At 36.2% G+C, this 140,040-nt stretch overlaps 12 protein-coding genes, 1 long non-coding RNA gene and 1 other non-coding gene across 38 annotated transcripts; 7 read left to right on the plus strand and 7 right to left on the minus strand.

The window, feature by feature from the left end:
• Positions 1-311: 311 nt before the first annotated feature.
• Positions 312-393, plus strand: TRNAS-GCU (transfer RNA serine (anticodon GCU)). Its single transcript has one exon. It is a non-coding gene; the product is annotated as a tRNA-Ser (tRNA).
• Positions 394-5,322: 4,929 nt separating this feature from the next.
• LOC147569196 (uncharacterized protein OsI_027940-like) lies at positions 5,323-9,153 on the plus strand. Of its 2 annotated transcripts, none has more exons than XM_086655635.1 (6): positions 5,323-5,450; positions 7,526-7,712; positions 8,026-8,185; positions 8,301-8,332; positions 8,417-8,597; positions 8,830-9,153. In XM_086655635.1, exons 1-6 carry the CDS (start codon positions 5,446-5,448, stop codon positions 8,907-8,909), a joined length of 645 nt encoding a protein of 214 aa, XP_086511761.1. In that variant the 5' UTR covers positions 5,323-5,445; the 3' UTR covers positions 8,910-9,153. The 2 variants fall into 2 exon arrangements, with proteins under 2 accessions (XP_086511761.1, XP_086511760.1); XM_086655634.1 differs by having other exon boundaries at positions 5,327-5,450; positions 8,417-8,632; positions 8,796-9,153.
• Positions 9,154-12,952: 3,799 nt separating this feature from the next.
• LOC147569197 (Transducin/WD40 repeat-like superfamily protein) lies at positions 12,953-16,597 on the plus strand. Its single transcript, XM_086655656.1, has 8 exons — positions 12,953-13,173; positions 13,316-13,532; positions 13,615-13,710; positions 14,802-14,876; positions 15,048-15,158; positions 15,330-15,421; positions 15,908-15,992; positions 16,088-16,597. The coding sequence occupies exons 1-8, from the start codon at positions 13,028-13,030 to the stop codon at positions 16,427-16,429; spliced, it is 1,164 nt and encodes a 387-aa protein (XP_086511782.1). The 5' UTR covers positions 12,953-13,027; the 3' UTR covers positions 16,430-16,597.
• A 103-nt stretch (positions 16,598-16,700) lies between these two features.
• LOC147569198 (putative U6 snRNA-associated Sm-like protein LSm4) lies at positions 16,701-37,495 on the minus strand. Of its 2 annotated transcripts, none has more exons than XM_086655657.1 (8): positions 37,410-37,495; positions 19,834-19,880; positions 19,693-19,734; positions 19,448-19,546; positions 19,274-19,351; positions 17,886-17,928; positions 17,410-17,580; positions 16,701-17,059 (listed from the first exon to the last, which is right to left on the minus strand). In XM_086655657.1, exons 2-8 carry the CDS (start codon positions 19,834-19,836, stop codon positions 17,037-17,039), a joined length of 459 nt encoding a protein of 152 aa, XP_086511783.1. In that variant the 5' UTR covers positions 19,837-19,880; positions 37,410-37,495; the 3' UTR covers positions 16,701-17,036. The 2 variants fall into 2 exon arrangements, with proteins under 2 accessions (XP_086511783.1, XP_086511784.1); XM_086655658.1 differs by lacking the exon at positions 37,410-37,495 and adding an exon at positions 20,144-20,256.
• On the minus strand, positions 26,699-37,456 carry LOC147569199 (heparan-alpha-glucosaminide N-acetyltransferase-like protein (DUF1624)). 19 transcript variants are annotated; one of them, XM_086655646.1, is made up of 17 exons: positions 36,994-37,146; positions 35,735-35,808; positions 35,347-35,393; positions 35,208-35,249; positions 34,645-34,767; positions 30,286-30,423; positions 30,099-30,180; positions 29,929-30,005; positions 29,719-29,837; positions 29,487-29,604; positions 29,014-29,130; positions 28,816-28,907; positions 28,168-28,234; positions 28,003-28,084; positions 27,832-27,923; positions 27,317-27,460; positions 26,699-27,161 (listed from the first exon to the last, which is right to left on the minus strand). In XM_086655646.1, the coding sequence occupies exons 3-17, from the start codon at positions 35,347-35,349 to the stop codon at positions 27,015-27,017; spliced, it is 1,443 nt and encodes a 480-aa protein (XP_086511772.1). In that variant the 5' UTR covers positions 35,350-35,393; positions 35,735-35,808; positions 36,994-37,146; the 3' UTR covers positions 26,699-27,014. The 19 variants fall into 19 exon arrangements, with proteins under 19 accessions (XP_086511772.1, XP_086511771.1, XP_086511770.1 ...); XM_086655645.1 differs by having other exon boundaries at positions 35,677-35,808; XM_086655644.1 differs by having other exon boundaries at positions 34,645-35,064; positions 36,994-37,139.
• A 9,132-nt stretch (positions 37,496-46,627) lies between the features above and the next one.
• LOC147569200 (ARM repeat superfamily protein) lies at positions 46,628-48,804 on the minus strand. The gene is made up of 5 exons (XM_086655659.1): positions 48,400-48,804; positions 48,187-48,293; positions 47,890-48,040; positions 47,587-47,781; positions 46,628-47,047 (listed from the first exon to the last, which is right to left on the minus strand). Exons 1-5 carry the CDS (start codon positions 48,625-48,627, stop codon positions 46,799-46,801), a joined length of 930 nt encoding a protein of 309 aa, XP_086511785.1. The 5' UTR covers positions 48,628-48,804; the 3' UTR covers positions 46,628-46,798.
• Positions 48,805-50,980: 2,176 nt separating this feature from the next.
• Positions 50,981-53,604, plus strand: LOC147569201 (uncharacterized). The gene is made up of 6 exons (XM_086662239.1): positions 50,981-51,043; positions 51,334-51,558; positions 51,653-52,088; positions 52,223-52,235; positions 52,334-52,871; positions 53,268-53,604. The coding sequence occupies exons 1-5, from the start codon at positions 50,981-50,983 to the stop codon at positions 52,407-52,409; spliced, it is 813 nt and encodes a 270-aa protein (XP_086518365.1). The 3' UTR covers positions 52,410-52,871; positions 53,268-53,604.
• Positions 53,605-53,854: 250 nt separating this feature from the next.
• On the plus strand, positions 53,855-54,563 carry LOC147569202 (uncharacterized). The gene is made up of 2 exons (XR_015238600.1): positions 53,855-53,913; positions 54,367-54,563. It is a non-coding gene; the product is annotated as an uncharacterized LOC147569202 (long non-coding RNA).
• Positions 54,564-56,463: 1,900 nt separating this feature from the next.
• Positions 56,464-60,801, plus strand: LOC147569203 (large ribosomal subunit protein uL30y-like). Its single transcript, XM_086655662.1, has 7 exons — positions 56,464-56,566; positions 57,787-57,972; positions 58,103-58,200; positions 58,386-58,443; positions 58,555-58,634; positions 60,146-60,248; positions 60,346-60,801. Exons 2-7 carry the CDS (start codon positions 57,790-57,792, stop codon positions 60,559-60,561), a joined length of 738 nt encoding a protein of 245 aa, XP_086511788.1. The 5' UTR covers positions 56,464-56,566; positions 57,787-57,789; the 3' UTR covers positions 60,562-60,801.
• Positions 60,802-60,856: 55 nt separating this feature from the next.
• Positions 60,857-72,158, minus strand: LOC147569204 (uncharacterized). Of its 2 annotated transcripts, none has more exons than XM_086655660.1 (27): positions 71,771-72,158; positions 71,371-71,608; positions 71,138-71,262; positions 70,247-70,363; positions 69,929-70,075; positions 69,097-69,785; positions 68,625-68,746; positions 68,391-68,482; positions 67,834-68,056; positions 67,631-67,697; positions 66,863-67,011; positions 66,703-66,770; positions 66,447-66,620; positions 66,253-66,324; positions 65,848-65,949; positions 65,675-65,764; positions 65,047-65,122; positions 64,845-64,941; positions 64,671-64,740; positions 64,359-64,538; positions 63,626-63,748; positions 63,450-63,533; positions 63,178-63,362; positions 62,942-63,080; positions 62,803-62,862; positions 61,525-61,629; positions 60,857-61,192 (listed from the first exon to the last, which is right to left on the minus strand). In XM_086655660.1, exons 1-27 carry the CDS (start codon positions 71,858-71,860, stop codon positions 61,079-61,081), a joined length of 3,798 nt encoding a protein of 1,265 aa, XP_086511786.1. In that variant the 5' UTR covers positions 71,861-72,158; the 3' UTR covers positions 60,857-61,078. The 2 variants fall into 2 exon arrangements, with proteins under 2 accessions (XP_086511786.1, XP_086511787.1); XM_086655661.1 differs by having other exon boundaries at positions 69,929-70,038; positions 71,771-72,087.
• A 1,773-nt stretch (positions 72,159-73,931) lies between these two features.
• LOC147569205 (stress-related protein-like) lies at positions 73,932-75,618 on the minus strand. The gene is made up of 3 exons (XM_086655663.1): positions 75,368-75,618; positions 74,722-74,949; positions 73,932-74,597 (listed from the first exon to the last, which is right to left on the minus strand). The coding sequence occupies exons 1-3, from the start codon at positions 75,404-75,406 to the stop codon at positions 74,115-74,117; spliced, it is 750 nt and encodes a 249-aa protein (XP_086511789.1). The 5' UTR covers positions 75,407-75,618; the 3' UTR covers positions 73,932-74,114.
• A 2,733-nt stretch (positions 75,619-78,351) lies between these two features.
• ALG3 (asparagine-linked glycosylation 3) lies at positions 78,352-86,130 on the plus strand. 2 transcript variants are annotated; one of them, XM_086655667.1, is made up of 13 exons: positions 78,352-78,593; positions 78,675-78,709; positions 78,832-78,969; positions 82,702-82,770; positions 83,164-83,321; positions 83,408-83,474; positions 83,571-83,624; positions 83,949-84,037; positions 84,572-84,688; positions 84,791-84,924; positions 85,026-85,104; positions 85,599-85,655; positions 85,756-86,130. In XM_086655667.1, exons 1-13 carry the CDS (start codon positions 78,449-78,451, stop codon positions 85,934-85,936), a joined length of 1,323 nt encoding a protein of 440 aa, XP_086511793.1. In that variant the 5' UTR covers positions 78,352-78,448; the 3' UTR covers positions 85,937-86,130. The 2 variants fall into 2 exon arrangements, with proteins under 2 accessions (XP_086511793.1, XP_086511794.1); XM_086655668.1 differs by lacking the exon at positions 85,756-86,130 and having other exon boundaries at positions 78,375-78,593; positions 85,599-85,659.
• A 402-nt stretch (positions 86,131-86,532) lies between these two features.
• On the minus strand, positions 86,533-91,747 carry LOC147569207 (leucine--tRNA ligase, cytoplasmic-like). 3 transcript variants are annotated; one of them, XR_015231212.1, is made up of 4 exons: positions 91,458-91,728; positions 87,553-90,834; positions 86,849-86,974; positions 86,533-86,746 (listed from the first exon to the last, which is right to left on the minus strand). XR_015231212.1 is itself a non-coding variant. In XM_086655665.1 (3 exons), coding segments are annotated over exons 2-3 (3,273 nt in total). In that variant the 5' UTR covers positions 90,825-90,834; positions 91,458-91,747; the 3' UTR covers positions 86,533-86,973. The 3 variants fall into 3 exon arrangements, 2 of the variants coding, with proteins under 2 accessions (XP_086511791.1, XP_086511792.1); XM_086655665.1 differs by having other exon boundaries at positions 86,533-86,974; positions 91,458-91,747; XM_086655666.1 differs by lacking the exons at positions 86,533-86,746; positions 86,849-86,974 and having other exon boundaries at positions 87,454-90,834; positions 91,458-91,701.
• A 407-nt stretch (positions 91,748-92,154) lies between these two features.
• On the minus strand, positions 92,155-92,835 carry RALFL33 (ralf-like 33). Its single transcript, XM_086655669.1, has one exon. The coding sequence runs from the start codon at positions 92,780-92,782 to the stop codon at positions 92,408-92,410; it is 375 nt and encodes a 124-aa protein (XP_086511795.1). The 5' UTR covers positions 92,783-92,835; the 3' UTR covers positions 92,155-92,407.
• Between the last annotated feature and the right edge of the window lie 47,205 nt (positions 92,836-140,040).

Consider the following 140,040-nt stretch of genomic DNA (forward strand, 5'->3'; position numbering starts at 1 on the left):
ATTAAATTACTATTACTAGTATCAGTAACTTCACCTTCTTTCATGATCCACTCAAAAGAAAGGAATATGATCAAATTATTTCAATAATTAATGGGACTTTTTTCTCTACACAGAGCAAGTTTGCTGCTCAAAACTCATGTTTGATGTTTGAACCTCTCTCTCTCTCTCTTTATCATCAGTTTCTCACTCTAATCTGTAACACTTTTGGTTAGTTTGTTAGTTCAATCGTCAGTTTCAGCGATCGTCACCTCAGTTGTCCGATTCTGACTAAACTCAACTAATATCGAAATCAATAATATATGACAACAAGTGACGCTTTGGCCGAGTGGTTAAGGCGTGTGCCTGCTAAGTACATGGGGTTTCCCCGCGAGAGTTCGAATCTCTGAGGCGTCGCTATTTCGTTTTCATTATTGTGTTTTCTATTTTTCTTCATTTTCTCTGTTTTCTATTGGTTGATTTTACCGTTTCAAATAGGGATGAGCAAAAACCGAACCAAACCAGGTCGAACCGGACTGATCGGTTTTTAGGCCGAACCGATCACTGTTCAGCTTGATTCGGCAGAAAAACCGATCAACCCAAACCAGTTTGGTTTGGTTTGGCTTCGACTTGTGTTTCTAAAAATCGCCCAAGCCAAGCCGACCGAACCGAAGGTTTTTCTTTATCGCAATACAATATGCTAAACAGGGATAGAGATTAAAAAGTATTAAACTTTAATACTAATCCTAAGAAAGTATTAAGTATTAAACTAAAAATAAAAAAAATAAAAAGACCTTACTCTTCACAGAGTCCCCCGTCGTCTCAGCCGTCTTCAACATCAAACACAATCAATTGATCAGGTAATCAAAGTAATTGACTAATTCCTCTGTTAATATATGTTGGCACTTTCAATCCATTATTACTTAAGTTTGTAGTTTGGATGGAATATAAGATAAACAAAGAATCAAATAAGTTTTTTTTTTGTTGAACTAAAGAATCAAATAAGTTGTTGCTAAAAGAAGTTAAACTTTTCTTCTCACTTTTGCTATCATCTTCACCATCGAGTTCACAATTCTATTTTTTAGTTTTTGGTTTGTAATGGTGGAAACCATACGATGGATTTTAACTTTAATTTTCGTATATGTAATGGTGGAAAAGTACGATGGATTCTTGATTTCTATTTTTGGTATATGCAATGAAATGAATAGAATTATTTTACTATTTTCTCTAAATTATGCTTGGTTAAACTGATCAATCGAACTCAATCGAGTCGAACCAAACTGAGCCGAACCAAACTGAGCCGAACCTTGTCGGTCGGTCGAATGATCGGCTCGACTTCGGCCGATGATTTAGTCAAATCGCCACTTATTGGTTTGACTTCGGCTCGAGCCAAAACGAAAAAAACCGACCGTTGCTCACCCCTAGTTTCAAAAACATCTTGACCTCTAAGTTCATATAAACACCCTTGAGACCATCACACGGGGCATGACGCCCATTTATTCCTTAATCTACCTTATTTCTACCCAGGATCAATATGTCTTGGATATTATTATAAACATACCATGTATTTTCATCAATAGAAATATATTACTTTAAATATAGGATAAATTATCAATTTGGACGTTGCTTTATCTGAAACGATAATGATTGTGTCGCACAACATTACTCAATCTGATATATATAAAACTTTGAGATAATTTTATACCAGTTGAACATGAATTATCATCGACTCTTGCAAACTTGTTTTACCTTGATCAGACTAGGGTATGATATCTTGATTTTGTTATTATAGCTTCAAGATCTTTTGTTACCTGAGTTTCGTGATTGATTTGTTCAACCAAAAAAAAAAGTGTAGTGATTGATTCTGTAATATGAGATGTTTTTGTTATATAGATTTCCTAATAGTTTGGATGTAATGACATAGTATCAGAACTAACTACATGTTACTGAATACAAGACAAAAAGTAGCTAGAAACGAATTTCCGACTTCAGATTACGTGTGATCGAGATGTATTAAGTTCAGTGCACTGTTAAATACAATGACATTATGTATCAACAGAGCCAAGTCCTACTAGTATAGACAAAAATGGGAATGTGGTCCTCTTTCGCAACGATAATTGAAAAAATAAATAAATGAATGCTTCCTTTTTTGAATCACATAGTACACCATAGTTCGAGTAAACACCGATAAACTTCTTGTTCTTAGCAGTACAAACTACAATCTACTTCAAAATCCCCAAACCTAATAAAAAATAATACCCAACAAAAAAATAATTTATTTTAGTGTTGCCAAACGACACCGTAATATGAATTTAAGCAAGAGAAGAAAACACAAGCCAAATAATATTGATTGTCAAGATTATAAGTACCTGAAGGTAAATCCAAGGTGTTAGTTCACCCAGTTTTTGCTTGCCACCTCTGGTTGTTAGTAAACACTTGAATGGGAAAGACAATTAAAGACTCTGCAAACAATTCTGAGCAGAAACCAAAGTAAAATGAATGTATGTTAAAACACACACAAATGGGATATCAAATCCTACTAATAAACGCCTAAGATATTAGGTCGTTCTTGAATAATCCAATGTGACGAAGATTCCCACTAATAAACACCTTTGACAATCACAAACAACTTCCCCTATCCTAACCTTATTTCTCTCCCATATTGAAGTCTGTTAATTTCATCATGACCTATGCGTTGCTCAAATGTTGATTTTAAGAATTGTGGTTTATCAAATACTAACAGGTGCGATGAGGAAGACGTATCCATCGAGTACTAATTTGTGCAAGAAAAAGAATGAAAAAATGGGAGGGAAACTTACATAAGTGGCGTAACAAGAGAAAAGAGAACGCATGTTCCGTGGAAGGTGAGTAAGAAATCAGTTTTCCCATATAAAACACGGTAAAAGTTTTGAGTCCATTTCCGCACTTTCTTTTCCTATAAGAAATCGGTTTTCACATCAATACATCCGGCGTACCCAACCAAACCTTCATAAAATCTTTTTACTTCATAAATCTATTTAATTCAGAAAATTGATTTTCTCGGCACTATTTTCACGCGTAACAAACGGACCCTTAGTAAAACGAAGTTTAGGTTTTTCTCGAAGTGGTAGTTCTATGATTGTTATATGTACCTAGGGGTGGGAATCGGACGGGCTCGGGAAATTATGAGCCGGACTCGGGCGGATCGGGCTCGAATAAGCCGAGCCCGCGATAGGGAGTCGGGCGGATCTGCCCGGACAGAAGTCCCAATATCAGTGCCCGTAGCCTGTCCGAGCCCGACTGCCCGAGCGGGCTCCACGAAACTCGGGCCGGACGGACTCGGTTAATATTGAGAAAAATTTTACTAATAGATCCAATGGGTCTTAGGGAAATTCAAGTTTTCCTCAAAAGGTGTGGAATTTCCATTTATTTCACTCACTATCTCATCTCCATTATTGAATCCACCATTAACAACTCCAGGCATTTTTGTAATTAGGGTATTATTAGGTTAAAAAGTAGGTAATCAAGTGTAATATCTGTCAAATTAACCCATAAATCAAGAACTATTGAACACAAATTAGTCTTAATCTAACAGCTAAATATACAAATAACAGATCTGAACTAAAACTAAAAAAAGGGTTTGAACTTCCCATTTTCACTCAAAACAAGAACATAATCAAAAACCCTAAAAAATTGCACCATAGTAAGAAATTCGTTGTTTTTGCCCCTAGATCTCTACAAATCATTATGATTAAAACCCAAATCAAAGATTTAAACACACTACATATCATCATCATCACATAAAAAAAAAAACATAATATCATAAAATAAAATCATTCAAAGTCGGGTTTGAAGGCTTCACGCGTCTTTTGATCCGTAGATCATCGGTGTATACCGAACATATCATCTTATGTTCTTAATTTTTAACCCACATGTAGAGTTGTAGTCTTGTAGACAGTAGATCGTAGAAAATAACACCACAAATCATGGCAAATCTAAATAGTAATGGAGTTATGGTTATGGAGGTATATCGGTTTTAGTTTCTTCAAGATTCGAGAAGATGAAACGAGAGAGAGAGGGGGTGATAGATTAGAGCATCTCCAATGGGACACTCAATCTCTAACACTTAGAGTGCCACATATGACTCTTTGGAGTTTTTGTTAAAAAATCATCTCCAATGGAACACTTTGTTCCACACTCTATTATGAGTTGGACACATTTATTATAGAGTGTCTAGAGAGAGAATCTCTAAAATGAGAGTGTCTACTTGAGACTCTCTAAGTGTTACTTTATTATTTCAACCAATAGAAAACTTTGCTTTTCAACTACTTTTTATCTATTGAATTGAAGAGGGACATATGTATTAAGTAAGAGATTTTAGAGATCTCCATTGGAGACCAAACAAATGTAGAGTGTCTCTATATTGACACTAGGAAAGAGAATCTTTATTTGACACTTGACAACTAGATTTTTAGAGTGTTTATTAGAGTGTCCCATTGGAGATGCTCTTAGAGCATCTCCAATGGGACACTCAATCTCTAACACTTAGAGTGCCACGTGTGACTTTTTGAAGTTTTTGTTAAAAAATCATCTCCAATGAAACACTTTGTTAGACACTCTATTATGAGTTGGACACATTTATTATAGAGTGTCTAGAGAGAGAAACTCTAAAATGAGAGTGTCTACTTGAGACTCTCTAAGTGTTACTTTATTATTCCAACCAATAGAAGACTTTGCTTTTCAACTACTTTTTATCTATTGAATTGAAGAGGGACATGTGTATTAAGTAAGAGATTTTAGAGATCTCCATTAGAGACCAAACAAATGTAGAGTGTCTCTACATTGACACTAGGAAAGAGAATCTTTATTTGACACTTGACAACTAGATTTTTAGAGTGTTTAGTAGAGTGTCCCATTGGAGATGCTCTTAGGGTTCGTTCTGAAACGAGAGAGAGAGGCGGAAAGAGAAAGAAAGAGGGGTGGTAGATTAAGATTAGGGTTCGTTTATGAATGAAGGGGTCTTTTATAATCGTGGTTGGTTTAATCCAACGGCTAATATATGATTTGAAGGGGCGCCCTATCTCAGCCGTTGGATTAAACCATGACACGCGGATATAATCGGGTTAACCTGTCGGGCTACCTATCGGGCTCTTCTATCGGGCTCTTAATCGGGCTCGGACGGGCTTTCCGGACCGGGACTCAGATTTGAGGTTATGTCCGAGTCCCGGTCCAATAAGCCCGATTCATCGGGCCGGGTTAGCCCGGCTCGGGTTGGCTACGGGTAGCGGTCTCTAACGGTCCGGGCCGGACCCCGGGGTCTGGGACCGTTTTCCCAGCCCTATATGTACCTCATTTATAAAGAACAATGAACGTATCTTCAGAACCAAGTATCCCGCTATTCTCTTCTCACTTTTACTTTCTCTCTACAAGACTGCAAGTACAACTCACAGAACTTTCTAGGGTTTCTCATTCATTTCCTCAAGACAAAAAATGAGGTCAGCTCTACTTGATTTCTCTCTGTTCTTCTTGTTTCCTTTTTAAAGTTTTTGTTCCTTGATTGTTTTCACCAATGAGATCTTCCCTGTTTTGTAGTATATAAAGTTTCAGACTTTCAGTAGATGGTTTTTTTTTTATCATGAAGTTTGTATGTGATGTCATCTGATTTAGTCTTGCTGCTTTTAGGGTAAAGATTTTTAATTTTGGGGTTGTTTGTGTATGATTGTATGTTGGGGTTTAGGGTTTATTTGCTCAAGTTAGATATTTGAGAACCTTAACGGGTTAAGGCCTTAGGGGTCGTCACATTGCTAGAAGAGTGAAGGTTGAGGAACTTAACTGGTACGGGTTAAGTGTCTGTCACATTTATGAATTGGTTTTGTTATAGAGTAAGCTAGTTACTAATTATGATATGGATTTCGTGTGGCAAATTGCTTTCATTTGTTATTTTATCCGAAGTTATGAAGTCTGTTGTTAGAACTGTCCAAAAGGGTGAAAAGTCTATCCGGTAACCAAGATTATAATATTTAGATCCTCTCAACTCATTACTAATTTGTTTTGAGTTGGATGATGACAAATTTAACATCTTTATTAGATGAAAAGTCTCTACTCTCTAGTAATTAGTAATTTTATAAGTTTTTCTTCTTTGTGGAGAAAAAATACATGATTGCGGGAGTAAATGAGAACGATATGGCAAATAATTTATCGACGCGGAACGCTCAGAATCATGCGACGGGACACCTTTTTCGTCTGAAAAATTTATATCACGAGCAAGACATATTTCCGCAATTGATAACATCGTGTTTCATTTATAAATTCTTCGTAAGTGATAAGTCTTCCCCTTAGGCTGTCTATTCATGAATTGTAGTTGGTCACTCACTCCTGACCTGCCATGTCGTGGCCAGGCCATCCCATGTGTTTGCTAGGGCACCCATGTTTTGCCTTGGGCGTCCTTTAAGGATTATTCAAATTTTTGGGTCGTGGCCTCGTGGGACATTTCCAAATCTACCCAAGCCATTTGAGGTTTCCTTGTGCTATGTAGTCTGTCTCAGCCGAGATGATCGAGAATCTCGTGCCTCGGCTCGGTCTCGGACCTCTCCCGACTCCTGAGACGAAACTCGACCGAAACACCGAGTTAGGGTTTGGCCGAGATTCTTGTCTATCTTGGCAGATCCAGACCGAGACAAACCTACTTGTCTCGGCTGAATAGCAGCTTTAAATTTTTTGGGCTTTCTGTTAGAAACTTTAAATCCTAATTGCATACTAAATATTTATTACCTTCTTAACTACTTATTATATTCCCAATCAGTCTAAGATAATTAACACTAATATAATATAAATATTCTAGGTCTATTCCCTTATAGAAACTTCAAAAGTTTTGGTAGATTAGGAATACAAAAGGGAAATAAAGTTAGAGAGAGTAGTACAAACTAAGATTAAGAACTAAGGAGAAGTGAATAACACAAGAAGATTCAAAGTTTAAAGAAGAAGAAGGTGATTCCACACATTGGACTACAGAAGAATGGAGGTTATATTTTAGGTCTTGGTGCAGGACAATACCCTGCTGCCTCGTCCGGGCTCGGTCTTGGATCGGTATCGGCCTTTATTAGGAGTATTGGAGAACAGAAGCGGGAAAAAACCCACCCCTATCTCTCTCGCTCTCTTTCTCTCCCTCCTAGTCACTGTTTATACTTTATGATTAATGTACTAGAAATCCTACATCATGAAAGAGACTACTGCAAAATCAGTGCATGACTGTTTGTACTTTATATTACCTTCTTTTTTGGAATGTGGATCTTAGTTAGATATCTTACACTAAGTTGTTAAGTGGCAGCTAGATTCTACTAGGAAATAAGTGCATGAGTATTCCTGCCATAGGTTGAACTGTTAATGTAGTCATTTCCTATTCTACCTGCTTATCCTGATAGGCCCAATAAAGGGACATGCCTTGTATCCTCTTACCAGCTTCATAAATTGAATTTCTGTGGAATAGATGGTAATTTAGTTCCATCATGCTCTTTCCGTAATTCTGAGTTCACTGTGATGTTCTAAAAAGCATTTGTTGGGAACTCTGTAGTCTTCATCCCCAAGTGAAGTGGGCACAAAGGGAAGATAAGGTATACCTTACAGTGCTATTAGCTGATTCGAAAGATGCAAAGGTTGATCTTGACAAGGATGGAGTGTTTACATTCTCTGCTACAGCTGGAGCAGGAAACAGTCAGTATGAATTGAAATTGGAGCTTTTTGATAAGGTCAATGCAGAGGTAAGAAGAGATACTTTGTAACGATGGTTAATGCTGGTTCTCCGATGCTGATTTGCATGGGCTGACATATATGTTTATACATATATATATTCTTAGATATATTGCAAAAAAAAAAATATTACTAGTGAGAAATTTATATGTGCTGGTGGTGGCAAATGTTAATTGTTAAGCCCTTCTGCTTGACCTGAATCGCTTGCCATTTATGCCTCTTTGAGATATTTAAGCTTTTCATCATTAACTTTCAGGCATTATCTCTGTTGTGAGATTCCCAATTCCCACTGATACGGATTCTTTTTGTTTCAAATATTACCAGGAAAGCAAAATTAACACTGGTGTGAGGAGTATTTTCTGTGTTATTGAAAAAGCCGAGAAAGGCTGGTGGAAGAGTCTGTTGCGTGGCAATGAAAAAACACCCCACTATGTTAAAGTAGATTGGGACAAATGGGTAGATGAAGATGAAGTTGACGAAAGCGGTCAGCTCTTCCACTCAATTTTCAAACATTCCCTTCCTAATCTCCTACATAACTTTATTGTATTGTGTAGTTTCGATACATATCACTGGTTTAATCTTATTGAATTTTACTTCAGGTCCACCTGGTGCCGAAGGCATGGATTTCTCGGTATGAATGTGATATGCTATTTGTTGTATTCTCAAAAAATTGCTTTGCTATTTTTCTAATGTTTCTTCGTACTATCTTTCACAGCAATTTGGTGGTATGGGCGGCATGGGCGGCATGGGCGGTATGGGCGGCATGGGCGGTATGGGCGGTATGGGCGGCATGGATTTGAGCAGCATGATGGGTGGTATGGGCGGCATGGGAGGTATGGGTGGTATGGGAGGTATGGGTGACATGGGTGGTTTTGACGAGAGTGACGATGATGAAGGTAATGAAATCCTAACCTTCAATGACATCCGTTCTGTACAATGATATCTAATTGAACTTCCCTTGCTCAATTTTACTACTTATTCAGAGTCTTTCTATCCCCAACAATGTAAAACTGTAGGATGAGAATCCGACAGATTATTTCATCAAAAAAAAAAGTTCTCCTTTGACCTATATGAGTTGGAGCACTTGGCCACAGATTTTGAACCTGACTTGGTTGTTTTATATTGTAGATGTAGAAGTGGAGAAACCTGGAGAAATCGAAGCTGAAAAGAAAGATGGAGCTTCAGACGCGAAAATAGAGTCTGCTTGAACCACGTTGTTGAGCTGTCCATCTTCATGACTTAAAACTCTAGTTTCCATACTAATTTCCAGATAAAGTTGTCTGAAAATATGGTTGCAATCAATTAACTGGAAAGTGTTCATCCTAAATTAGAATTAGAGTGAGACTATGCACCAGAGTGCCTTCATTTTACCTTATTGTAGCAGAACTGTTAGTTTTTACTCAAGTGTTCTTGAATCTTTCCAAACTAGTTTTTTCTCTATTCAGATTCAAATGCTTCTTAGTTGTTTCCATTTCACCATAATCTTAACAGGACAATTGTTTATGAATATCATGATCAGGTGAAGAAGCTTTCAACAAAAAAAAATGATCAGGTGAAGAAATCATTAGATCGATTAAAGAGGGGCTGCATTTTGTTGTATTGACTACTTTTCAGAATCCTTACTCTTTACCATGCTTTTGTGGCTTTTTCTTGCTTGTAAATATGATTTTAGAACCTTCTTACGTTGATTTTTGTGTGACTCCCGACGATGTTTTTCTGCTTCATAATAATCATGAAAATGTTGGGACAAAATCGCACAAGCTTGTTGGAAGTGTAAATTTTCTCAAAATGATACAGTGGAAACTTATATATGGAGTATTATCTAACGATATAAGAGTCCTTTATAGATTATATAAGTGCATCTCTAGTGTGTCACCCAAACTAAATTTTAGTTCTAATAAAAAAAATTAAATTTTAGATTACTTTAAGCATGACAGCGGCTTTGGGGAATAAAGAAAAATCTTCAGAATAAAAAGACTTAGAGACCTATTTTCTTTTTAGACCAAAAATTGACATGATTTTTACTAATCCCTTAATATTCATTCTTCATTATCCCTCCTTTCTTCCTCTTTCTCCCACTGAATTTAACAAACTCTCCCTCTCTCCTCTCTCCTCTCTCTCTTCCCCTCTCTCTGTCGTTCTCTCTCTTCCCCTCTCTCTGCCGTTCTCGCTCTCTCTCCCTCTCTCTCTCTCTCTCTCTCTCTGTGTCGTTCTCTCTCTCTCTCCATCTGTCTCTCTAGCGTTCACTCTTTCCCCCTCTCTCTTAGTCGTTCTCTCTCTCTCCTTCTCTCTCTAATTTTCTCTCTCTCCCCCTCTCTTTGTCGTTCTCTCTCTCCCCCTCCCTCTTTCTGTCATTCTCTTTCTCTCTCCATCTCTCTCCCTAATCTAGGGTTTCTAAATTATCTATCTCTATCTCCCTGATGTAGGGTTTCTTAGATAAACGAGTTTCTATAACTTAGGGTTTCTTATGATTGTTGTGCTTGTTGTTCATTCCTGCATATTGAAGGTAAAATTTGATAATTGTAGAGTGAGATTTAGGCACAAAAAGAGAATTTTTACAATGTTTGTTCTATAGAAGAAAACATGGAGGTGGTGGCTAACTCTAATGAGGAATTTTAGATTTTAGAAGATCATGTGGATTGGTTGAAGCTTTTAAATGACATTTGTGAAAAAAAAATTCTTTCTTCAATGGTATCAATATATTATTTATCTTTTGTAGGCCAGAATTTGAGCATTTGGTGGGTTGATTTACTTTGTTGTTCTTGAGACTTGATATGAAGATGTGAGGAGATGAAGATTAGGGGTTAATAACAATCATGTCAATTTTTGGTCTAAAAAGAAAATATGTCTCTTAAGTCTTTATACCTCAGAGATTTTTCTTTATTCCCCAAAATCGTGGGTTATCTTTAAGCATCCTTAACAAAAAAAAAAAAGTGCTATTTAAGCTTTTTAGAGTTAGAAAACATTCTTCAATTGAAAAGCAAAATTGAGATTTCTCTATCCGAGATGATACTATTAAGATTCAACTCAAAAGATATCTCCAATGCAACATCCTAAAAACTTGAAAATTATTTAGGTGTCCTTTTTTACATGACCAGTATCGTTTTATATTGAGTGTATAATTACCTTCAAGAAGAATCTGAAATATTGAATTTATTCTCGAGATATCTCATAATTGGATATCTCGTGGCTCGTCGAGTTTTGCATTGGATGAGTTTCTTTTAAAGATATCAATAGGTAAAACCAAAGCTTTTTCAGTTCGAATCTTGCTTGGAGACGCTCTAAATTTAGAGCGCGTTCTTGAGTTTCTTTAGGTTCCACCTCATCAAACTTTAAAATTTAAACCAATAAAATATTTTATTTTTTAATTATATCTTTCTTATTAAATTTAGGACATTGGTATCCAGTATGAAAGATCTTTTAGAAGCACATACATCAAATAGAGTTATTTAAATTTCTCTATTAAAAATACAAAAAAGATGGAGCATCTCCAGTGGAGCTCCACTTAAATATTTTAGAATTTATGTAAAAAAAAACTTTGTCCTATAGAACACACTATTAGACACTTTGTAATGATGTGGAAAAATTATAAAGACTCTCAAGAGAAACACTCTAAAATCATAATGCCTTCTTGATTTTTTCTATAGATACTTGACAACCACGATTTATAGAGTTTTTCTCCCATTGGAGATGTTTAGGGCTGGGAAAAAAATCGAAAAACCCGAAACCCTTCATGGGTACCTGAGTCCGTTAAAGTTCACGGGTACCCGAAACACGAAGGCGGGTTCAGCCTGACCGACTCGGTGAAATAAACGGGTCGACTCGGATTTTGAAGTGCTACCAGACATCCCACCCGAGTCCGCCCGTTAATATATACAAGACATAACTTGTTTGATAATGTCTTCCATTTAAACGATAATACCTATGTACATTGTGTGTATGCTTGCTTGTATGTATTTATGTATGTGTAACATATATATATATATATATATAGTACACTCATATTATACATTATCGCATATAGGTATGATGGTGGACCATGGATGTGACGGTTGTATGGTGGCGGTGACCAAAGTGACAAAATATCGTAGCGACCCGTTGGAATGCTGTATAAAATTGATTAAATGTACTTTGATATTTTTTAAATATTTTAAGTATATATATATATATATATATATATATATTGTTGTCTGAAGTGCCCTTTGGCAAGGCATTGTTAAAACTTAAGAGTGACTTAATTAAATTTCAGTTTCGATGGGAATTTCGGTAGAGATGGAAATAGAAATATTTTGGTCATTTCGGTCGAGATCTTTCAAAATTTTGGTGAAAGTCTGATACCCGAGAAACCCGAAAGGTTTCACGGACTTGGACGGGTTCTTGACAGTAATTTTTTTAATATAACCCGCCCGATTAAGGCTGAGAACCCTAACGGACATAGATTTTCAAAGCCCGGCCAACCCGATCTGATGAACGATATGAAACCGATCAGCCCGACCCGGACCGATCCCTACCCCTAGAGATGCTCTAAGTGGGTGCCCATGAGTAAACAAATGAGGGCCTATAACAAAGACCTATACAGACGATCCATAAGTTTAGAGCATCTCCACTGGAACACTCTAAGACAAACTCTAAAAGCCTAGTTGTCAAGTGCGAGTTAAGATTCTATTTCCTAAGTGTCAAGATAGAGCATCTCCAATGGGACACTCAAACTCTAAAACATAGAGCGCCACTTAGGATCTGTAGAAATTTTGTAAACAAAACTTTTTCAATGAGACATTCCAATTGACACTCCATGATGATGTGGAGACAGTTAATATAGAGGTGAGAGACACTCTAAATTAGAATGTCTTCTTGAAACTCTCTAAGTGTCACTCTAAAATCTTAACCAATAGAAAATTTTGTTTTCTTATTATTTCTTTCTTATTGAATTCAAGAGTGACATACTGACATGTGTACCAAGTAGAGATATTTGAGAGATTACTATTCGAGACAAAAAAGATTTTAGAGAATCTTAACTCACACTTGATAACTAGAATTTTAGAGTTTTTCTTAGAGTGTTGCATTGGAGATGCTCTTACAAATCAACAACTACGGTATAAAACGGGAAGGTCTAAAGGCGCTCAGCATAATTTCTGGCCCTTTTACAACCGAAGTTTGGGAAGTCTTGTGTGTAGTTCGGGCGCCTAATGATGCATTTATAATGGGCGCTTTTAGTTCATCCTAAAACCCTCCGCCTCTTTCTCGCTCCCCTCTTGAACGGCCGCCCAACTCTAAAGGCGTCCAATTCAGAACTAGAGAGAGAAAGTAGTAGAGGAGAGAGAAATACATGGACATGGATATGGAGATGGAGGTGGAAGATTCTCCAGCTACTACTACTTCATCAACAAATCCATCTACATTTAAGCGTTTGGGTATCAAAAAATCCATCCAAACCAACTTCGGCGACGATTATGTCTTTCAAATCACTTCCAGGTTTCATCTCTCTCTCTCTCTCTATATATATAAACATACCCATTACCCACCCAGATTGATAATTGATTAGAGTAGTTGATTTTCTGTCAAAGATTTAAACTTTATTTGATTTAATCTTGTTTGTTTTTTTTATTGGGAATAGTGGAAGTGATGAAAATTCAGTACTTGCAGTATCTTTATCAACAAACTCGATTAAGTTATACTCACCAGTAACAGGACAATATATTGGTGATTGTAAAGGACACTCACAACCCATACACCAAATTTCATTCTCCTCTGATTCATCTTCACCAAATATTCTCCAATCTTCCTCTTCTGATGGTACTGTTAGATTCTGGGATATCAGGAACTTCAATCAGGTATTATTATAATACTGGGCCGTCTCGAGAAGTATTCAGTTTTTCTTTGTAAATTTGTATTTGATTTGATGATGATTATCAGGTGTCATTGTTTAATACTGGGCCGTCTCGAGAAGTATTCAGTTTTTCTTTGGGTGGTTCAACTAATAATCTTCTTGCTGCTGGGTGTAATACTGAGGTAATAATTCATCACTTTTCCCCCCCTTTTTGAGAACTTCATCTATTATGCCTTCTTTTCTTCGAAATGTTTTGTGCTTTATTTAGTTAATTCTGGAGGTTTTACTTTGAAGCTTGATTAGGTTGATCAATTAACCCTCTCTTTTGTTTTCGTGAAATTTCGCAAATATTCACATCCATTTATGTCTTGGTAGTGCTTATTTGTGTGCAAAACCCAAGTTCTAGTTAGCCCATATTAATTCGGCAAAAAATAAGAGCTATAACTATTCACACCTTTTTGTTCCAAAATTCATGTGGGATGATTAGAAATTTGTCCTTATGATGTTAAGCAAACGAACACCGGAAAAGCCATAATGGGATGTCTCTATTTGTAAAATAACCCAAAGACAAGTGGAGCCAAAGTAGCAATTTTTTTCGTGTTGGTATCATATATCGTCTATGACTTTACTAGTGGCGACAGAAATTTACTTGAACGTGCTACTAGTTTCTGACCATAATAACACATGCTACAGAAACAGTATGTCATAGCCTAGAACGAAAGTTTTACCACTTTTTTGGCAACAATATTACTTGATTTACTCTTGGGATATATTCTTGTCGTCAATCTTAACATCTTGGTGATAAGTTGACATACACGTAGGAACTAATAATACTTGTTTAATTGTTTTCATCCTTCAAGTTGCTTGGAAGCTAGTTTTTCATCACCTTTTTTAGGGTGTGGTTTCAGTGTTTCCTCTGTCCTATACAATTCCTTTAACTCTTGGTATATTGAGTATCGGTTGTCTAGCAACTTCACCCTTTGATTTAGCATATGTAGCAGTAGAATGATGTGAAGAGCACGATCAAACTATAAAGTGTGATTTTTTTTTTTCTTCTTCTGTAAATATCTTCTCTTTCTTCAACTATAAACTGTCATAGAAATATGATAGTGGTTTTGGAGGACTAGAATCCCAGTGGGCTCTAACGGATTGACCTAAAATTGTGTATTCAGGTAGCCAATTTAATCTCCAATGAGAATGCATACATTTACAAACAAAGGCGAAGACCTTTTTTTCACTAGTAAGAGGAATCTTAAAATTTAGTTTCTTGCAGATACTCTTTTGGGATCAAAGAAACGGAAAGCAAGTGGCATGCTTGGAGGAATCCCATATGGAAGATGTTACTCAGGTTTTTTTTTTTGCCAGTTCTCATCGTGTCATATTTGAAACTACAATTTCTGAATAATTTATCTGAAATAATTCTTCTTCGATAACTAATGGCAAACATAATGTTTTAAGTCGTTTGCTGGTCTCTTTGTTAAACCTGCTTGATTATAATTATCATTATTGTTATTGTTAGGTCCATTTTGCTCCCGACCATCAAAACAAGCTTGTTACTGCATCTGTCGACGGGTTAATTTGCACAATTGATACCGAGGGGAATATCAACGATGATGACCATTTGGAGTCAGTAAGTACATCCCAATGTCCGGTTACTTTATAATATTTTCTACGATTTGAGTGTAATATTCAATCCCATAAGAAGTGTTTTTTCTGTTGCTAGTAATGAGATACACTCCATCTTTTCCACCTGGATGAACCTTTGCCTTGATTTAATTCAGGTCTCTCTTACATCTTATAGGTAATTAATGTGGGGACGTCGATTGGAAAAGTTGGATTCTTTGGGGAGATGAATCAAAAGCTCTGGTGTTTGACACACATCGAAACATTAAGGTATACCTGGAACTCTTCTCTGTGTGCATCCTCTCTATGTAGTCTTTTTTTCTTTTCTTTTTGTACGTTTATAAAGATGTTACTTATTAGACTCGAGTATCTTTTACATGTATATGATACTAAATTGGAAAGACAAAGTCATGGAAAGAATAAACACTTGAACACCTTCATCACTAACCATATCAAGTTTTTGATCTTGTCCATCACGAGCAGAAGCTCTCCCTGATTATCCCTTGACTACATGAAACTTTCTTGATCATTAGCTAGCCTGCTAAGGTTTTCTCGAAAACATTTAGATGTTCTCTGTTGCTTTTAGTTTACTAAAGTTTATCATGTACGAAGGGTTAATTGGCCTGCTTTATCTCGACATTTGACCTTCCAGTACAGAATATCCAATCCCCATATTGTGTTGCTTTTATCTTCGTTTCAGTTTTTTTCCGTGCCTCATTTAAAAAAAAGAATCCTGACTCATCACTCCACTTGCAGTATCTGGGATTGGAGAGAAGGACGAAATGAAGCAAACTTCCCCGATGCTCGTCCATTAGCTTCTGATAGCTGGACACTTGATCAAGTGAGTTTCTTTCGTGTTCTTGAACATGACCATCCACTCAATTTCATCACGCTCAGTCTTTTTATTTTTTCTTGTCTTGCTTTGCCTTTTTGCAGGTCGATTACTTTGTCGATTGCCACTACTCTGGAGCTGATGATCGTTTATGGGTAATCGGAGGTACAAATGCTGGCAGTTTAGGATATTTTCCTGTAAGTTATAAAGGAGCTAGAGCCATCGGATCTCCTGAAGCTATTCTTGAAGGTGCTCACTCAGGAATAGTAAGGACTGTGTTGCCTAGTTCATCCCAATTTCAAGGTATTTTTGGATGGACAGGTGGGGAAGATGGTCGACTATGTTGCTGGTTGTCAGATGAATCTTCGAAGAAAGGGTCATGGATTTCAAGTTCTCTGGTGATGAAGTCTCCAAAAACTAGGATCAGTAGACATCGACCGTACTAGGAAACAAAATCATGATTTTTGTGATGGTTGTTCATGTTCTGTATTATTAAAGTTTTGCGAATAATACGTGAGATTGTTGAACAATTTTGAGTGTTATTTGTTAAATTAATATTATAGCTTGACAATGTATTCAATTCTCGAATAGAAGACATGCCATTCCTATCTAAATACAGTTGTTACGATATGATATATTGGTAAGTAGTAGCATATAAATCTATATGATATCTCTTGCATACCATTCTAGAATGAGATTTGCAGTGATCGAATTTCATTCAGGAAAACTTCAGTTCCTTTCCAAAACTAAGGATAACACATATTTCAAAAGAAAACAGAAACTTCTATTCCCATTCATCTTGGGAGGAACCAAATATGCATTCAACATTAAAAAAAAGATACTAAAAAACATCACTCAAATAAGAAAACATATCCAACTTTTTTTGTTCATAACCACCTCCAGTTCCATGCCCCTATCAAGGTAAGAATCTCTTTCTTTCTCAACTACCATTCCCTTATGCTTTATCCGGCAACTCATGACTTCAAACTAAAAAAGCAATGCCTTTATAAAACTGGCCTATTTGCTTCCTTAAATCATTCTGTCCAACATTCATCAACCACGTCCACGACCTCCACCTGTTAAGAGGAATAGATCAAATATACGTATATTAGGTATCTAGTGTAGCGATTTAACTTGTAATCAAAGTAGTCTTATGATAGCGTGACGATTTAGTTGCGCCCAAAAGTGAACTCGTGTATCAATAAGATTTAGAGAGAGGCTTGTTTTAGATATAACTCAATTTAATGATCATAGGAATATAAAAACTCATGCTTAACAAACAAAATTGTTTCGGATATCATAATTCAGACCGTAGAAGCACAAGTACTACCTTAGTGTCCGCATTTTAGTATCATATATTATATACCGAGAACATAGACCTAACTATATCAGATGACAGTAACAGGAAGATGCAGAAATTACAGACCTCTACCGCCGCCGCTTTTATTGCTAGGACCACCCCTGCCACGACCTCCTCCGAAACCTCTGCCACCTCCATCATCTTGACCACGACCTATGCCTTTTGCTGGTCTCCCACCGGGACCATCCTCTCTACCTCCTCGTCCCCTTCCCCGCCCTACTCCAGGTGGTTTTCTATCTGCGAAAGGTCAAACAAAAAAGAGATGCAATTAACATTAGTACAATAGGAAAACACTCATTTACAAATATTCCACAAGAAGTTCGTGCACTTGATGAACCAAGCTAACGTGTGCCTAATTAGCTGGTTCATGCAGGTATAGAGCATCCAAGTATGTTTTGTTAATAGACTCAAATGGAACTATACATTTATTGTGTCATTGTGATAGTTTCTAACACTTCTTTTATCTTTCAAGTTATGCTTTATCTGTTCTTTAACAATATATCATGCAAGGGTCAATGAAAAGTAGCATAAAGCAAAGGTACCTGAGCGGCTCTTGTTTGTTTCTTCCTGAACTTTATCAATCACCTGGACAGTAAATTCAAGACTTACTAAATGTCAAATAGTTATGAAGATGCCCAACCAAATGATAGAGCAAAATATGTACGGTAGCTTTCTAGTGCATCTTAGTGTAAGGAAGGAAAAAGAGAGGAAAGGAACGATTTATCCTAAAAACGTTTTCTCTCAAGAAATAAAACACACGGATAGCCTGGTCATGCTTTCGCCTATTTTTAGAGTAATTCGGTCATGTGAGGAAAAATTATTCTGTCCCTAGCAAAACTACCAGGCAATGTTTTTTGGAAAGTAAGCAATAAGTTCACTAAAACAGTAACTACAAAAACCTGGAATAATAAACCAATCATATACACGGAAAAATATGAGGTGAAAAGTATAACCACCTAGGATTTCTATATATTCTTTCCTTTTCTTTCGCCAGATGCTTATTCCTCAAATTTTAAATTGCACAGAAGTCATAACCAGTAAATGTGTTTAGAGCTTAAGGATCAGAGTAGCTTGATGGCATATTAGGAAGCTCCACAATAAGTTCCAGTCTACTAAGGGATTAGACAACTAATAGTTAGTCGTCTTTTTCTGGCATTTCATACGATATGTACTGAAACACTTCACTAGAAAATGGAAATGATTTACAAGGTAAGCTCCCAGATATATCAATAAGAATATAATAAAAAGTTGTGTGACGGTGTGACCGAAAACACAGAAATCAGTCATTTGTTATCACTTAAGACAAGAGGTGATCATCATCAGCTTATTATTTGCCGCTACAACGTATTATTTGCCGCTACGATTTCAAATTATAACAAGATATCCTTGGGTTTAGATGAATGCTCTTTTTTCATAACAAGCTCCGGGAGAAGCCTAACAGAAGTAGCCACTTGGCCCACTAGAATAATGGACTATTTTCACACATACCTACTTAGTGTACTTCTGTGAACCTTATTCGGTATCATTAATTACGACTCTTTCAGTGGCTTGACGGACTAGTTTCACAACGAATGACATCGTTGGATTATCGCTATAGCCTTCAAGATGAGGTGAGGGGAACTCCTTTAATTTTCTGATACGAAATAGCAGATAATGTTCATAGACAATACTATTCAGCTAATATGTGCTCATCTAACAGTAATGAGTCCTGGAGCAACCACGCAACAACTATCAGTTGCACACCAGATTGGAGATTCTTACTTCCTAGTTTCTAGTAATATTCTAGGGCTAGTACAAAGAAGTTGAATATAAATGGAGGCAAATAACACGTACGCGATACATCACATAAAGGATATCATTCAACAACTTATATAAAAATAAATATGTCGATTAAAAGTTAAAACAAAATAGAGGAAACTTTGAACGATACCTCATCTGGAACTCGAAGGTACTTAATTGTATTCCCTCGGATATAGCACTCAGGCATCCTCCAAAACCTATCACCATCCTACATTCAGAGTTTCTACTATCAGAATTAATCAAGTTTGGAGTTGAAGAATTAATATCAAACTCAAATAAAGAGAGGGTAAGGTAGAAACATTACTTTTGAGGTACAGATGACTTCACGTAGATGAATGTTCATCCAAGTATCACAATTCACCAAATGCCCATTATAGGTTTCGCCATTCTTCAGCTCCACCAACTATAACCAAACCAGTATAACAAAAAAAGATCAATAATTTATGTGATATACAAGTTATGTAACCTGAAGGGAAGGGCTTGAGGCACTCACAACCATAATCAATTGAACAACCATTAACAACTCAATAGAATCGAAAGAGCTCTTACCATTGGATGCCCTTGGGCAGTCTTCAGTAAAGACAGTGGAAGCTGTAAGAAATAAAAACAAACACACAATTATACCTTCAAATCATACTAAAAAAGAAGAGAAAAATTTAACCCTAACCCTAAGTTTAGATCAAACCATACCATCTTATTAAGCCGCTAAAATTCAAACCTTCCCCAAATTATACAACCTGCACAAAACTCATCGCCAACAAAAATATGTTCAGATTAACAACCATCCAAAACAAAAATGAAAAATTCAACATCGAGACTTAAAAGTTCAAAAAGATAAAACCCAGAATCCACAAGCGCCAGTGAAACCCTAGCTACTAGTGAAGCTCAAAGTAGTAAGTAGGATAAATCTAAAAACCCTAGATAGTTCGATATGGAGAACAAAACGAAAATTAAAGCAAAACTAGAGAGAGAAATTGTTCATGAGACTTCAATGACGTACCGATCTCCTCTCTGGTTTCTCTGAAGGGTTCGACCCGCGGTTTCTCTCTCTAACAAAGAAGTCTTGCCTGAATATAATTTGAACTTGGAAGGGTTATTTCCCAAATGACCCCCAACTTTGTTACCAGCTTCCTGCCTGACCCCCTAGATTAGCAAAAATACCCATATGGCCCCCTTTTTCTGTTATCTTTAACTTTCCGTTACTCTCTCTCCTCCATCTCTTTTTTTCTCTCTGCCACATCATCTGTTGCGCCACCTCATCATCTTCTCCGGTGAAGGTCGCCGACCAATTTTTCGGTCAGCGACCTTCAAATTTTTTTTTTTTCTCTTCTCTCTCTAAATTTTTTTTTATTTTTTTTATTCTCTCCTCTCTCTCTCTAAACTCCGGCGAAGAGGGTTTCCCTTCGCCGGAGTGTTTAGAGAGAGAGGATAGAATAAAAAAAATAAAATAAAAATTTAGAGAGAAAGATAAGAGAGAGAGAAAAAAAAGTTTGAACGTCGCCGGCCGGAAATTTGGCCGGCCGGCGACCCCTGCCGGTGAAGATGATGATGTGGCGTGCTCAAATGATGTGGCAGAGAGAGAAAATGAGATGGAGGAGAGAGAGTAACGGAAAGTTAAAGATAACGGGAAAAGGGGGTCATATGAGAATATTTGCTAAAGTAGGGGGTCAGGCAGGAAGCTGGTCACAAAGTTGGGGGCTATTTAGGAAATAACCCAAGTTGGAAATATTACTGTATATGGGAATGAGGTGTTAGTCAGTAGTACGTATACCCCGAGTTCGTTCACTTTCCCTACTACCACGCCCTCCATGGGCTACATCTGCAAGTAAAAAGTCGTGAACACCTGGTTGCGTAAGTGTTTGATAGTGTTGACGCGAACTCCAAAATTCTGGAGGTTTCACGTTTGATTCCCAGAAAAGGTGTTTGGTAGTGTCATTCAAAGTGAGTATCACGAATATACCCATTACGGGGTTACGGATCTCTGTATTTCTGGTGACATCTTCGTACATTACCACATTATAGACGACAACTCATCGGCAGGTGATAGTCGACCATGGACACTGTAAAATGGTTGAGGACAAAATGATACAATCATCGAGTCATCACCTAACACCTCCAATTATCGACAACAACATTTGAACATCTAGACATTCAATTATATACAAAGCGACTGATAACCTACTTTGTCTTTGATCGATCGTCTAGGCAATCTACGATGGCTACAACATCTCCCTCTCTGTTAACGACCGCTTTATCAAGAAATGGCGACCAGGGAGAGGGGCCTTTCTTTCTCTCACCTGCACAACTACTTTATCAGGGAGGGTGCCTACTTTATCTCTCTAAGGAGGCAGGTTACTCTATCTCTCCTAAGAGACTGCCCACTTTAGTTAGAAGGTCAGACTCCTTCATCATCCACGTGATTTCGTATACGAGGTCGACCCTTCACTAAGGGAAGCATTCCGCTTTATTTACGATACATACCTGATGCAGGGGCACCCGGAGTGGAGACTATTTCCATGACCGAACCCGGTCATGGACCAACCGGCCAGAGAGAGTAGATTTAGGAAGTCCTTATTTTAGTATGATTATTAGATAAATTAGGTTTAGGAAATTATGTTATTTTAATATTTCCAATAATTGGAAAGGTCCTGTTTTGAGTCTAGTTATTTAGGCAGTTGCAGTATTTTAATTATTTAGGAAGTCTAATTCAAGTCTATCTAGGAAAGTCCAGAATCCTATAAAAGGATATCTAGTTTGTCTATTATTCTCAGATTGAGAGAAAAACCCCATTGAAGTTTTAATAAAGTTGAGTATTTAGAGTTATTTGATCTTTATTTTCATTGTTCTTATTTAGTTATTTATATCTTTTAATTCCGCTGCGTTTTTACATCAAGTGGTATCTAGAGCCATAATTTTTTTTAATCACTTTTATCATCATGGTTAATACTACTATCTCTACTACACCAACTAAGGAGAAAACACCAACCTTTTCCTCTGAATGGGACAACATTAAAGAAGGGCTATCTGCAGGTAAAAAGTTGGAAGAAGGTTTCAATGAGTACAAGAAGGAAACAACAGAAAAATTCGATAAAATCGATCAACGATTCGATCAACTCAACGACTCCATCAACATCATCTCCAAACAACTCGAAGGTATGTGCAAAAACCAAACTCCACTTCCCACCACTATCACACCTCAACAACCCTCACAACTACCGACTACCACCAACACCACCCGATTTCCACCTCTAGGTTTTCCTCCCGAGCCCACGACACCACTATTCGGTCATACCATTAGCAACCCCCCTCCGGTTATCACACCACACTTCATCACCTCCTATTCACAAAACACCCCTTTTCAAACGCCTACGTACCCCTCTTATACCCACACGTCCACACCACCATCGTTCTCCTTCCCCGAGCCAACTACAACACCACATCGACCACCACACGAAAGCCACTTCTCGGGCGACCACCACCTCCTCACCAACCCCCAAACCAACAACCGAAACATCACCAACCAAGCCCAACCAATCGCCCCTTTAGGAACCATTACAACCTACCAAGAACCCCGTCTTCTTCACCCGTATACCCGATATCCTTCAATCCCTACCAACCAAACCGAAACCCACTCACCATACCAACACCATCACACCCACCACAACCTTCAAACCGAAACACGATACACCCCCACGGTTCATGATCCAATTACACCACCTCTACTAAACCGCCGTCCACATGAAACCAAGACGACCATCACCCTCCCTCTACAACCCGACAACACCACATACCCACGTCACCGAGACCAACTCCACCCATTAAACCGAAACCGAGAACACAACTTCACCCATTCCCAAACCCGAGACCCTACCACTCCTATCAACCTACCACAACGACACCCTTGGTTGTCCAAACCACTCAAACCGAACGTGAACACCACACCCCACCAACCGACACCGAATGTCCAAACCCTAGTTCATCGTACCGTATTCGAATGGAAGTACCATCATATGATGGTTCGATAAATATTGAAGATTTCTTGGATTACGTCTCTAGACTCGAGATTTTTTTTGATGTTATGCAAGTTGAAGGTCCTGAACAGGTACGTTGTGTAACTGGTTATTTATCTAAAACTGCTCTTACTTGGTGGAAACAGGAATCTGAAAATCGTCGGTTATTACACCTACTTCCTATTTCTTCTTGGTTAGAATTGAAACCATTAATGTTCTCCCGTTTCCTCCCTCCGGATTATGAGAACCAATTATGTGTTGATTATTTACGTTGCTGTCAAGGAAGACGTTCCGTTGAGGAATATGCTTCGGAATTCCAAAGACTAATTACAAGACTTAATCTCCCTGATTCAGAGTCCATGAAAGTAGAAAAATTCAAGGACGGACTTCGGAATGATATTAAGGATTTGGTTGTCTTACTGACCTCACAAGGGTTGTCTTACTGAACGATAGACCTCATAAGCTATCTCTTTTCAAGTAAGTCAGTCTACCCGTAGAGATCGAGCTCCAACCACTCTACGAGTCGTGCCACACTCCGACCGTCCTCCTCGACGGTAACATTCTAGAGATATCACTCACGTATTTATTACTTTTCTCACAAGTTTACTGACTTGACCGTCGGAGTCCCTTTGGCCGGCACCATCCCGGTGTCTCCCAAAGATCTTACGATCACGTGTGTTTCGTTTTCGTTTACAGGTAAAGTCCAAAGACGTCGTCAGTGTCCATAAAAATATTAACAATTGAAGGTCTGACTTCCGTTCAAATGCCCGATCCTCTTGACTTCTTGACCCACAGTTTCCGCCCCTCACAGGCTTCTGTCATGTTGTTGAACTTTTATGCCTCTTTCATTATTGGCTTAGCCGGTTGTCATGCTTATCATGTATCAGTGCCTTGTAACGACTAACATAGATCGTAGTCGATTTTTAAAAAAAAGTAGAAAGTCAAAGAGGAAATATGCTAAATGTCACCAAAAACAATGACATGTCCCGGACGGTGATACTCTAATTGATCGGAGTCATTTTTTCTCTCCATGGGTTGAACAATTAGAATGAGACATATCATCCATATCATCGTTTGGCATGCTTCCAAACTGAATTTTCGAATCATTTAACGGTTCTCTTCAAAGAATTTATGCAAATTAGATTGGGCTGGTAAACTTAAAAGTTGGATAAAAATAGCTCAAGGTTCTAGCACCATCCCAAATGTATCCGGAAAAAAGAAGAAGAAAACAAATGGATTGTACATTCATCCAAGTGTTTTTGGTTGTATATAGACACATTGTAATCACCAGTTTAGTTGAGAAGGGGTTACCGAGTTATCTTTTCTATTTATTATTATTGAAGATGGTAATTCAAACAGATCAAATAAGTTTTGGTTGTAACTCAAGAAATGAGATTGATAACGAGTACTAAATAATCTGATAATTTAGTTCGAAATGGACGTTATATAACACATGTTTCGTCACTATGAAGAACTAGGTTCGAACATTATTGTTTAAGAAAGAATCTGATCCTAGTATTGTAATGTGTAAAATTAAAATAGTTTGGGTTATTATTGGATACGTATTATTAACAAATATAATTATCAATGTTCTCATTAACAAAGTATCCGATGACTTAGTGAATAGAAAGCTATTTGAACTGGACCTCATTACTTGACATGTAGAGGGTTTGGGAAAATGCTACACCTCAGAGCCGTCTACTCACCTAAACCGGTTAAGACCGGCGACATATTAGAGAGAGAGAGAAGAAAGAAAACGACGAAGAGATGAAACGACTACCAGGAAGAAACCCCTAAAACGACCAAATGGAGGGAAAGAAGGTAGAAATTACTTACGTGTTGAGATTGTCTGCGTATTAGTCTTGGATTTGGTGCTGATTATACCTCGAGCTGATATTCGATTTGATTCTTCCCCAATCCTGTGAGTTGCTGTCTTGGGATTCCAAAATCGCGTGCAGGAGAAGAAGATTTTGGTTGTTTTTTGTGGGGATTAGGGTTACAGGAGTAGGTGAAGCGTCTTTAATGCTCTAATGCAAGAGATTGGAGATGATTTTTCGGGTAGATGAAGCTGTGATTAGGGTTCGAAAATGGGGATCGAGGTGAAAAGGAAAGAGGTTTCGTGAGTGACGTCACTCCGCTCTTTCTCTCTCCTCAAAAAACCTCAACGAGTTTTCCCATGATCAGCCTTTGCAATCTGGTTTGATTATAGTATTTCGAATCATTAGATTTTAGTTTTCTTTTTTGCTCAGTTTAAGACAACACATATATCTTCAATTATATAGTCCACTGGTAAAGGATGGTGCAGACCAGCCTTCTGAACTGCTAGTGATATTATCTGCCACATATATTCTAAGATCTGCCTTTGTTGGTGATGGACATGAAAGGAAGGATAGCGCATGTCCCAATCAACTATTGTCACAAAAAATATAACACTAGATTGCATGTGAGTTTAGAAGAATATAATTTGGTACAACTTAACACAAAAACAAAACAAAACAAAATTCTTCGTAGGACCATTGAAAAGTTGGGATTATTTAGACCTTTCTTTTTTGAAAGATTATTATGTAGACTCTAGGTCCCAAATTATTGTAGTAAAGAAAACAACATTTACCATTATTAATCATTTTTCTTCTTTGTCTTGGTTCTCTTCTTATATTCAATGATACAAATAATTTGGGGTTGAAGAGGACGACCAAATTTATGAATCAATAAATTCATGACCACTTATTTATACCAATTTCCCTTTTAAAACAGACGTGTAATACATTTTTCATTTGACATGTCAAAATAACCTGAAAACAGATTAATCGATGACACTTGCCAAGCAATAATAGAAGTGAATTTTCACCCACACATGTCACACCACATAATTCAACTAACCTATTAAAGGATCATGTAATTGCAATTTTGGTACCATATAGTTTACTACTACTTGTTAGAGGCAGTGGCTAGAGTTTGATAGTTCAGTTGGACATTAAATTTTGATTTGAATATCATTCTAGGCAGCATAAATGACCCACTTGTGTATATATCTAGACGTATAAATGTTTTTTTTTGTTGAAATGACCATATAAATGTTGGATGAAAATGTGCATTCAATTTGACTACGGTTTTAAAAAGGTTGAATTGCCAAACACTGGTAGCCCAGTTGGTCAGTGCATTAGGCCATTGATTTCGTCGGGTTTAGTCCAGTAGTAATTTGACAATTATTATTATTTTTTTTGAAAATAATTTGACAGTTATTATCACATCGTATCGATGTATCAATGCATTTGTAATGACCATGTTAGTCAATATTAAAAAAAAGGTTAAATCTCCCTCCTGACCCGGCAGCGAGAGATTACAACTTAACAAGATACTAAGAAAATAGTTATGTAATGGTTCCAATGTTCCATATATCTTCTTTGTTATGAGATAAAACGATTATCTCACACAAAAGTTGATTATGATTTAAAGAAGAGCAAGAAACCGCACATCGAAGATTTTTTAGGGTAATTATTTAGATTAATCGTTCGCATAGGTTGCACCTAAAAGTTACACGAAAATTCGTTATGAATCGCGAATATTTAAATAGTTAATGGTACAGTATTTATTCAATGAACAACAAACAAACTTAGATACCCAAGCTTGTTCTTTCTTCTTCTTTTATACAGAATAAAAATCAATGGAAACCATGAAAATCAGCTTCAATGGTGGAAAGAACCACTAATTTCTGCAAGAAGTTGAACCACATAAACTGTCTTTTTTTATTGCAGGAATGAAGAATGCATACAAGTTTGTATCTGAAAATTTATTTTACAATGACTATGAAGTGAAATCAAGGTCATTCTGCTCTGAGAAGAACCTGGCATGCATGAACAGCTAAAGCTTCCAATAAATACCCAATCGATGTAAAATGCCTGAAACAAGGCCCCAAAATAATATTTCGGCGAAAATAACGTAAAGAAGAACGCCTACCCGTTTTGAGTGCCATACTCCAATGAATATGTGTTTTTGTATCCAATATATCTGCCAGGAAAAAGAAAACGATTCACATTATTAATGAGCAAGGTAGCAATTTGTTCTCCTATTGATTGGTTTGATTAGGATTTAGACTTGTAATTATTTCATTAGTATATGATGTTTTGGTCATTGAGGCCTTGAGAGAAGGTATGAATGTGTACCATTGTATTATGAGGATCTTCATAGTACCATCCATTAATGAATCCTGCAAATATTCCCTCGGCTGCTAGAACAAACACGAGCATAGCGTTCATGCCAATCCATTCCAATGGCAAAAACAGATAACGAAAACCCAAGATGTCAACCTAGTAAAAAGATGTGGAAAGTTCAGGCAAGTAATTGCTCAAGATTGATTAAGAAAAATCAGTATATGGTTCATGTATCGATGTTATGAGGAACATTATGTGGGAAAGATGAGCGTATTATCATATTGTCTAATCTGTGGCTTTTGGAGAGGCCGCAAGAAAAGAGAAGTCTGATCAATCCTGGTTGAGATTCAATCTAATGGCTCGATGGGCTTCTGTATATCTCGGTCACTAAAACCAAGTACTTAGAGCCGCCAGACTAGATATCCCGAGTTGAAGCATGGGTTCATTTGGTCCCACTATATTGATTGTTTCTATTCAAACAAAAAGTAGAAGAGGTGGAAGGGCAGCGAAAAGAACCGTAATCATACCAGAACGTAGAAGGCCGAGAATATCAAGGCTGCTGCACCTGCTGTAAGACAAACATAGCTGAAGCTGTATAGTTGTTTGTTCAATGGAACAACTGCAACAAAGAGAGAGTTACATAATTTAATAATAGTAATAAGAAGAATAATATCGATTCTAGGCTTATCAACACCCACCATTTGTGAAATGAAGAACGACTCCAACTACGAGAAGAAAAAGACCCATTACAACCCAATGTTTTAGTCTATCAGAGTGGCCCTGCATTTTGAACGGGAACAAATGGATGTGGAAATGGATTTCTTCCTGAATGAAGAAAATGGACAGAGTAATACAAAACCAACCTTCAAGTGTACAAGAATATGCCCACAATGAATGCCGATAATTGTTGTGAGAATAGCTGAAATTGAGCTGTATGATCACAGATCGATTTATAGTAGAACAAAAATCGAGTTCCAAAGTTAAATGTTGTTTCTATATCAGAAGGTGTTCCTGATTGCTATAGTAATTGGAGCCGATTTAGGACAGATATTGATATCCTCTATGGAAACAAAGCATACAAAGTTACAAGCATTGTCCCTCTTATCTGAAGTACTCTAGCATGTTCACTTTTGATAGTTCCAAATAACTTTGGGCTAACATTTGGTGTCCAGGATGTAGATTTATTCTTAAGCTTAGTAACTATTGAGGCCTTTCGGGTGGGCTCCTGGAGCCTTAACCAGTAACAAAACCCAGTACCCTTGAGCTTTGGTCTAGGTTGACAAACACATAGATACTACCGTCTACCGGTCGCTGTTGCAGCTTGGGTCCTCACAAACACGAAATTCTTGGCGATAAGAAGAAGCCGTGTGACAGGGTAGACGCATAACAGTCATGTGGCAATTTAAAAAAATCGGAGGGACAACTCAGACAGAATCAACTTACGAATTTACAAAATAATAGTAATTTTCTTGTGCATTTTAGTCAGAGGGATTGTTTATAGTTAGGCAGACCTCAGAAGTCCTTCAGGTTCAAATGGCGCCTGGCACCATGTTGGAGCATCCTTCCGGATAGGCCCTTCATAGGGAGAATGCTCAGTGCAAGCCTGGAACACTTTTCAGAATACGAATCGTTAAAAATCCACATTACAACAACCAGTAGCTTGCAAAATGTAAGAGCAAAAATGGGAAGACAATAAACTCAATACCCACCTTAGATCTTCTCCAAGCCGGATGGTGATACATGTGGTTAATTCCCAAGACTTCTCTATCTATATATCCCACAGCATTGCAAGGAGGATCCAATTTTCCTCTAACTCCACAAACAACCTAAACTTAAACAATGACAACGATTTCATGATACGTAGTATATGAACATTTTAAGCAACTCAAAAAAAAAAATTTGCATGGTTACGAGATTAAATCAATCATCCGTTACCAAAAGAGGAAATGTTGCACTTATCATTAGCTTCTCTGTGTTTCGAAATGATATCTTGTAATTTGGTCGGGGTTGTAAAGTTTGTACAGAAACCTAAGAACTACTAATAGTGCTCAAAATCAAAAGCGTAGTGCGGAGGTTCTCCTCGAAGTGATAAAAATAATTAATTCCTGGTTTCACGGATTAATAGATTAGAAAAAGTTAGATCAGTAAAGTATATATAACAAGATTGTAAGAAAGACTTAACGGTGAAAACTTTCCCATAATCAGAGCTATCTTCATTCTGGACAGTGAAACTCCAATCAGGAACTGTGATTCCATAAAGTGCAGATAAGTAAACAACTAAAACACATACACCAGCCAACCTGCAAAAACAGTATAAATCAAGAGAATCCTTTATTTCAAAGATGATTTCAGTAATACAAACTAGGAAATTAAACAGGAAGCAAGAGTAGATACCGACCCAAATTTTTACTTACCACTGCCAACAATATAATCTAACTATAGACCATCTACCAGGTGCTAAATCATTGGTTTGAGATGAACTTTTCGTCGTGATCTCCAGAAGAGAAACTACTAGATAAGCAAGAGCAATTCTCTAGACATCAGAAAGTAAATTATTATCAGAAAACCCAAGTTGACTTTAGTGAATTTACAGAGGAAATATGGCATCGCTGCATCACACAAACCTGGAGGATGCCAAACCACCTTATCCGTTTCATGTCAACTCCATATGTGAGCTTATTTGGAGCATGAGAGTACCCTCCTTCGCATGATAACAAAATCCAAAATTAAATATTAGTAGTACATAGACATGTTTCGTATGATGTGTCGAGAAGCAAAGGAATGGCAATTAAACCTTGCAAGATTAGACCCCAGAAGATAAGTTTGATAGTTCTGATAATCACTTTCTTTATGGCAAATAGCCGGTTGGGAATTCTCTGCATGGAGAGACATAATGATTCAATATCTGCTAATCCGTCACATACTTGAGTTAAGATTTGAAAATCACGATCAGGAAAGGAATAAAAAATAAGGACTTTAACCTTGAAAGCAAGAGCAATGGCCATCCCTACAATGAATAGAAAAAATGGCATCACAAAGTCAGCAAGATTACACCCATTCCACGGTGCATGCCCAATCATTTGCCATTCTCCTCCAGCATCATCCACCAATATCATGATCTTAATGTACACACAGTTAACCTCGTAAAGTTTGCAACTCTTATACATATCGATTCAGTCAATGTAAATAAAACATGTTCTGACAAACCATTTACTATCATCATCCAAAGATTTAACAAACTGATCAGGTTGAATATTAGGGCTAATAACACTCTTGTATGTTCAAATGAAATAACCTCCAACTGATAAATACTACTTATCAGGTTTGTCAATTCGAGGTCTTTAATATGCATATCCAAACATATTGCCCACCAGTAGGTACACGTGAGAAACTTATTTCGACGAGCTGAGTAGGTACGCAAAGCGCTGCCGTGACAAGGTAATTTTGAGTCGACTCTGACTAGTGTACACTTGTGGAGGAGTACGGTAGGTTTACCACGTTCCCCGACCACGTATATGGCAGAAGTTTGAACATAGCTCGTCATAAGCCACGTAATGCGACTCCACTAGGATACATAACGACTTTGCATCCGTATGGTAGACATACCCAAGAAAAGAGTGTACCACATAACGTGGCAAAAAATTTCAAATCACTCGTCAATAGCCACGTGTCATATCAGCGACCTAGCGAAGAAGAGGGTAAAACATCATTCTACAGCCAAAAATCCAATTTTAATATAACTTTGACCTTTTCCTTACCAAGCAGTAGCTGATGTAGCAGGTGCAGATCAACAGAGGCATCATGTGGTTACTCGATTTGGTTGAGACCCACCTCATGAGGACTAGTTACCTGGCAATCAGCATCTCTGATGGTTGACACTGGCTCATGGCAGCCTGAAACACCCAGCCATAACCCATTTATGGAGGTATCTGAAAGGTACATCAGGTTTAGACACAACTGCACGGGCCATGACCCACCACCCCTATGACCCATCACGCGCTCAATACATATAGCCACGCCAAACCCACCATTTTTATAAAAATACCACACGTCCCATGTGAGTCTACGACCAAAAGACTCATATGAGTAAACCTCCATACCCCTTCAGTTTCTATAAACCGCCCATCCCTTTCCATTTCTACTCTCATTGCCATCATTTTCTTTGTTCTACTTATCCTCTATCCTTATAATACTTTGACTACTATCTAGAAGTTGGGTGGGTGTAACCAAGTATTCTTTTTCTTTTTGGGTGTAACCTAGTTGGATTGCGTTCAAAGTTAAAACCCACAAACTGTAGTTGTACAAAGCAATTGTATATTATGTCAAACACTTGGTTGGCCACCAAGTGGTTGATAATGTTGACATAAACTCCAAAACCATTGGGATCCAAGGTTCGATTCCCAAAGGACGTGGAGTCTATGGTTATTGAATTTGAGTTATTAAAGGTATAAATAATAAATATGTTGGGCTTTAGGCCCATTTAGTTAGTAGTTTAACTTAGGTTATCGTGCTTGTTAGGATATATGGACCACGATCAACCGTCCAAGATATATGAAGGCGAGGAGGATCGACATCAAGAGATCCGACGACCAAGATGAGTCCAAGATATTGAAGATATCAAAGATATCGAAGATATATTTAGGATATCTCTTGTATAGTAATATTGAGTAGAGATTATATAGTTTCCTAGTTTAGTTAGGAGAAACTAGGAAACCCTAAACCCTATAAATAAGAGATGGGTTTTAGGAGTTTAAGCATTCGATTACTATTCGATTACTAATCAATCATTGTAACGAATCACCACAATTGTGGATAATAAAGTATGTAGCCATTTTGGCTTTCTCCGAGGATGTAGGTCGTGATCCTCCGACCGAACCTCGTTAAAGATTGTGTTCCTTATTTTAGTTTATGTCTTATAGTTTATCAACTGACATAAACTTTCACATGGTATCAAAAGTGGGTTCGTTAATCCTGTGTTCCTTTAGCTTTCGCTTTCCCGACAAGTTATTGTGATTCAATCATCGTTTTTGTACGTTAATTTTTTTTTTCTTTTCAACAAACCTAATCATGGTGTTACTTCTTCCCGGGACTATCTATCCAATAGTTCTCCGCTATTATCGACGATATCTTCGTTGAGATTCATTATCTTTTTAATCCCTTTGTGTCGATTTAATATCCACTCGGATCACTTTTGTCATGATTCCAGCTTCCGCAAATTTCCAATCAGGCTGATATAACAATCGATCAACCACTTTGACGTTTCTCTTATAGATTCCCAAGTTATTCTTGGAATTATCAAGTTCCATATTTCTTTTTGTTGTTATTCAATCCCGTTCCAAAGTTGGTTTCGCTCAAACAACCTTTTGCTCTCTCTAGCAGTTAGACCTCACTAGTAGTTCCTGTTCGGTTGTTTCATTGCAAATCTCGTCTAATCAATCGTTTTTCTATTTAGAGCTTCTTAGACGTTTGCAAACCGGAATTCTGATATTTCATCGAACTTTGGATGCCCACAAAAATTGTCATCGTCTTTCTTCCTCAATTAAATCTTCCATGAGAAGTTCTGAAACTTTCTCTCTCTAGGTATTCCAAGCTCTAGATTTCTCCTTAAGGTGACGCAGGGACTCGCCTTCATATGCCAAAATCATGATGAATCTTCTCAACACATCACTTAAAATCGTTGATGATCCAAAATCATTGTTAAAGAATGACCATAAAGTCCATCATCTTTTGTAATTGTGCATTCTTTTATCGCTTGAATCAGCGGATGAATCGTGTAATCACTTAATATTGCCGTTCTGTCGGCTGCGATGAGTTATTCTTCATCAGTCATTCCCTCAACACCGTCCAATTCTCTGTCTTATAGCTTCATCACTGCTTGGGTGCTATAGCTCCTATGTGTTACTACATAAGGATTCATTGATGTATTCATAAGCATTGATGTATTCATAAGCAGAATCTACTAATTGGTTTCACATCTTATAAGAAGCACCATTAACTTCTCCCATTCAGGGGGAGTCAACTTCTAAAACACTTGGGCATGTTTTGTCGTTTTTTCGTTTCCGAGACAATTTTACTTCTTTTTCTGCCAATCGATTTTTCCGGTCTTCACTTTTCACCAATCGATCGTTCTCATCGTTTTGGACAATATCTACTAAACCACCAATGACTTTCTTTCAGTTGGGTGATGAATCAACAATCTTCGGTTTTTTTCTCTCTCTCAATGTTAGTTGAGTTCTAATATTTGGTTGGATTTTTATCTCCATTCAAATTTCACAATTTCCAAACATCTTTCCTAACGATGTGTCAAGATTCCATCAGTTGAAGAATTTCAAGTCTTCAAGCCTATTCATATTACCAAGTTGCCAAGTCTTCTAGTTCCAAGTTTCAAGTTCAAACTTTGAATCCAATCGTATGCAACCAAAATTCGATCGTATGCAAGCAAAAGCCGATTGTATACAAGCAACGTTCATCTTTTCCAAGTTCTATCTTCAAGTTGGATACTCCACATGTTCCGCAGTCCAACTTGAGGGGGAGTGTTAGGATATATGGACCAAGATCAACCGTCTAAGATATATGAAGGCGAGGAGGATCGACATCAAGAGATCCGACGACCAAGATGAGTCCAAGATATTGAAGATATCAAAGATATATTTAGGATATCTCTTGTATAGTAATATTGAGTAGAGATTATATAGTTTCCTAGTTTAGTTAGGAGAAACTAGGAAACCCTAAACCCTATAAATAAGAGATGGGTTCTAGGAGTTTAAGCATTCGATTACTATTCGATTACTAATCAATCATTGTAACGAATCACCACAATTGTGGATAATAAAGTATGTAGTCGTTTTGGCTTTCTCCGAGGATGTAGGTCGTGATCCTTCGACTGAACCTCGTTAAATATTGTGTTCTTTATTTTAGTTTATATCTTATAGTCTATCAACTAACATAAACTTTCACAGTGCTTATCACATCTTGATGACGTATCAATGCCATGTAATTTTATTGATGTTTTTGTTCGAACTCACAATCTCTGACTCGTTTGAATGGTTGATTTAAGTTGACTTAATTTAGATGACTAAGATTAAGACAATGAGAAAAAGAAAACACCACCTAACTTTGTTATGTTCTTGGCCCTCATTGGTTGGGACATATCTGGATAACATTAGCTTCTGGCTATGGTCAGCCCCTTTTTCTCAAGCAACTTAGTATTTTTCAACTAATCAATTTAGCAAGAAAACAAAACGGGAGAATGTTTATGAAAACCCTAATTTATTTTCCTGATGGGGATGAATGAATGAAGAATAGGGAGAAAATGGAAAAGAGAATGAAAAAATGTTTACCGCAACAGTAAGGCCTCTGAAGATATCAAGAGATGCAACTCGTTTCGTCCTCTGATGATGAGCTGCTGCTACTTTATTTTCATCCTTATCTTCTTCCTCCTCTATAATCAGCCTCTTATCATACTGATCATTACTAGTACTAGTATCAGTAACTTCACCTTCTTTCATGATCCACTCAAAAGAAAGGAATATGATCAAATTACTTCAATAATTAATGGACTTTTTCTCTTTCTCTACACAGAGCAAGTTTGTTGCTCACAACTCATGTTTGATGTTTGAACCTCTCTCTCTCTCTCTCTCTTTCTCTCTCTCTCTCTTTATCATCAGTTTCTCACTCTAATCTGTAACACTTTTGGTTAAGTTTGTTAGTTCAATCTGTAACACTTTTGGTTAAGTTTCGCCATTCTTCAGCTCCACCAACTATAACCAAACCAATATGACAGAAAAGAGATCAATAATTTATGTAATATATGATGTAACCTAAAGGGAAGGGCTTGAGGCCCTCACAACCATAATCAATTTAACAACCATTAACAACTCAATAGAATCCAAAGAGCTCTTACCATTGGATGCCCTTGGGCAGTCTTCAGTAAAGACAGTGGAAGCTGTAAAAAATAAAAACAAACACACAATTATACCTTCAAATCATAAAGAAAGAAGAGAAAAATTTAACCCTAACCCTAAGTTTAGATCAAACCATACCATCTTATTAAGCCGCTAAAATTCAAACCTTCCCCAAATTATACAACCTGCACAAAACTCATCGCTAACAAAAATATGTTAAGATTAACAATCATCCAAAACAAAAATGAAAAATCAACATCGAGACTTAAAAGTTCAAAAAAAAATAAAACCCAAAATCCACAAGCGCCAGTGAAACCCTAGCTACTAGTGAAGCTCAAAGTAGTAAGTAGGATAAATCTAAAAACCCTAGATTGTGACGCCCCGTGTCCCAAAATAGACACGCCCCGATAATTCACAGACGAGACAAAAATCCGGGAGAGTCTCCTCTGTAAATCGAACCGGTCGCACCTGTCACACCTGTTATGCAAACCATGCATTCGCATTCACAAAGAAATAAACTATCGACCTAATTCCCCAGTCCTTGCATCATCAAAGACCTCCCGCCTACTAGACGACCTAATTCCTCCTCATTCGCATACTCTGAGACAAGGAAGAATGACAAAAAATCGAACAGAAACATTAGGTTCTTAGTTCTTATACTAAGAACCTTCGCACAACAAAGCAATAACGTAAAGAAACAAAACATAAAAGTAAATTCGCGAACTCTGGAAGACTTCAAGTATAACCAAATCTCGATCGATCTTCTAACTTCATAGCCATGTCCATTTAGGGTCAATCATACACCATTTTAAAGGTACTCATACCCTTAGCATTTGGTTATTAAATATGTACCCCAAAACCCGAGAGAAAGACATCCTCGAAAGTTACCACACATACACAACAACACCATAGATATCCCTAACAGCGCATTACGCACTATAACAATCACAACTCTCTTATCGTTGATTGGTTTCAATCCATTCTTAAGTCTTTGGAAAGCTTATATCCTTTATAATGTTTTACTATAAGGTGGTTTATCCTAATTCAAATTAGAACCTCTCTGAAAAATACAAAACATACGCAGCAGTGCATCAGTTTCACTGATCGTACGCTGCATGTTAAAACGCTCATATCTCTCTCATCCGAACTCCGAATTATTCGTACTATACCTTTATGGAATCGTATCGAGACAAGCTACAATAATGGAGAAGACTCAAATAACATTTGAAACATCTATGATTAGATAACCACTAAAAACAGTAAGCAGTTTTCATGTTTGGTAAACTGCGCGTTGCTCGGTAAAACAGCCATAACTCCTTCGTCCATTATCGAAAAGACTTGTACCATACCATTCTGGAAAGCTAAGATCCTAAGCTACGACTCTCGTGTTTCGGGAAAGTCCGTCCAAGTAACATATAAAGCCCATAAAGGCTCGGACAGTAGACTAAATTCAGTCCCTCGAGTTGGAAATCGATCGATCGACAAATTATATCAAATAATCTCTCTAAAGTTGCTCATATACTAAAATTAATTAATTCCCAATCATATAAACCCTAAAACAACATGAATCATCAAAATCCTCAAATTTTATAAACCTTAAACCCTAGAATTAAGAATTTTGATATTAAATCATCAAAACTACAATTACCAAATTGATTTTATTACTCTTACTCTACTTGTTCATGTTTTCATCCCAAACTAATAACAATTCGAAGTAGAAACAAGATTTCATTAACCCAATTCAAAAGAAATTCGATCTAGAGAGAGAAAGAGAGTTTTACTTACCAAAATTAACGAACTTAGCTCGAATCAACTCATTGAAGCTTGAATTTCAACAAAAAAAATCAGATTTCCCCTCGAAATCAACTTGAAATCTCCATAGAAATCGAATTTTCTTTCACCCAAACCCTAACCCTCAATTTATGTAGAGCAAAAGAGGGTTAAAAGGTCTGGTTTTTTCTTCTCTTATCCAATTCCACGAAATTTCAGTTAGGCCCTTGGTTTTGGCTTGACTGCAAAATACCCCCAAATTGAACTCTTTGCTGATTTAGCCCCTCTTTCGACTTGACCCAAATGTTAAATAGTCCCTCAACTAACCTTAAAAACTGGGGACGTTACATAGATAGTTCGAAATGGAGAACAAAACGAAAATTAAAGCAAAAGTAGAGAGATAAATTGTTCATGAGACTTCAATGACGTACCGATCTCCTCTCTGGTTTCTCTGAAGGGTTCGACCCGCAGTTTCTCTCTCTAACAAAGAAGTCTTGCCTGAATATAATTTGAACTTGGAAATATTACTATATGGGAATGAGGTGTTAGTCAGCAGTACGTATACCCCGTGTTCGTTCACTCTCCCTGCTGCCACGCCTCCATGGGGCTACATAAAAAAGACATAAAAAAGTGTTGGGTTATTTTGCTAAAGGGTGGTACCAAATATCGCATTTTGCAAAAGGGGCGTGACCTTTTATTATTTTGGAAAGGGATCGTGAAATAGTATTCATCAGTTAAGTTTTAACTGTTAAATTTTAACGCAGTTAATTCTAACTCAATTACTTAAAAATATATTGTTACATTTAGGTGAACTTTATATAATCTTGACACTAAATTCGCAAAGGTGGAAAATTACCACATCTCTTTGTAAAACTCAATCGGAAACACCTCTTTCAATTTCTCTGAGAAAATCAAAAGTGGAAGAAAGAAAAAAAAAGATGAACAAGAATTCAAGAGGCTCTCTTCGTGCAAAACAAAAGTGAGGGCATAAGGTTGATCAATAGATATTAACCATCCATGTGGAGGAATATTGTCCACTGGATTCACTTAGGATAATGCATTTACATCTACATAACGATATTAACTGTTCATGTAACGTTAAATTAAATCTAACATTTATTTAACAGTCAATACTAGTCCACGACCCTTTGCAATATGATAAACAGTCATGTCCCTTTCGCAAAAACTGGTATTTATGTACGATCCTTTCGCAAAATAACTCGAAAGTGTTTCATCTACAAGTACAAAGTCGTGAACACTTGGTTGTCCAACTGTTTGATAGTGTTGACATAAACTCTAAAATTCTAAATGTTTCAGGTTTGATTCTCAGAAAAGGTGGAATCGATGTTATTATATTTGAGTTATTAAATGTATAAATAATATAATAAATTTGTCGGGTTTTAAGCCTTCATGTCATTGAGTTTTGAGTTTTTGGGCTTATAGACAAAAAAACGGACCCTAATAAGACATTTAGTCCTGTCTAATCCTATAAAGAGTTTCAAAACCAAAATATTAATGTAAATGGATATCTAGTCCATTTGTAACCATTTCGAGAGAAAACACAAATCCCTAGAATAAATAATAAATCTTAATACCTAAATTAACCTTCCTTATATATAAAAACAGATTTACCTTCAAAATTCCTAAATATCTTTTTCCATTTTTATCTCCCACCTTCTCACTCCAATCACGTTTCTAATCAAAGTAACATATATCTTCATTATCTTCAATAACCAAAACCTGTTTATTTTCTCTCTCTCTCTAAATCCGAATCATCTGATAATCCTCCATTAAACTCAGAAAGCTTGTTTCATCTTCATTAGAGCAGTTGTAAACACCTCTATTAAATCAGATTTAATATTGCTTTTCAGGTAATGTTAAAGGTTTTGGTTTCTTCTTTTCTGTTTAATGTTTTTCATCTTCATCTTTAACTTTGTTCATGGATTTCATTATAATCAAATTTCTCTCTGTATCATCTAATCAAACCTTCATCATTATTTAGTATTTTCTCTCTCTAAGATTCATAACCGATTTTATGATGTTAATGGTAAAAACGTCTTTACAATTCATTTTATTCGATTAAGAAGTGTTTGTCTCTATGTATTTTGTTACTTTTTAGTAGTTTTAGGTTACAGATTTTGATTTTTAGATCATTTTTTCAAATCTTCATCAAGGTTTCCGTACAATTTTTTATGCAGAGAAGATCTCGTACGATTTGTTATAACTGAATGCAAACGATATATAATTTAAAATAAATTACGGATCGTTTACAATAAATTACATATCATTTTTTATCCAGAGAAGATCTAGTACGATATGGCTGTAACAGAATGTAAACGATATATAATTTACACGACATTACATGATGTTTATTGAACATAACACATACATAACGCAAACATCTTCTGTACGATGTTTTTATAACAGAATGTAAAATATATGTATTTTTTTACAAATTATACATACTTTATAAATAATATCAAAAACATCTTATAAATCTGCATAAATTATATATAATTTATTCAACATTACGCTCACTTTTTCCCCAAAACAGTTGTCGTTTATAGTACAATAAATGTTCCAAAAATTATATGTAATTTATCGCACATTATACATATTTTTTTACATAACAGTGCCCTTGTGATTCAAACTAAAGTTATGTTTGTCTCCTAACACATTATGAAGTTTAACAAATAGTATGCATAATTTATTCCATTATACATGTCGTTTCTACTAAATTACTCCCTCCGTCCCATTTTGTTTGACCTTTTGGGAGATCCAACTTATTAAGGATTTTCATTTATTGCTTCCTAACTAAATGTATTTTCCTATATTACCCATATTTACTTTCGAGTATTACAATTAAAACTACATTAAAAGTACATATATACTTTCGAGTCTTTTCGAGTATTACAATGTATTTTCCCCGGCAGCTGTGGTTTCTTGGTCCTCCATAGTGTCCGACCGATGATTGTTGTGGTCAGACTCAGACGTGCTACCAAGCTCTATGTTCCTCTCTAAACGATTATGACTATTCCTAATCCAACTATTCATGCACAAAAAGAGAGAACAAAATGCACGCACAAACACACACAAGAGTCAGACAATATAACAGATAGAACTTCGTTACCCCCCTTTGTTGTTTGATTTTGAAGTCGGGTTCTCACTTTTCTCCGAAATCCCCAAACTTCTTTTTTTCTATCTCTTTTTGTTATTTTTTTGTTTTTCTGAAAAACACAATGCCAACAAAACTAAAAAGAATCTAGGATAAAAGAAAATAATACTTATATCTAAGCTACACGTTGCTATCCCCGGCAGCGGCGCCAAAAACTTGATGCACCCGAAAAGGTTGCAAACCCAAGCGGAGGTATCAAGTAGTAATCCGGCAAAGCCGGGATCGATCCAAGGCAAAGCCGGGATCGATCCAAGGATAGGAATGTAGCTTGGATATCGAATGGTCTTATTCGTCAGTTTAGATATCAAAGGCTTACTTAGACAAAAGCGGAAATAAACGAAGATAATGTGAGGTTTATAATCGAATAAGCAATAAGAAAATAAAGTAAGTAAAACAAACTAAAATATCAATGTAAGAGGGCGAGAGAGATTTGAGAGAAGAGTTCGGAGGAACAAGAGTCGGGAACAACAAGTGAGAGAAGTGTCGAGGTCCGGGAATCCGATGTGGTGAACTTACAACTATGTACGGTTTAATCGAATGGATTGATACAAACCTAGTCTCGATTCCTAAGGTGGATGTTCATAAGCACTACGTATGTCCGGAGATAATACTTAGTCAAATAAACTTCCTAAACGAATAAAACCGAATCATCGATCACATTGCCTAATTGATTAACTATGCGAAGTACTTGATAAGACACATGAAAAACGATTGAAACAAGTAATCGAAATAAGAGAACATCAATTTATTATCAAACACATTAAATTATCACAAACACAATCACAAATTCATCAAGATTTCATCCCTAGACCTCAACAAATTGATTAGCTACTCATGTTCAAGCAAATATCGAGATTCAAAGTTAAAGAAGAAACCACACATGATTTTATAATTTGAAATACTAAGAATCACAAATGAGTTGACAAAAGTAAGCTAACACAAGTTAATATGCTTTTGGAGTACTTGAACAAGATGAAAAATAAGTAGAAAAAATGGAAGAACAAGAGAGAAAGTAATAGAACATGGATTTTTCCAGCTGAGATTTGGTCTCCACGGGTTTCCAAACGCTCCCTTGCTCAAGTTGATTTTCTAGCCATCTCCACTGTCCAAACAGACTCTTACCTTCCCTCCAAATCCAGCCAACAAAACTACCCTTAAATTCCTAAAATCGCCTATTTAAATCAACCAAAACTACCTCCAAAATTCTCAAAACTAAGAAACCAGCCAAACTAGAAAACCAGCCTTTTAACTTTCCTCAAACCACTCTTTTCTAAAACTCCCACCGAATCCTGACCACCTCCCGCAATAACCAGTCCAAACTTTGCCTCCTTCCCTCCTTCGTTTTTCTTTTCCTCAGCACAGTCCCCCCTCCTTTTCTTGAGAAGCCGATCTTCTTTTCCAAAAGACCCCAAGAAACCCTAGTCAAATTTGACTTGGTCCTCATTTGACTTGGGCCAACTCTCAAAGAGTGCTCATAAAATTTATACTTCTCTCTTCTCTCTTGAATTCTCGGGCTTCTCACTTAGATTTAAAGGGAGTGCCTGTAACTTTGTCTCTACATCTTCTAACTTTTCAGCAAAGACCGAAATATTCATCGACTTCTTTCTATCACAACTTTTTCATCCGAACTCCGATTCGATTCTCGTCTTCACCGTTGTACTCATCGTTGGCTCTACTTTTCATTGGTCCACTGACTTTTAGACAAAGTTACTGAATCACCCTGTTCCAAATGACCAAATTACCCTTCGAGCGTCTTTCTTCCATTTTTACCCGTTTTTCTTGTTCAACTCCATAGATCGTACCTAATCAAGAGAAGTTTATAACTAATCAAAATAAAAGTATAAAATGGACTAACTCATTTAAATTAAGTGACATAAATGTGGTGAATTCACACCACATCACTTCCTAACTAAATGTATTTTCCTATATTACCCATATTTACTTTCGAGTATTACAATTAAAACTACATTGGAACTAGAGTAGAACCAATAGAATTTTTTTATTAGTATTAAAAGTAAGGGTAGATTCAGAAACATCAATAAAACTAGTAATAAATGAGTCTTATTTCAAGTAAGTGGACAAACATTTTGGGACTTCCTTAAAAGGAATAACACCCAAACAAAATGGGACGGGGGGAGTATATGTTTTGTTGACGAATGTATATGTTTTCTTTTATAGTTTTGTTGTTACTTATGGAATTTCCTACAGAATCATCCAATCTAAGTAAGACCACAAAACTAAAATCTGATGGCTGGGATAAAATATTTACTGAAGTTGGTCATTTGTTTCCTGGTGGTGCAAAAGCATTTGGATATGTTCTTCGACAATATAGTGTAAATGTTGTTTGTCCTGCTCAAGACTACATATACTCTTCGATAATATAGTGTAAACGATTTTTTTGTAACAGAATGTAAACGATGTGTAATGTAAAAGAAATTACGTGTAATTTATTGAACATGACACACATACAGTTGATAAATTACGTTGTATACATGACAAATGTTGGTTTTCTCGTCATAAATAACACATAATTTACGTATTTGTTTCATAATTTGTATTCGATGTGTATTTATGTACGAGTAAAAACGAAAACAAATGTTGTTGTAATGTTCCCAGAAAAATATACTATTTCCAAATCTGAAATTTAAGTGAGAGAAAGTGATATATACGTTTTGTATATTAACCCCCAAATCAGGTTAAATTGATTCCAGAAAATATACTCTTTCCAAATCTAAAAGTTTAGTGAGAGAAAATTGATTTGAATCGAAAAAAAATTAAATAGTAAGATAAAGAAAATTGATTTGGTCCAAATCTGTAAAGAGGAGAGAGAAAAATTGATTTCCTAATCTGTTTAGAGGTGAGAGAAATTATGATTTGTTTCTATCCGTTTTTTGCTAATAAATTCCCTAAATCACGCCCAAATTTGATTTCCTTCTTTTCAGCGTTTGATTAGTTTCTCGTAATGGCATTTCGAAGAGTTAGGTTAGGGTTTTTGGAAACGTTTCGTTTTGGAAAAGTTTCGATTTTGTTTCCTAAAATTTATCCCAAATTTACGGTTAATTAAGCCGTTGGAATTTTCGGCCCAGCCCCACAATTTAAAATCCCGCGAAAATAGTTTGGGACACGGATGGAATTGTTGTATAGATAGTAAGGGTTTTTAGACCCAAGAGCAAAAGGACTAAAAATCCATTTTTTGACAAGATTGGACCCTAAACCCTTTTTGAACATTATTTTGGTCTATATACATAGGGCTGAGAAAACGGTCCGGCAACCCGGGGTCCGGCCCGGACCATTTTGACCCGCAGTCCGAGTCCTACCCGAGTCGGGCATACCCGGCCCGATGGCTCGGGCTTATTGGGTCGGGACTCGGATAGGCCCTCAATTCCGAGTCCCGCCCCGTTTGGTCCGTCCGACGTCCGAGCCCGAGAGATAGCCCGACGAGATCCGCGTGTCACTTTTAATGCAACGGCTGAGATAGGGCGTCCCTTCGAATTCGTTCTCAGCCGTTGGATTATAATAGTTTCCCCTTCAACTCTTATAAAAGCCCTCATTCCCTCAGAGAAACCCTAAACCTAAACCTCCGTCTCTCTCCGCCTCTCTCTCTCCACGAATCTACCTCTCTCTCTGTGCGCCTCAATATCTCTCCCTGCCTCCATCAATGATCAAACCGTGTTAACAAATCTCCTTTAAACCATGATCTCTATATGTGGGTTGAAGATAAGATGAAAACGAAGCCTTATTTCGATTTGTGGTGTTATTTTTATGATTTAGTGATTCTAGTCTACTATCTTCAACTATGATCTCTACATGTGGGTTGAAGATAAGATGAAAAGGTCGTTAATGGGTATACGCAGATGATCTAACGGTCAAATGACGTGGTTAAGCCTTTCAACTCATCTTTGAAAATAATTGAAAATATTTCTATTATGTAGTTGGTTTTTTTTTAAGATTTTATGATAGATCTTGACTCTTACGAGTCAAATCTGTTTTATAATAGATCTAGGTTTTCTCATAATGTTGTAATTTTGTTAATTTCTTTATGTGTTCTTGTTTTTTTTATGAGATATTTATGTGTTCTTGTTTGATAAACCAAACATTTGAGATGGGTTTGGTTATTATTTTGTTGTAATTTTGTTTAGTATGTTTAGTTTAGTTGGTGTTGTTTAGTAATGTTTAGATTAGTTTAGTTTGGTATTGTCATGATGTTCATCCATTAGTTTAGTTGATGTTTCTAATGGCAGTATTAAATGATCTCTTTGCTCATTACCTCGAGGCTGGGAAGACTTGGTACATTAAAGTCGCAAGAACTCAACACTCCCAAAGGCAACATAAAGTGTCCTTGGAGTTTTGACTAGTTGGAATCCTAATCTAGGGTGAAGTTTTTTTTTTTGTTGTTGAAAGAATCTAGGGTGAAGTTGGGTATAAAAAGTGAGGAGACTCCAACAATGGTCATGATCTTGTTGTTAGGGTTTGGTGAAGGAAGAAAAGGACTTGTACACATGGGCCCGGAAATGAAACTCTTTTTAGATTTGTGTTAGGGATTCTAAGTTAACTACATGGATACATCCCATGTTATATATATATATATATATACTAGGTGTCCACCGCGTCCGTAGGACGCGGTAGATCCCTTTTGGCTTCACCGTCGTTAATGTTTTACATCTCAATGTCAAAGAAGATTCAATATAAATTATTTCATGGAAAACAATTATACATTATTTAATAGACTACATAATTAATTAGGCGAGAGATTATACAAGTGACAAAAGTTGGTGAAGATCAATTACAAATTGAAGAAAAGAGATTAGCAAGAAATATTACATTGTTATATGAAATGGTAACGACTTATCAAGAAAAAAAATATGAGATCCTAAAAAAACAGAACAACTAAGAAACAAATAAAATGAGAGACAATGGAAAAGAAAAATACTCATAATCAGTATTTAATGGTTATATAGTGAGAGAGTAGCAGTTATTTTCAAAAAAGTAGTTAGATTAATTTTTTTGATAAATTTAAACCGTATTAGTAGTGGGAGGAGAGAGATTAGTGGGAGTAGAGAGAGAAATTCGTGGGATAGAGGAGTTTTGAGGGAGAGAATAAAGGGAGAGAAATTGGGGGAAGTTAAGATGCAGTTTGTGACTTCTTATCTAATTTGGCGACACATGGAGGGGAGGTTAAATAACTTGATTTTCAATGTACTTCAACTGTTAGATTAAAAATCTACACATGATAATCAGACGGACGTGAATATCCAAAAGATAAATCGACGGTTGAGCTCCAAAAACACCATTGTGTTTTATATAATAGATATATATATATATATATTTTGTTGAAAGATGTTCTATAAAGTACTTAGAAAACAGACAACAATTTATATAATGAGTGGATAATGGCAAAAAAAAAACGATTTAAAAAACTATAAATGAAATGGTTGATTAGTTGTTAGTAAATTTTTTTCTCAAAATTACCCGAGCCCGTCCGGCCCGAGCCTGTTGGAAACCGCTCGGGCTGCCGGGCGCAGACGGGCTACGGGCTCCTATACTTAGTGTTTGGTCCGGCCCGATCCGCCCGACTACCTATCGCGGGCTCGGCTTATCCGAGCCCGATCCGCCCGAGTCCGGCTCATAGTTGCCCGAACCCGCCCGATTTTCACCCCTAATATACCCATGGACCCTTGAGTTTTTAGGCCTCTTTCATTAGGTGGTTATCATGTATCAATGCCTTGTAACGACCAATGTAGATCGTAGTCGATTTCTATAAAAAAAAAAGTAGAAAGTCAAAGAGGAAATTTGTAAATGTCACCAAGAACGGCGGTATGTCGCCAATGGTGACACTTTAATTTTTTTGTTGAACAAGGTGATACTCTAATTGATCAAGTGATTTTTCTCTTTATGGGTTGAACCATTAGAATTGAACATATTACCGTTTGGCATGCTTTCAAACCCAATTTTCGAAACATTTAATGTTTCTCTTCGAAGAATTTAATAACTCAAGGTTCTAGCACCATGCCAAATGTCATCCAAATGGTCTGGTTGTACAAATAGATTTTTTCAATTTTGAAATAAGCTAATAAGAACGGGAATAAGAATTGTATACAGACACATTGTAATCGCCAGTTTAGTTGAAGTTGAACTTGCAAGGGGGTTACTGAGCTATTTTTTTTTATTGAAGACCCGTAATTCAAACACATTAAATAAGTTTTGGTTGTAACTCAAGAAATGTGATTGATAACGAGTACTAATTATTTGATAATTTAGTTTGAAATGGACGTTATAACACATGTTTCGTCACTATGAAGAGCTAGGTTCGAACATTATTGTTTAAGAAAGAATCTGATTCTAGTATTGTAATGTGTAAAATTAAAATAGTTTGGGTTATTATTGGGTACGTACTATTAACAAATATAATTATCAATGTCTCATTAACAAAGTATCGACTTAGTGAATATAGAAAGCTATTTGAACTGGTTCATATAGGTTGAAAGTCGTTTATAATTAACCACAATTCATTATAAAACATAAACAAATCTCCCATCAAATATTCTCATGTAAAACCATACTTTTACATGAAACTCCCATGTCTAGCTTGGTACAATTTAAAACCCTAAACCGTAGTAGTACCATTACTACTATATCTACTACAATTTAAGAAATGGTTATCTTAATCAACGATTGTGCTTGAATAGTTGATAAATTAGAAGAGCAGAAATTCTCCCATGACTCTCTTGGTGACAATTCAACATTCTTCAGTTCTTCGTCGCCCAAAAACGCATTATAAATCGAATTAATGGTATTCCTAGCCGATTCTCGAGCTTCTGGAAGCCTATCGTTCAGTAAATCCGCTGCAATTCGAGTAATGGAAACCAACCCAAATTCTTTCAGCCCTTCAAGTCCCTGAAAAATTAAAATAGTTTTCACAAAACTTTCATTAGATTTCATTCTGTTTATCACAAAATGATTCTGTGTGCCATTAGGGCAGGGCCTAGGCTCTATCAAATGAGAGGTTTGGGTGTTTGAAAATCAAGAATACCTCAAATCCCTGTCAAATACCTAAAAGATTAATGTTAGAGAACAAGAAAACCTACGCAGATTTTGGGTAGAAATTTTATGTGGTTTTCAGTGATTTCGTGATTTCGTGATTTCGTGATTCGTGATTCGTGATTCGTGATTCGTGATTTCGTGATTTCGTGATTTCGTGATTTCGTGATTTCGTGATTTCGTGATTTCGTGATTCGTGATTCGTGATTCGTGATTCGTGATTCGTGATTCAGTGGATCAGAATCATAGGAAACATGAATGACAACAAACCACATAAGATTACTGTCCAAAAGTCCGTCTAGTTTTTCTTGTGTCAGGACGAGCGGAGGGGCATTATTCTATCTATCAGTATTGAAATGAAAAAAAAAGGAGGAAAAAAGAAGCCTTATATTTACCATCTCAGAAACAGAGTGAGAGATTGAAACAGCAGCTTTAGCTCTAACTCTAGGGTTGCTATGGCTACCATATCCACAAAGCTTCTTTAGTAATTGAACACCATTAATCGAATCCACCATTGCTTGTAGTGATTTCTCAGCTTCTTCACACACAAATTTCTTATCTTGAGATGCTTTTAGCAGAAGCTGAAGTAACTGTTCATAACCCCCAACCATGAATAAGTGAAGATGAATTCTATGACATGGGAATTATTTTCTAGATAGAGAAAATGGGTATAGAGAGAGATGAGTGGAGCTATATACCAGTTGATCAAAGGCATCAGAAGTGGATGATGATTCAAGCAAGTTATGACCAAATGTGGTAAAGATATCAGAAGCAGCCATTATTGATGTCTTACACAGAGCACTCCTTGGATTTTTCATTGCTTTCACCATTACCATCATAACTTTATCTCTGCATTCACAGTCACTCATTATGAACACAATAAGAAGACAGAGAGAGAGAGAGAGAGAGAGAGAGAGAGAGAGAGAGAGAGAGAGAGAGAGAGAGAGAGAGAGAGAGAGAGATAGAGATTTTATAGAGAGAGAAAGGGAACTTACAACAGAGGAAGCAAAAGAGAAGAGTGAAACAGAGCAAATTGTCTAACATTGTTAATTGATTCGCAGACCTTAATCCAATCTTTTGAATCTAATCCTTCCATCAATGTCTAATTATTACCCAAGAAGTAAATTAAAAAAACAATATAAAGATAAACCCAAATTGAATCAAAACAAATAAATTCCTAAAACAAAGTTAGGGAAAAGCGAAATTACCTCAATTAATGATTTGGGATCAGAAATTGGTTTGAGATTCTCAGACAGAATATAATCGATTTCAGCAGATGAGGGAGGAGGAGCTTTGTTTTCATCATTTAGGGTGATATCCGATGAGATTTTTTGGGTGGAAACGTTTGATAGTTTGGCTACCTTCTTGGGTCTTTCTGGAGTAGTTGGGAGGGCGTTATCAAGAGATCTGAGAGCCATTTTTGCTTCTGTTTTCATGGAGATGGAATTACAAATTTTAGAGAGAGAAAGAGAGAGAGAGAGAGAGGGAATATTTTGTTTTGAAGGATTTGTAGAGTAAAAAGGGAGGAGCGTGAAGGAGAGAGATAGAGAGAGTTGGGCTTGCTGAAACTTTGTTGAATTAGGGCTTTTTTAAATTTGAAAAAGTGGGTGAGCAACGTTTACTTTACAACGGTCGGATGAAATAAACTAAACTGTAAAAACTTTTGAAATCCGGTAGATGATGTGGCGTGTATAGTCAGCACAGGAAACGAACCCGGTTCGTTCCACATCCATTACAATGAAACCGGTCATTCTGTTTCATGGGAGGTAAGTCTAGACGTCTAGTAGTCTATTTTTAATGGGAAATTTAATGAAGATCACATTGGACACTAGGTATAAATTCATCTTTATGTAATTCGATTCAAAATAAAAGGAAATTAATGTCAATAATCTGTTATACTATCCGTTAAGTAACTACTACCCGTATGTTTCTCATACATTCTATTATTTCATGTTATTTTTTGGAATCAGAATTTCAGTTACTTCCTCTCTAATTTATTGTTTGTAGTTTAGATAATATTTTTTCTTCTCTCTCCATCTTTTCATCTCCAAGTTATAGTTTTTTCACTTTATTTATTTTCTTAAATCACAATTAAATGTGATCTACCACAACGACGTTAGTCAAGAAAGAACTGACGCGTTTGTAAGACGCGACGGAAATCGAGTCTATTATAATAAAACAGGTCAGTCGGTTATGGGAGGGTTCAGTCTAATCGTCTATTCCATTTTTCAATTTAGGTCTAACATTTAGAATTTTTAATGTTTGAGTAATTAAATACACAAATAGATATCGGAGTCATTTCATCACTTTCAATTATGATCTCTCTATTTCTCTCTCTATTGAAAAAATCGAAACTATCCAATATCATCCCACATTTCTCTCTCCCCCTACTTTTTCTACGGCACATTTGTCTCCAAAATCTCCCAAGATTTACCCGAGGCTCTTAACAGGCGGGGGTTGGGGTAATGGGCATAAGAGTTTTGAAAAGTGATCGCGCGATCTATCAGAGTACCCTAGTAGCCATGCTCATAATCCACTCGACCGAGCCCAAAGCAAATTTAACTGCGGACGCCTATACCCGCCCGATTTCCACCCCTATACACATGTCGCCACATGATGTGGAAAAGACATATTGGACACATGCACTCTACGTTTAAGCTCGACCAGCGCGAAGTCAACCACGTGAGTGTAGACATCGATGTAGATGCACACCAGGTGAATGTTCGAAAAGACTGTATCCGCATAATTAATATGTGATCTACCTCGATGACGTTAGTCAAGAGGGATATACCACGCCTGTAAAGCGCGGTGAGAACCTAGTTAATATAACATTTAAGATGGAGTTTTGTCATTTTTACATCCTCTGACGCCCTTACAAATCATGAACTGTAAATGAAAAATCGAGCATTGCACCTAGGTGTTGACATATCCGCACCAACTTATTTAAGTACATTGAAGAAGTTGACACATCTGTTACGTACATGCACACTAATCTGGTAATACATGCACGACTAACAACGTTATATCTCGAAGGCGTTAGTCAAAAGAGATCTTCTATGCCCTAATTTATTTGAAGATGTATCCATATCCAATACCTTTACAAACACTAGTAAAACAATAGTATATATGGACTTTAAGGCTTACGCTTAAGATGATGACTTTTGACGGACTTTACATAGTCTCTAAGGATCCAAGTCTCATAATTATAGTGTTAATGTGCTTATTAAGTTCATGTTGTTATAATGTTATGTCATCTAATAGTTCTGGAAGTCCTTTGTCATCCTTCTTGAAGTCCTTTGTCACCCTTTATATAAAGAACACTTCAATTATTTGTTTGTTCATGGGTCATGGCACATGTGTGGTACCTGGTACAGGTGAAATTTTTGGCATTTTTTGATGACTAGGACAAAATAAATGCAAATCTGACATGGACAAAGTTAATACACCCTATTCATATCCCAAGCCTTTTGAGTCTCAAATGAATCTCAACCCTCCGTGTTGAATTAGCCACCCAAAAGACAAAACCCCTTCCTCTGCCCTATCTCTTCCTCTACATCGTTACGCACCTCTTCCTTTTACTCCAATTGATTCTAAATCTCGTCATCTTTACAACAGCAAAATCGACACCAGTTATACCATCTCCCTCTTCGTAAGAGACAAGAACTTGGCAAGTTTATGATAATCAGATTATCTCTCCTATTGGTTGGCTCTCTCTCTCTCTTTCTCAAATGGGTTTTATTCTTCCATCATCAAGATGGAATTCAATTGGAATCCGTCGACTGGAATTCAATGTCTATCGAGGTTCAACACCTTATCCCTGATGAAAAGAGACCCGTCTTGATGATGTTTCTGGTAATTCAAGTTCTCTCTCTCTCTCTCTCTATATATATATATATATATATATATATATATATATATATATTCCTGGTTCTGTTTAACAATCGAGTGATAATGTGGGGGCGATAATTAAAATCTTTCGAGTTTGGGTAAGAATTCTATTGGTGAAAATGGGTAATTGATTTCTCTTCCTTATTCCAATATTTGTGAAAAATTTCCCACAACATATATAGAATGGTGATGACATTATGGTTTCAAAATTGTTACAGTATTATCTGATTTATTCAATTGTTCCTTTCATGTAGCATATTCTTTTACTCAAGTTTTTTTATCCTAAAACTTCAAGTTTGTTATTTTGGATAGATTACAGTTTCACATTTGAGAACATAGAGCAGATATCTGAGGATAATCTTGAGGCAGGTAATCCTCTTGAGCAAGAAAATGTGGATAACACTCTTCTTAATCATGTGGAAGAACCTCTCTCCTTCTCAGCGAAAGTAGACTTGAGAAAATGTTTTCATACGGACCAGGTATTGTTTCTTGCATAGTCATATATCACAGGTCCTTAAATTGATATAAGGATAAAACGAAAAAACAATTTAGTGGGTTCTTGATTTATTGTAGGTATTTGACTCACGTGAAGCGCTAATTGAGTGGTGTCGAGAGGTAGGAAGGAAAAATATGTCCGTCATTGTGATTTCCAAGTCAAGAAAACAAGTGCAAGGAAGGGCTGCAAGATTAGAATTAGGATGTGAGAGAGGTGGTGTTTACATGGACCATAAGAAAAAGGCACAGCAACTTGAAAATAAATACCTTACGAGAAGAAGAGAAAGTGGGACAAGAAAATGTGGATGTCCATTTAAACTGAAAGGAGTTTGTATGGTAGGAGAAAAATTGAAGGTTAAGGTGCATTGTGGAGAACATAATCATGAGTTACCAGAATCATTAGTTGGTCATTCTTACGTAGCCAGATTGAAGGATGAAGAAAAACAAATATTAGTTCATTTGACCAAAAGTGGTCTTCGACCTGGACAGTTTTTAAACAGTCTCAAAGAGAGAAGTAAAGATCCTCTACAACTTTTCTGATCGGTTTCGTTAATTACTCTCTGTTTAATTTTTCCACTTGTTAGTTGTGCAAAATCACAATTTTATGAACATTCGTTTTTTTAACTAACATATGGAAATTCGGTGCAGGAATTAGATCCGGGTGAGATAAGTAGGTTCAACCTCATTTGCAGGTTCTTTCTTGAATCTTCCACCTTTTCTTATTCATAATAGATTTCATCTTCATCTCTTTATTTGCAGGTTTGAATATTTCCTCTCTATCAGTTCAGTCCGATTTCAGATATGTAGTTTTTCATCTCATTATTTGTTCGTCTAATTTGTGGTAATGCAGTTTTGCATCTCAATCTCTTATTGTCCTATTTTTGTTGGAATTTAATCAAATTTATTGTCCCATTTTTGTTGGAATTTAATCAATATGAACTTTGTTATGTAGAAGTTGTCACTTACGTGTTCGATCAATTATCTGTGAAAAATGAAGCACCTTGGAATACTATGATATCAAGCTGTGTTGGCTTTGATTTATATCAAGCACCTTTGAATTTTCCCAGAAATTGGTTTATTTCCAAATTAAGAGGTGCTGGAAAACGTTTCCAATTGGTATAAATGGAAAAGGTTTTTGGAAATTATCAAATGGGTTTATCAGTACATACTATTAGATTTCATACAATTGATGGAAACCTAATAACCCACTTTCTAAAAAAGTTCTTCGTAGTATTTTCCATGCAAGAGCTATTGGTGAATTTGATTATAAAGCGTATGACGCTGTGGGATCTTCCATGTAAGTTTTCTTAATCTAATCGATCAATTTTGTTTCGTTATTGATTTATTCATTTCTGAAAAGTTTCTTTTTTTCTAAAGTTCGACCATAAATTTTATAAATCTTCACCACTTTGAAACACAAATTCAAGAAGGTTACATTTGCTTACACGTACTCGCGGAGTTTCTCTTTTATGAATTTCACTATTCATCTAACCCAATCATCCATTGTTTTTTATTTCTGTAACAAGTTTCAACTTTATCTATTGAAAATAAATTTTCAAACTCAGTCTTTTTAGTGTTGTTTTCAAGATCAATAACTATGAAAAATTTATAGTTGCGAAGGCAAAAGCGACCTCCGGATTTAATTTAAACATATACATCACATAATTATATGTTGATGCCATTTTCTTCATAGATTTAACACCAAAGACTCAATGTGAAGCACAAAAAAAATTGAAGAGGAAAGAACAAAAGCAATGAGTTCATCGCCCGTCCATTGGTGATTGATGCTGACTAACAATTCAAGTTTTGTTTGCTTCAATAGTCGGCATTGATTTGCTCACTGACATACATTGGTTTGACAAATAAAAGTTTTGTTTCTCATATGTTTCCATAACAATAGGTTCTTATTTGTAAAGATTTGAATGTAGGTATACTAACCTAACATATGTGTTGTATTTCTTGGAATCTAACAGGATCTCCATAAGAACGTCTTGCCCTATTGGAAGTGCTCCTCCCATGATTCAATTAAGGTTAGTTTTTTTCAGTTAATAACTAATCAATTTCCACTCTAATAGTTTGCGGAAAAACAGGAATGCACAGACGCCAATAATGTTGTTATTTTACTGATTCATCCACATTTGTTTTTAATTCAAATGGTACTCTGCTGGTAACTATGGTATGAAAACTAAGACTACAGGTCTGTTATTCTGTCATTTTAACCTTATGTTTCTATTACTGAAAAATATACATATTTTGATTGATGTTTCGTGAATTTTCCCATGTAGTAAGGTTATATTTGAACACTCTCATTTCTTCTTTGGGTCCAGCATCAAATCAAGGTTAGTTACCTTAAACACTGCAATTTTCATATTAACAGTTCAGAGATATTCAGTTCACCCACCTTTGGGTACTTCTCCAAGATCTCAACTTTGTTATTTTCGACTACCGTTAATTATTTAAACATAAATTACAAGAAGAATTGACATTATCATGGTAGTTACAAGATTCAGTTATTAATAGCTATAAATCAAGTTATTACTGCACTTAGGATCCACACATATTTTCATGAATATAATAAAATTTATCATCAACCTGTGTTTTGTATAGGCTTCTTGGAATTTCTCTAAATTTTAATAAATATATGTACTTAAATGTTTTTAGTTTGAAGTGTAAATCAGATTCTGAAACATGTTTTGTACGAATTTCGTATATTTCAGATTTCAAATCTAAAGATTCATTTATATTCGAATTCTATTTCATTAAGTTACAAGTTTTCGTTCTTCTTTTTGCAGGTGGATATGGGAGGTTAAACTTGGCAAAGATGCTTGAAAATCCATACATATTTTACAGTGATTTTTTTTCATCGAAGAAGAGGAATACGCGTAAGAAGACAAATTTCGTTATTTTTTTGTGAGGCTACAAGTCTTGTGTTTTGGGTGGAATGTTTACAATACCTTGGGTCAATATATTTCTTTTTTTTAGGTGGTAATTCATTTAAACAATTATCAAAATCTAAGTCTCTTGGATTCCACTTCCCGCATCTCTTTCTCTACGTATGCTCTTCTCTCCTAAAAGTTGAATCGATTTAGAAGTGTTTGGCAATTTTGTTTTTGTCTTATTCTGCAATTTACGTTATTCTTTAACTTCATATCATTTTTCACGTCTGTTAATAGCTTACTTAAAATTATAGGTTTACAGGATTTAAGTTACTTCCAACAAATTATAAAAGGATATGAGTATGATAATGTCAAGGTATTTAAATCTCCTTTTAGATTTTTTATATTTGAAATAGTTATTTTGCTATTTTATTTTTTAGTAAAATTTTGATGCTTATGTTTTTGACTCTTTGGCTAAATTCTATTATTTTTTTGTAGAATTTACCATGCTTTTTGTGAATTAGCACAACAAACTGCCCGTGCCCCATGGGCACGGGTTATACCTAGTACCTTTACAAACACTAGTAAAACAATAGTATATATGGACTTTAAGGCTTACGCTTAAGATGATGACTTTTGACGGACTTTACATAGTCTCTAAGGATCCAAGTCTCATAATTATAGTGTTAATGTGCTTATTAAGTTCATGTTGTTATAATGTTATGTCATCTAATAGTTCTGGAAGTCCTTTGTCATCCTTCTTGAAGTCCTTTGTCACCCTTTATATAAAGAACACTTCAATTATTTGTTTGTTCATGGGTCATGGCACATGTGTGTACCTGGTACAGGTGAAATTTTGGCATTTATTGATTTGTGTTATTAAAAGATATAAAAATAAATTAGTCAAGAATGGCCTTTAAGGTTGAACCCACAAATGTAATAGGTATTGGAGCTAAACCTACATGTGTTAAGTTTCAAAGTCACGCGTGCTTTAGGTCATTAGAGAAAGAACAAATATGTGTTAGGTTAGAAGAACATATCACACATAAGGAGGCGTGCGTGATAACACCACATAGTTGAAGGGTGATTTAATGTCTAAGCCATCTCTACTCGTTACCGATTAATTTTGAGTTCGATTACCATAACTTAACATTACTCTTTTGGTATACCCTAGTCACTTCGTGTATGTTTCAACAAAAGAAAGGTCAATTGGTCTATAATGTCTATTGTAATATGTAATCCCACATTTTCAAAAAAACAAATTTACATTTGTTTTCACTTACTATATAAGGTATTAAGGTTAATGTCATCTTAAAATATGTCATTGGTGGAGTGGAAGTATTCTTTTTGTTGAATGGAAGTATCTGATGTAACTTCTATTACATCCTCCTTTTTAACTGTTTGGTAAGAAAACTTTTATTAGTATTTCATTCATTTAACCTCACCCATTACCTGCCTCCTTCTCAATTTTCTTCGCTTCTCTGGTCTTTTTCGCTACTTTTTTCTTTCTAGTCTCGTCTTTTTCTTCTTCTCACACTTCTTCTATCTTCATATTTTTCTAGGTTAAACACCTGGGACTTCAAGGGATTTTGTAGTGCAACCCCATCACGTTGTGTCAACCTTAACCTATTGAAGAGGTTCTCGTTTAGATAGCAGCAACGAAGATATAAAAGGGAAAACATATAAAAAAAAGAAGAAGATAAAAAGATTTATGAGCTAGAAGATGATAGACTGAAGAGAATACAAAATATAAAAAGGGTAAATAAGTAAAGAAAATTCATCGACAAAAAAAACGGAAGCTCGTCAAGTGTAGGGGGCTGATGGGTGATTAGGTCACATCTCGGGGGATATATGGGAATAGCTCAAACATAAAATTTAACACATTTTTTTTGGAATTAAAAATGTAATACATTGAGTGAGGAGAAAAACCAGTTTCCAGTTTGCCCTAACCAGTTACAAGTCGAAAATACCCTTTAAACCATGTAAAAACTCTCCCTCTTTAAAGGATAATATAAGTAATTTTTCTCTTGAATAAATTCTACCCCCATAAAAACGCTCACATTTTTTTTTCACACTTGCAGACTTTGCAGCATTGTTGTCACCAGGATCATCAAAGGTATGATTTTATTTCTATGGGGTGGTTTGATTTGCGATGATATTCATGTTTTAATGAATGGGTTTGTTCGAATTTTTGGATTTCATGATTATTAGTTGGAATGATTTGCTATTTTGGTAGATTTGTTTTATGTAGTTCAATCTGGGACAAATGTCTGTTCTTCTTCTCCTTATCTGGTTATCATACTTTGAAATGCATAAATTATGTCCTGTTATGGGATTATGATCGTTTGGGTGATTCAGTCACCAACTAGTTTTTGGCATGTGATTGAGGTGAAAAATGCTAAAAAAAAAATGAATTTGAGATGAATCAGAATGACTAGAGATGACTTGTGTGGACACCCATTAGCAATGATGTAGCTGACTAGAGAATCTTTGAATTCAGTAGGTTTATTAATGGTGTCAAATAGGGTTCTAGAATGTATCTGGGTTTTCTGATCCAACAACAAAGCACCTATGGGGTCTAAAGTTAAAGGGGTGGATTGACCAGAGCCTAGCCGGGCGGTTGGTGCAACCTCCGGTGCTAGCTTTGCTTTTACACGATGCTTATTTGTCTGCCCTTTCGCGGAGCTATGACTAACAACCAGGAATTTGGTTACTAGAGATGTGCACTTAGCTTGTTTCAAACCGTGGATGAGGATCATTTTATCCATCTGACCTCATGCGGACGGAAGGCTTATGCTTAGATGGGGCGAAATTGGGTGTCGAGGGACGGGGTGGGAAACCTTCATTTATATGTATATCGTTATACATCACGCAGTAGTATGATATGGCCATACGAGTACCTGATTTACATTTTACATAATAAATTAATTGATGTAATAAAATGGTAAATAATATATAGTAGTGTGTGTGTGTGTGTCTATATATATTTGTCTATATGTATTTATATATACACTTATACTTTCTTGAATAACCAAACACCTAAGTTTAATATCACAACTCTCTCTATATATAATTACTTTTCAACGTTTATTTGTTTGGAAGAGAACGTTTTGTTGATGATCTACAAGCTTATGGTTGGGTTCATCCAGCGACTTGGATTCTTGTTTGGGTTTGAGCTTATTGGTTCTTAGTGTTTTAATGGTGTATAAAATAGTGATATTACTTGTTCACTTTTTCGAGTTCATGATCGACAAATTTTTTTGTGGCATGCAGTGTTTTTGTGTTTCTGTTTAGTAATATGATCAATTTAAGCCAATTCCTTTTTGGTTCTTCCAGATAATGGGTGAAGAAGTCAAGGCAGGGGCTGTTGTTCCTGAATCTGTCTTGAAGAAGAGAAAGAGAAGCGAAGAGTGGGCTCTAGCATCAAAGGAAGCTCTAGAAGTTCAGAAGAAAAAGAATGCCGAGAACAGAAAACTCATTTTCAAGAGGGCTGAACAATATGCAAAGGAATACACTGAACAAGTATTGATTCCTCTACTATTCACAAAAATTTATTTTTCGTGTCTTTTTTAATCTTCAACAATCTATATACCGATTTCTGAATGCTTTTCCTGTTGAAACCGAACCTAAACTTGCTTACTTTGCCTTCTAGGAGAAGGAATTGATCAGATTGAAACGAGAGGCTAAATTAAAAGGAGGTTTCTACGTTAATCCCGAGGCAAAGTTGTTGTTTATCATCCGTATTCGTGGGTAAGAATGTACACACGTTGTTGAGCTTAACAATGTGATTAACAAGGACACAGTTCTTTCTAAAAGTTTGGAGTTTTCATTCTAGACCTGATAACGGAAGATTTAAACACACCAGATGGCATCGAATTCTGATTACTGCATGTTTATTATTCCTTTCTAATGCTTTCATTTTTGTCCGTCCGTAGTATCAATGCAATGGACCCAAAGTCGAAAAAGATTTTGCAACTGCTTCGTTTGAGACAGGTAATCATATTTTCGGTCCTCTGCTTAAAGAAGTTTGTCCGATCGAAAGAGAGCTTGGCATTGTTTTAGAACATCAACCAATACTGTTTTTTCTAATGTTATTTTCTGCAGATTTTCAATGGTGTATTTCTCAAAGTCAACAAAGCAACCATGAACATGTTGCAAAGGGTGGAGCCATATGTAACTTACGGGTATTCTTCTTTCACCTTCCTATTAGTTCAATCCGATAATTTTACCATAATTCCGAGTTTAAAAGCACGGGTGGAACAAAAGATGAATGATTGACTTCAGGTGCTGTTTGTTTTTTTATTTTTTCAGATCTGAAATCTGAATTGGACTTCAATTCAGATTTCAGATGTTTGTTTTCAAATTTAAGAAAATCTGAAAATTGGTCTGAATTTGGCCAAGGTCTGAAATGGCTGAAAAAGAGCCAACATTTTTCAGACTTCAAAACAAGTCTGAAAAATAGGTTCAATTGCTGAAATACGACAAATGACGTTTATGCCCCTTAGTATTTGAGAAATTTACGTCCCAACATTAAACACCACACCACCGGCAACGCCACCGCCGGTAAAATCAACAGCACCACCACTGGCAAAACCAACAACACCACCACTGACAAAACCACCACAAACCATACCACGACCACCACACACTGCGGCTACCACCACCACCATCTTCTGAATACCATGGCTCCATACTAATGGAACAACAAACAGAATCCCCTTCATTTCCAATCGAGTCACCACAATCATCTCTTTCAGTTCTCTTCTTTGAACATGATTCTAGATAAGTAGGATTTAATGAAACCCTAGTTCTTGATCAATTTGGTGTTGGGAAATGTAGTATTATCATCTTCATCGAGGGCTCAACATTCAAACCCTAGTCTGAGTAGAAAGAGAGAGAGAGAGAGTGAGTCAGAGAGAGAGAGAAGAAGAAAAATACAATTTTAGGTTACTCCATGGATTCAATTAACTACAAGAAAGGGAGCTTTCCATCGGTAGAGAGAGCATTAACAGCAATATTACTTGACTCCAAGCTGAAAATGTTAGAAACCCTAAAATAGGATACTCCATGGATTCAATTAACTACAAGAAAGGGAGCTTTCCATCGGTAGCGAAAGCTTTCCAGAGATAGAGCTCCGACGAGATATTTCCGGCGAGTTCCATCGGTAGAGAGAGAGAGGGAGGCTGATGTCTGAACTTTTTGAACTTTTTGAGAAGGGAAAGAATACAATTTTAGGGTTTCTAACATTTTATTTAGATGGGCTTAGGGTCTGTTTGGTGAACTAAATTAAGGAGGGCTATTATAGTCAAAATAGTAATTCAGATTTCATCATTCAGATTTAAAAAACAAACACCTAATTTTTAAATATATTCAGATTTTTCAGATTCAGCAAATTCAGTTTAGACATTTCAGATTCAGCAAATTCAGATTCAGACTCTTACAAAAAAACAAACACAACCTCAGGCTGATAGTATAAAATCTGATATTCTGAACCTAAATCATTGATTTCATTAGTAGGCTAAGTCCGGACGGCTAGCCCACTAACGGGTCCCCGCTCCTGCTGGGGAGTTTCCATGCATGCTTTTCTCCAGTTTAATCATGTTGGTAGATAAGCCATTCATTTTTCAGCGGTAAACTTTTCTCGCAAAATGTGCTGCTAAAAGCCGAGTTTCTCTTGTTATCACGATAACCACAGATACCCAAATCTTAAAAGCGTGAAAGAATTGATCTACAAGAGGGGTTATGGAAAGCTCGACAAGCAGAGAACTGCATTAACTGATAATGCTATTGTCGAACAGGTAAGATCACAATAAAACCCAATACCAAACATAACCTAGTTGTTTATATAGTTATATATCTTTAATTCGGGGGTATACCTATTATCTTTTTTTACAGGCTTTGGGCAAGTATGGAATCATTTGTGTGGAAGATTTGATTCATGAAATCTTGACTGTTGGTCCTCATTTCAAACAAGCAAACAACTTCCTTTGGCCATTCAAGTTGAGTGCTCCTTCAGGTGGTTTAAAGAAGAAGAGGAACCATTACGTAGAAGGTGGTGATGCTGGAAACCGTGAGGATTACATCAACGAACTTATCAGGAGGATGAATTAGACGTTCATACAGACCAGTATATCTATCTAAATTTGAGATTTCTGTAACAATTTGTTTCCGAATTTGGGTTTACATTTGTTACAACAAAGCTGATAATGAGCTGTTTTGGGGATTCCCTTTTCGTTTTCTCCTTGGCTTCAGGCATTTGGTCTAGCGTGATCAGCGTGAGGATTTAGGTTAATATCATTCTGTTTACTTGTAACCTCTCCTACCAAGCTAAATAGAAGGATTAGTATGATCCTTTTTGGCTTTCCTTTTTACCATTTCTAGTAACACTCTTCAAAATTGGAACTCTCTCAACTGACAATATCATTCTAACTCAAAATAACTTAATAAGATCATGAATATTGGCCGACACCGATCAATCACTATATTTTGACAGCAAACCAATGGAATTACCCATCGATATTTCACCTCTAATCTCGAAAGTGGTGGTTCTTAGAACCAGATAAATTAATGCCCATAAAAGAAGCAACAAAAAATTTGGGCTGTACAAACACGATTATACCTCTTTCCTCTACATGAAATAACTGAGTGATGTCTTCTTCCTCGATCCACCTTCTCCATACAGATCATTCCATTGGACGAGCTCGTTCATATTCGAAGATTCCGTTGACACACTTGCACATACCTATGAGGAATGAAATACTTTAATGTCTCAATATTTTCATTTCTTCTCTAGGTAATTAGGGTTCTTCTGAGTTTAAACTTTCTCGAAGAAAAGATAGTACGTTATCGACATCCTAGCAATACCCAAACCCTTGTCCTTGAAAATTGTTATACTTAGCAGTAAACCAAGTGTTCTGATCAGGTCATTATGACCAGAGTCCCAGTATCAAGGACAATGAAGATAAGGGTAAAAGTTGAAAACCTATGAATATTAAACTTGCAAACTTCAATGGAATGGAAACAGAAGGCAGTTCTACCATTTCTAATAACACTACTACATAAAACACAGAGTACCTGTTCATGTGCATATTTGAAATCCTCCATGCTTAATGGGCGAACGTCTGCAGCACAATGCAACTCAGGTACTGATTTGTTCTCCGCCAATGCTAAACTTTTCTCCTGAGATTAAAGAAATAGGGAAGTTTTAGATATATCAGCAGAAGATTAAGGGAGCACCAAAAATGTCTGGAAGGTTCCTTTCCGCATTCCAAAATATATGAGAGTAAACGGGAATGCATCTGGAATGGCATTCCCAGCTGAATAGGAATTCCCCCTCTTGAAGGAATCCTAAACCAAGGGGGTGGGTGGCTTTGCTATTCCCTTTATGTTTGAATCATGGAGTAAATAATCTATAGACAAAATCTATCTCTATCAATCCTATTCCTGACTATACCAAACAATAAAGTAAGGTTTACGGGTAACAGAAATCATATCACAGGAAGGTTCCTTTCCTCACACCAAGATGCCAAGTATGGCCTCAAGGTTATCTTCTAGTAACAATGAAATATTAACTGCAATTCATCGTTACGAAGAACTGCTCAAATGCTAATTCTTTGACTATAAATGAATTAAAGACATAAGGGAATTATAGTTTTTAGCTAAATCTGAAGTACCATCCACACAAGTTTCAAAGGTTGAGGCCTGAGGGGCATTTATTACTTGGTGAGGTGTGACTACTCGATGAGGGAATGGAGTAATTTTGCTGCTCCACTTAGTTATGCATGGAGGTCTATGCACTCGATGGAAGAGAATCCCATCCTTGGAAGCGTCAAGTTGTATAACCAATCAAAACGCTATACGGGAACAAATTTTATAATGTCGTGACAATTAAGAAAGCAGAAAAACTTTGGAGGACGAGAAGCATCACAAAATCGTAGAAATAAAATCAACGATATATTTGTAGCTTCCAGATTTCTTGATTTAGCAGGTTACAATTACCGTAAGTACTTATTGCATGATATATTTTGGCACGGTGTAGCTAAGAAGCTGAGTCTTCCAATGGTGTGGTGGAAGACAGATCTACGTTCTGTATATCTTGCCAAGTGTGTGTCCTGGAGGACAGATCTACCATGTCTCTATTCTTTAGTCATAAAGCTCTTTTAATAAACTTTTGCCTTTTCTTGGGAAAAACGATAATCTAAATGGGCATGAAATCGCATGAAAGACATACATAGGTACCCTCTCCTAACAGTCGACTAAGTAAAGATAAAGAGGATGAAAAATATACTTCCTGACAAAAAAAATTGGACATAAAGTGTTAGTTTTCAATTCTCATGATACATTGATACTAACCTTCTTTTCTTTCTCCAGGAGCTCTCTAATGGGGCAGTGTGCAGCAGTAACACACAGATTCTGGAACCAAAAATAACTATTAGAGGCACTCAACGAGTTCTCAGAAAAGGAGAACGAGATAAAATAAATAATAGCCAACCTTTAAGTCACTCCCAGAATAACCATCAGTCATATTTGCCACTGCTTCTAAATCAACATCAGGTGCCAACTCTTCTTTGGCCATTATGACTTTCAAAATTTTTTCTCTGTTTGATGCATCTGGCAAGTTTACCATCAATCTGCATGAAATATAATCGCACAAGTAAGGGTAGTTTTCAGAGTGAAAAGCGACAAAACAACCTTCAACTCATATGTGTATAACTATATATAATTTACCTCCGAGGAAGCCTCCTAATAACAGCCTCATCAAGGTCAAAAGGCCTATTAGTGGCAGCAAGAACCAATACGCGCTCTTTAGCCTTTGTACGCAGACCATCCCAGTTTACCATGAACTCATTTTTCATCTTGCGCATAGCTTCATGTTCCCCTGGATTTTCACGTCTTCCTAACATGCTATCAACCTATAGAAAGAAACCAGCAACAAAATATGAGCCACATTACACAGTTTTGAGCAGATATGGTGAAACATGAAGATGTATTCCACTAACCTCGTCCACGAAAATAACACTTGGAGCAATTTTACTTGCTAGTGAAAATACTGCTTTGACATACTTTTCTCCTTCACCGAACCACTGTGAAGAATATAGGTTTGTGACTTGTGAGTGAAAGGTAAAAAAACTGAGAAAACCCAAGATGTTGGCTGAAAATGTATTTTCAGCAATACCTTCGAAGTTATGCTTGACATTGATATGTTGATAAAATTCGCCCCTGCCTCAGTTGCAACAGCTTTTGCAAGCATTGTTTTCCCTGTGCCGGGAGGACCAAACAACAATATTCCCTTGCAAGGCTGAAAAAACAACTTGACGTCAATTTACTTATGGTGTGTTTGGTTGCAGGATTCCTAAGTAGGATTCCTATCAAAAGTGGAATTTGGTAGGAATCATGAATCCTTGGTCTGTTTGGCTACCAAGAATCCTAGGACTCTTGAATCCAAAGGATTCCTAATTCCAAAATTTGTATTGGACCAAAATCCCACCCTACCCCCTAGGATTTGCTAGGATTTTGGATTAATGAGCCTAAATTTCAAACTTAAAATCAACAAAAAAATATTTCCTTCTACAAAATCATTATTTTTTTTCAAAATCATTGTTTTTTTTTAAAATCATATTTTTTCTAAAGACGTTTAAAAATACTCAAATAATAATAAATCATAGGATTCTTAGTTGCCAAACAAGCCAAAAAATATTACTTGGATTCATGAATCCGTGGAATCATGAATCCCAAGGACTCATGAATCCGCGGATTCATGATTCCGCCATCCAAACACACCATTAGTTTTTACAATAGTTTATCAGGTGGAGTTTTAGAACACTCCAGCTACATGTGTAGGTAAATCAACGGGATTTCAACACGTAAAGTATGGACTACGGAGAATATAGAGGGTTGAGTTATCAAACCTTTGTCAATTGCCCTCTGCAGAACAATTCTGGCCTCTGCAGAGGAAGCATTACCAGTTCCTTCAGTGTCTCCTTCACATTTTCTAGAGCTCCAATGTCTTCAAAGGTGACTCCAACATCACTTGGTGGAATAACATCAGCCAAAAGTTTCTTTTCAAATTCATTCTCGGTGACTACATCCTGAACTCGCCAAGGCCAAAATACATGAAGATAATTGACATCAGATAATATGAAATAATTAAACTATTTATTTTTGGAATTAATTGTGGTTTCTCATTATCATCAGCAACTACTTGTTAGTAATACTATTACCTTGAGCGACTTCTTTGAACTCTTTGATTCATTTTGGACACCATCCAAAAGATCGAGGCCATACTTGATGCTGCGTAATTAGTCATTAAGAATACTGTTAGTGCCTCGAGACAATTTAAGGGTATCCCAGTCCTTCACAAGACATGAGATCCAGTATTAAGAGAAAGCTATAACCTTTCACTAGAAATAACAATCTTAGCATCTTTCACCGCAATCTCAGTACTGTTCATAAGATGATGACTTAAAGACCAACCAATTATCTTCTCTACACCTGTAAAGTTAAAAATCAAGCAGAAAGCATGGAAAAGGTTTAATACTTTGTCCAGTTTTTAAAGTAGAGGTAAGAAAAGAAAAGAATTGCAGGAAAAAGACTGACTGTCACTAGCAAGGGTTTGATCCTTTATGCATAATGTTTCAAGGTTGGGACATTCCAGCTTATTTCGGTTTAGAACCTGACAACATGAAGTAAAAGGTTAAAATCTCAATAGCATATGGTTAGCGAGGGGGTAATGCAGAAAATTTACTGATCATGATACAAGTAAGCCCGTAATAAAGCAAGATCAGTCTCGTCGTGATTTTAGTCTCCAAAGAAGTTCTATTGGAACAAAATCATTTGAAAATTTAATCCAAATAAAAAAGAAGAGTTTAACATAAAATAAACTAATATAATTACGTTAAAGGGCATTCCTCTTTCATTTCAATTTCTCTTTCTTTTCATTTCTCTTTCAATTCCTCTTGGAGGCTGGTCTGTGAGGCCATTCTCCGGGTTCCTCTTTCTTTTCAATTTATAGAAACATGGAAGATATTACAGAATCTGATATTCTAAGACAATACAGGTTTATATAGACATGAACCATGTGAATTATAACAATTCCAGTGCAGACCAATAGTTTATTACGACAATAATGAGAGACAAAGATTAGCCTAATAAAATTAATTAAGAAACAACATTTCTCCAATCAACAATGATGCAGTGATTTACGAAAATAGTTTATATAACTTACGGAGCGAATTGTAGCAATATTCGACTTTATTTTGAGTGTTTCAATATCACGATCCAACTGTTGTTTCCAATCTAGAAGAACCGTCTCGTCCTACAAAGTTTCAACCCGAAAAATTAAATGCCCTCCAGACACAATAAGGCAGAAACGATAATAAACACGTAAAGGTTTGTTACCTGTGGTAACTGTATAGTCACTCTATTTGGGAATAGTCGAACAAGTTGTTTTGTTGTCTTTGAGATTTCTTTGCTTCTCTCATGTAATCTACCAATACTATCCTGCATAAACCAGGACAACCACATGTGAGTGTTGACAAATGACAATTACAAGGAAAGTCATGGTTTATCATCCATTCATCATACTACCTAGATTACTACAAAATGCAATGGCGTACCATACAAACTGACTAGAACTAATGCTCGCATGTAATTGGAAATTATTCAAGAGAAAATAAACCAAATGAAGACAAGCCAACGGCACTATCACGGATTCAGGAGAGGAAAGATGTTGTTGCCCAAACAACCAAGGAATTAAAATAAATAATAATTAATAATATTATTATAAGAGACATTCATACGTACTGGAAAAGAGAAGTCAAGAAGAGCTGTTTGGTTGCTTCCGAACTTGGTAAACAGGAGACCACCAGGATGAGACTGTTAAGTAAATTACAGCAATGGGAGAGGAAAATTGGTTATTAAGCTAGAATATCATTTTCTTGCCAGAAGAAGCTGAACTTTCAAAACAACTACTTAGCAAAAGAATATCATTTTCTTACCTTCTCCTTCCGGTTGTCCAGCTGTGTATGTGAACCAATTATAATTACATTTGTTGGAAGATGATCAAGTTTGCTTTTGATAGTCGCGTATGCTTCGGGGATTCCCGAGATGGACTTCTCTATGTCTTTCAAAAATACGATAAGTGGACCAATTTTACTTTCAGCTGAAGTAACCTGTGGAACCATGACCCTTGAGAAGCAATCCAACAACCACATTAAGAACTGTATGAAATTAATTTAATGGGCACACATTCACCTCAAACAGTTCATTGATGGCAAGTTTGTCGTCTTCACTTCCAGAACTCTCTAACCGAAGTGAATCAGCTGTGGAATGAAAAGTGATGAGCTTCAAACACCCTCAACTCATACATGTAATATCAAAGAATACTTGAAGGGGGTATGATTAAGGAAATTACCAGCACAGAAGAATCCATGATCTTCTTCACAAAGTCCCCCCAGATCGTTGCCATCAGGAATTGATTTATCAAATCTAACTCCAATTTTGGAGGATTCATTCTCTTCAAAAGGAAGAACTACTTTTCCTCGGTAGCCATAAGTTGGTCCCCTGCAAATACATGCAGGGACAGTGTCAATGAATTCAGATCAATGGGATGTGTTAGTTTTTCTCTGCGGACGATAACAGTGAAATGTGACCGTGAACTCAAGTGTGAACTCAATTAGAGGTTGCCGAATCAGGCAGCATACTTAATTTATTGTTTTCCTCATTTTCGTGAGGATTGAACTACTTGAAAAACCCCAGCATAGAATAACAAATCAGATTCATGATGCCAATTAGTCGGACTAAGTTGTACAAGCCGATGATATAAACCAACACCAACATGAAAAAGAAGATAATATATCTCTTAAAGGAACATCGAAGGACAACGATGAGTATCAACTACAGAGAAACTACAGAAGCTAGGTCAGGACGAAAGTGGTTTCAAACTACAAAGTGAATATTTTTCTGAAACTTACTACGAAGTAATTACTGTAATGAAGGAATTTGGACAGCATGAAGAAAACAGAAGCAAAACAGAATCTAAAAAATACTTGGGACAAGTCTAAAAATTATTTGTATATGCTAGAGTTAGTGTTGCCAAATAATGAGTAGCTGAAAAGACATTTATAATGAGTAGCTGAAAAGACATTTATAATTCGGTAAGCACTGGGCAGTAAAAAGATACCTTGAGGGAGGCTGTAGAGGAGGAAATCCAAGAGAATGTTGATTCCCCACATATCTTATCCTATCACCTGAAATATTTGGAAACGTTATTGCAACTAAGGATCGCTTCCAGAGGACTGATGAAATCATAAATATGAGAAACTACAAGATAGTAAGCGTTTGCATAACATTCTGAAGGTAATGGCCAAGAAGGAAACTGCATGCCTGTTTTAAATGTATGGCTCCTCGATGATGCAGTTGATGACTCCTGCTTCAGCACAGCTAGTGAATTGTACATAGGTCCACCAGTATTTTCAGCCTCGACACTAGAAGCTGGTCTCTTAAGCTGTAAGACATCCACTTGTGCAGCTCGTTGCCTTGAAAGTAAACCTGATTTTTCTGATCTTGAACTTTCTTTGTTGGATTCAGAATTCCTTGCAGATTGTCCCTGATAGAAGTTACAAGCATTAAGGCTAAACTTGCAATCGCATATTTCAAGATTCAGCAAAAACATGTGTTGCATGATTTGCATCTCACATATCATCTTTTAGAAGACTGACAAATCATGTTCCGCATCATATCTGGTTCTTTCAGTGACAGTAATAAATTGATAGTTTATCCATATTATGAGTTTTAAGGTTACATCTCACAATTTGTCGATCTCTACAGTGTCTGGAATGCCCATATCTGTGCAACACAGAGTAGGCTTCCACAGATAGAATGTCTCCAGAATAAACTAACTTATGTTTAATCTCTTCGAAGAAAGTTCGAGAAAAACTTACAGCAGGCAACAAGAGAAAATCCACGATAAGCAATCTAGCACCAAAATGTTTGGCCAGTGCCTTTGCCAAGGTCTCCTGATATATGTCCGAACCTATACAAGGTAATACCAAAAGTGTGTATATAAATAAATATATATATATATATATATATATATATATATCAGAGCTTGGACATAGATGGGCATAAAGAAGACAATTACTAACAAAAACCGTAGTAAAACACTTGCGCTTTACCTGGAGGACCAGATAATAAGATTCTCTGATTTATGGTAGGGAGATCTGAAGTGTACTTTGAAAACTCATTGCGCTTGAGATGTATATAGGTGGATGAAATTAAAACTTTCTTTGTTGTCTCACTACAAAAATAAAATGTTAGATATTTACATAAACTCATATTCAGACAGAGTAAACTCGAGAACCCAACTAATGTAGAAGAAATAGAACAGTTCTTTAATTTCCTAAATCACATCTGGTGCACGAAAGATAAAATCAGATAAGCTATAAAGTGATCAAATAACCTATACAACGTGTTAGTCGTACGAAGAGGCATCTCTCTGTCACACATGAGAACTAAGTATGGTCCAATGATCAGGGACGAAAAGTCTAAAAGCAGTAGGATGTACTTGATGAATCTTAACATTCCACAGAAGAAGCACAAGCAAGACGTAGCACTAAAACCAAATACAAAAGCAATGAAAACTTGTACCTCAGATAGTATGGGAAGTTATCAAAGGAGACTTCGATATCACCAGAACTGAGAACTCCTTGCTGCAAAGTATCCCTAAATGCTTGTGATCTAGTTGAAGATGAAGTAGTTGGAGGATCAATATCTTTGAGGAAGTCCCTAAGTCCCCTGTGTTCATCGAGTGTTTTGATAATGTTTCCAGTTAAATCAAAAGCTGACGCAGCAGATGTTCCTGCTAGCATTCGCAAAAGTGACCTCAAATCATAATTCGTTCCAGGTATCTTTCCAATTTCAATGTCAAAATTCTCAAGATTCAAGTTCTCATTGGCAGGAATATCAGTAGATAGAACCGCAGCTTTATCATTTAAAGAAACACCATCTCCTTCGTTATGTTCAGAACTGCCCTTCTGAACAGGGGAATTCGTATCAACGTCTGAAACATCCGGTATTGCATTGCCAGAAGGTTGTATAGGCCTTTCTAAACCTTGTGCTACATCCTCGCCATTTTCAGCAGGAGGAGGAAGAAGTGACAAATCTTTTCGAAGACTTGCTAGAGATGCCAAGATTGATGCTCCTGCAACTGCTAAAGGGTCCCCAGATCTTGTTTCAAACTGTAGTCCTTTCATTGGAGCACTCTGGGATTCTGAAATGCCAATCGGAGAAGTAACAGCCGGAGTTGTCAAGTTCTCAGTTATGAGTTGCTGGAATATCTAACAACTGGTCAAGGAAGACACCTAATTAAGAAGTAAGTGTTTCTTCCACTACAGCAAGCATGATAGTTCATATTACTATTAGAGAAATGCACCGCATACTACTAAGAAATTGCATCATAAATCGTTAGAGAAAAGGATACGTAAGCATGTTTACTAGATGAACTGAAAACCACCTCGTCCCCTCCATTGAGGAAGATATGGGAATTTTTCGGAAGAATCCTTCCATTTACTTGGACAACACCTTCTCCCCCTGACATTTGTAGTAGGGCAACAGATGAAGCCCCTCTCTGTCCAAAATATTATTTAATAAAGGAAAAAAAAGGAAAAGAAATTATACAATCAACATCAACCTCATGAGAATTAAGAGGCCAGAAATGACACCCTCGTATACAGCACTAAAATCCATCTCAACACTTATCTGTATTACAAACAATACGTATGGAATATCCAAAGAGTACCTCTATGCGGTTTAGCTGACACAAAATTGAGCTGACAGATGGATCTCTCAACCATAAATTGCAATTACGGCTTTGACCAATAGTGAATTGAGAACCACAAAGGAGCAGGTGAGGATTCTGGGAATATCAAACAATAATGTCACCTTACCATCAATTGAGAATGAATATAACATATATTAGCAAGCACGGCGAATTCAGTCTCTAGACCTAGTTCTAAGTTCTAACATGAGGATTGAGGATTATATACAATAAAAGCATTAGATGCTCAGAGGTGGAGATATGAATAGAAATATACCAACTACAAAAAATTTATTCATGAAAAATTATATACCACAATCTGAAATAGAAAGATATTCACCACTAAACCCATCAAAAATCACAAGCCCAGGTAAATTTAACAGAACAAGAATTTCCATTTCCACAATAATCAAAGAGTTACACGTTGCGCATTTGGAGGATTCGGGAATGGAATGTTCCAACTAAAAGATAAATTCCGTCTTCGCATTAATTCTGTAAGAACACGACCACTCTGGCTGATCCTTCAGTCTTTGAGACGTGGCTTGCTGTTTGAGGTTGAACAATTTAAAATTGGAATTGACCGAATCTGGACCTACTATCCTTTCAACACTTCAGCAGTTTTACGTAGATATGCATGGTGAACTTGGCACTGTGACAACTATTCTAGCCCTTTCTCTGATAGAAAGAAGTGTTCTATATCACATCTAAGCTGAGAAAACGTGGATACTAAGAACAATTTAGAAACAAAAATTGGAGGACATGAACATGCAAATGTGGGTCTAGTCCTAAAGAAACTCATCTTATGATCCCAAAACAGAAAACTTGGATAAGCCAATCTAACATTGACTTAACAAAAAACATATAGAAATTCACCTTAGAGGACTGAGAGAGAAGCTTGCCCCATGCAACCTTTGAAGATGATTTCATGGATCGTTTTAGCGACCGGAATGATGCCCCACCAGGTTTCGACAATTTCTCCATCTCCACATTAGAACCCCCTTAAAACAACAAAATTAGTAGCTCAAATCAACATATCAAGTACAAAACTTGAAAAAGGAAGAACCTTTAGACACATGCAAAGAAAAGATTTATAAAAAGATCCGTACCTGCTACAGTTGAAGGTGGAAGCAAAGCTTCGCCTACCCCATTACTAACATCCGCAGGTTTATCAGCTACAGCTGAATCACGACAATTTGATTCTTTTGTGGCATCAACAACCATTGGAGGATCAGAGGAACGAAGTTCCCCTTCTTGAGACTCCAAACCTGTTTCTTTAGATAAACCTAGGGTTTCAACTTGTGAAGTAGAAGGAATCTCATCTTGGGATGACGATGTTTCCGAAGCCTTAACCATAATCAAGAAGTCACAACCTTTAGACTTCCAAATTTCACCAACAAAAAGGAAAAGATAGAGAGAGAAACAAACACATACATGTATACAGAGAAAGAGAGGGAAAGAAACAGATAAGAAGATTAGATGATTGGGGAAAGGTTAACAAAATCAAACCTTGGACCGTTTGCCGGTGGGAGAAGAAGGTTCGTCGGAAGAAGGAAGAGATCGCTTCGAAGAAGCTGAACTGCGCCTCGTCTCAACCATGGCTTCTCTTCTCCGATCCGAATTTTTTTGCAGAGAAACCGAAACGCAGAGGAAAAGAGAAATCCGCTAAAAGGTTTTCTGGAGAGAGAGAGAGAAAGAAAATCACAAATATCAGGCAATAATGTCCGAAGGCTTCAAATTTTGATTTATATAATAGATTAGTTAACTTTTATCTCTCTTCATTAATGAGAAAGGAAAATTTTGAGATTACTAATTCTATTTAAATTAGAGAGAGAACCTTTTGGTTTGTGTTACCGATTAAGTAAGAATATTTTGCCCCCATGGTTTTGGAGCATGACTTTGAAAGGATGGGAGTCTATGGAATTTGAAGTGTATCTAGTAAAAATTGTTCGATCAATATAGACAGAAGCAGTCAAGTCAGGAAGATCTGAGTATTTGATCTTTCCTTAATCTAAAAGAACTTACGTAGGTATGACGATATTGTTTAATCTTTAGCTAAATTAACTCTGATTCAAATTAGGAATGGGCGTTTGACTTTGATTGTTTTGTTATTTTATAATTGAAGACATAGAAAGAGAAGAGTTGTGCAAATCAAGAAGGTAGAGTAGGAGGGGGTTGGATTTCTTTAGTTTATAGATACAAAGTACATTGAAGGGTTTGTGTAAAAAAAAAGTACATTGAAGGTCAAATATCTCTGATGTACAATTTGTTTGCATTCCTCAAACCATTTTTTCTTTTGTTGCATTTGAATGAAAGAGATGATTTACATAAACAAACTCTAATTTTTTTTTGTTTGAGGGCAAGTGGGCTTTTGATGTATCTTGGTGGAATACACATCTCTGCTTTCCAATGACTTTAGTGTAACTTGGAAGTGAAACACTTCTCGAAATCACTTTTTTCTATCAAACACAACATCAACTTTCTCGGATTGTGTTTGGTAGGTTTCATTTTTACGTAGAAGAACATTGATCTTTTAAATGAGCGTTCATTCTTCTCGGTCTATACATAAATCTTTATTCCTTGAAATAATTGTTCTTTAATATTGTGTTGCCTTCTTCCATTCGGAAACCTTGGGCAAATAAGATTTTTTTTCAACGTTTATTACAATGTCATTGTCACATAGAAACTGATAAGTCCATAGAGTGCATTCTTTTTTGTAATGAAGAAACTGTTTTACATAGAAATGGCGCAAATGAAAACTATTATATAAAACACTTTTTTTTCTATCAAACACAACCTGAGTGATTAGGAAAGTTTTATAGGCAATGTCTGACTGGTTAAAGGTAATGTGTTTTTTCACTCAAAACTTGGTCTTGACCAAGTATACACCCCTACTCTTTTTCTCCTCTTCCGACGAAAGGTCGTTGACCTACAATCTCTTACGGCGACCTCGATCGACAACCTTAATTAAATTTCTTTTTCGTCTCTGTCTCTCTAAACTCCCCAACGAAGAAGAGCCTCTTCGCGGGAGAGTTTAGCGAGAGAGCGAGAAGATAGGCGACGACCTAACAGCGGCAATTGTTCTGTTAAGTCAAAGCCAAATAGACAAATACATATTGTCTTTAATCAAAATATGTTATAAAAGGAATTGCCGTTGAGAGTATCGCCTTTAACAAGTTTAAGTATTCCCTACAAAAATTCCCCACTGGGTTTTTTTTATCTTTATCCCAAGTAAATTCCTACCTCTCTTTTTTTTTTGAAACAAATCCCTTCCTCTTATTCAATTGGTACAGCATAAAGTAGGGATTTCAATGTTGTTTATGAGAACCAAATCACAACATGCACATTGTTAATTATGAACTAATAATGTGATTCCTATTATAAGACTTATTTGACTATTAAGTTACAAATATTTGGGTACATTACTGAGCATTTCATAGTAAAATCTCAAATCTCTCGAGTGTCACATAAAATGTGTTCTTTGTTCCTTCTCCCCTCATTCGAATTCGTCTCTCCAATTCAATTCTCTTTGCCCTCGCTCTGTCTCTCTCTCTCGGGCACAACTCCCTTCTCGGAAGTCTCATTGAGATTTGATCGACGAAGAGCAGTAGTTTGGGAGTAACAAATTCATCTTAAATAGAATGGAAATCTAGATCATAGAACACAATAATTTCACCAGACGGACAAAAAAAATTCCCAAATCAGACCCATACTATTTTATACAATTTATAACTGAAACAAATTCCCCCATCACCATAAAAACACATTTTAACTTCATTTTTTTTCAACAAGAAAAAACATCACCATAAAAACCCTAATAAAAGTCACACAAAAATTGAACTGACCATTTTCTTCACTCAGATCCCTCACTTGAAACAAGTAATGGTTGTTCAAGTTCACCATTTCTTCCACTGAAAACCCTAGCAATTCTCTCCTTGGGTACAAGCGGTAAATACGATGATACAGTGTATCCCCTCTCAGCTGTATAAATTACTGCTGAGTTGTACTTGTCCGACACAGAAGCCGCTGCTGGAACCATAACCCTAGCCACTTGAGGAAATAAAGGAAGTTGGTTCAGCTTACGCCAAGCTGAAGCTGCATATTGTTCGGCAACTGGTTCATACTTGGCGTATGCATCCTTAGCCGTTGGCTCAACTTTGGTGTACACAGTTTTAGCTATCCCAGTTGCTGTTTCAACTAATCCAGCGCGCTGAATCTCTGAAGCCATGGCTTGAGCCACTTTTGGAGCTAATTGAGCCGCTGAATAAGCTTGACCTGAAACTTCCTTGATCATTGGAGGCACGTGATTTTCAACTTCAGTAATCGACTCGTTGACCTGTTATTTGGTGATAAATAAAACGTTATATAATAAAAAAATAACGGTAATGTTTTATATGTAAAATCGGTGAGTAAATGTGAGTTGACTCGGTGAATTGGGGTTTTGAGATTGAAACTCTCACCTTGTGATCGACGAATTTGAGAAGTTCATACGGAACGTCGTGGAATTTGTGGTAAACAGGAGCGATGACGGTTTTCACGGTTCCTTCGACTGATTCAACACCGGTTTTTAGAGGACCGGAGTTCTCTTTAGCGAAATTGTAAACTTTCGAGAGGTAAATTAGGGCATGAAGAGTTGCTACTTGAACAAAATCTAGATATTTGAGTTTCTCCTCTTCGCCAGATTTGACCTGAAAATTGAAAGAAATCAAACAAAAAATTAATAAAAACCCTAAATTATATATAGATCTACTACTGCAATCCGTATCGACTTGAACGATTTATGTGATCGAAATCAATAGAATAATACTTTGATCGTAAGAGAAATCGCGGATCAAAAAAGAGGATATAAGTTTGATTAGATCATCGATTTCGCATGAAATCAAATTCAATTCAGGATATGAAGATGAAATCTTCAAATCAGCCGAGAATTAGGTTTAAGATGGTTTTTTCCATGCGAATTGAGTCATGCGAGAAACCAAGGAAATCAGGATTAGGTTTTGATCGTTCCTTTCCATTTTAAAAATCAAAATCTAGCCAATAATCAAATCTCAATGAAAAAGCAAAGAGAAACAACAATCAGAATGAAGACGAGATTGAGGGTTTTACCATCTCCGGATGTTGTTGTTCGGATTCAATAACTGCCATTGAAGAATCTGCTATGAAAATCGAAAGCTTTACTTGAAGGAATAGAAAGAAAGTTGGGTGAGCAATAAGATCGATTTCCCCAATGTTAACAAGTAGTACGCTTTTAAATAGGAAATTGAAATCCTCTAGAAGGACCCTATTTAAGATCCAACGTATATAATAAAACCGCCTTCAGTTTGACCTAAACGCGTCAAACGTTTACTTACTCCTTCGCCGTTAAGAAATACTATTGTTATTATGGACCGCCTTGGCGCCTTCACACTTGCTCGTGGACGTGTCTAATTTTGTTACCCTAGTTATAACGTGGGTAAACAAAATATCAAATTTGATTTCTCAAACCGTGGGCTGTAAGGTATGGATGGACTTTGAAAAATTTGTTGTTTGGACCTCTTCTGTATAATTGACTTGCTGCTTGGACTTTCAAAAATACATGGGAGATGAAATACAATTTTACCCTCGCCCGTTGAAAATACAATTTTACCCTCTATTTATTAAACCAACTTAACTCAAAATACCATTTACTATTAACCACCTAAATCATTCTAAACTCTCTCTCTCTCTCTTTAAAATTCCTCACTTTCTCTCTAAACTCCTTCCCGAGCTCATCACCATAGAGGTCCATAACCATAAGAACTAAATTTTTTTGACATAGATACGAAGAAGACTAGAAAATTTGGGGTAAGAAGCATCTTCTTCTCTACTTCTCCTGATCATTCAAATAAATTCTCATCATCATCTTCTTCATCACCATTTCGATCTCCACCAAGAACAACTCCTTCATCTCCTCTTCACACATTTTTTGAATCAATAATGAAAGAAAACATTGAAATGGCTGAAATCCTTGTTCTCATTTTGCTAAACTTCTTTAATTCATGATGATGGTCAAGAATCTAAAAAAATTCTTAAATTTGTTAAAGATTTACAAAGAGCTAAGCTTTTCTTTATCTCTCCTCAACATTTGGACTTTTCTTTATTAGTTCGATCTCAAAAGCTTATGCAAATCGCCATGAAAAGACTCCAGGAAGAATTTTACCAGATCTTATGGACGAATCGCGATTATCTTGATCAATAATCAATTTGCGGTAGATTATCTTACGTTCCAGAGGAATCGAGTGGCACTATTTCTGATTTTGAGGACGATTTGGACGAATCGCACGATCCGGCTAGTGATGCAAATTACACTGAATTTGAACAAATCGTGATAATCGCCATGAACGATCTAAGATCTATTCCCGAGTGTATCATTTCTTCTTGTTCTCTTCCGCTCTCTACATTTCTAAAATGGAAACAATAGCTGCGCATGTTTGAGATGATTTTGAAATTGATAATGAGTAATTTCTAGAGAAGTTGAAACAATTATGTGTTGAGAAAATTTGGTAAAGTATAACTCAGGGGTGCAAAGTGCGACAAGGATAAATTGAGAATTTATTAAAGTATAGCTTTAGAGACGGAATATTCTTGGGTGATTCCGTCAAAAGGGAGTCCAACGTGCAACACTGAAAAAAGGGGGTCCAAACATCAAGTCAATTATATCAAAGAGAGTTCAAATAGCAAATCTCCCGTGGAATTTCGAGTTAGCTCCCCCCTTTCTTGGACTATGGTATAATTGGTGCATTTTCCTCCATTTCAGTAACTTAGACTGTACACATCAAAATTTATGGTGAAAAGAATATAGTAAAGGAGTTTAAGAAATTATAGAGAGATTGTAAGGAATTATATGGTGATTTGTGGATATAAACCAACAACAAAATTTATAAATTCACATATGAGACAAAGGTTTTTGGGAAAAGTTTATCAGATATTAACATTTTTCTTTAACTAGTGATTAATCAAGGTGATGAAGATTTTCAAAAAAAATTAGACAATCTATTTTGATCCAGATTTTCTTTTATTCAACTGACTCAACTGACACTTTTGCCAACAACAAAAGAAATTAGAAAACCAACCGTGTGTCCCCAAAATGAACAATATGAAAACGGGAGATTTTATAGGGCCCCCTCATTTTTATTAAAAGGCCTCCCCTAAGTGATAATTTAGCAAGTAAAATGGTTCATGGGGAGGCCTTTTAACAAAATCGGGGAGACCTTATAAAACTTCCCTATGAAAACTTTTTGCCAACAACAAAGAAAAACTAACAACCTCTCTTCACAAATGAATAATATGAAACTAAGGGATCCCCTGTCGTTGTAGAAATTGATAAATATTCGGACCCAAAACCCAACATTTGGTATCTTATGTTTGCAATGGTGGGGTTTCTGTATGAATGTTAAAGAACTTGATCGGTTTGAGTAAAAACTTTTGAGAACTCTGCTGCAAAATTTGCGAACATCAAATATCCAACATAGATTCATAGTCAGTAACAAGATCGTTTTTTTACCACAAGTAGGTATATTAGTATACACTGATAGTAGGTTTCCACTATAATGAGGGGCATTACATTGAACTTTTGGACATTCTATGGTATCTTAGAAAGCTACTTAGGTATTCAATCGAAGTGTTTTAAGGAACAATTTAACCATTTATATGACACCCAGGAAGGAAAATTAAAAGCGGAGACCAAAACAACAATGCACACCAATAGTTGGATTCGTCAATATTTGGTTGCACAAGTGGTTGATAGTGTTGCCATAAACTCCAAAATCTTCGAGGTCCTATATTTGATCCCTAGAAGAGGTGGAATCAATGGTTATTGGATTTTGGTTACTATAGGTATAAATACTAAATAAGTTTGTCGGACTTTAGGCATCTATAGTGTCGGGCTTTAGGCCCCTCTAGTTATTCCTTTAACTCAGACGATTATTGTGTTTATCACATCTTGATGATGCATCAATGCCTTGCAATGACTAACGTAGATCGTAGTCATTTTTCAAAAAAAAAAACAATAGTTGGACTCAACTCTAAAAGTTGAAAGAACCAAAGAAGAACAATGAAAAAACTTTGGACCGAAGTCTAAATATCATATGTAGCACAGCGAAACGCCCTTTACCTTTCTTCAAGTTTTCTCCTCTCGGAGAGAAAAAGAGGAGAGAGAAGACGGAAGCCATGGCAGGAAGATCAATAGTAAAGAAGAAACCCTCTCCAAGATCAGTCCTTTTCGATGGATACAGCATTCCAGTGTCTGGGTTTGCTTTTTCTTTGCTATTTATTGATGCTGTACTAGTCTCTCTTATCATCGCTTATGTTCCATGTAAAATCTCTCTCTCTCTCTCTCTCCTCAATTTTTGTGTTGTTTGATTGGTTTTCTAATGATGGGTTATCTAATTTCCAGATACAAAGATCGATTGGGATGCATATATGTCACAGGTTTGGATTTTAGAACAAAACCCATGTGTTTGATTTACATTGTTGTAAGTTTTTTCATGTAAATGTGATTCAATCTCTATCAGTTCACTTTGGTTGAATTGAATTCCTTGAATTGATAACAGGTGAGTGGGTTTCTTGAAGGAGAGAGAAATTACACTAATTTGAAAGGGGATACTGGTCCACTAGTTTATCCAGCCGGATTTCTCTATATTTACACTGCCATTAAGTTTATTACTGGAGGAGAAGTCTTCCCAGCTCAGGTAATCACAAGAAGAACTTGACTTTGATCTCAGAAATTTAAATATGATTTTCACTTGTTATACTGGAAATGTATTGACAATTCAAAGTTCAAAAATTTTCTCTCCTGATTTGGAATCTTGCTTTTCTGATGATTAAGGGACTCTGAGTGGAACAATCTTATTGGTAAAATAAAGTTTCCATACTATTCTAACTTGTGGGGAAATTGAATTGAATGTTTGTAAATTATGGATGACTTAGAATGTGGTGGTATCGAGGAGGCATTACTAGTGGTTAGGAACTTGTTCAAGATCTGGTGGTAGCTTTGAATTGCCTTTGTCGTTAGCTTGGTGCTAGAAATAAACATATTAGCCATGAATTTGGTGATTTAATCCTACCACTAGTGACGCATGGAAAGTGGAAAAAGAAGAAAAGTAAAAGCATGAGCTAAATCTCCTTGGGACCTGGTAATAGAGAGAATCAATAAGAAGCTATTATCATGGAAGGTCAAGTCTCTTTCGAGATGAGGTAAACTAGTGCTAACTAATTCCGTCCTAGCTAACCTACCTATCTATTTCGTGTCCATACTCCACATCAAGGAATGAAATTTCGTCAAATTGCGGTGGAATTTGCAAATTATTTCAGAAACTTAATTTGGTGTCCAAAACCACACTTACAACTATATCGTACATAGTTTCCATCTACATAAGGGAAATTTGGACCGAAAGTGTTGAAAACTTCTAAATTTCCACCGACATGTTGTAAATTTCGACCGACGTAATTGAATTCTAGCAAAAAATCTAGAGAAACTAAAACAAAAAACATATTTCCTTCCTTCATCTTTTTCATCTTCATTTTTTTCTTGATTTATGGCAGATATATCTTGTTTATTATGTTACGTTTGTTATATTTAAATCTATTTGATTGATTTTCCCCGTAGTTTAACAAAATTTCCCCTGACCCCTGACTTAACTGCCTATATTGATTTTGTCTTAGTAACACCCCTGATATAATTGTGTAGTTGACAATATCTTCTCAAACTAACAGAATTTGTTAACTATTAACTATTATCAGTAAGAATGTTATCTTTTCGGTTGTTATTGTCAAAAAGTTATTCAATTTACCTCAGAACGAAACTGTGTAGTTGTTCATTAATTCCCCCTCAACCTAATAAATTTTGTTAAGCCGATATGTACATCATTTTTATGTTTCGTTGTGGTTTAGTAATCTTGTTGCATCGTATTACTACCATTTCCACGGATTTTGTAAAATTTCCACACTAACTGATATCTCCATCGAAACCGAAATTTTATTCCTTGCTCCACATACCAGCATCCATCCTCAAAATCATAGAATCTAAATGCATGCACATTTTTATGGGACAACAATGAGGACAAGAAGAGGATTCATTGGGTGTCATGGGAATGATGTTGCAAGCCAATCTCAAAAGGAGGCATTGGCATAAAGAACATTAAAGCTACGAAAGAAGCCTTACTGGTTAAGTGGGTCTGGAGGTTTGTATCAAGAAAAATGCTTTTTGGAGGAAGATAATTGGGAGGCCATGAGGGGTTTTTTTTTCCGATTGGGAGCCTACCGACCATCTATTTAGGCCTTCCTCTTGGTCATAGATATAAAGCGAAGTCAATTTGGGACCCGGTATTAGAGAGAGTGAATAAGAAGCTGGCAGCATGGAAGGGGCATTTGTTATCCAGGGGAGGCAAACTCACCCTTATTAAGTCAGTTCTCCAAGCATTACCGTCGTATTTCCTGTCTTTGTTCTCGATCCCGAAAACAATCTTAAAGGTAATTGATAGCAAGATGTGTAATTTTCTTTGGAATGGAAAGTCTGATAAGAAGAGATTGCATTGGGCGGCGTGGAAGTTAGTTCGATCACCAAAATTAAAAGGAGGATTGGGAGTTAAAGATTTGAAGGCTATGAATGAAGCGCTGCTCATCAAATGGATTTGGAGATTCTATCATGAGGATGGGGCCTTGTGGAAGGAAGTAATCTCTGCAAAATACGGTCATAATCCGCGACAGTGGGAGGATCGGGTAAGGAACTCCTCCTATGGATGCGGAGTGTGGAAAGGAATCCAATGTCTATCCACAAAATTTCAAGCAATCACGAAATGGGACCTAGGAAATGGGGAATCCATCCTATTTTGGCATGAGGAATGGATCGGGCAAATGAAGCTAAAAGCGAGATTTCCTTTGATCTTTGATATTGCATCTGATCAAAATGCGTTGGTTTCCTCTATGTTCGATAAGGATAGGTTGGTTTGGAACATACGCACGAGAAGAAACCTCAACGATTGGGAAGTGGACCAATACATTTTGCTGTGTGATTATCTTAAGGAAGCTCGGGTGACTTCCGTGAGAGATAAAAGAGTCTGGAAGGAGGGATTAGAAAAACCTCTGTGTGTCAAAGAATGTTATGAGAGGGTATCACCGGATGTCACGGTGATGAGGCAAGCCCTTGTGAGAATTCTTCATCGTAAGCACACCCCCCCGAGGGTGTTGTTCCTGATATGGGCTACCTTTATAGGTAGAATACCCACGATGGATTCATTAAGGCACAGAGGGTTCCAATTGGCAAATAGGTGTATTCTATGCAAAGGGGACGAGGAATCAGCGGATCATCTCTTCCTAAGATGTAGAATAGCATCGAACTTATGGGATTATTTCATGGGATCACTCAAAAGTCAATGGTGCAGACCCAACACCATCACAGACATGTTTGAGCAATGGGATGGTATCTTTAAACCGAGATCCAAGAAGGAAATATGGGACCTGGTGCCGGTTGCCATAGTGTGGAATCTATGGAAGGATAGGAATGACAAAATTTTTAAGGAATCTAATTCTTTCTCATCGGTAGATGTAGAAGATGTAAAAGGAACAATTCACTACTGGATTAGTGGTTCCTCAAAATTCAAAGATTCCTCTTTCTTGGATGTTGTTAGGAACTGGGAGGCTTGGGTTATGTAATGTAGCATAACCTGAGCAACCCATCTTCCTTTCGTTTTCTGTATAGTTTCTCTTGTTAATTGAATCAAATTTTCAAAAAAAAAAAAAAGAAGAATGGCATGGAGATGGGTAACGAACTTACAAAAAACTCCCGCTAAATTTGGGCAGCCATCCTTGGTGGACTACCAGCTAATAAAAAGGGGTCCAATAGGCTTAACAAATGCAGCTATGTAAGAAAGAATCAGAAACAGGTTATCATCTTTTCATTCATTGTAGTATTGCATTGCTTAACTTTGGAAAGAAGATTTGGAGGATAATTTCTCATGCTATTGTTTGGGCAGTGTGGAAGGAGAGAAACAACTCTATTTTTAAGGGCAAGGTTAAAAGCGAGAAAATCATGGATGATGTAGAATCTCTTTTATATTTGCAACAAAAAAAATCTCTTTTATATTTTAGGAGCACAGAAGATAAATGATTAACGTTTGCGCTTATCTAGATTCACTAAGTCCTGGGAGATGGCTTTCATAGCAACATTAGGCTTTTAGTTTTGGCAAGCAGAAGCCCTTCCCACCTTTATCCAAGACAAAAAACTTGGTTTTTGGAAATATCATTTTTTTTAATATTGATTCCAATTATTAAAAAAAAGTAATAACATTTTTAGACCAGAGTCACCGAATGGAGTATGAACTATGAAGCAATCTTAAATTTGTTGTGTAAAAGATCTCTTCAAGTTGTTTAGCTATTTGTCACTATGTTATTAACTTTCTCTTTCGATTTCTTTCTTGTTTCAGATTCTCTTTGGTGTTCTATACATTGTAAATCTTGGAATCATTTTATACATCTACGTAAAGACTGATGTGGTAAGGAATATTCCTTTACGATTTCCACTGGGTAGTAACAATTGAAATCATATACATATGTTTAATTTCTTTTCAGCCATCTTTGATTTATTGATAAGAGATGTACAATGAGTAAAGACATAGGCTAGACTCATTATTATGGGAAATTGAGAACTTTCTTCGCAGAGAAAAAGAATCTTTTGAATGAATTGTGTCAAAGAAAAAAAGTACTTACAAGATTCCCAGAAAAATCGTGCTAGAAGGAGTTGTGTTTGAGAATGGCTATGCTTAGTCTGAATCCTGATGACGTTGAGCTTGTCTTTACTTTTGTTCTATTCACCAAATATACCCATTAGTTTTTTCCGTACTTAACGTGTCCTTATTGGGATGCATTGCTCTTGAACTATGTCGCAGCTTCCATGGTGGGCTCTGTCATTGCTTTGCTTGTCAAAAAGAGTTCATTCCATCTTTGTTCTTCGCCTATTTAATGACTGCTTTGCGATGACTTTGCTCCATGCTTCAGTAGCATTATTGCTTCATCATAAATGGCATCTCGGTTTGATCATTTTTAGGTTCGTACTTGAATCAATCTATCACTACATACTTCCTTCTGCATAATTGAATCAATGGCATTTAGAGAGAGAAATCTTCCATGCAGTGGTGCTGTATCAATAAAGATGAATGTGCTTCTCTATGCTCCTCCCTTGTTTCTACTCATGTTAAAGGTATATAAACTTCTGTTTGTTGAATTTCCCGAGAATATTATACATTTTCATAGCCTTTATCGTGACCTAACTTCGTCTCGTTTGTAAAATGTACAGAGTATGAGTGTTTGTGGAGTTATTACAGCCTTGGCTGGTGCAGCATTACTCCAGGTGTGGTTTACTATTAATTTCATTAAATGTTGGGTTCACAGATTATGGCTTCATAGATGGGTTAAGACCATGCTTAAGGTTGTTCAGTTTACTTAGTTTGGATTCGAACAGAAACTCCTCAAATCTGGTTATGCGAAAACCAAAGAGAGGAAGAATGAGTTCTTGTAATTATGAAATAAAATTTCTGAGTAGCAAAAAATAAATAAGTGAAAATAGAATACTTCGTGGAAGTAGAAAGTTGTGATTTTTGTTCGTGAAGTGCAATTGGACCTTTTTGATTTCACAACCTTTAAAGGGTTAATGGGGTTTTCTAATTGTTTGCAGGTTCTGCTGGGGTTACCATTTTTATTATCGTATCCAATTGAGTACATGTCAGGAGCATTCAATCTTGGTCGTGTCTTTATCCACTACTGGTGCATCTTCTAATCTCTAATCCATTTTCAGATTCTAATCACTTATACTCTTTATCTATGGGACAAAAGTTAGTTTTTAACCATGTTCCATTCAAACTACCATATCATCAAAACTTCTTGTCCCGCAGAAAGAATCTAATTTTGTCACTAAATCCAGATTGTTTTGCCATAAGCAAAACAATTGGATTTTGATATCTGTTATTAGGTGTTACGGCCATATGTTTATTTTTCGTTTTGTAAGGTTGGTCTTTATTTCTTGGGTCGATCGCACAAGATCAACCTTAACTCATACCCTCATCCTCATGAGCTTTATAAAAACATCTTTATTTTCTTGTCAAATTCCATTAAGTAATTTGTGTTTATGAACTTCCGCCTTCACCCTCAACTTAAGATCCCAAATCGATATGGTTAGAAATTTCAAAACATTTAGATTTTCAGAATAGAAACGTGTGTGTGTGTGTGTGTGTGTATGTATGTGATTATAATTACCCAGATTTTTGCTCATCGTTAATCATTTTCTAAATGATGTATCAGGTCGGTGAACTTCAAATTTGTTCCTGAAGAAATTTTTGTATCAAAGGAATTTGCAATTACTTTGTTGGTCATCCACCTTGTGCTCCTCGCTATCTTTGCCCATTATAGGTGGTGCAAGTGAGTATTAAGCTTTTCCTATAATCCATTTCCTACATGTTATCGATGCTTCCTCCACTCAGAAAGTTCAATGGAAATGAAACCACTATAACTGTGTAACAGGTATGAAGGAGGACTTTTGAATTTCTTATGCGCTAGATTCAAACCAACGAGTCTGAGTAGTAGTATCTCAAGTTTCTTTTCTCTTCGCCAGTTTATTCATCAGAACTCAACCCTCCAAAATCCGACAGAAGAACGTAAGTTTGAACTTATTTACAAGAATTGATACAACCCTCTGTTCACTCTTAAGGATATTACTAAACATCTATATTGTTTCCTCAAATTGACCTAATTTCAGATATTGCAACTACTATGTTTGTCGGGAACTTCATCGGCATTATATGTGCACGATCTCTGCATTATCAGTTTTATTCATGGTAAGTACATCAGTGAGTAAAATTTAGGGGAGTACTAGATTTTTCTTGAAGTCTTGCTCAATGCATTGATTACAGAGTTTGTACCTTTAGGGGAGTATCAGATTTTCAAATGACATTGACTAAAGTATTTGGTCAAGAAGATACTGCATAAGCTCCTGCGTCAAATTCTGAGTAAGACTCCAGGGAAAAGAAGCAATTCTCAGAAATTTGTTATAATTTCTATGGTCCTAAGATTATTACATCTTTAAACACAATATCGACTTGAATCTCCGAAAGCACTAGCCAGTTCGGATTTCTTCTATTTGTGGAAGACGAGAAATATCTAGCCTACTGCCTACATGAATATAGCAACCAATGAACTTACCATAACATTCTAATTTGTCTACTAACGGGTTAGCCTGAATATGTTGTTTAATATGTCAAAAGATGTTCAAATAACCTCATTAATTCGCTAATTATATAATCATGTTGCTAACATTAGTTGTCGACGACAGGTATTTCTATACATTACCTTATCTACTCTGGAAAACATCCTTCCCCACTTTGTTACGGTAAGTTACGCCACTTCTCAGTGATTTCTTTCGTCGAGTATATCTGAAGAAGGAAAATCATCGAGTAAAATGCTAAAATGTGTTTTTCTTGTTTTTGCAGAATAATATTGTTTCTAGGGGTTGAGATTTGCTGGAACATATTCCCCTCAAACATATACTCATCTTCTTTGCTGTTTTGTATCCATTTAGTTATACTTTGGGGCCTCTGGATTGCACCACATGAAAAACCCTACCTAGATATCAAGAACTCAGCCAAACTCCCAAGGAAAGAGAAGTTATGAGTTACCAGTTCTTTTGTTTCTTCTGTGTTTTTTTCATGAATAGAGGATTTTTTTTGGTCAAAGGCTATAAAAATAGAGAGATCACATCTTTGTAATCACCCTAGATTTTTTTCTCCTTTCCTTGTTGAAGTCCTATGTATCTTACTAATTTATAAAAAGCAAATCAGAGAAATTTTAGTGAGTTTGATTAAAAAGGAATAGTAGGACGAAGATTACCTTTCATTGTGGTTTCGGTTAGGAATGCTCCTTTTCTTTGTGCCAAATATGTTCAAACTTGTTCACATTTCACTTTTGTAAGTGCAAAATATGTACGAACCTGTTGACGTTTCACTTTTACAAACGAAGGAGAATTTAATTGGTCCATTTTGATAATGTACTTGGACTTTGAGCTATAATTTAGTTAGATTTTAGGTCCATTCTTGTAAGGGATTAAATGAGGCGGTCATTGTGCTTATCACATCTTTGAAGAATCGAATGACTGTAGTAGATTGTAGTCCATTCCAAGAAAAAGAAGAGTTTGGAAATTATCAGACAAAACAATAATATAAGAAAAAAAAAATGCAGATAAAAATAAAAAATAAATGAAGTCAGTAGTACCATAAGAAAAAATACTTTGGATGTTAAACAAGAATTGTTTAAAACAACAATTAGAACAAAAGCAAACAATTTGATCTCAAATCACTAATTATTCTTACAGATAATTCATCCTAATGTGACAGTTCAGGCCTATTCTCTTCCCCAAAATTAAATAAATAACACAATCTCTAAATAAAAAAGATACCATACATCTCTTGCTGCTTTCTTCCTAAGCTGCAAGAACAAGAAAGTAAACCCATAAAAATTTCTGAAATCGAAAGCGATTTAGAAGAACTCAAGACAAAAAGAGGACGGTTGTCGAAAAGACGATCATACTTTAATACGAGTTGAGAACAAGAAAAAGTATGTTCACGTCGGGAAGCTCTGCAACATGTATGAAATGTAAAAGGATTTTCCGATGAACACCCGGTTGAAGATGAAAATGTTGAATAGATAATTTCCCTGCCACAAAGTTGAGTATACATTTCAAATCAGTCCATAATCTACAATGGAATGGACGTGTAGTTTCAAGTTGTTTAGCTTCAAGTATGATTAGAATGCTAACAAATGTGATGGTATAGTGTCATGACAGATTCGACAGGTACAACTAGTTTGATTTGCAGACGGTACTCTGTCAGATTTCAGTCCTTGTCCATGAGTCGCCTGAACGTCTCTGGTGCCAACATTCTGGGTGTTATAACTTGCAAGAGGTACGTCGTTATAACTTACAAGTGGAATCATATTATTGTAAAAATGATAAAAACCACATAATAAAGAAGCAATTTCCTAAAACTTGTTTTTTATATTGCTGAAAAGTACTGTTTCAAATGCAGACTTCTTTATCTATGCTTCCCCAGAAGAAGCTGAAACTGGACAAGGATGAGAGACCGATGATGGCCAAAGATATGGAGGTTCTACGTGACCTATGGGATAATAGTATAGCACCAAAAGGTACAAGCTAATTCAAAACAAGATGAAGGCAACCATAAAACGAAAGAAGAAAGAATCAGGAAGAACGAGATGAGAGTGATTGTTCTTACTAGCTAGTAAAGATAGCGGTTGGATTTCCCGGTGAAGGTGGAGTATCTCTTAGAACAGAGGCATACTGCCCAGCCATCTTAACAGCGTCCTCATCCGATGCACGAAAAACTTGGACCTGCTCAAGGCCCAATTGCCTCTTGATCAAATCCAGGTTTTCGTGGAGGACTTCTATCTCACCAAATGGGAGCTTTAGTTCCAAGGCTTGAATCCCAACTCCAAGTGCCTCATCTTTTTTAAACCTCAAGAAAGGCATACAAAGCTTTTGTATCTGCTTAAAATTTGCTTGTTGCCCAATATTGCTTTCTCTCAACGCCGCTTGAATTTCTTGATCAGGTGAAAACGAGCAAGAATTACTGTCGAAATTCTTTTGAAGGATCGTTAAGCACTCAGCTTTCCATCCATCATACTGCTCGTTGACATATATCAACCCTTTCGTGGGCTTGTTATCTTCACTTGGAGATGGTATTGGAGCTCCCTTTTTAGGTTTCTTTGATCCTGCTACTTGCTTCTGGAGCAACTTCCTCATGGTAACTATCGAGTCTTGCAAATATTTATTAGCACTTTTGAGAGTAAGATCCGGGGCATCAGCCTTCGGCCAACCCGCTTTTATAGCAAACCCATCCTTCTTCAAGAGCTCTTTCCACACATATTCTGCATAATGTGGGCATATAGGAGTTATTAACCGGGTTTGAACATCCATGAACCGCCACAATAGGTCGCGGTTCATCCCACCAATTCCACATGAGAATCTATATTCATCCCTGGCAGCTTGGAGATCATAAAAACCAGTCTTGAGTGCATCACGGAACATGTACTCGTTATAGTTCTGCTCAGTCATTGTAACAGCAATGTTTATCTCATTAGCAAAAACCCGATCAGCATAAGTAGAAGGTGGGCCTGTCCTAAGAGACGCTTCGGAAGCTAGAACTTCCTCCATCCATGCGATTTCCTTTGTAAGTCGTATAATTGCGGAATTAGAGGTGTCAAAGACAAAGTTAGCATCGTCCATTCCATCCCCAGCATCAGCTAGAGAGAATCGTGTGGCATCAGCTGAAAAATCCTCAATAGCTTGGCGAAGTGTCTTGAAATTTCCGGTAGATTTTGACATCTTTTCAGAATTGAGCATGATATGCCCATTGCATCGGAAGCCCCGGGGCCAATTCTGTTTGGGTAGAAGAGCAGTGTGGTTATAGATACAAAATGTTAGATGATTTTGTATCAAATCTTTTCCAGAGACTCGAAGATCAAAAGGGTACCAGTATGAAAATTCTTGTTTCATCTTGCTAAGGACAGATTGAGAAATTGTTGATGAATTAGGGAAAGGACCGTCACAGAAAACATAATCCCAGACTTCATCCGTCATCTGATCTGGCTTTACTAAAGATGTATCACTTCCATACAAATCTCCGTTCTGTAACAGATGAGCAATGGTGTAAAATGCCATGTAAAGAGTCGAATCTGATAATGATTCCACAAGGAATTGCTCATCCCATGGAATACGAGTCCCCAAACCAAAAGAACGGGAGCAAGCCCACTGATTCAGCCAGCCCAAGGTGTGCTCAAATCCATGACGAGTCTCATCACAATACAGCTTCATATTCGACAAACATTCCTCAGCCTTTTGCTTCCATTCTTCCTCCCCATATGTGATATACCATTGATCGGTTAGAGCCACGACACACTCGTCACCTGATCTCGACATAACTTTTTTCTCAGGTTCACTATACATAACTGCCTCGCTTTCTTCGAGAAGTTTGGTCCTAATCAATGGCTTTGCATCTTGTACTCTCATACCTGCGTATTGTCCAACAAGCATAGTTCCCTCAGTAAATCCCTTTAAATATGTCAATCTCTTTGCTTCAGCAAGCTTCTCCTTCTCATTCTGGCTCTTGATCTTTAAATCGATACAAACCTTTTCAGCAGCTTTGTCCCCAAATTCAGGGATGTTGATTATGGGTATAACCTCAAAGGGCAAAACCCACTCATCCTTCACACCGAATTTTGCCCTCAAGGCTGGTTTTGATTTCAAATCCTGCATAGCCATGTAATCATCAGGGGAATCACTTGGCACACTGGTCACAATTCCAGTACCCTTATCAGTTAAGATGGTAAGCATGGGAAGAGAGTATATAATCTCATTGACAGATAAAGGAGATCTTAGAGGCAATCCTATCAAATCATGTCCAGTAAGTTCAAGTAAACAAGTCGGCTTCTCTGGAACCTTAGACAAGTTCTGATATGCAAGGTTAAGGGCAGCTCTCTCCGTGACGATAAACACGTCAGTCTCGTTGATTTCAAAGGCTCCATACTTTCCATCTGGCAAAACCCATGAGTTTGTCTGGCCATACATAGTCTCTGGTCTCAATGTTGCAGCAGCCAAGAATACTCTCTTCCCTTCCAGAGGTCCCAACTTAGGCGGTAAAGGTGGAACCACCTCCATCTTAATCAAAGTGTAGTCTTGGGGTTGGACTCCTTCACCAGAGGCCCTATCATGGTCGGCACATGGCTGCCCATCCAAGGGAGAGTAAATGGTGTATCTCATATCCTTAACAATTTTCCCCATCTCCTTTAGCTTCCTCATTTGCCACTTAACAAATGCATCATAGAACGGATTCACGTCTGTTGTGATGAATGATCTTCGCCAATCACAACCCAAACCAAAGGCCTTGAGGTCCTCTTTGGCAAGAGGAGGGAAGAATGTTAGCCAATGAACTGGATCTTGAAACTTTGGAATTTCAGCATCTGAGAGACCGAATTCCTTCATGATCTCCCACTGGTACTTTACTCCACCTGATTTTGAAGCAGCTTTGGACTTTTTACTCTTAAACTTTTCGGGTTCAGTTCTTCCAGCTCCACTGGTAGTATCTGGTTCTGGTTCTTTCGTTACCTGTTCCTCTGTTGTAGTAAGAAACACAGGCGGATTGCCGAATTTTTCGATCTCTCTTCTGAGTTTATCAGCGGAGGCCTTAATAGGCATTCCAGTACAGTGAAAAGCAAAAGGCAATAGCACATTGGCACCCCTTAATCTGTGATAAGCAGCTGCAAATTCAAGCTTGGACAATGAAAATGCATGACCGAGATGGAGAAATCCATTCATATAAGGGTACGGGAAATTCCCGAAGAATTTTTCTCCTGCTTGAGGAGGCTTTTCACAAGATTCTGATTTGAAAACTTCATTTTTTTCCCACCATTTTTGAATCTTTGCCTCAATCTCCAGCAACCGGTCTCTCCTGGCGTAGCTCTTAGGACCATCCATCTCCTTACCTGCCATTTGACAAAAACTGCCAAAAAATAGATATCATCAACCGTGATTAGATCAATCAATTAAGAAGCAACAAACGGATCGATAATCAAATATATGAACTGAATAAGTACACAAAAAGAACCACTGAATAACAAATTCTAAACCAACGAACACCTCCAATTGTTAGTAGAGATAATTCAACTGAAAACACAAACAGAAACCAAAGAATACCAGCAGTTTCTCAGTAGACCAAGAACAAAAAACCCAAATAGATGTAATCACAACTAAACAGACAAAACCCACAGCAATGAAAACCTGCAAATTTGAAACAGACCTAACTAGATCTAAAACAAATCAACCAAATCAATGTACACCTCTGAATTTTCAAATAGACCTAATGACAATTAGAAAGAAACCCACAAATCTTTATGTTCACAGTTCACCACAGAAGAAAAAAAAAGTTGTAAAAACACAAAAAGATTAAAACTTTATCATTAATCAGAGGAAATAAAGTTTACCCAGTATATAAATTACATATCAATCACCAAATCAAACTAAAAACTTTTTTATCAGGTACCTACCAATAATACAGAAAGAACCCCCTTTACTATTACCAAACAAATCTGGCTGAAAGAAGCTAGATAGGGTTTAAGAAACTACCTGGAATTGAATATTAATCTGTTTAGCACATTCGTTGAAGTTCTTAGTTGGATATTGCGTTTGAGGAAGAAGATGTATGAAGCCAGTGAGATATTAGAATTTAGGGTTTTTAGGGCTTTTAGCTGTAGAGGAAACGCATTCCTGTTTCTGCTTTCCAATCGGCAAGTAGTACAATAGAGAGTAGAGATGTTAGCCTACAACAATAGTAAGATAAACTGCCTTTACAAAAATATAAATCAACGGTGAGATATTAACTATGTAGGGAGAGAGACTGAGATAGTTTTACCTTTGGGCCTTGATGAACCTAATACAAGCCCATAAATATCCACTAAGATATTGAAATGGGCTTTAGGCGCCCCAAAACTAAAAGGAAGGGTTAAACGCACTCGGGTTTCAAGCGAAATCCCCAACCAGGATTTCGAGCATCTCCATTGAAGGTGTTGTGACGCCTCAAGCCTTAGCAGTTATCAGTCTTAACTCCGCTTTAGACACATAGATCCGAGCCTATATATACAGGGTCTCGTTTTGCGTCCACACTTGCTAAGTTGGGGTGTCCACCTATAGTGATTTCGACATTATAAAATTTGATTTCAATACTGATATCGGCTTATGTATGTAGGTATGCTCTAACACTTGTGAGACTAAAAACCTTTCTAGTTCAAACTCCAAACTCCAAACCAACATCTACAAAAGGTGATTTTTATTTTTTGGTTAAAAGGATGGTCAAATTTGGCTTTGATCTTTGTTGCTATTACATTTTTTCCTTCCAACATTACCTTAATACATATTTATGCCAAAATACATTATTTCTCTCCCACCATCTTCCCCAAGTTTCTCCTTCAAATCAAAGAAACCACAACACCCATATTCATACCAAAACTACAAAAGACAGAGAGAGAAACAGTAGAGAGAGACAGTAGAGAGAGTTATAGGGAAAGAAGTAAAAGAAGCTAACTTCGGCATCGAGTAATGGCACTACAACCTCTAGTATAAGGGTTAGCTTGACCTCCAGGTTTACAATTATAGTAAGATGCACCTCTTCTTGAACAAGGTACATTATTCCTCTTCAGCGCTTCATAGCTTATGTACTGATTTGTTGCTAAAATGCGCCTGTTTATTTCAGAATCCATCATGAATTCATCTTCTTCTTCATTTGAACATTCTCCAATTGACGACGACCCTTTGCAGGTTGATGACGATCTTGCTGAAATCCAACTCAATTGATGATCTCCAGATGCATTAACTGTTGAGATTGACAAAACCATAGTTGTCATGAAAATCATGGAAAAGATCCCGAGGATGATTGTAACTGTTCTCGTCTCCATTATTGACTGAATTCTTTCTCTAAACTTTCTCTCTCTTCTCTGTTTGAGTCTGAACTGACAAATAGGGATGGGGAGAATTGGGAGTTATAAATGAGTTCCAAGAAAATGCCACATGTTATGTATAGTAATTTACACAAAATGACACTTGACTTTTAATTCCGCAAGACTTCCATTTTTTTTTTTTTGAGACATACAAGACATTGATACATCATGAAGATGTGATAAACACGATAATTGCCTGAGTTAAACCAATATTATAAGAGGTAACATGAAAGAGGCCTAAAGCCGTACAAAATTTATTATATGATTGTACCTTCAATAATCCAAATTCAATAACCATGGATTCACCCTCCTCTAAAAATGAAACCCGGATCCTCCAGGATTTGGAGTTTATGTCTAACACTATTTGACCGTGTTGACTAGAAGACTTCCATTGGCTACCCAGTTTTCTCACTTTTTCTTGTGAGAAAGAGGGAAGGAGAGAGAGTCGTCGACTACTGAACCTCTGCGGGCGACATTAGAGGCTATGTTTGGTTAACCTTTTTTCAGTCTTTTACCCTTTAAGATTTTGTACCCATGGTACTTTTCTTATTTTCTCAAAACATCAACCTGAAAAAATTTAAGAGGCCGAACTTGTCAAAAATAAATCAGAGGAAAAAATATCAGGTTTAGACTGGTCAAAAAACCACAAGTCAATATTTTTTCGCATTAACAAAAATTGTCTGTTTCGATGCATAATTTCGTTGTATTCATAAATCCAGTCTGTAACATAAGCTACATTTCATACAATATATTTTTCGCTTGTATACCGCATAATGCTAAATGCATTATACATGTTATGTTTCAGTCACAGGGATTCAGACATATATAATTTTTATTATTAATAAAAGGGTTATTTTCCAAATAGCCCCCAATTTTATGACCGGTTTCCTGCCTAGCCCCCTACTTTATCAAAAATACCCAGACGACCCCCTTTTTGAGTTATCGTTATACCACCGTTAACTAGTCATCAATTCTCTCTCCTACATCTCATCACCTCTCTCTGCCACCTCATCTTCTTGCCACCTCATCTTCTCGCCACCTCATCGTCTTCACCAGCGAAGGTTGCCGACTGACCAATTTTTCGGTCGGAGACCTTTAAATATTACTTTTTTTTTTAATTTTCTCTCTCATCTCTCTCTCTAAATACTCCAGCGAAGGGGTTTACCTTCAACGACCTTCAGCGAACAGACCTAGTTCCGATGAAGGTAAACCCCTTCGCCGGAGTATTTAGGAGAGATGAGAGAATATAAACTTTTCTTAGAGAGAGAGAGGAGAGAGAAAATAAAAAAATTAATATTTGAAGGTCGCCGGACCGGTGGCGTTCGCCGGTGAAGACGATGAGGTGGCGAGAAGATGAGGTGGCAGAGAGAGGTGATGAGATGTAGGAAAGAGAATTGATGACTAGTTAACAGTGTTATAACGGTAACTAAAAAAAGAGGCCACCTGGATATTTTTGATAAAGTAGGGGGCTAGACAGGAAACCAGTCATAAAGTTGGGGGCTATTTTGGTAAATAAACCCTTAATAAAGAAATTTTGAGCGTATAGACAAAAAAACGGGCCCTAATAACAGTTTTAGTCCTCTCTAATCTCATAAAGGGTTTAAGAATCAAAATATTAATTTAAATGGATATCTAGTCCATTTGGATCCATCTTGATAGAAAACCCAGATCTCTAGGATGCTTAGTAATTCATAATACTAAATATAACCTTATATATATTAAACTCAATTCCGTTTTGATCAACTCCACTAATATTATGTTTCCTTTTTTATCTCCTTCTTTATCTCTCCAATCATCATCTTAATAACCGAAACATGATCTTCATTTATAATCAAAATCGGAAATCCACAATTGTTTCTCTTTCTAAAACCGAAACTTTTTATATTCGTTCTTATTGTGAAGAAGCTTCGTATATCATTATAATCCTATACACAAGCGCAGAACTCTATTTCCATTTATATATCTTCATATCAAGTTTATTTTCAAGATCTACAGTTTCATCTTATTATAAGGTAAGAAACCATCTTTCAAATTTATGTTTTCGCTTAACATCTTCTATTATATGATTTTGTTTATAAATGGTTGTAATCACTGTATCATCAAATCATCATATCATATTTCATTAGATTTACCTTTCCTATTGATTATAAATCGTTTTAATTATTTACAAACCAGATTTTGATCTCTTTCTAAAATCGAAACATCATGCATTCTCTTTTTCATACAAAAGATTTCAGATCTGTAATTTAAGTTTTTGATTTTCTGATATTAGGTTTTTGATTTTCTGACATTTCTTCACATCCGATATCGGCATCCGTACAATTTTTGATCCAGATATTATTCCGTACGGTTTCTCTTAACAGAATATACATCATTAGTTATTTGTATTAAATTTTTCATACTTTAAAGTACATTACGCCAATTTCGACCGTACTGCAACTGTATAACAGAATGTAAATATATGTAATCTGTTAACAGATATACATACTTTAACAACCTTATTTAAAAAGAATGTTTAATTATTCGTAAAGTACGTATAATTGCGTAATTTCTGAAATAGTACATGTAATTTATAGCAAATCACACATATTTGTGTTATATTACAGTGTCAATGTGATTCAAACTAAAATACTATTTATCTCCAACACATGTTGAAGTTTATCAAACATTATGGATAATTTATTCATTGTTTAATGTCGTTTATGATAAATTACAAATTTTTCTAACTAATGTATACGGTTTTTTTCTTGTAGTAAAGTAGCACTGATGGAATTTCCTATAAAATCATCACATAAACTATAGAAGCAATATTACGATGAAGAAGATTGTTTCTATGATCCTGTTTGGACAACGGAGTCTTATGTGAAGACTTACAAGGAACATATAAGTCCTGCCCCTAACTTTGATGAACCACGTACATTTAATGAAGAGTCAAAAACACTACCATGTTTGATTCGCCGTAGACCTGGAAGACCAAAGACAGTAAGGATCGAGAACTCGGACAACATTCCAACGGAGTTTGTTTTTAAGTTACCTAGTCTACTATGTTCTTTTCATTTACAATAAAACACAGATTATTTTTCAATAAAATTTCATTTCAGTCGTACAAAGGTTGTGTTATTTACTATAAAGTATACATAATCTATGATAAATCACACACTTCATAACAAAAAACATGATTACAGATTTACATTTCCTAACATGTTACCATAATTTATGGTACATAATGGACATGTACGCGTAAAAAACAAGTAATTTATGTCAGAAAATAATCTAAGTATTCAATGGTACATAATGGACATGACACACATACATATGATAAACTACGCTTTATACATGAAAAATTATGGGTTCCTCATCATAAATAACACATAATTTACGAACTTGATTCATAATTTGTATTCGATGTGTGTTTATGTATGAGTAAAAATGAAAGTTAAGTGAGAGAAAGTTGATATATATGTTTTGAATATTAACCCCCAAATCACGCTAATTGATCTCAGAAAATATACTCTTTCCAAATCTGAAAGTTAAGTGAGAGAAAGTGATATATAGATTTAGTTTCCAAATCTGAAAGGATAAGAGAGAACATCTGTTTTGGAAAATATCCGTTTTCCAAATCTGTTTTGAAAAATATCCTTGATCCGTTACTTCCTATTAAAACCCCCAAATCACGTCCAAATCTTGTCTTTCCAGATTCTTTCCGCCCCCAAATTAAAAACTGTGAAATATGAAGGTGGGGCATTGACGGGACTCTGTTTTAGAAAGTGAGGGTTTTTATGTCCATATGGTAAAAGGACTAAAAACCCATTTTTTGGGAAGATTGGATCCTAAATCCGTTTTGAATATTATTTTGGACTATATACCCCTGAACCCCTTAATAAAATAGAGATAAGTTTCTACATCTCATCCTGTACATGAAACAAACTTGAAAATGAAATATCAAAAATCAATAAAATTGATTCATCACTACAAGATATTAAATAACATGTTGGGCAAGAGTTGGACAGTTTGAAGTGTATATAGTTTAGGGCTGGGAAAACGGTCCGGAAACCCGCGATCCGGCCCGTTCGGCCCGAACCGTGAGAGACCGATGACCGAAGCAACCCCGAGCCGGGCTAACCCGGCCCGATATATCGGGCTAATTGGGCCGGGACTCGGACAGGTTCTCAATTCCGAGTCCCGGCCCGTTAAGCCCGTCCGAAGCCCGGCCCGATGAGTAGCCCGTATGTGTAGCCCGATAGTTTGCCCGTTAGTTGAGCCCGATGAGTAGCCCGTCGAGCAGCCCGAAATTGATCCGCGTGTTTTTAATGAATCCAACGGCTGAGATTACATAATATCTCAGCCGTTGGATTTAATCTCACCCGCCTATAAATACCCCTCAATTCCCAGCATAAAACCCTAATGCCTCTTCTCACTAACCGAACCCTATCATCTCCCTCTCTTCCGCCGCTCTCTCTCTCTGTTTCCGGCGCTCTCTCTCTCTGTTTCCGGCGCTCTCTCTCTCTCTCTCTTTCCACCCCTCTCTCTCTCTCTTTCAGCTTCAGCCCTCAAACATCATCTCTCTCTAGGGTTAAACATTTTGGTCATTAAAGAACACATCTAGGGTTAAACGTTTTGGTCGAAGTTAGATCATCTACTGTTGGTCGAAGCCTCTCAATATGGTACATATACATCATCATCTCTCTGATTTTCCATTAAAGACTATGGTTATGACTTATGATTACTTTGGTCGAAGTCTCTGTTCATATCATCATCATCTACTGTTGGTCGAAGTTGGTCGAAGTGTATTATCTCTCTGATGGTTAGTTCATGATGGGTATACGCTGATGATCTTCGGATCAAAGGACGCGGTTAAGCCCTCGAACTCATCTAATGGTTATTTATTTGATGTTATTTGATGTTATTTAGTTTATTTGATTTTATTTACTGAATGTTTTAGTTAATGGTTGTAATCTGTAATGACTAATGTATATAACATTATTTGTTATGATTATATGTAAAGATCTCGACTCTAACGAGTCAGATCTGTTTGATCAGACAGATCAGAGTCCTAAACCTTTGATCTGTCTGATCAAATAGATCAGATCTATAATGTATTCGTCTTGTATTTTTTTTTTTTTTGTGGTGTATGACTTGAAGTCGATGTAAGATGTACCATGTACAGACACAAAAAATAATGGAATTTTTTTTTTGTTCTGAAACAGAACACTCATTTGATTAAATAGATCAAACTCAAATGAGTGTTCTGTTTCAACCGTTAGGTAATATTGATACAAGAAGTAGAAAGATGATAGATCATAGATTCATAGGTCATAGATAATAATCTTTTCTTTTTAGTTCTAAAACAGAACACAAACATTGAGTTTGATCTGTTTAATCAGACAGATCTGAGTCATCTGACTATCGATCTGTCTGATTAAACAGATCCGAGTGTTCTGTTTTAGAACCATTAGATCTCTTTTTTTAAACAACTTAGTGAGACTTCATCAAAGATTGAAGTATTTTTTTTTACAAACAACTCAATCAGACACGATCTTGCCTTCAATTTTCAGGACAATTAAAAACAAATCTTCTTCTTCTCTCTTTCTTTCTTTTTCAAAACATATCTTTTTTAGAACTACTCCTCTTCCTCTGTTTTTTCAAAACTACTCTTCTTCTTTTTCTTCTCTCTTTCTTTCTTTTTTAAAAAAAGTTTTCTTACCTTCTCTTTACTTTCTTTTTCTAAAACAAATCTTTTCTAACCTTCTTTTCTAGTTACTTTCTTTTTCTAAAAAAATCTTTTTTAAAAATACTTCTCTTCTTCTGTTTTTCAAAACTACTCTTCTTCTTCTCTCTTTCTTTCTTCTTTAAAACAATTTTTCTAACCTTCTCTTTACTTTCTTTTTCTAAAACAAATATTTTTTAAAATTACTTCTCTTCTTTCTGTTTTTCAAAACAACTCTTCTTTTCTCTTTCTTTCTTTTTTGAAACAAGTTTTCTAACCTTCACTTCTCTTTACTTCCTATTTCTAAAACAACTTACCTTCTAAGTTCTTAAACTTGTCTGTTTTGAACTTGTCTATTTCTAACTTCTATGTTTCTTAACTTCTCTGTAGGACTCATGATTTCAGACTGGATCACTTGTCATTCCAGTTTTGGATGCGTTGTTTAAACACTTAGAAGGACCGAATTGATGAAGAACCTAAATGGTTCTCCCAATTGTGGACACTTCTTTGTTGTTAGAACACTGTAACCAAAATGGGTGATTCAAGGAAGCTGGTTAGAAATTGAATGTCCGAACGAATATTGATGTTCCTACAAATCGATGATGAATTTCGTTATCTTAGATCTCTCATGAACTCAGCTTAGTAGAATGACTTTCTATGTTGGCTGTGGTTCTACCTAGGTTGATTTGACGGAGAGTCAGAGTGGTGCTCATGGAGAAGTATCTCCTGCTGGTACTGCTGATCGTCCTGTTCCTGGTGTGTCTGCCCCTGCTGGTTCTCCCGCAGGCGAAGTAGATGTGCTGACTGGAACGTCAACCTGTGCGAGAGGCAGAAGTTCTAAGGTTTGGAACTTTTATTCTTTTCATGATGCTCCTGATCCTAAAAATGGAGGCAAGATCGTTAAAATGGCAAAATGTAACTTTTGTGGTGTTTCTCGAAATTCAAAATCTTCAAACGGGACAACGCATTTCAAGAGACACACATTTAAGTGTGCTAAAGCACTAAAAATCGACTTGACTCAATCAAAGTTGGTGCAAGATCCAAACAGTGGTAATATGGGTTCATTTCAGTTTAGTCAAGGGAGAGCTCGCAAAAACACGATCAAGCTTTTAATCCTTCGCGAGTTGCCTATGCAATTTGTGGAGGACCCCTTCTTTCAATTTTATATTACTGATTCCTTCCATCCTGGGTTCAAGTCTTTTTCTAGGAGCACTGTTAGAAATGATATCCTTAAATACTTTAAGGAAGAAAAAGATGCACTCAGAAATGTTTTACTTAGTGCTCCTGGTCGAATTGCTCTTACTTCTGATATCTGGTCTTCGAACCAGAGGCTTAGTTACATGTGCATTACAGCGCATTATATTGATGAAATTTGGTGTGTCCAAAAGAGAATCAACTCTTACATTCTCTTGGACAAGTCTCATACTGGGGAGCACATTGCCAATGTTTTGTATGATAAGCTAACTAATGATTGGATGATATCTGGCAAAGTGTTTTCCTTGTCAATGGATAATGCAAGTGCAAATACTGTGTCTGTTTCTCGTTTAATCGAGTTAATGCCTCATTTACCTTTGAGAGGCGAATTATTTCACGTTCGATGTTGCTGTCATATCTTGAACTTGGTTGTTCAGGATGGTTTCAAAGTTCCCAGTTTAAAGAAATGCTTACACGGTTGAAAGGTTGTCTTGAATATATCTCTGCATCGGAGACTCGAAATGCACAATTTCGATCACATTGTGAATCAAAAAACTATTCTCCTAAAAAATTGCAGTTGGATGTAAAACATCGTTGGAATTCAACCTATCTTATGTTGAGAAGTGCCCTTCCGTTTAAGGATCCGATTGACTCGTTCTTATCTGATCGATCTCCGCCTTTTGTCTTATCGAGTAGTGATTGGCAGCACGCCAATTTGTTGTACAAGTTTTTGAAGCCTTTTTATGAGGCAACCAACTTCTTTTCTGGTGTTGATTATGTGACTTCTAACTCCGTCTTGGAGTATTTGGTTGATATTGGGATGGTATTTTTAGATAATCGGCACGATCCTATGTTTGCGGGCATTATTCATTTCATGGAGGCTAAATTTTGCAAGTATTGGGGTCAAACTCCCGTATTGTTTGGTGTTGCATGTATTTTAGATCCAAGGATCAAAATGAAAGTTCATATGCTCTTAACCGAACTTGAGAATTGTTTCGATACTTCGGCTCATGTTATCAAGTGTTCTACCGAGCAATCTGCCACCATGATCGGCAAGTTACGTGAATTATTTAAAGAGTATACGGCTGATTTGAGTGTGCCTACATCCGTTTCTTCGTCGTCTACTGTTGATCAACCTCAGAGTGAGCTCGATGGACCGTCTAGGCGTGGTGCTTTTTGGAGAAGTATTAAGAGAGTCCGAAAGGACCCAATAGCTACCGCTTCCGAAGAAATATCTAGATATGAGTCTGAGCCAGATCCTGCGGTCGATAATATTGAAAAGTTCGATGTTTTGGGTTGGTGGAGTGAGAACGAGAAGAGGTATCCGATTTTGTCCCGAATAGCACGTGATGTTCTTGCTGTCCCGGTTTCGACTGTTGCTTCCGAGTCGGCTTTCTCTTTAGGTAAAAGAATTTTGGGGGACTATCGGAGTAGCCTAACTCCGGAAATGTTGGAGTGTTGTGTTTGTCTTAAGGATTGGTGGAAACATGAGCTTAATGTTACTTTGAAGGAGTTTGATCCGTTAAACGACGGGTTTCCCGAACCAACTCCTAGTCCTAGCATTTCTCAAGTTCAATTGCTCGATTAATGAATGAAGGAGAGAAATGTAACTTTTTGTTTATATTTTGGACTTTTTGTTATTAAAGTGTTGGAGGGAGGGAAATGTACTTTTTGTTATTAAAATGGGTGATTATGTAATTTTGTTTATGATATAATCTGATAATCATATATATAATGGTTGGTATTTTAGTTAATTATTGTTTTTTTATTAAATTATTGTTTTATTATTAAATTATTGTTTATTTTATTTTTTTAATAATTCAATAAACCCGAGCCCGCCCGACCCGAGCCCGTTGGAACCCGTTCGGGTAGTCGGGCTCGGACGGGCTATGGGCACTTCATGTCTTAGATTCGCCCGGCCCGATCCGCCCGGCTCATTACCTCGGGCTCGGCTTATCCGAGCCCGGCGCTTGGTAGCCCGAGCCCGACCGAGCCCGCCCGATTCCCACCCCTAAATTATAGTTACGAGTTGAGCAAATAATATCTTATTTTAGAGAACATTTCAGACAAGAATAATAGCTCTTACTTCCTCATTGATAACCAACTTTCCATTTAAAAAGGGTCCCTTGTTCATAGAGATGGCTGAAGAAATTAGGTTAAGAATAAAACATGTTCTTGGACAATAATTAATATGCAAAATTTATTAATCAGACTATAATATTCAGAATCAAACATTCTTTGAAGTAAAAAATATACAATCAACTAACAGGCAAGCCCCAAATTGCCTACTCCAACACCCACCATATAAGTGTACAGTGGGTGCAAAAAGTCAGTACTACGACAGGAGTTAATACAACGTTACATTATGTTTTAAAAATTGATGTACGTAAAACACCATGTTTTTTTTTTTTTAAATTACGTTTTGCATTAGATTCCATTAGATTTAACACCATAAAACCGTTAGTGAACGTGAAAAGATAATTTTCACCCTTGAATACTGACAACCGATACTTTTAAAATTTGGGCACTCATTCACGACCTGCATCCAAAGTCACGCCCGACAAAAACCACTTCCCTAAATCACGAGCAACACCGTCTTCTTCTTTCCTTAATCACGACCAACAAACCATGGTTCATTGAAATTGTGATATTATAGGTATAAATAATGTAGTTTGATGGGTCCATTAGTTTAGTTGTGCTTGCCCAAGTGGTTCAAAGTGTTAACACAAGCTCCAAAATCCTGGAGGTCCAGGTTCGATTCCCATAAGACATGGAATCCATGGTTTATTGAAGGTATAAATAATGTACTAAATTTGTCGGGCTTTAAGCCTCTTTTATGTTGTCAGACTTTAGGCCTCTCTCATTAATGGTTAAACTTAGACGGTTATCGTGCTTATCACATCTTCATGATGTATCAATGCCTTGTAATGACTAACGTAGATCGTAGTCGATTTCTTATAAAAGAAAAAAAAAACAACGGGTAGCCCAGTCGGTAGTGCATCTACTCCGCAATATGGAGATCCCAAATTCAATCCTATAGTTTTCCACTTTAGAGGTCAAGGGCTGGAGGCACGCTGCCCATTCAAAAAAGAAATCAATCATACAGAAGCGCAAATTCAAGATTTATCGAATTTGGTTATAAATAAAATAGTTAGGTGAAGTTTAGACCAGTAGTTTAGTTGGACTTTAGACCCCTTTCTGTAAGGGTTTAAATTTCGCTGTCACCGTGTTTATCATATCACATTGATATAACAATGCCTTTACAAGGACTATTATGTAGTCAATAACAAAAATATACAAATATGTTTTAGGATCAAATAGTGGGATAAGACCGAATCTAGTAATTCTTTTTTAGTTGGTGAGTAGACCGGATCCAGTAATTAGATTGTCTCATATAGACTTTCCTTATAATCAACAAATGCAAGATATCAAACAATCTAACAAGGTAGTAAACAAAACAAAATTGAATCATAGGTAAATAACACATGTCTATGTAATATTTACTTTATATATCATAAATTTGAAACTAAATCATCCATTACAATGTCAGATTTATTGCTACTGTGAGTTTTCTTCGATTTACCTCGTGATGATATCACCAAAAGTGGAATGAAGACCAACTGTGTTACTGTTTCTTGGCGCATTTATCAGAACAAGAACCCAAACACTCGTCGATTCCTTTCTCACCTGTATTAATAAGTAAAAGAAATGTTTAATATGTTATAAATTTTTGAATAAATAAATTCAACACTTTTTTTGAGCAATTTATCAAAAAACAAGGGAAAGAAATCGAGATCATAGGTATAAAAGACGTACCAATTATTTTGGGTTCATGAATTTCGAGCATTCGAAAGAAGCACAACTAGTCTCACAAGAATAACAGGTATCGACATTATCGTTGTTTTCCGATAGTAAATATCTACATTGATTGTTACATATCATTCCGCATTCATCACCTGCTCTGCAGCTGAAACCACATTTGAGAGTGCACTTTACGTAGCTGTCGCCTTCTATGCTGACATTCCCAACACTAATATTGTTATCATCAACATCACTGTAATTGATTTCCCATTTCTCATCTTACCCTCCTTTCTAAAATCAACTCTTTTTCTCTCTTCTTATGCTTTGGGATTTTACAGAGATCTCAAGCAAAATGAAAGTTTAATTTATAGAACTTGGCACATCTAAATCAAATGGTCTTCGGTATAGGAAGAGCAGTGTTTAGTAAAGACAGTGCGTTAGAAGGTCAATTTATGCATTTGTTTTTTCCTTTACCAAATTAGTTTAAGGAGGGCGTATAAGGATCATTTGATAAATAATGCTAAAATATAAGGACTTTGATAAAAATTAATAATAAATATAATATTCTATTCACTTGTAATTTTCTCTCACATAAACAACTCAACCCTAATATCGTCACTACTATTAACATCACCATTAGTATTACAAAACTTCCAAAGTTTACAATCAATATAGTCTTAGTTTCACCTCAAGATCTCATGGATGAGGAATCACCATTAATGAAGAAGGAGGCAACCTACATCAAGAAAGAAGAGTCCTTTGACTTAAACGAAGACATCGACCTAAACGAAACCATCGACTTAAACGAGAACATCGACTTAAACGAAGATATCGACTTAAACCAAGACATATAATGAAGATTATATGTCTCAGATAAAGAAAAATTATTTTCTTGTCTTCCTCTATGGTTGAACAAACGTTTTAGGGTTTTAGGTTGTTTTTGTTTCTTTAAGGATTTTCGGTTGGGTCGGCTGGAAAAGACAACAAATTTCGACCGGATCCGCTGAAAAAGACAACAAATTTCGGTAGGGTCCGCTGAAAAAAACAATAAATTTCGGCCGAACCGGCTGAAATTTTTCTGTTTTTTCATCTGATCTGGACGAAATTTGTTTAAATTTTCAGTTATTCTGGATGAAAATTTTCACTATTTCCATTCATGAATTTTTATTTATGCTAAGCGAAATTTCTTTTATGAATCTTTAAAAGTTACTTTAATCAGTGTTAAAATCCTAAAAATCTATGGAGAATAACAAGAATTATAAACCCCTCTATGCGGACGAGTGTTGTGTTAGTCATCTAAGGTTTAGGTTTCCATCTTTATCTCTCCCTCTTTGATCGAAACGAGCAAATTTAGGGTTTTTTCTCTGTTTTGGTTGAACCGGTTTTAATGATGTTTATCTCTCTTCTCTTCCTTTGATCGGCGAACAGGTTTTTGGTCAAACATGATTTTTCTCTCTTCTCTAACTTTCGGTCGAAAATAGTTTTAGGGGAGGGACCAAAGTTTAAAGTTGAGATATTTTAGAAAATAGTGTTTATCTCTCCTTATTCCAAAAAGAATGCTCTCCCTATCTAATGCACTGCCTTTGCTAAAAATTCCTATACCAAATTTCTTTGTTGATATTCATTGATATTTTTGGCAGTTAATTAATAAAGTTTTCCCGTTTATTGTACGAGTACATTTATTTGTGAACTATCTGATATTCCTATTTTTCATTTTAAAATCTTAATAATTTTGATTTTATTTTTTCTTCCCTTTTATCTCATATTTTTCTGATCTTCTTTTACCAAAGAAATAAGGTTTTCTAGTTTAATTCCTTTTTCATTTTCAAATCTTTCTTTTATCATAATTAGAAATCACACTCAAAATTAATAATACGACCATTTATATTCAGAATCAAACATTATTTTAAGTAAACTCATATATTATCAACTAAAAATCAGACCCCAAATTACGACGTTTAGTATAGGAAGAGCAATTTGTAGCAAAGACAGTGAAGGGAGAGTGTTTGTTTTAGAATAGGGGGAGATAAACACCATTAAGACCTGTTCAACCAAAAGAGAGAAAAACCCTTAATCTGTTCGTTTCGATCAAAGAGAGAGAGAGATCAAGATGGAATCCTAAACCTTAGATGACTAACACTACACTCATCTCCATAGAGGGGTTTATAATTCTTGTTATTGTTTAATTTCTCCGTAGATTTTTAGGGTTTAACACTGATTAAAGTAACTTTTGAAGATTCATAAAAGAAATCTCGCTTAGCATAAATAAAAATTCATGAATGAAAATAGTGAAAATTTCATCCAGAACAACTGAAAATTTAAACAAATTTCGTCTAGTGCGGATGAAAAAACAGAACAATTTCAGACGGCTCTGTCGAAATTTATTGTTTTCTTCAGCGGAAACAACCGAATTTTGTTGTCTTTTTCAGCGGACCCCGCCAATTTTTTTTGTCTTTTTCAACCGACCCAACCGAAAATCTTTTACGAAACAAAAACGACCTAAAACCCTAAAAAGTTTGTTCAACCATAGAGGAAGACTAGAAAATGATTTTTCTTTACCTGAGACATATTATCTTCATTATATATGTCTTTGTTTAAGTCGATATCTTCGTTTAAGTCGATGTCCTCGTTTAAATCGATGTCCTCGTTTAAGTCGATCGTTTAAGTTCATGTCTTCGTTTAAGTCAAAAGACTCTTCTTTCTTAATGTAGGTTGCCTCTTTCTTCATTAATGGTGGTTCCTCATCCAAGAGATCTTTAGGCATCATTAAAAGCTTGAAACTAAGACTATAGCGATGGTAAAATTTGCAAGTGGTTTTTCCGAAACATAATAAATTACGTAGAACCTGTTGATTCACTATTGTTACTTGCTGTAGTTATCATAGCTGATGGAGTTATGGCTAGTCTTAATCCCAAACGGTGGATCATAACCGCTTCATCCACACTGTCTATCACAGTCGGTCCAAAGCAACTTATAAAAGGGCATCACACAACTTTTAACAAGGTACGTTTCTCAAGTATCAATCAGTACGCAATACTTTAACTGCAAAGGGCAATCTGACTGTCTTGAGAGTCGGAGAGGTTTCTGAACTCTTTGCAGGTTCCCCCCAGATTTTCAGAAGCAGGGAGCGGGAGCTAAGAGGAGCATCAACGATCTTCGACAGAATATCATTCAATCAAACAGACGATTCAAAATCAAAGAAACTCTTCCTGACTGACAACCGAGATAGCGATTTTTGACATCAACAATGTTAATCCATCCATTAACTCTTGTCGTAGTTAATATACTCGGTAATTCAATTTCTCCACTTCTTTGTTGTATAAAATTTAATTTTACATGTTGTTTCTATCATGTTAAGAGATACTTCCATTATAAAAGAACGTTACCAGATAAAAAGTAGAAAAAAAATGAAACCTCTTTTAAATAAAAAATGAACTTATCACATATTTAGATGGGACATCCTAATTTTGAAGGAAACAACTTTCACTTACGCAACCCAGGGCCAAATCATACAAAGAGATGTGTTAATTTGTTATATGTACCACCAAGCTATATACGTTGGATTGAAGCTGAGAAAACATTTTGGCTTTCAAAAACTTTGGTTGAACTGTTTGGCACGAGTCCTGACACAGGGCAAAAATTGGCCGAACGGGCTATATGCACTTTAAATCCTGAGAAGCCCACCATAGAATTATTATCGCTCTCGCCTAGGGGTGGGATTTTAGTCCGAGGCCCGGATCCGCCCACGGACGCCCGGGTCCGCCACGGTCCGTGGACGCCCGGGTCCGCCACGGTCCGTGGACGCCCGGTAACCGGCTCGGACATAACCCGACCGACCGGGAAGAGTTAAGTGGACGGACGCGGGCAGCAACCCTTACCCGGCAGTCCGCCCGCGTCCGCCCGACCGAAAGACCGTCCGCCTGCCCGGATGTGTTTCGTCCCTTAGATTAAATAGGGTTTTGATATAGACCGTTAGATTAATAAATAGGTCAGCATATATAAATGAGTATTGAAACTTCTAACCCTAAATAACCCATTCTAATCGACCGAACCTCTCTCTATCTCTGCTGCCTCTTTTTGTTTCCTCCTCGGATCTTCTTCTTCTTCAGTTCCTAAACCCTAATCGTTCGAAGATCTTCAGTTCCTAAAGTCTAAACATCTCATTCTAATTGACCGACCGAATCTCTTAGTCGAAGATCTTCACGGACATGTTCTCTTCGAGATTTCGACCCCTTTCATCTTTGAATCTCTGTAAGTATCTTATTATTCTTCTTAGTCTATTACTCTTCTTTTATTATTATTTTCATTCTAATCGACTGAATCTTTGTTCTTGTTCTCGAATCTCGACTAAATAACTATTTCCTAAAACCCTAGATCTTGTTCTCGACTGTTCGTCGATTGATTATCTTTTTCTGTTCGAGGTTTCGAACCCCTTGAACTTTAAATCTTTGTAAGTATCTTCTCTAACCCTAGTACTTTTGTTTCGTTTTTTCATTTTCATCTGCTAAATCTATTCTTCAACTTCATCTTCAGGGGAGTATCTTCAACACTTCAAATGTCTAACTATGTAAGTCTGTTTTATTTTATTTTTTTGTTTCTCTTAATCTTCGATTTGTTTTAGTTTTTATCTAATTCTCTGTTTTCTATGTTGTATCATTTTTTTCTTTAGCTTTTGTATCTTCTACTGACTTGCTAATTGTCTATTTTTTTGCAGAACAACATACACATCTTGAGTTCTTAAATCCTAACTCACAGTATCACATTCTTACTTAAGTACTTATAGTTTTATTAGGTTCATCACTTCATCTTTTACATCACAAGCATCTCTATAAGTATCACATTATGTTTATTCTTCTTTTTGGATGAATCAGATGCATGAGTTTATGGTATGATGCATGATTATGTGATGTTTGTTAATTTCTGATGGTGAAATGAAATCTAGCTTAGACTTGTGAAGGTGGGCTCTAGAATTAACCTCATAACGCGATATGGTAATTGAGTCGCTTCTGTTTATGATGGTCGATTCGGAATCCGCAACATGGTCTATAGGATTTCTTACCAAATGATGATAAATAATTCATGTTTGTGATGGTTAGTTGAATTAAATTCTGATGGTAAATAGAAATCTAGTTTAGACTTGTGATGGTGGGCTCTAGAATTAGCCTCGTAACGCGATATGATTCCTTGCCGATATTTGGTAAGTTGAGTCGCTTCCTGTTTATGATGGTTGATTTGGAGTCCGCAACATGGCCTATGGGATTTCTTACCAAATGATGATGTGTTGCTCTTGCAACTGCCTACTGGAGTGTTGCTCTTTGTTGTTGTCGACTTGTTGCATGATGATGTGGTGTTGTAATGCTGCTCCTTGATGCTGCTCAATGCTGCTACTTGAATCTTGATGATGCTATACTTTATGTTTTGTGTGTGGAATTATGGATATGAAACAGTTTAATGTGTAATCTTTTGTTTTAGATGTGACAGTTGTATAGATAATGGCGAGTCAAGACTTCGAATCAAAGTATCGACATAATATGTCCATGACTTTACAAATATCGACCAAGTGATAATTCTATGAATTTTACATCCTAGTTTCTTGTTCATTGCTTATTTGTATTTAAATGTAAGTAGTAGGTTAAATCTCTAATAGTTTAAACTGAAGAAGAATTTTAATATATTGATATTTTTGTTCTGTTTTGGGCTTTATACCCGGTCCCGTCCGACCGATGTCCGGAAAGTCCGGCAATAAAAACGGTCATGGACGGGCTTTTTCACCAAGTAATTTCCGTTTAGTCCGACCGTTTAGTCCGAATGTCCGAGCGGTCAATGATAGCATGTGTCCGTTCCGCCCGGACCGAGAGAGTAGTTGTCCGCGGACTGCCCGTCCGGTCCGATTCCCACCCCTACTCGCCATTACAAGTTAGGGCAAAAAAAAATTGGGAGTATTACATTTAGGATATTTAGAAGTGCTTAAATGCACAAAGGACTCTTAATGCGGGTGCACCTTTAGGACTGAAAGTAGTCTATAATTTCGTTGGTTCAAATTTTCTTTGAACATACGAAATGAACTATTTATTATCTTTCCTTTTTTGCATCATTGAATGTTTTGATCATTTCATAGTTCTTATTAAGAGTTCCGTTATTATGCTGCCGACGTTAATATTATTTGGTGTTTAGAGTCATAGAATTTTGGAACTACGTTTTTCGTTCAAGTTTTGTTGTGATGTGTAAAGATACACGATTACAACATAATCAAGGTCGGATAACATAAAAAGATTTAATGTGCAACATATATGCGCACATGTATATTATCGATTTCTAATGTAGACTACAAGCATCAACGAGATTTAACTGAAACTTAAAATGGTAAACGGCATAAGAAAGGTGTAACCACAAACAACAATAAAATTGAAAACCATATGGTTGGTTACAATTACCAAATTTAGTTTTCTTCTATCAGATTTGAAATTTAACTCGAAGTTTGAAAAGACTCATTGGTAATCCAAAATTTCTTTTATGGGGTGTGACTACATGATTATGACATAAATTCACTTTGAATTAGTTATAACCAAGAAGAAATAAGATTAAGACACTAAAATATTTGTGAATTTATTTAGGGTTATTTCCCATATGGCCCCCAACTTTGTGACCAGCTTCCTGCCTGACCCCCTACTTTAGCAATAATTCCCGTATGGCCTCCTTTTTCCGTTATCTTTAATTTTCCGTTACTCTCTCTCCTCCATCTCATTTCCTCTCTCTGCCAAGTCACCTGTCACGTCACATCATCATCTTCTCCGGCAGGGGTCGCCGACGGACCAAATTTCCGGCTGGCGACCTTCAAATTTTTTTTTATTCTCAGGTTGAGGGACAAACCTGAGAATAAAACAAGAACAAGAAGGGAAAAAAATTAGTGAAGGAGAATTTAGCCCTTCCAACTTTTCAAAAGAACTTGAAGAAAATACTTTTGTAAGAAGAACTCAAAAGTAATTTTTTTTCATGTATGTTCCAGAATCTTGATGTTCATCTCTATTTATAAGACTTATAAACAATCACATTAATCTCATAATATTCTATATAAGTTTTTTTCTTAAAGGGAGAATAAGTTTAAATGATTAAATTTGGTTTTTTCTTCTTCTTCCCCTACTAACCATTTACACAATATCTCTGTGAATTCCATGCCCTCATCCAACCGGAGATTTAATGGACTCGCCATCCATGTTTCACGTGCAATTTGACATGTACGGAAGATATGATCGATATCTTCATCATCTGACTTACATAATCAACAAGTCCGAGACGCTTGGGTATTGTATCGTCATGCTCTCTTCATAGTGGGTAATGCATTTTGTAATATCCTCTAAATAAACATCTGAACCGTACCCTTGGTGCTAGTTCAACCCGTGTCCACACTTTTCTCCATTGGAGATCATAAGGCAGCTCCATTCTATTTGACGATAAAGGTCTCTCCTTGGCGATAGACTTATAAACAATCACATTAATCTCATAATATTCTTTATAAGGTTTCTCTTAAATGGAGAATAAGTTTGAATGATTAAATTTGGTTAAAAGAATAATCTTCACAATCAATTCAATATTTCATGATACACCGTCATTCAAGTGAATCAAATATTTAATTACTTATTAAAATTAAGAAAAGATTACAATTTAACATGAGTGAGAAGGAAAACATATACCCATATAATTAAATTGTATAGTAAATGGTAATTCATTTATTGCACAGAAATATTATATCATACGATATAAGTTGTCCCTCGATCTCTAAATTTACTAATTGGGGTTATAGAATTTACTAATTGAGGTTATAGAATTTTGGATATCTGTCTTATAAGATTTTAAATGAAGATCCAGTTGTTCATGATCTTTATCCCATCACTTTTGAATCTGTCACTCATGAGGCTTATATATCTCAAGTCATCATTGTGTCATCTTCTACCTGGCATAACATATTTGGTCATCCATCTCATTCTGCCCTTCATACTCTTGCTAGAAATAAGCTTATTTCATTGGAGTCCATACCACAAAAACTAAGATGTCGATCACTTTTGTCAAACCGCTAAGAGTAAATGTCTTCCCTTTTACTATTCAGAGAGATACACTAAAGCCCATCTCTATCTTGTTCATTCAGACATTTTGGGCCCACCTCCAACTCTATCCAAGTCAAGAAAGATATAATGTATACCATTTCTTGATGATTTTAACAGATACTTCAGGATTTATTTCTTAAAATCAAGATCAGACAACTTATCTTGCTTTAACAAACATCTTCTGAGAATTTGTTCAACACTATTGATGATGCACAAAATGTTCAGACGTTGACTGACGTCAAGAAGTCAAGAATAGACCAGAAGTCCAACAGGTCAACCTGGCTTAAGGCAGCAGGACTGCTGGACCTTCAACGTTCCGCCAGCTATGCCCAGAACTGGAAGGTCGACTAGGATCAGCTAAAGGGTTCCAGCCCTGAGATTCTCTAAAGAAGTAAGGGGGATCCACGTAAGCAAGACCGATGCATTACGCCCTAAACTGAGAACGCAGAAGTGCGTCGCAAGCTTTGCGACTTAATCCTGATATCTTTCTAAAGATCTCAGACGGTTAATGATTTTAAGTGTTTAAGCAAGCTTGGACTTCAAGAGTCTCGAAGAAGGAAACATCTCTTAGAAGATTTATCACCTCGGAATGATACCTACGAAGTTTCCTTAAACAGAGGAACATCTATTTATCCTAGATACAAGATAACCAAAAGAGAAACCCTAACTTCGAACAGTTGGAAACTTCCCTAAATGGTGGATCATAACCGCCTCATCTACACCGTTTATCACAGTCAGTCCAATTCAACCAATAAATGGGCCCTCCGTTGTCTTTCACAAGACACCATCCCTTACCCTGAGTAAGATCACACCATCCCCCAAAAGGTTCGATCAATATTCAATCTTTTATTGCAAAGAGCAATCTAACTGTCTTGAGCGTCAGGGCGGTTTCCGAACCCTTTGTAGGTTTTCCCTCGGATTTCTAAGGAGCTAGGAGCAAGGAGCGGGAGAGAGAAGGAATATAAATCAACCTGACGGGATATCCTTTTCATAACGGACGTTGTCATGCATCAAGTCCCTATTTCTTGATTGATTAACGAAAAGTCATTTTTTGACATCAGTGATTGGATCACAACCGTTTCATCTACACCGTCTATCACGGTCGGTCTAATTCAGCTAAAAGGCCCCACCCATCATCTTCCACATGAAACAATCATTTACCCTGAGTAACAACACAACATCCTCCAAAAGGTTCGATCAATATTCAATCTTTTACTGCAAAAAGCAATTTGACTGCCTTGAGCGTCAGAGCAGTTTCCGAATCCTTTGCAGTTTTTCCCCTCATGTGTCTAAGGAGCAAGGAACGAGGAGCAAGGAATGAGGATCAAGGAGCAAGAATCAAGGAACGAGAGCGAGAAGAAGGGATCTCAATAAACCAGACAATAACAAAAAAGAAATACAAATATGTTTTAGGATCAAATACTGGGATAAGACCGGATCTCGTAATTAGATTGTCTCATATAGGACTTTTGGGAGGGGCTAATAGCACCCGTTCAAAGTGTTGTAGGCCCCCGGATTACTAACAAATTGTGAGAAGTGCCTACACCACGTTGAACGGGTGCCATTAGCCCCTCCCTAGACTTTTCCTATGATAAACAAATACAAGATACTCAAAAATCAAACAAGATAGTAAATTAAAAAAAAAACACAAGATAGTAAACAAAACAAAACCGAATCATAGGTAAATAACACATGTCTATCGTAATATTATTTAGTAAATAACACATGTCTATCGTAATATTATTTTTATATATCATAAATTTGAAACTAAATCATCCATTACAAAGTCATATTTATTGCTATACTGATTTTTCTTTGAACTAGCTCCTGATGATATCACCAAGAGTGGAATGAAGACCAAATGTGTTACTGTTTCTTGGCGCATTTATCCGAACAAAAACCCAAACACTCGTCGATTCCTTTCTCACCTGTATTAATAAGTAAAAAAAATGTTAAATATGTTATAAATTTTTTAATAGATAAAAATTCAACACTTTTTTTCAGTAATTTATCAAACAACAAGGGAAAGAAATAGAGATCATAGGTACAAAAGACGTACCAATATATTTAGGGTTCACGAATTTAGAGCATTCGGAAGAAGCACAACTAGTCTCACAAGAATAACTGGTATCGACATTATCGTTGTTTTCCGATAGTAAATATCTACATTGATTGTTACATATCATTCCACATTGATCACCTGCTCTGCCGCTTAAACCACATTTGAAAGTGCATTTTACGTAACACCAAAAATGAAATTTTGCTGTCGCCTTCTCTGCTGACATTCCCAACACTAATATTGTTATCATCAACATCACTGTAATTGATTTCCCATTTCTCATCTTACCCTCCATTCTCAAATCAACTCTTTTTCTCTCTTTTTATGCTTCGGGATTTTATAAAGATGTCAAGCAAAATGAACGTTTAATTTATAGAACTTGGCACGTCTAAACTAAAATTATGAGGACACTTTATTGGAATCTAATCATCCCCATTTCAAATTTCCTTTTTCTTTGTTGATATTCTTTGATATTTTTGGCAGTTAATTAATAAATTTTTCGTTTATAGTATGAGTACATTTATTTGGGAATTATCTTATAATCCTATTTTTCATTTTCAAATCTTAATAATTTTGATTTTATATTTTCTTCCATTTTATCTCATATTTTCTCTGATCTTCTTGGCATGTCTAAACTTACTCATTTGGCAAAAGAAAGATTTGAAAATGAAGAGGTGACGTCCAAACCCAGTCAAAATTGGCAGATTTAATATTCCTAACATAAGGAACCGACCCTCAAAAAATGAGCCGAATCCGAGCCCTAAAAGTGCCCGAATCGGTTTAGGCCCAAAACCCCGTTTTGAGGCATTTTGCTATCTTTTGCCTAATTTCTCTTTAGGCCTGTGGGATATCTTTATGGGACACTCCACTAGTCATATCATCCGATTAAATACCCATTCTTATGTGTAACCTGATGTAGGATCCGATCAAAGTTAGCCGCGAATTACTTCGTAATTCGACCATCGTAGTTGGTTTCTAGCATAACCTCTACGACCCCAAAATCAATCGGATTTGATGATCTTCTTCATCAATTGTCCTAGCCGACAAATTGCTCACATTGCAATCTTGGTCGAAGGACATCTCCTTCAACACCTTCAGACTCCCACTTGGACTTCGAACAAGTGCAATGCTCGATTCCCGTGTCAATTTGTATCTCATCTGATACTTTACGTCATTCAGACTTTCTTAATATCCAAGTACAACTGCAAAAGAAAAACGATTAACTCCTAATTCGTTTGAGCGTGGCCACGCATTTTCAGTTGTTTAATCATCAAGTTGCCTTGAGACACTTTGTACCTAATGTGATTAGGATGACACAATCCATTCTTGCGCTCCCACTTAACTTCATGTCTATCCTGTCCTTCCCAGTATCCGCCTTTATAACCTCTTTTTACGGCGCGACGTTTAATGGAACCCAAGTCGGACATTTCTTACATAAGATGAGTGGAACACTCATGTTTTGAGGAATCTCTCCAATATTGTCTTAATAAGAAGCGTTTAACGTTCATCACGAGTGATGTACTTCTCATTAGAGGGTTATCCAGTGTATAAACCTTTTACACACCCACGTAGTCGACTCAAATACTCTTATTCAATAGCCCATGAAACTGCGTTATATTGTCAATCTCACGTGCTAGTCTTCATTGGTCGTTGTTATCCAAGCAACGATCTGGACTAGGGAGATGATATAAATATTCCAAGTTCACTTAATAGGGTTTCATCCATCAGATCACGTATCTGACAAACCTATTCGGAATGTTTTATTATCTGTGTACTGTCGTTTAAATACTAAACCAAATTTAGACGACTGTGAAATAATCAACTTATTTCCGATAACGAGAGTTTGTAAATCTGAGCCTCTTTCGTAAAATTCCTTTTACCTGCTCAGTTTTACTTGTCGAGGTCTATTCAAAATATACCTCATGCCTTAGACTTGTGTATGAATCTCATACTTTTTCTTCGGTGACAGTTTAGTTTTGACTACCGATGTAGTCTGTTTTAAACCTTGCTTATTGTCAATTAATTTGAAGATTACTTTCTTCAACCTTTATAATTTCTAGTAATTCTTTACTAGAGTTAAGGCTTTTATTCTTTATGTAGAATTTGCAACAGTTCCCGACTTAAATACTTTTAGCCTACTTTCCTTCCATGTCTGGAAGTTTGCTACGATGACTTGTTTCAACTTTTGTACTACTTTATCCTTTATCCTTTTAGGTTGTTCTAAGTAGTGTTTCGGTTTTCCAATCCGAATTTGAATATTTAAATGCTAATCATGTCCAACATGATTGACTTAATGTTTTCGAACATAAATGTCTCTCTCATGCGTGCTTGCTTATCGGTGTCTTTTAGACTCCGAGTTTTGCAACGCTCTTTGTCATGAGTTTTTGGGTCGAAATTCTTTTAGACTTTTCCGAGTCTCAAGCATCTCAGCGTACTGAGCTTTTCTAATCCTATCATCGTTTTTGATCTATGGTTATAGATCTTAGATGCCCAAAATTGCATTTTATCCTTGTGTGTGGTCGTTTCATTGAGTCAGTTCGTTACTGTTATACAACGTCTTATGTTGTACTCAATCTTTTGTATGTACTCTACATACGGACCCGGAAGGTTTGTTACTCCCACATACCTTATTGAAATTTCATGATTCAAGAATTTCTTCATTCCTCAGGAATCAAAACTACTTTGATTACCTCTGTGAATCGAAGATTCCGACTCTAGCGTGCTTATAATCCGTTGTTGTATTCCTGAAGCATGCGTATGGACATAACTGGACTGGAAGAAATTCATTCCTCTTGTCTAGTTTCGGAAAACTCGAATGTTTCCATCCTTCTCGGTTTTCTACTTTGGAAAACCAATTTAGGTCTTCCGTTGACTTAAATTATCAAGCTACATGTCTTGACGAGATATGGATTCCATGATAATTTTGGCTTCTAGTCAAAATCTAGAGTCAATTTCCGTCTCTGCGCAGGTCTTTCATCTCTTCAGAAGTAACCTTTATCTTTTGAATCTTTGAGGTTACTTTTGACCTTAAGGGTTTTTGAACAACAATTTGGAATACTCTCAGTCGCTTGAGAGTTCTCCTGCAAATTAACATTCGCTTTAGTGCGGTAGGTTTTTAAGATCGCATCTTTGCCTCTTCCTTTTTCGAGGAACCGTGGTTTACTGTCTTTCAACAATTTTGTTGCTCTTGGTCGAATTTAATCGGCCTGTACAATTTTCATGATTGTTCTTCATGATTTTTCTCATGGTCGAATTAATTCGATTTGTACTTTTCTCCCACTTATTTTTGAATTAATTAGTACTTTTCTCCCAGAAGACTAGGTATGCTAATTACTATAAGAATACTATCATGAGATACAAACACTTTGTTTTCTTGATTGTTTGTGGAAAAACCCAAATTTCTTTTAAAGAAATTGCGTTAGATTTCAGCTAATTTTTTGTATCCTCGTAAAATGCTTATATACAAGGTTTAGCCTTTTAGACGGATTTTTGGTAAATGTGTGGGAACAATTGTTTCTAGAATATGTTCTAAAATATTCGGAAGACTTAGCTTAAACCCATCATTGATCGAATCATGCATAGCAGTGTTCGATTACTCCCACTGAATCTACGATCCCTCAGATGTATTTCATGGAGCGAGTTGTGAAACGCTTTCTTAAATCCTTTGATGGTTATCAAGTGTTTGACTCAAGTTTTCACCACTCCAATCTAATTAGATGGCTTAATCTCTCTTGTCAAAGTGATTCATTACTTCGGTGTGTACTTTGTTTGATCCTTTCAAACTTTCGGACTTATACTCTATGATTTGTATGTTTCCATACTTTATGAAGTTGTCAGGGTACATATTGAAGTTTCTCTCATTAGCTTCTGCAAGTAAACTTATAGGTCGGCATAACACCGTATGAGTCTCAATAGATTACTAGTCTCTATGCCTTTTTTTGAAAAGTGTGACTTTGTCAATTAGTCCTTAAGACCCAATTGACAATGCTGAAGTTAATGAGTTTGAATCTCTTGATATAAGCCATTATCAATGTTAACCTTCAGTTAATTTTACCACTGGTTTCTAGAAGAACAAAATAACTATTATTAAGTTCTAAGCTAGATCAGTGTCTAAAAGAAGACTTCGATCCCTTTCAGCATCCTTAGCATCACTGCTTCTGCTCCCTCTTGGATCTTTACTTCTTTAGTCAAGTATGTGATTTCCTTGAGCTTTACCGAGCCGCACATCCGGTCTTTAAATACCCGATGAAGGAATTTTACGATACTTGTTTTTAACTTTGTTAACAAGGATATTGGAACCTGAATTCATAATTCCATTCCTTTTGTCTTCCAGGTGCTAAGTGTAGTTTCCTCTTAAATGGTCTAGCCATTGTTGGGAAACATTCATAGTATTGAGGAATACTCTTGATCATGTACTCGGCAACTACTTGCCTTTTCTTTAATCAAATGTTTTTCTCACTTGACTGACCCTTTGCCCCTTTGAGTTTCATGAAACACTTTCTTAAATTCCTTTTACCAAATCTCAAGAACCTTTCTCGGATTTGATATTCTCGTGTGTTCTGCTCAGTTGTTCGTAACAATCCGAGGTCTAGGACGCGTCCTGGCCGCATCTAAATGCGTCTAGACCCTAGGCCGAGCCTTATGGGTGTCTCGGGTGGTACCCGGGATACCCTAGGCCGTCCGGAAGCATCTTGGATAGACCAGGTCTCATGGTGTCCCGGTCCAGTATCTCGCTTAGCATAAACAAAAATTCATGAATGAAAATAGTGAAAATTTCATCTAGAACAACTGAAAATTTAAACAAATTTCGTCTAGTGCGGATGAAAAAACAGAACAATTTCAGACGGCTCTGCCGAAATTTATTGTTTTCTTCAGCGGAGCCAACCGAAATTTGTTGTCTTTTTCAGCGGACCCCACCAATTTTTTTTGTCTTTTTCAACCGACCCAACCGAAAATCTTTTACGAAACAAAAACGACCTAAAACCCTAAAAAGTTTGTTCAACCATAGAGGAAGACTAGAAAATGATTTTTCTTTACCTGAGACATATTATCTTCATTATATATGTCTTTGTTTAAGTCGATATCTTCATTTAAGTCGATGCCCTCGTTTAAATCGATGTCCTCGTTTAAGTCGATGGTTTCGTTTAAGTTTATGTCTTCGTTTAAGTCAAAAGACTCTTCTTTCTTAATGTAGGTTGCCTCTTTCTTCATTAATGGTGGTTCCTCATCCAAGAGATCTTGAGGCATTATTAAAAGCTTGAAACTAAGACTATAGCGATGGTAAACTTTGCAAATTTTGTAATACTAATTGTGATGTTGATAGTAGTGACGATATTAGGGTTGGGTTGTTATGTGAAAACAAGTGAATAGAATATTAGATTTATTATTAACTTTTATCAAAGTCCTTATATTTTAGCATTATTTATTAAATGATCCTTATAACGCCCTCCTTATACTAATTTGGTAAAGGAAGAACAAATTGACTGTTCTAACACACCGCCTTTACTAAACATTGCTCTTCCTATACCAAAGGCTCAAATTACCTAGTAACTAAGATCCAATAAAGACTTAATATTTAATTATTATTACCTGTTTTGTAAGGGATACGATTCTTTTTTGTTGAAAACAAATGGATAAGATTTGAACACCTGCTTATAAAAGAAGGATAATTTAAAAATCCAAAATTTATGAGATAATAAGAAATTAGACCTAAACCTGAATAATATTTTAAAAAATTTATTTCGGAAAAGTATAACTTTACCTCTGAAATAAAATTTTCCACCCAAATCAACGTGAAAAGTATTTTGAAAATTATGAACAAATCTCAGTTCGTTCTCAATAATTATTTAAATTTCTTAACAAATTCGTTTTTGCTTAAAAAATGTTTTGCATTTGACAAACACATTGTCAACACAAACATTTGGGTTAAAACATTTTTTGATTTGTCTTGTGAAGAAACAAATAGTTTACGCATTTTTTGTTATGCTTTCGACATAAACATTTAGACTAATGCATTTTTTAATTTGTCGTTTGCAAAAATTAAAATGTTATGCATATCATCCTTTGTATTTGACAAACTCATTAACGGAAAAAATAATATTTTGGCTAATGCATTATATGCAACGATTTCTTTCTTTATTCGTGTTTATTTTCTCCTCTTCGGACGTACCTCTCCACCATATCTAATGGAAACCATTAGATCTTTATACGAATATTTGGTTATGAGATGTTTTATTTTTATGATTGAACTTTATCATACTAAAACTTACTTAAGTTTCGTTGTAGTGAATTTTGGACTAAAACTTACAATAAACTTACTATGAAGCTGGAATAAAGGTGGTCAAAATGGTGGCGGTGGTCAGAAATGTTGGTGGTGGTTGGAGGTGTGGTTGTGGATAAAAGTGAAATCGGTCCGGGTGGATCAGATTTTTCACATATTTGAACGGGTACCATAATCGTTCGGTTTCTAGAAGTAAAAGAATCCGACCAAAAGCTCGTACAGAAAAATATAGACCACCTATTTAGAAACTGGTCTTTTCGATCAGATTTTTCGGTTTAAACCTAATTTAAACGTTATTTAACCAAATATGTATTAACAATCAAAGGTTAATATTATGCGGAAGGGATCAAAGAAATATGATCCAACAATACCAATAACCTGTACTAATATTTCATTCACTCAATAGTCTATCCAGACAAGAATGAGAACAAGCAGGTCAATAAATTTCAATAAAAAATAATGTCTGAATTGATTGATTATTCAAAAATAAAAAAAACACTATTATATTGATTATATATTCATTACTTCATAATCAATAGGTAATTCCATTATAAGATATAATACTTATCTATTGATATTTTACCATTAATTGTGTGGAAAATTTATATTTATGAAAAAACAATTTTGTTATAAAATTGTTAAGTTGTACAAATAGTTTTTGTTTTATAACTGAAAACTCGTGCAATTTAAAACAAAACTATGTTTTAAAAATCTTCAGGTTGTTCTACTTGAAAGAAAACAATGGAGAAGCTTTGATTTGAGTTTCAACATATTCCATTCTTAACATAATTATCAACCATTCAACCCTCATTTTCATTATCTTTAATGGTCAATCAGATTTTCAAGTTCGTTCTCTTCTCAATGATGCCAAATTCAAAGTAAACTAGAGAAAAAGTAAACCCTATTTTTGCATTAGCCTTTTCTGCAGAATGCAACACTAATATTTTTATCATCAAAATCGCTGTAATTGACTTTCTACTCCTCATCTTACTCTCCATTCTATCTCTATGCTCTGGGACTTGATAGTGAATTCAAGCCAACTGAAAGGCTCATTTTATAGTGAAATCAAGCCACCTGAAAGCTCGAATTTTCAAAAATAGTCCCATTAATTATGTTTCTTCAAATAGTATAAATCTTGTTGATTCATGAAAGAGAATCATCTTATCAGTAAGATTCTTATTTTCTAAGGATTTATGCCATTAATGTTTTTACTTTCTAACAAATCGAAGTTTAATTTCCTCTACCTTTAAACTAGGTGTGTACATTTGTTGGATAACCAATGCTTTAAGATCTTATTACTAATACTAATTACGCTAATTCTTTAGTTCACTAACGCGTTCAAGTCTTCTCGTTATTTCTGTAAGGGTTATTTTTTTTATGTTTCCTTAAGAACTATATAATTTATTGTTAGATAGTCTACCACCATTTGGTGCAGTGGCTTGACATCTACTCCACATCCAAGATGTCTCAGATTCAATTTTCATGGAAGTGAAATCCATGACTTACTGAGCAGTGGTATAACAAAAAAAAAAAAAAATACAAATATGTTTTAGGATCAAATACTGGGATAGGACCGGATCTCGTAATTAGATTGTCTCGTATAGGACTTTTGGGAGGGCTAATAGCACCCGTTCAAAGTGTTGTAGGCCCCCAGATTACTAACAAATTGTGAGAAGTGCCTACACCACGTTGAACGGGTGCTATTAGCCCCTCCCTAGACTTTTCCTGTGATAAACAAATACAAGATACTCAAAAATCAAACAAGATAGTAAATTCAAAAAAAAAAACACAAGATAGTAAACAAAACAAAACCGAATCATAGGTAAATAACACATGTCTATCGTAATATTATTTAATAAATAACACATGTCTATCGTAATATTATTTTTATATATCATAAATTTGAAACTAAATCATCCATTACAATGTCATATTTATTGCTATACTGATTTTTCTTCGAACTAGATCCTGATGATATCACCAAGAGTGGAATGAAGACCAAATGTGTTACTGTTTCTTGGCGCATTTATCAGAACAAAAACCCAAACACTCGTCGATTCCTTTCTCACCTGTATTAATAAGTAAAAAAATGTTATAAAATTTTGAATAGATAAAAATTCAACACTTTTTTTTCAGTAATTTAATAAACAACAAGGGAAAGAAATAGAGATCATAGGTACAAAAGACGTACCAATATATTTAGGGTTCATGAATTTAGAGCATTCGGAAGAAGCACAACTAGTCTCACAAGAATAACTAGTATCGACATTATCGTTGTTTTCCGATAGTAAATATTTACATTGATTGTTACATATCATTCCACATTCATCACCTGCTCTGCCGCTGAAACCACATTTCAGAGTGCATTTTACGTAACACCAAAAATGAAATTTTGCTGTCGCCTTCTCTGCTGACATTCCCAACACTAATATTGTTATCATCAACATCACTGTAATTGATTTCCCATTTCTCATCTTACCCTCCATTCTCAAATCAACTCTTTTTCTCTCTTCTTATGGTTCGGGATTTTATAAAGATCTCAAGCAAAATGAAAGTTTAATTTATAGAACTTGGCACGTCTAAACCAAAATTATGAGGACACTTTACTGGAATCTAATCATCCCCATCTAATCATTCCCATTTCAAATTTCCTTTTTTCTTTGTTGATATTCATTGATATTTTTGGCAGTTAATTCATAAATTTTTCGTTTATAGTATGAGTACATTTATTTGGGAATTATCTTATAATCCTATTTTTCATTTTCAAATCTTAATAATTTTGATTTTATATTTTCTTCCATTTTAGCTCATATATTCTCTGATCTTCTTGGCAGTCTAAACTTACTCATTTGGTAAAAGAAAGATTTGAAAATGAAGAGGTGACGTCCAAACCCAGCCAAAATTGGCAGATTTAATGTTCCTAACATAAGGAACTGACCCTCCAAAAATCAGCCCAATCCGAGCCCTAAAAGTGCCCGAATCGGTTTAAGCCCAAAACCCCGTTTTGAGGCATTTTACTATCTTTTGCCTAATTTCTCTTTAGGCCTGTGGGATATGTTTATGGGACACTCCCATGGTTATACCACACTCCCACTAGTCATATCATCCGATTAAATACCCATTCTTATGTGTAACCTGATGTAGGATCCGATCAAAGTTAGCCGCGAATTACTTCGTAATTCGACGATCGTAGTTGGTTTCTAACATAAACTCTACGACCCCTAAATCAATCGGACTTGATGATCTTCTTCATCAATTGTCCTAGCCGACAAATTGCTCACATTGCAATCGTGGTCGAAGGACATCTCCTTCAACACCTTCAGACTCCCACTTGGACTTAGAACAAGTGCAATGCTCGATTCCCGTGTCAATTGTATCTCATCTGATACGTCACGTCATTCAGACTTTCTTGATATCCGAGTACAACTGTAAAAGTCAAACGATTAACTCCTAAGTCGTTTGAGCGTGACCACGCATTTTCAGTTGTCAACTCATCAAGTGGCCTTGAGACACTTTGTACCTAATGTGATTAGGCTGACACAATCCATTCTTGCGCTCCCACTTAACTTCATGTCGACTCGAATACTCTTATTCAATAGCCCATGAAACTGTATTATATTGTCAATCTCACGTGCTAGTCTTCATTGGTCGTTGTTATCCAAGCAACGACCTGGACTAGGGAGATGATAATAGATATTCCAAGTTCACTTAATAGGGTTTCATCCATCAGATCACGTATCTGACAAACCTATTCGGAATGTTTTATTATCTGTGGACTGTCGTTTGAATACTAAACCAAATTTAGACGACTGTGAAATAATCAACTTATTTCGGATAACGAGAGTTTGTAAATCTGAGCCTCTTTCGTAGAATTCCTTTTACCTGCTCAGTTTTACTTGTCGAGGTCTATTCAAAATATACCTCATGCCTTAGACTTGTGTATGAATCTCATACTTTTTCTTAGGTGACAGTTTAGTTTTGACTACCGATGTAGTCTGTTTTAAACCTTGCTTATTATCAATTAATTTGAAGATTACTTTCTTCAACCTTGATAATTTCTAGTAATTCTTTACTAGAGTTAAGGCTTTTATTCTTTATGTAGAATTTGCAACAGTTCCCGACTTAAATACTTTTAGCCTACTTTCCTTCTATGTCTGGAAGTTTGCTACGATGACTTGTTTCAACTTTTGTACTACTTCATCCTTTAGTCTTTTAGGATGTTCTAAGTAGTGTTTCGGTTTTTCAATCCGAATTTGGATATTTAAATGCTAATCATGTCCAACATGATTGACTTTATGTTTTCGAACATAAATGTCTCTCTCATGCGTGCTTGCTTATCGGTGTCTTTTAGACTCCGAGTTTTGCAACGCGTCGAAATTCTTTTAGATTTTTCCGAGTCTCAAGCATCTCAGCGTACTGAGTCTTTCTAATCCTATCATCTTTTTTGATCTATGGTTATAGATCTTAGATGCCCAAAATGACATTTTATCCTTGTGTGTGGTCGTTTCATTGAGTCAGTTCGTTACTGTTATACAACGTCTTATGTTGTACTCAATCTTTTGTATGTACTCTGCATACGGACCCGGAAGGTTTGTTACTCCCACTTACCTTATTGAAGTTTCGTGATTCAAGAATTTCTTCATTCCTCAGGAATCAAAACTACTTTGATTACCTCTGTGAATCGAAGATTCCGACTCTAGCGTGCTTATAATCCGTTGTTGGATTCCTGAAGCATGCGTATGGACATAACTGGACTGGAAGAATTGCATTCCTCATGTCTAGTTTCGGGAAACTCGAATGTTTCTATCCTTCTCGATTTTCTACTTTGGAAAACTAGTTTAGGTCTTTCGTTGACTTAAATTATCAAGCTACATGTCTTGACGAGATATGGATTCCATGATGATTTTGGCTTCTAGTCAAAATCTAGAGTTAACTTCCGTCTCTGCGCAGGTCTTTTATCTCTTCAAAAGTAACCTTTATCTTCTGAATCTTTGAGATTACTTTTGACCTTAAGGGCTTTTGAACAACAATTTGGAATACTCTCAGTCGCTTGAGAGTTCTCCTGCGAATTAACATTCGCTTTAGTGCGGTAGGTTTTTAAGATCGCATCTTTGCCTCTTCCTTTTCCGAGGAACCGCGGTTTACTGTCTTTCAACAGTTTTGTTGCTCTTGGTCGAATTTAGTCGGCCTGTACAATTTTCATGATTGTTCTTCATGATTTTTCTCATGGTCGAATTAATTCAATTTGTACTTTTCTCCCACTTATTCTTGTAATAATTAGTACTTTTCTCTCAGAAGAATAGGTATGCTAATTACTATAAGAATACTATCATGAGAAACAAACACTTTGTTTCCTTGATTGCTTGTGGAAAAAGCCCAAATTTCTTTTAAAGAAATTGCGTCAGATTTCAGCTAATTTTTTTGTATCCTCGTAAAACGCGTATATACAAGGTTTAGCCTTTTAAACAGATTTTTGGTAAATGTGTGGGAACAATTGTTTCTAGAATATATCCTAAAACATTCGGAAGACTTAGCTTAAACCCATCATTGATCGAATCATGCATAGCAGTGTTCGATTACTCCCGCTGCAACTACCATCTCTCAGATGTGTTTCATGGAGCGAGTTGTGAAACGCTTTCTTAAATCTTTTGATGGTTATCAAGTGTTTGACTCAAGTTTTCACCACTCCAATCTAATCGGATGGCTTAAACTCTCTTGTCAAAGTGATTCATTACTTCGGTGTGTACTTTGTTTGATCCTTTCAAACTTTCTGACTTATACTCTATGATTTGTATGTTTCCATACTTTATGAAGTTGTCAGAGTACATATTGAAGTTTCTCTCATTAGCTTCTACAAGTAAACTTATAGGTCGGCATAACACCGTATGAGTCTCAATAGATTACTAGTCTCTATGCCTTTTTTTGAAAAGTGTGACTTTGTCAATTAGTCCTTAAGACCCAATTGACAATGCTGAAGTTAATGAGTTTGAATCTCTTGATATAAGCCATTATCAATGTTAACCTTCAGTTAATTTTACCACTGGTTTCTAGAAGAACAAAATAACTATTATTAAGTTCTAAGCTAGATCAGTGTCTAAAAGAAGACTTCGATCCCTTTCAGCATCCTTAGCATCACTGCTTCTGCTCCCTCTTGGATCTTTACTTCTTTAGTCAAGTATGTGATTTCCTTGAGCTTTACCGAGCCGCACATCCGGTCTTTAAATACCCGATGAAGGAATTTTACGATACTTGTTTTTAACTTTGTTAACAAGGATATTGGAACCTGAATTCATAATTCCATTCCTTTTGTCTTCCAGGTGCTAAGTGTAGTTTCCTCTTAAATGGTCTAGCCATTGTTTGGAAACATTCACAGTATTGAGGAATACTCTTGATCATGTACTCGGCAACTGCTTGCCTTTTCTTTGATCGAATGTTTTTCTCACTTGACTGACCCTTTGCCCCTTTGAATTTCAAGAAACACTTTCTTAAATTCCTTTTACCAAATCTCAAGAACCTTTCTCGGATTTGATATTCTCGTGTGTTCTGCTCAGTTGTTCGTAACAATCCGAGGTCTAGGACGCGTCCTTGCCGCAGCCAGGTCCTTAGGCCTAGGTCCGGACGCATCTAAATGCGTCTGGACCCTTGGCCGAGCCTTATGGGTGTCTCGGGTGGTACCCGGGCCACCCTAGGCCGTCTGGATGCATCTCAGATGCATCCTGACCATTGGCCAGGTCTCGTGGTGTCTCGGTCCAGTATCGAGACACCTAGGACGCACCAGACGCGGCCATCGCATCTGGTGGAAGCTGCTTTAGACTTCTCGGATCAAATCCGAGACGTGCTCGGGCTACCCGAGCCACCAGACGCGTCTGGTGCTATCTCATTCGTCTCGGCCCAGCCGAGACGCTCTAAGGCTGCTACGACGTGTCTCGGACGCGTCCTGGTGGTCGCATGTGTCTCGGTCCTAGACCGAGATACACCCGGGACATGTGGGGCGCGTTCCAGACGCGTCTGCTGCTGCTGGTTGCATATGTGTTGGCCTAGTCGAGACATACCCGGGATGTCTAAGGCGCGTCCCAGACGCGCCCTCATCCCGGGCCAGCAGACGCGTCCAGAAGACGCGTTTGCTGCTGCTGGCCGAGACGCGTCTTCTGGACGCGTCCTGGCCAGCATGCATATGCAGCCCAAATTTTCGCAACTTTTTTAAAATTTTCAAGTTTTCCTTTTTTATGAGTTGCTCTAAAGCCATAAATCCCTAATTTTAGAAACTTCTAAAAAACCAAATATTCTTGTTATTGAGAGAATTCCTAATTTATGAAGAACAAAACTTTTGAGAACTTTTTCAAAACCAAAATCAATCAAATTCAATGTTTTGAAACACTTTTAATCATCAATTTTGATTTTCAATTTGAAAACTAATTGAATCTTATTCATTGTAATCAACTTGTGAGTTTAAAACACTTTTAAAAACACTTTTAAAACTCAATTTATCAAACTATCAAGTTTATCAAAATATAAACTAGTTCGATTCTTAGTGAAAACTAGTTAATTGCAAGAGGCTCTGACGCCGCTGTTGGGTTACGGTGGTGTCTATTAATGTCGTATCTCAGACATCTAATGTCTTGACATTAGTACATCCCAAGATCATCATGCATAAACTAGAAATTAAACTAATAGGAGATAGAAGATTACCTTAATCGCTATTTCCCTCGAACTATTCCAAAAGATTAAAGAAGACCAAGAGCTCCAATCATCGCTCCTCTACTTGGGACACCGAATGGTGTATTTAATCTCCCTCCTTGAAAGCTTGTTAGAGCTCCAATGGTGGTTTGATAATAAGAAGACCTTCTTCTTGCTTGACTAGTTGATAGCTTGGGAATTAGCTCAGTTTCTCCTCTCTACTTGATGTGGTAGAGTAAGAAAACTTAGAGAGAAATTACACACCTTCTTCTCTGCCCTAAGAGTCTTTATATAGAACCCTAATAAGAATCCACCTCCAATTAGGTTTCCTAAAAGACCCTTTAGAATAAGATTTAAGAAAATTGTCGAAAATAGCAACTAGTTGATATTTTCTCAATTCCTTGAGGAGGTGACGTCCAAACCCATCCAAAATTAACAGATTTAATGTTCCTCACATAAGGAACCGACCCTCCTAAAATCAGCCCAATCCGAGCGCTAAAAGTGCTTGAATCGGTTTAGGCCCAAAATTCCGTTTGCGGGCCTATTTGCTATCTTTTGCCTAATTTCTCTTTAGGCCTGTGGGATATGTTTATGAGACACTCCTATGGTTATATCACACTCCCACTAGTCATATCATCCGATTAAATACCCATTCTTATGTGTAACCCGATGTAGGATCTGATCGCAGTTAGCTGCGAATTACTTCGTAATTCGACGATCGTAGTTGGTTTCTAGCATAAACTCTACGACCCCTAAATCAATCGGACCTGATGATCTTCTTCATCAATTTTCCTAGCCGAAAAATTGCTCGCATTGCAATCTTGGTCGAAGGACATCTTCTTCAATACCTTCGTAATTTTCATGTTTCCTTTCTTTTTTGAGTTGTATCTAAAGCCATAAATCCCTAATTTTAGAAACTTCTAAAAAAAAATCAAATTTCTTGTTCTTGAGAGAATTCCTAATAATTCATGAAGAACAAAAATTCCTAATTCATGCAGAACAAAACTTTTGAAAACTTTTTCAAAATTCAAAATCAATCAAATTCAATGTTTTGAAACACTTTCAATCATCAATTTTGATTTTCAATTTGAAAACTAATTGAATCGTATTCATTGTAATCAAATTGTGAGTTTAATATGCTTTTAAAACACAATTGATCAAACTATCAAGCATATCAAATATAAACTAGTTCGATTCTTAGCAAAAACTAGTTAATTGCAAGAGGCTCTGACGCCACTGTTGGGTTATGGTGGTGTCTACTAATGTCGTATAAGCGGAATCTCAGACATCACATGTCTTGACATTAGTATGTCCTAAGATCATCATGCATAAACTAGCAATTAAACTAATAGGAGATAGAAGATTACCTTAATCGCTATTTCCCTCGAACTATTCCAATAGATTAAAGAAGACCAAGAGTTCCAATCATTGCTCCTTTACTTGGGACACCTAATGGTGTATTTAATCTCCCTCCTTGAAAGCTTGCTTGAACTCCAATGGTGGTTTGATAATAAGAAGACCTTCTTCTTGCTTGACTAGTTGATAGCTTGGGAATTAGCTCACTTTCTCCTCTCTACTTGATGTGGTAGAGCAAGAAAGGTTAAGGAGAAATTCCACACCTTATTCTCTGCCCTAAGAGTCTTTATATAGATCCTTAATAAGAGTCCACTTCTAATTTGGTTTCCTAAAAGACCCTTTAGAATAAGATTAAGGAAATTGCCGAAAATAGCAACTAGTTGATTTTTTTCTCAATTCCTTGAGGAGGTGACGTCCAAATCCATCCAAAATTGGCATATTTAATGTTCCTAACATAAGGAACTGACCCTCCAAAAATCAACCCAATACGAGCCCAAAACCCTGTTTTCGGTCTTTTTGCTATCTTTTGCCTAATTTCTCTTTAGGCCTGTGGGATATGTTTATGGGACACTCCCATGGTTATATCACACTCCTACTAGTCATATCATCCGATTAAATACCCATTCTTCTGTGTAACCCGATGTAGGATCCGATCGAAGTTAGCCGCGAATTACTTCGTAATTCGACGATCGTAGTTGGTTTCTAACATAAACTCTACGACCCCTAAATCAATCGATTCGACGATCGTAGTTGGTTTCTAGCATAAACTCTACGACTCCTAAATCAATCGAACTTGATGATCTTCTTCATCAATTGTCTTAGCCGACAAATTGCTCGCATTGCAATCTTTGTCGAAGGACATCTCCTTCAACACCTTCACATATGTGATTTAAAATGGTTCAGACTAGAGGAGGTAAAAAGTATTTTATCACCTTCATAGACGATAGTACAAGGTACTGCCACGTTTACTTGCTAAGAAGTAAAGATGAAGCAGTAGAGAAATTCAAAATCTTTAAAAATGAAGTTGAAAATCAACTTACTCGGAAAACTAAGGTTTTGAGAAGCGATAGAGGTGGAGAGTATGAATTCCCTTTCGCTGAAATTTTTGCCGAAAGTGACATTTCATTAGACTAATGTTCCTTATGCACCTCAACAGAACGGGGTAGCAGAGTGAAAAAATCGAACTCTAAAAGAGATGATGAATGCTTAATTACTCATTTCTGGATTACCACTTGTGGGGGGGAGGCAATCTTTTCGGCAAACTACTTATTCAATAAGTTACCTCACAAGAAAATAGGTAAGATCTCTTATGAATTGTGAAACGACAGAAAACCATCATTTCAATTCATTAAAGTGTGGGGGTGTCTGGCCAAGGTCCTAACGCCTTTACCTAAACGGGTCAAAATAGTCACAAGGACAATAGACTGTATTTTCATTGGATATGCAGAAAACAGTAGTGCATACAGATTCTTGGTTCTTATAGAAGATATACATGTAAGTACAATCTTAGAAGCACGGGATGCTGAATTCATTGAAATATATTTCCATATAAATCTAGATCAGATGAAAAATTTCTAAAAAGAGACAGAAACGAAGAAAATACAGAAATCTTCGAAAGAGATAAAAACCTAGTAGAGGAAAAGTCGGTTGAACCTCGAAAGTGTAAAATGACAAGGGTAGAAAAAACCTTTGGTCCCGATTTTCTAACCTATATGTTAGAAAGTGAGCCTCAGACATACAGAGAAACCATCTCAACTCCAGAAGCTCCTTTCTGGAAAGAGGCAATGAACAGTGAGATTGAGTCTATCATGAATAACCACACATGGGAGTTAGTAGATCTCCTTATAAGTTGCAAACTATTAGGTTGAAAATGGATCTTCAAAAGGAAATTGAAGACATATGGATCAATCCACAAGTACAAAGCCAGGCTTGTGGCTCAAGGATTCAGACAGAGAGAAGATCTAGATTATTTCGACACTTACTCTCCTGTTACTCGAATCACGTCAATAAGATTGCTAATTGTGATGGCATCTATCCACAATCTAGAAATACATCAGATGGATATAAAGACAACTTTCTTGAATGGACAACTAAAAGAAGAGATCTACATGACTCAACCAGAAGGGTTTGTGGTTCCTGACCAAGAGAAGAAAGTGTGTAAGTTAGTAAAGTCGCTTTATGATTTAAAGCAGACTCTTATGCAGTGGCACTTGAAATTTGATCAAGCAATGTTATCAAATGGGTTCAAAATAAATGAGTGTGACAAGTGCGTCTACACTAAGGTCACTGCTAAAGGATGTGTAATCCTATGTCTGTACGTAGATGACTTGCTTATTATAGGAGATAATATAGATGTCATAAAAATAACTAAATGTTGTCTAAGAATTTCGACATGAAAGACTCAGGGGGAGCTGAAGTCATTCTCAGAATAAAAACCTCTAGAAGTTTGTCTGGAATAAAATTATCTCAGACTCACTATGTTGAGAAACTTGTAGAAAAATTTAGCAAGAACGATAAGAGTTTGGCTCCGACGTCGATAGATCCGACCGTGCATTTGATGAAATATCGTGGTCAAGGAATAAACCAGTTAAGGTACTCACAGATTATCGGAAATTTAATGTACTTGATGAATTGTACACATCCAGACATAGCTTATTTTGTTAGCAAATTGAGTAGGTTTACTAGCAATCCAAGTAAAGAACATTAAACGACTATAGTAAGGGTACTCAGGTATTTGAGACAGACTAAAGAGTATGGGCTATTATATACCAAATATCCAGAAGTACTAGAGGGATATGCGTTCGCCAACTGGATATCAGATACTGATGATACCAAGTCAACTAGTGGATGCGTACTCACACTGGGTGGGGCTGGCATATCATAGAAATCCTCAAAGTAAACATGCATAGCTCGATCGACAATGGATTCAGAGTTCATTGCTCTGGATAAAGCAGGAGAAGAAGCAGAGTGGCTGCGATAAGTCTTGGAGGATATTCCTATATGGACTAAGCCGGTGCCTGCAATAAAATACACTGCGATAATAAGGCAGCTACTGCAAAAGCACATAGTAGAATGTATAACGATAAGTCACGACATATTCGTCGATGACATAACATCGTAAAACTATTACTCTTAGAAGGAGTCATATCAGTAGATTATGTCAAATCTAAGGATAACCTAGTGGATATATTTACAAAAGGGTTACCTAGAGAGTTAGTAATTGCTTCATCAAGAGGAATGTGACTTTTACCTAAAGTAAATGAGTAAAGTCATAACGGAAACCCAACCTATGTGATTGGAGATCCTAAGATGTAGGTTCAACGAGAAGACTGAAGTTATATACTGACTCGAACGGAACACTGAAAGAGATTTATCTCTTACCCATTCCTAGGATGAAATCAGTGTTGTCTGCATTGAGAGGTTAAGCGTTAAGTTTTTAATGAATCCGAAAACTTAAAACTTGATTCTAACATGAGGTATAGCAGGATACCTTATTACGGATAACCTATATGTGTGCGAACTCATGTCACTTCTATAAGAAGGTCGTAATGGCCGACTTCTCTAAAACACACATGAAAACCAGGTTGTTCAGGGGCGAAATGAATGTAACTGAGAACTTTTGAAAGTAAGGAACTAGTTGTGTGATAGTTACTCGTTGGTTTACAACTCATGGGACCCAGTTCAAAACATAGTTCACTAAGGTCTGTGTAAACCCGATGGCTATTTACTACGGAAATCTCGAATATTCATTCATGTGGGGCATTGGTAGAATCAGAGCCGATTTCGGATCGGTTTAAATCGTGAAAATCAGAAATGAAGCGCACCATTGCGTTCCCCTCGTCGAGCTCTTAAGTTTAGAGTCAAGAATCACTCAAATCCGATTTCGGATGAATGAGATATTCAAGTCTGAAGGTTGGACGGGAAATTGTTAAGTTAGGGACCAGAAGGCAATACGAAAAAGTTTGTCTGGGGGCCATTGACGCAAATAGAACAAGTCCAGATCGGACGGTTGGCTTTCTCCCCGCGCCAAAGGCTAGATCCAACAGATGACGTTAGGCCCGTATCTGAGATAACCTGAAACTCAATCTAATGGTCATCTGGACTTCTAGTGGGCCAAATTCGGGCGTGTTGAAAGTGTTTTGAATATGGGTTGATAACGAACCCGGTTTACGACCCGCCAACCCACCGAAACCGAAGGTTTCAACGCCGAATTTCAGACCCGCTAGCGGAGATGATTACCGAGACAGGGCTGGTATGCGAAGCAGGGCTGTGAGGCAGAGCTGGACTCCGAGACAGAGCTAGAATGCAGAGCAGTGCTTATGTCGGTTATTAGTGTTAGCGTATCCATGTGTATTTCGGATTTAGCAAAGGAGAGTCGGTCAGGCGGTGGGATTAGGATTTTAGTGGCTATATAAAGTAAAACCTTAGGAGATATCTGTGTCTAATTCTCACGAATCTCTTGTGTAACTTGTTTGCTTATCATAGTGGAAATTATCGTGCCGTTGTCGTCGTGGAGTAGGTCTGACCAACCGAACCACGTAAATCTCTGTGTTCTATTCTTGGTTGTTCTTTATTTCTTATTGTTTTTCTTGGATTACTCATTATTGATCACATTAAACCCCAATTGTCATAACAGGGTGCGACATGAGCAAGATCTAACGGGAGGCGTTTCTCTCGAGCTTTTGAGCAAGATCTGACGCTCCTCATTACAGCCGACGTAATCTGTAGAGAATTAAGTGAAGCGTCACTTCTTTCTCTTAACAGATGTATCCCTAAACCCAACAGAAGTGTCCCTGATGAATGTGTCTATTCGAAACCTATTTATAGGACCCAAACGAAATCCGAATTTGATTACGTTTTTTTTTCAGAGCATCGAGTATTATTAGAAGTTCATTTTAAAGAGTTTAAGAAGATCATTTGATAAAGTATTTTAAGGAGTTTCATAACAAGGAAGTCTGATCCATTCACATTAAGTCAAAGGTTAGTATACCTTCAAGTTCGACTGCTTTCTGATTCGAAGTACCATTGAATCGAAAGGTTAATCGTTGTATCCTGGGAGACAAACGCCGGTAACTGTTTGGTACTATACGTGGCGTCAATTGTCTTAAAGAAAGAGGAATACCTCGCCTCGATTAAAAATATTCTTCTTCTTATCCTTTGATTTTTCTTTTTCTTTCTAGTGTATCTAATTTCTTAATCAAAGACATTCTGATTTTTCAAATCAGAAGTGTGTTGAATTTAAAGTAATAAATCAAAAAACACAAAAGGAATACAATTCCTCTTTCGATCTTAAATCGATAGTGAGATTCGACTACAAATCATCTGTTTTGGATAACAGACATTATTGGTTAGAATTACGAAAAATATTGAGTTGTTCTCTTCCTTAGTCTTTCTCCATTAATTTGGAAGGAAAGTGTTTATTATTGAGTTACAAATAAAATTAAAGTAGTAACCAGTTTCGCCAGTGATTCGGTTAGAGACTCACTGAGTCAACTCGTTGAGTATATACACCGAAACTAACAAAAACATTATTATATAATTGCATGCATTTGGGGCTTGTGCCAGTTGTTGTCTGCCAGATCATGTTAGAAAATCTCCTAATTGGGCTACTACACAAATAACCGTTACAACTAGAGTATTTGTAACGGTTTCTTGGAGGCAAGGGCGGAGCCAGGATTTGAAGTCGCCCCTGGCTAGCTGATCTTTTTTTAATTGCGACTTGTACATAGTCGCAAAATTATAATTTTCGGAGGCGATAATCAAGATTTCTTGATGGATGACTTCGACTACGATGTTGATGTCTCCAAGAAGAACAAAGCACAAGCATCAAATCGATTTCCTCTTGTTTCACCATGTCTCTCACCTTAGAGTGCCTTAGGCGATCAACTCAAGTCCCAAAACGAGCCAGAACAATAAATAGTTAAACCATTCAAGTATTTTTAGAGACAAAATGTGGGAATTCATACTTTCATCTATTGATGGATTTTTTTAATCATTACCTAAATCTCAACTTAAGGACCTTGAGTTCACCAAAATTTTCCACTCTACTGCCAAATATAAAGAACTCATCATCATATAAAATTCAAGAAATGAGGGAAGAAATCTTAGAAAATAACAAGAAAATTTTTTGTTGATCACTTCATTTGATCCTATCACCAAAAATTAGGAACTAAATCGATCACAGTTTGGATTCAAAGAACCTAAATTAAACTAATCATAGTTGGTTGGGGAAATGAAGGTTTAAAAGGAAAATCCCTAGAAGCTTACAAGTAAGATAAAAGAAAGAAACATATCTTACTATTAGATCAATGAAGGCGACCATGAATAGGCTATCAACTTTCAGATCCTTTTTAGATGGAAACCCTAAAATCCTCACAAAAAAACCATCGATTTTCTTTCCTCCCCTAACATTGGCCAGCGCTTTGGGGAAAGCTAAATAGTTTTCGGAGTGTGAAATTTTAAAGGGAATATGTAGAATTTTAGAGATTTTCCGGGGAAATAAATTTTAAGGGGAAGTAAAAAAAAACACTCCACCTCACCTCACTCTATCTAACGGTGGGCGTTCAATGCGCGAGATCTTAATAGATCCGTTAAGATCTGACGGTCAACATGGCACCCGAAAACCAACAGTCAAATATGACTGTTGGGAAGCATCCATTCATCTATAGGCACCCATACGAAGTGGTGTCAATACCCCTATAAATACCATGAGAATTCAGCAAACAAATCATTAGTTTTTTGCATTTCTGAGCATTCATTTTCAAGCATTAGAGTTTAAGGATCGTTGTTCAGAAGTTCATATTACTTACCAAGTTCGTCAGACTATCATAACTAAGAGGTACCATCTTTACTTTGATAGGTAATCGTTTTATCCTGGGAGACATACACCATCACTGTTGGTACTGATATACAGGGTGTAAATTGTCTTAAGGACAGAGGTATCCTCGACTCGGATATTCTACATTTGTTCTTTTTTTTTTTTTTTTTTTTTTTTTTTTTTTTTTTTTAATAATCTCTCTTGTTATCTTAATTTTAGAAGATAACTCTTTCTCTGATTTAAGAGATAGAAAGACAAACAAAAGTGGGTGTACTCTGTTTTGTTAAAAAAAACAGAAAGATTAAGAACTATTCTCTGAAAAGAGAACCAGGGGATCAACAATATGTACATTACAGATTAGTGTCCAAGTAGTTGCTGTTTTTTAGAAAAAAGTAAAATATAGTTCATTAAGAAACAAACTAATGGTAGCCCAAAATGCTGCAAACATTCTCAATAAGATTACAAGCGTATTACATTGAAAGACTTAAAATCTAGATAAAGCATTAAATTACAAATAAAATCACTAAAGTTTGTGTTCTTGGTCGATGGTTGTTTAATTGCTCAAAGGAGGCGTCGGTCGCTTAAGAAAAAAATCGACTTCCATTATAAGGCAACACCTTGTCTTTTCTATCTAGTTCGGTTAGACAATTAGATTGACGAGGAGGACAAGCCTAGGGTGGTCTCACACAGGCATGAATACCAAAGAAACTATCTAGTTGAAATTTGTTGGGTTTTAAGGACATCCGAGAAGGATATGATAGGCCATTTTTTTTTGGCGCCTAGTTGTTGTTAAAAGCGCCCCACCTCTTTGAGGTGACTGGTGAATTCGTTTGGACCACCACACCACACACTGTGTCCCTCGCCCTTCTGAATCGATGGGGTTGAACCTACTTTGGTTCACTAAATCGACTTGTTCCCACTAATTTCAACTCTAGTAGCTTGAATAAGATTTTGGAGCCATTCGGTGAACTAATATTGGTCGACCACACAATAATCGAGCTTCTTTAGTAGTGGTGGTAGGGTTCAACCAATTTTGCAAACCAAAATATCTTTGAACATACCGATTTGATTACCAAAAGACAACCCAAACCTAGTGCTTAACTCTGATATGATTGATCATTTTATAAACACTTCCTCAGAATCAACCAAATAAAACAGATACATTAAAGTTCAGAACGGTCCAAGAGGTTGGAGATCTAAACAAAGTTTTAAGTGCCATTATGGTAAACATGCCTTTTCAATTGTTTGAATGCCATATTTGGTCGAAGACATCTCCTTCTAATATATGTTTAAATTATATGGTTCCAAGCATATCACATTTATATTACACTTATATTAAAAGTAAGCAAATACATAGTATTACAAGTAATTAAAAAGACTAAATTAATGGTTACAAGAACATCCACAACTCTATAATTAATCCTCACAATGAAAGAATGATATGTAAAAAGAATGATAAATGTTATCTTTTACCATTATTACTAATTAAATTTATTCTTAAGTTTTATTTTCGTATGTAATTAATTAATTAAACGAATACATGCAGATAGTTTAGGTCAACCATGAAGAAATTAAGTTCTTCATGTTCCATGGATGACCAGAACTTCTTTCACTTATTCACAGTCTTCACCACTATCTAATGAGCTTCAAATTAAAGACCACCATTACCTTTTCTAATTTGAGCTTCTGCCATTACTAGTAGGGAGCTTATCATATCCTCTCTGAAATGATTGAGTAGTAAGAACCTTACTATAATTAGAAATGGGTACTCTAGGTTTTGAATGATGAGCCATGTTCATATTCAATGCAACCCTACTAGGTTGGCTTGTCGGACGACTCGATGGACAGTGACAGCCTTGGGCTCTGCCAGGGAGGCCTGTACATGAAGAAACAGGACATGGAGGATCTTTTCTTTGAAGTGATTGAGTATTAAGAACAATATGGTTATTGTAATTGAAGTACCCATTTTTGGTATCTAACCATTCTTCATATTTCAATGGTCTTGCTCCCTCAACCCAACTAGTAAGTTTAGTTATGCACATTATGACCACGAAGATCATTATGATCAACTTATTAATAAATAAACCCATGTTCTAAAAAATGCAATATCACAACTTGAGTGGGTTTTGTTATTTTGTTTATTTAGTTTTTGAAACTTTTGTTTCTTCTTTTCTTTTGAGATCGAGATGAAATCGAGAGAGAGAGAGAGAGAGAGATGGGTGATAATGGATAATATGAAATGGTGATTTTATGTTGGAGATATTGGGAAATGGGTGAGAGAGGATTTATATATAAGAGTTGGTATTTATGTTATTGTATATTCTTGGCTAAGTAAACATGTAAGTTACTATACAAAAACTAAAACTAGGGTTAGTTTGAATATACTGACTTAGTCTGGGTTTTGAAGTTTGAAGTTCCAAATATACATGGTCTCACATTCAAAGTTAAATGACATGGAACATAAGACCACATTAGAGTTTATCCCATAATTTTATGTGTGTGAGTAAGGGCTACGTTTATATATATAAATATATACACAAAATGTTACTGTTTTGAGTGTTGAAGAAGTCATATTGAGATGACACGTTTCAAAAAAAATAAATAAATTGATATGACACATGATTATATTTTGGGATATGACACTCTAATCACATAAAATGAATCTACAACAATTCCCATTTTGACCTTATATTTGAGTCCATAAAATTTCATGAAGTTAAATATGGTCAAGTAGAGGGCGATTAACGTGGTAGTTGAAGCAGGAACCGCTAACAAAATAAAATTGTTATACATAAGTAGATCTCAGATTTGAACAGTTGATAAGAGAAAAACCGATGATGGATCACCGGTTCTAGTGAGTCTCACATCACTATATATATATATATATATATATATATATATATATATATATATATATATAGATACATATATATGATCTGTTTTACAATATATGACATGAAAACATCATAAAGATAGATGTTGTTAGGCCCATAAAATCTATTATATAAAACAGAAGGGAAAACGATGACTGGGACAAACATCCTTATTTAATTATGCATATTGTCTAGAAGCCCCTCTCAAAATTTAAAATATAGTCCTTCGTAGAAATAAAGTTACCTATTTAAAAAACAATAATCTTTTCCTTCTTAGAAATAAAATAACTAATTTAAGAAAAAAAGAAACAAAATAAATTTCAATCATAATCTATATAATAATATAGAAGGGAAAACGATGACTGGGACAAACATTCTTTTTTAATAAAGGATATTGTCTAGAAGCCCTTCTCAAAATTTAAAATATAGTCCTTCGTAGAAATAAAATTACCTATTTAAAAAATAATAATCGTTTCCTTCTTAGAAATAAAAATTAAAAATCTTTTTTTAATAAAAGATATTGTCTAGAAGTCCTTCTCAAAATTTAAAACATAGTCCTTCGTGGAAATAAAGTTACCTATTTAAAAAATAATAATCATTTCCTTCTCAGAAATAAAAATTCTAATTTAAGAAAAAAGAAACAAAATAAATTTCAATGGTTAAAAAGAAATTAAAATATCTCTCTCAATAATATAATAACTAATTTAATAGAAAAGAAACAAAAAAATTACACAAAAAAATAATAACTAATAAAAAATTTTCTCTCTCAATTAATTTCAAGGGTTAAAGAAAAATAATAACTAATAAAAAATGTGAGGTAGAGAGAGAGTGAGGTGAGGTGGAGAAGGATTTTGCTTTCCCCCTAAATAAAATTGTCAAACAAAATTGACTAATTTTTGACCAAGTCTTCACACCCCGGAAACTATTTAGCTTTCCCCAAAGCGTTGGCCCAAACATTTCTTCCCAAAGCTGAGATTTCTTCCCCGAAATGGAGAGTGGAGACTTTCCTAAAACAGAATAGAGCATGCGCAAGTTCCTAAAATACCACTAATACATAAGAAAATTACAAAATCTGTCTGGCTGCTCCTAAAATACCACTACTATATCAGTAAATTACAGAATGTACCCCTGGTTGCAGCCAGGGTAGTCTCCAAACAGAACCGCCCTTGCTTGGAGGCCGTTACAAAAATCCCATATATTTTAAGGGTATACTAGGGTATATTCCGTGCCCTAGGGCACGGACACTTGACAGATATTTTAATTAATTATTATTTTATTGAGAGAGAGTGAGATTTTTATTAGTTATTATTTTTTTGTATTATTATTTTTGTTTATTTTCTATTAAATTAG

Source organism: Eschscholzia californica, unplaced genomic scaffold (assembly GCF_041429995.1).
Source record: "Eschscholzia californica isolate CP2 unplaced genomic scaffold, dmEscCali1.0.p SCAF_1, whole genome shotgun sequence".
Classification (NCBI taxonomy): domain Eukaryota; kingdom Viridiplantae; phylum Streptophyta; class Magnoliopsida; order Ranunculales; family Papaveraceae; genus Eschscholzia; species Eschscholzia californica.

Coding starts and splice junctions, on each gene's coding strand:
- LOC147569204 (XM_086655660.1), bottom strand. CDS start 71,860: ATGGTTGAGACGAGGCGCAGTTCAGCTTCTTCGAAGCGATCTCTTCCT. Junction 64,942..65,046: donor TCAAACCCTTGCTAGTGACA/GTCAGTCTTTTT, acceptor TTAACTTTACAG/GTGTAGAGAAGATAATTGGT. Junction 62,863..62,941: donor ATTCTGGGAGTGACTTAAAG/GTTGGCTATTAT, acceptor TTTTGGTTCCAG/AATCTGTGTGTTACTGCTGC.
- LOC147569201 (XM_086662239.1), top strand. CDS start 50,981: ATGTCTATCGAGGTTCAACACCTTATCCCTGATGAAAAGAGACCCGTC. Junction 51,044..51,333: donor CCGTCTTGATGATGTTTCTG/GTAATTCAAGTT, acceptor CCTTTCATGTAG/CATATTCTTTTACTCAAGTT. Junction 51,559..51,652: donor AATGTTTTCATACGGACCAG/GTATTGTTTCTT, acceptor GATTTATTGTAG/GTATTTGACTCACGTGAAGC.
- LOC147569198 (XM_086655657.1), bottom strand. Junction 19,547..19,692: donor CTGCCCAAGGGCATCCAATG/GTAAGAGCTCTT, acceptor GTTTGGTTATAG/TTGGTGGAGCTGAAGAATGG. Junction 17,929..19,273: donor ACCTTCGAGTTCCAGATGAG/GTATCGTTCAAA, acceptor TTTACTGTCCAG/GTGATTGATAAAGTTCAGGA.
- LOC147569197 (XM_086655656.1), top strand. CDS start 13,028: ATGGACATGGATATGGAGATGGAGGTGGAAGATTCTCCAGCTACTACT. Junction 13,533..13,614: donor ATATCAGGAACTTCAATCAG/GTATTATTATAA, acceptor GATGATTATCAG/GTGTCATTGTTTAATACTGG. Junction 15,993..16,087: donor ATAGCTGGACACTTGATCAA/GTGAGTTTCTTT, acceptor GCCTTTTTGCAG/GTCGATTACTTTGTCGATTG.
- LOC147569203 (XM_086655662.1), top strand. CDS start 57,790: ATGGGTGAAGAAGTCAAGGCAGGGGCTGTTGTTCCTGAATCTGTCTTG. Junction 58,635..60,145: donor GAGCCATATGTAACTTACGG/GTATTCTTCTTT, acceptor CGATAACCACAG/ATACCCAAATCTTAAAAGCG. Junction 60,249..60,345: donor ATAATGCTATTGTCGAACAG/GTAAGATCACAA, acceptor CTTTTTTTACAG/GCTTTGGGCAAGTATGGAAT.
- LOC147569207 (XM_086655665.1), bottom strand. CDS start 90,824: ATGGCAGGTAAGGAGATGGATGGTCCTAAGAGCTACGCCAGGAGAGAC.
- RALFL33 (XM_086655669.1), bottom strand. CDS start 92,782: ATGGAGACGAGAACAGTTACAATCATCCTCGGGATCTTTTCCATGATT.
- LOC147569200 (XM_086655659.1), bottom strand. CDS start 48,627: ATGAAAACAGAAGCAAAAATGGCTCTCAGATCTCTTGATAACGCCCTC. Junction 48,041..48,186: donor TCTCTTTTGCTTCCTCTGTT/GTAAGTTCCCTT, acceptor CTGTGAATGCAG/AGATAAAGTTATGATGGTAA. Junction 47,048..47,586: donor CTCACTCTGTTTCTGAGATG/GTAAATATAAGG, acceptor TTAATTTTTCAG/GGACTTGAAGGGCTGAAAGA.
- LOC147569199 (XM_086655640.1), bottom strand. Junction 28,235..28,815: donor GAACCTGAAGGACTTCTGAG/GTCTGCCTAACT, acceptor GTGATCATACAG/CTCAATTTCAGCTATTCTCA. Junction 27,162..27,316: donor AAGATCCTCATAATACAATG/GTACACATTCAT, acceptor TTTTCCTGGCAG/ATATATTGGATACAAAAACA.
- LOC147569196 (XM_086655634.1), top strand. Junction 8,186..8,300: donor AGATGAAGTTGACGAAAGCG/GTCAGCTCTTCC, acceptor ATTTTACTTCAG/GTCCACCTGGTGCCGAAGGC. Junction 8,333..8,416: donor CCGAAGGCATGGATTTCTCG/GTATGAATGTGA, acceptor TATCTTTCACAG/CAATTTGGTGGTATGGGCGG.
- LOC147569205 (XM_086655663.1), bottom strand. CDS start 75,406: ATGGCAGTTATTGAATCCGAACAACAACATCCGGAGATG. Junction 74,950..75,367: donor AACAACAACATCCGGAGATG/GTAAAACCCTCA, acceptor TTCAATTTTCAG/GTCAAATCTGGCGAAGAGGA. Junction 74,598..74,721: donor TCAAATTCGTCGATCACAAG/GTGAGAGTTTCA, acceptor ACCAAATAACAG/GTCAACGAGTCGATTACTGA.
- ALG3 (XM_086655667.1), top strand. CDS start 78,449: ATGGCAGGAAGATCAATAGTAAAGAAGAAACCCTCTCCAAGATCAGTC. Junction 78,594..78,674: donor TATCATCGCTTATGTTCCAT/GTAAAATCTCTC, acceptor TCTAATTTCCAG/ATACAAAGATCGATTGGGAT. Junction 85,656..85,755: donor TCCTTCCCCACTTTGTTACG/GTAAGTTACGCC, acceptor TTGTTTTTGCAG/AATAATATTGTTTCTAGGGG.